Source organism: Pongo pygmaeus, chromosome 9 (genome assembly GCF_028885625.2).
Source record: "Pongo pygmaeus isolate AG05252 chromosome 9, NHGRI_mPonPyg2-v2.0_pri, whole genome shotgun sequence".
Taxonomy (NCBI): Eukaryota; Metazoa; Chordata; class Mammalia; order Primates; family Hominidae; genus Pongo; species Pongo pygmaeus.
In genome coordinates, this window is record NC_072382.2 from 90675278 (window position 1) to 90819456 (window position 144179).

The 144179-nt window shown below is 35.9% G+C and overlaps 2 protein-coding genes and 1 pseudogene across 7 annotated transcripts; 2 read left to right on the forward strand and 1 right to left on the reverse strand.

The window, feature by feature from the left end:
• Positions 1–24102: 24102 nt before the first annotated feature.
• LOC129009204 (U2 spliceosomal RNA) lies at positions 24103–24247 on the reverse strand (annotated as a pseudogene).
• Positions 24248–38758: 14511 nt separating this feature from the next.
• Positions 38759–103674, forward strand: FOLH1 (folate hydrolase 1). 5 transcript variants are annotated; one of them, XM_054438940.2, is made up of 19 exons: positions 38759–39074; positions 41264–41369; positions 47054–47240; positions 56534–56635; positions 61925–62050; positions 62839–63025; positions 65457–65550; positions 72721–72819; positions 73705–73790; positions 75210–75329; positions 77409–77491; positions 79431–79494; positions 83912–83979; positions 90650–90741; positions 91892–91982; positions 94274–94538; positions 94839–94920; positions 100032–100124; positions 101813–103674. In XM_054438940.2, the coding sequence occupies exons 1-19, from the start codon at positions 38957–38959 to the stop codon at positions 102000–102002; spliced, it is 2253 nt and encodes a 750-aa protein (XP_054294915.2). In that variant the 5' UTR covers positions 38759–38956; the 3' UTR covers positions 102003–103674. The 5 variants fall into 5 exon arrangements, with proteins under 5 accessions (XP_054294915.2, XP_054294916.2, XP_054294917.2 ...); XM_054438942.2 differs by having other exon boundaries at positions 38774–38859; positions 101813–102101; XM_054438941.2 differs by lacking the exon at positions 100032–100124.
• Positions 103675–124109: 20435 nt separating this feature from the next.
• TRIM77 (tripartite motif containing 77) lies at positions 124110–131658 on the forward strand. Of its 2 annotated transcripts, XM_054438951.1 has the most exons (6): positions 124110–124520; positions 125217–125312; positions 127970–128200; positions 128937–128959; positions 129669–129766; positions 131165–131658. In XM_054438951.1, exons 1-6 carry the CDS (start codon positions 124110–124112, stop codon positions 131656–131658), a joined length of 1353 nt encoding a protein of 450 aa, XP_054294926.1. The 2 variants fall into 2 exon arrangements, with proteins under 2 accessions (XP_054294926.1, XP_054294927.1); XM_054438952.1 differs by lacking the exon at positions 127970–128200.
• Positions 131659–144179: the final 12521 nt, after the last annotated feature.

A 144179-nucleotide genomic window follows, 5' to 3' on the forward strand; every position in this document is an offset into this window, starting at 1 on the left:
TTTGGGGACTTCAACTTATTTTTGATTAAACTTTCTATTCCATAGTTTATTGAGATATCCTTAGATTTTACCCATTGTCTGTTCCCCATGACCAGGATCTTATCCAGGATATCATATATTTAGTCATTATGTCTCCTTAGGCTCCTTTAGGTTATGACAATTTTTTCAGATTTTTCTTATTTTTGATGACCTTGTTTTTTAAGTTATTTTTGTTGTGTAAAAAAGCTGCACTTGTACCCCTGAACTTAAAAATAAAAGTTAAAATAAATAAATAAAACTTTTCTTTCTTGTTTTTTTTTATTTTTGATAACCTTGACTGTTTGGAGTTATACTGGTCAGATATTTGTATAATGTCCCTCAACTGAGGTTGTACTGATTTTTTAAAAAATCATAATTAGAATAAAATTATGGTATTTTGGAAGAATGACCAAAGGTATGAAGTGCCATTTTCATCGCAGTATATCAAGGATACACATGATCAAGATGACTAATAACCATTTATATTTACCTTAATCTCTTCACTGAAATACTGTTTGTCATACTCTCCATTATAAAGTTAATCTTTTCCACCTCTTTCCATACTGTGCTCCCTGAGAAAATGTCACTATGGACAGTCCACACTTAAGATGACAGTTATTCTCTACCTTTTTAAGGGTGGAATACCTACATAAATTATTTAGAATTCTTCTGCAGGGGAGAGTTGTCTACTCTCCATCATTAATTTGTTTTTTTAAATAATTTGTGTCAATATGGACTCTGTTTTTTAAATAAAATGTTTTATGAAGTTAAACTCTCAAATTTGGTGCCAACTCAGATTATTTAGAATCAAAATACAAGTAAATAAATAAATACATATATACTTACATGCATGCATAACATAAAGTTTCTAGATATGCTAAGCTCTTGTTTTGTTTATTTTCCTATATGTTTGTAAGGAAGGCTTGTCTAATAGCATATGAGCCTTTCTCCCCCACATATTGCTAATTTATTTTTTAATAAAAATTGTATACAGTCGTGGTGTATATATATGTGCGTGTGTATATATATATATGATTTTTACAGTCAAGTAATGTACATATTAATGTGTTCACATAGTTGCCTTTTTGTGTGTTGTGTTGTTAGGGCACCTGAAATCTACTCTTAGCAAATTTCCAGTATACAATACAGTATTATTAACTTCAGCCATCATGCTGTACATTAGATTTCTAGACTTATTCAGTCTTTGACCAGAATATTCCCATTTCTCCCACCTCCTCGGCCCTGGTGTAACCACTTCACCCTGCTTCTATTTGCTCATTTTTTAGATTCCACAGGTACATGAGATGGTGCAGTATTTTTCTTTCTGTGTCTGGCTTATTTCAATTGGCATAATGTCCTCCAGGTTTATCCATGTTGTCATAAATAACAAGATCACCCTTCTTTGAAGGCTAAATAATATCTGTGTGTATGTGTGTATTTATATATATATATATACACCACAATTTCTTTATCCATTAATCATCAGTGGACACTTTAGTTGCTTCCATTTCTTGGCTATTGTGAATAATACTGGAATGAATGTGGGAGTGCAGATATTTCTTTGACATACTGAGTTCATAAGCTTTGGGCATATGTCCAGATGGATCCTATGGTAGGTCTACTTACAATGTTTTAAGGAACATACATACTGTTGTTCATGGTGACTATACCAATTTACATTCCCACCAGCAGTATACAAGGGTTGCCTTTTCTCCATATCCTTGCCAATACTAATCTTTTTGATGATAACTATCTTAACAACTGTAAGGTGACCTCATTGTGTTTTGATTTGTACTTCCCTGATGATTTGTGACATTGAGTGCTTTTTCATATACCTGTTATTTATATGTCTTTTTTGGAAAATGTCTATTCAGGTCATTTGCCCACTTTTAAATCAGGTGTATTTTTTTGTTTGGTTTTGTTTGTTTGCATGTTTGTTTTTTGCCATCGTATGAGTTTCTTATATTTTCTGATATTAATCCATTATAAAATACATAATTTGCAAATGTTTTTTCCTAGTCAATAGGTTGTCTTTTTTTGTTGACTGTTTCCTTTACTATACAGAAACTTTTTAGTTTGATGTCCCTCTTGCTTATTTTTGCTTTTATTGCCTGGAATCTTGGTGCCATATCAAATAAATCACTGGCAAGGCCAATGTCACGGAGTTTTTTTTCCTATATTTTCTTCTAGGAATTTTATAGTTTCAGGTCTTATGTTTAAGCCTTTAATCCACTTTGAGTAGTTTTTATGTTTAGTGTTAGATAAGGATTCAATTTTATCCTTTTACAAGTGGATATCTAATTTTCCTAACACCATTTATTGAAGTGACTATCCTTGTCTCATTTTGTTTTTCTTGTGACTTTGGGGAAAATTAGTTAACTGTATGTGCTTGGGTTTATATTCAGGCTTTCTAGTATGTTTCATTGGTCTATGTGTCTGTTTTTATGCCAATATCATACTGTTTTGATCACTATAGCTTTGTAGTATAATTCTAAATCAAGAAGTGTGATTTCATGTTTTTTCTTCTTTGTCAAAATTGCTTTGGCTATTCAGGTGCTTTTGTGGTTCCAAACAAATTTTAGAATTATTTTTGCAATGGTATATGAGCTTTGAACAGTGTGCTATTCAGGTGGATAGGGAGAACTTAACTAATAATGACTTTTAAAAAGCAGGTGTATATTTTTACTCAATAGTGTTTATTCAGCTGCCAAATGTGGATACGAATTTCCACTATAGATTGATATTGACAGAAATAGCAATAAATAGGAAGACCCAGCTCCCCTTGTTTTACCTCCTAATATTTCTCTAGTGCTGAAAAATAGGTCTCTGAAATACAATTTGTACAGTCCTAACCTAAGCATCACAAAGTTGAGTACAGGAATATGGATCTGGAGCCAAGGACCCAGAGGTAAATGACTAGTACATCTTCCCCCCAAACCCCTCTGTCCTCTCCAGGTCTGCCATACAGATGCTATCTATTTGCACTTCCCTGATTGCATTTTTTTTGGGTTACATATCTTCCTCTTTCTTGAATTACATACTCTTCTGGCATATATTTTTCTGTGGTTTAGGAGACTATTCTAAGGGCCAGATATTATTACTGGAACACCACTCTCCAAAGTCTTCTTCCTTCAGTGACTTCACATGACACTTTAAAGCTCTTGGAGTTGGAAATTCCCTCTTGGGAATTCTCTTTCTCTCTCTCTCTCTTTTAAAGAGTCTCAATCTGTCACTCAGGCTGGAGTGCAGTGGCGTGGTCTCAGCTCACTGCAACTTCTACTTCCCTGGCTCAGGTGATCCTCGTGCCTCAGCCTCCCAAGCAACTGGGATTACAGGTGTGTGACACCATGCCCAGCAAATTTTTGTATTTTTAGTCGAGACAGGTTTCCGCCATGTTGCCCAGGCTAGTCTTGAACTCCTAGCCTCATGTGATCTGCTCGCCTCAGCCTCCCAAATTGCTGGGATTACAGGCGTGAGCCGCCACGCCTGCCCTGTATTAGGAATTCTCTATGTCTTCTTCTATATTCATACTATCTTCCATTACCTACCCCCCCACCACACACACAATCATAAGGAAAACATAAAGAATAGAGAAATAAAGGAAAGATGGTTTCTTCAAACGCCCAATAAATTGTCATATAGAAAAGGCATTAAAGCCTGTATCAAAATATCACATGTACCCCATAAGGATATATACATCTACTATGTACACCAAAAAATTAAGGATAATTTTTTAAAATAACAAATAAAAATGTGAATAGCTAAAAAGAAAAGAAAAAGCATTAAAGCCATTATCTTTTGCTCCACAGAGCTGAGATAGAACTGATAGATACAATTATGAGGTCAAATTTGCCATAACATAAAAATAAAACTTAAACAATTTACTCAATGCATTCTTTAAATAAATATTTATTAAACAACTATTACATGTTAACTATTCTTCTTCAAGTGGGGATATAACACTAAACAAGATGGAAAAGTTCCCTCCATATAGATTGTGTAAAGCAAGTTTATTTCAGAGACCACTAAGTGTTTTAAAGAGAATGAACAGACTTCTATAACAAAGTATATTGATGGAGAGGGCAGAAAGGTCATTCTAGAAATGAAAACTTCTAAAACTAGTAAGAATCACCTAATCAGATAGTGAGCACTCTGCCACCATAAACATTCATACTGTGTAGTATCATTGACTTTAATTGAGAACATCTGTCTGTTCAGTGTTCTAAGTGCTTCACAATTCATTTAATCTTCAAAAACAAGATAAAGCAATACAAATTTAAGAAACACTGTCTTGTGGATACAACTATGGTTCTGATTTTACACGTGAAAAAATAAAAGAGTAGAAAAGTTATTGAACTCATCCAACGTTACAAACTGGGAAGCAACTGAGCCAAACTGAACTCATATGGTCAGATTCCAGAGCAAGTGCTCTTTATCATGACACTCAGAGGCCACTAGGTTTGTTGACCATAAGCATGGATGCTGTTCATTCATTCAACATTCAACATTCCTATCTATTGCCTGCTTTATGTTGTCTGCAGAGCACGACACTGGAAACAGAGCCCTGAACAAAACCGCCGTTAAGTCCCAGCTCTCACAAAGCTCACAGTGTATGCTTTCAGGATGTCACTGGTTGGGTTCCCTGGGAAGACAACACTGAAGTAGAGTCATAAGGGAAAAGTTTCATAAAGGTATGAGACCTGTGTGAGGAAAAGGGTAAAAAACATACTATAAAACAAATGGAAAACATCAGATTAAGTCTTGAGACGTAGACTAGAACTCTTCAGAAAGAAGCAACTCTTGCCAATAAATGAGATTTTAATAAAACCTTAATGTGCCTTATGTTGTATTTGATTTGCTAAACACTTGGATTTCTTAGAGACGCTGCACTTAACTTTTATAGCCATATTGTTCTCCTGTCAGTAACGGTAAGGTCGAAAGAACCACTACTTCAGATTTGGAAAAAAAAAAAAGCCAATGTAAAAGATTCTCATTTCAAACAGAACTTAGTGCAGGTTGGTGAGAAGAAATATCAACTCTTTCCAAATCAAAAGAGAAATACAATATTCCAAGTCACTTCAGGAAGGATCAGAATTTGTAAGTAATATTTGTGTAATGGAATTCATTTTACTGTGGTCTTGTTCTACCCAAATGCAGAGGCAGGAAGTGGAATGAAAATTCTCTTCGAAACCACTACTGGTCAAGAACACTATCCTGTGTTTCCAGACCTTAGGAATTTCCAGGGAAGCTTAGAGGAAGCTACCCAGACAGCACAGGGGTACTAAACAAATCTCATGGCACAGGTAAGCAGTATTTCTGCTGGGAGGTCCTCACACATGGAGAGGCAAGTGATAATGGTTTGTTCTGTCCAATGGTGCTGAGAACAGCCAACATGTACCCTTGACAGAGGTTATGTGCGGAAATGTCTATGTAAATAGCCACAATAGGACTACGAGCCTTATTCTGGCATCCATATGGCTTCTTGGCAGTTATGACTGATATGTGCTTTGCAGTCTCTTGATGATAATTCTGCTTCTGTCCTCATACCATGTCCCCTTCCCCAGTGCTCCTTCTTAGGCCCCTGTGACTTCTTTCATGCTAACTTTCTATTCAGATCTACCTGCTCTACTCCAACTTTCTGCTCAGGAATTTCATCTAGTCTCCCCCAGGAGTAGGGCTAGTCTGAGACTTACCATAAAAGAAAGAGCTAAGATCATATGGTATGAACTTTCAGTTATAAGATGAATAAGTTCTGGGGTTGTAATGGACAACATAGAGACTGTAGTTATTAATACTGTATTGTATACTTTATGTTTGCTAAGGGAGTAGATCTTAAGTGTTTGTACCACAAAGAAAAAAATGGTAACCATGTGAGGTGATAGATATGTTAATTAACTTGATTGTGGTCACCATTTTATCATGTATATATATCAAATTATCATGTTGTACACCTTAAATATATATAATTTTTACTTGTCAGTTATACCTCATTAAAGCTGGGTAGGGGGGAAGAGAGCTAAACTAATGAGTTTGGCCCACTGTTCATCAGAATTTGGCTTTACCAAGAAACATTTTGGGTGTTACCTATCTGCATGTAGATAAGTTTCACTCAGATTGGTCTCCTATTCAACCGTCCCATGGGCTCATTCTTTTGCTAATAGGTGGTGGGGAAGGTAAGCAGTGTAAGTTATAAACTAAAAGAGCAACTTCACTATAAAATTTGTAAATGATTGAGACACAAACATAAATGTCTTATGCTTGTGTGGAATACAGCCATGCTAAAATTAGGAAAGAGGTATTCTTCCCACTTCTCCCTGAAGAAATGCAGCTCAATTTCAGTCATTGACTGAGGACCATAGTGAGATTGGTTGGGTGCCTCCAGGACTCTCACATATAAGGGGTACCTGTACTCAGTAGTGAGTGCCAGTTATACCCAGCATATCCAGGAACAGAGAGCTGGAGCATATGGGGAGAGGAAAAAGACCTGAATAGAGGTAATGAGGCAGCTGACCAAATAAAATTTTGCAACAGAACAATGGTGGGGACTTTATTGGGAGATAGGCAGATGACAGGAGGTGAGGGCAAAGGTGAAACACAGACTGCGGACAGGTGAATAGGAGAGATGAGCAAAAGATAATGTAATGAATCTTAAAATTGCACATGTACTGAGACAATAACCAATCAACAGAATGCAAGTAGACAATCACAGGGTAAATCTGGCCAAAATGGCCATATCGAGGGGTGATGTGGGATTAAGAAAATAATAAGTCTGAGTTTGATTGCTTGTGCTTGGCTACTGTTAAGATATATCTTTTGCAGATGAACTTGTCAAAGATAAGATGAAACAACATAAAATTTAGCTTTCTGGCATGTACTGCCAACAGGAAGAAATAGAGGTGCTTTTAGGATGCTATCCTGATAACTTACGTTCCTGCCTGAGCTTGGACAGTGAAAACACAAAGGCAACTGCTTTGCCCATGAAGATGTACCTATTATAGAAGTGAAGCACAGGACATTGGAAGGCCAAGAGGCAACCTCAATTCTCCAGGAAATGTGCATTCACTGCAAAACAACTATTATGGGATGTAGTATGTTCAAAGGGCAAGGATGTCTGCATGCATCATAGGAAGCTGAGTGTTTGGGATTTAAATGTGGACTTTGACTTGAGGTCTGATGATTCTACTTCCTGACTGTAAAAAGGGACAAGTCTTCATCATTATATCCATGAGATATGTGGTTAAAATTCCTCTTTATTGACTGTAAGCTTGTCATCTATTTGAAAGATTGCCTGGGGCTCCTAAAGTTAAAAATATTACTCTTAGTACTTTTGATTTTTGTGGCTCTTGAAGAGGTAGTGAAAATAAATGCTTAGAAGCCTCTTTTCATTAAAAACAAATAAAAAATGGTAGAAGGAGAGAGGAAAGATTGCAACTACAAAAAAAGAAAGAAGCTGTTAATCTAACCTCTTGTGATGGTTGACTGTGTTTTGCTTATGTATCACATGTTTTGAGAGCACATAAGGATACTAGAAAATAGCAGAAAGCTATCTAGTGGCCAGTGAATTCTTGGAAAGCAGGAAGTGCAGAGACGATAGAATAAGCAACAAGAAGACAAGTAGAGGAGAGATCTCATCATGGGTACCAGGAAGATGGCTTCAGTGGTTTTTAACAAGGAAAAAATCATGATGGGCATGTGGCACATGCCTTTAGTTCCAGCTACTCAGGAGGCTGAGATGGGAGAACTGGATTGCTTTTGCCCAGGAGTTCAAGGCTGCAGTGAACTATGATTGCATCACTGCACTCAAGCCTGGGCAACAGAGTGAGAGCTTATCTCTTAAACAAACAAACAAATAAACAAACAATCCTATGCTGAAAAGCCTCTTTTCTTTTCTGGTACTCCCAAGTAAGTTAACTCACACAAAGCCAGGAACATCACAGCAAGGTTGTAGAGTCAGGGAAAAAATTAGGGGAGGGTATACATCAACCTCCCATATAATCCTCTGTGTTAATCATAAAATGTGTGGTTTTTGTTGATACACGCTGGTCTTCCTTTGTCCCTATATAGTACCTCATATATGTGTTGTATAAGAATGCTGACTAATTTATGCACTACACATACACCACTAAAACACCCAAAGTGAGATTATTTATAAAATATGCTCTCTATAACTTTCAAAGTCATACAATGTGAGATAAAAGTTGCAAGCACAATTAAAATAGTTCCTCTGTGCACTTTGGAAATTTGTGACAAGGAGCTAATATTTTACCCAAATTACTAGGTAAAATAAACTTTATTCAATATGTACATATGTAACCAAACATATCAGTGGGATGCTACAGGATTAGTTCACTGGGAAGCAGATTCTGAGAAGCAGTTTAGCTTGCAAGATGTTTATTAAGGAGTGTCCATGGAGTCCACATCTGTTGAAGGAAGGGGAAGGAAGCGGGAAGCAGCAGGGAGAAGTTGAAGGGCAAAGTAATCTCAACAGCAGCCTCCACCAACCCTATGGGGAGCTCTGAAGCTATCAGGGCCCTTCATTGTTGTCCAGACTCAGGCCAGCTTGGCCAGGCCTTCTACACGGAGCTGTCATTTCATGCAGGCAACCCTCTGGAGGGTGTGTGGTTGGTTACGGCCGCTCTGTAGCTGGGGCAATCTCTGAAGGGGCTGATAACATTCTCACCTCTTAGAGCACCAAGTCCTTCATTGTTGGAGGATCTGGGAAGCACATCAAATGTCCACCCCTTGGGATGTCTGTGTGTCCAAGACTACACCAGATAATATGGAGAAGATAGATAAGTAATGTATCTAAGATACAGTTATCTCTCTCAAGTGAAAGAGAAAGAGAAACCATGTGTCACACACGTTCAAATTAGAGTATATTTAATAGCATCAAGTCTGACAATTGCAAGTTGTGTGAACTTAACTCTTGTATGGCTCCAATTTTTGTTTGAAAGTTATAGATAATACCTTTACTAAATTTGTTTATCAGTTCTAATAGTTTCTAATAGTTTTTTGGTGGAGTCCAACTATAAGATCCTATTATCTGCCAACAAGGATAATTTGACTTCCCCCTTTCCAATTTTGATGCTCTTTCTTTCTTTCTTTTTTCTGATTCCTTAGCTAGGACTTTCAGAACTATGTTTGATAACAGTGGTGAAAGTGAACATCCTTGTCATGTTCCAGATCTCAGAGAAAAGGCTTTTAGGCTTTCCCCATTCAGTATGCAACTAGCTAAGGTTCTGCTGTATATGGCTTTTATTATATTGAGGTATGTCCCTTCTATAGACAGTTTCTTGTCAAAGACACATCAAAATATAAAAAAGAAAACTACAGGCCAGTATCTCTGATAAATATTGATGCAAAATTCTTCAGTAAAATACTAGCAAATTGATTTCAACAACACATTAAAGAGATAATTCATCATGACCAAGTGGGATTTATTCCAGAAATAAAAACTTTATTGGTTTTCTACTTCTGCTATAACAAGTTACCACAAATTGAGCAGCTTAAAAAACACAAATTTGGCCGGGTGCAGTGGCTCACACCTGAAATCCCAGCTCTTTGGGAGGCTGAGGCAGGAAGATCACCTGAGGTCAGGAGATTGAGACCAGCCTGGCTAACATGATGAAACCCCGTTTCTACTAAAGATACAAAAAAATTAGCTGTGCATGGTGATGCATGCCTGTAATCCCAGCTACTTGGGAGGCTGAGGCAAGAGAATCACTTGAACCCAGGAGGCAGAGGTTGCAGTGAGCTGAGATTGTGCCATTACACTCAGCTTGGTCAACAAGAGCAAAACTCTCAAAAAAAAAAAAAAAAAAGCCCAAAAAACCCACAAATTTATTATCTCACAGTTTAGATCCATAGATCAAAAGTCTTGGCTTGTTTGCTTTGGGCCCCACAAGGCTGAAATCAAAGTGTCATCATGGCTGTATTCCTATCTGGAGGCTCTAGAGGAGAATCCAATTCCTTGCTCATTTGGGATATTGACAGAATTCAGTTTCTTACAGTTGTAAGGCTGAGCTCCCCATTTCTTTGCTGGCTGTCATTTGAGGGCCAATCCCAGCTTCTAGAGGCCACCTACATTCCTTTGCTTATTGCCCAATTATTTATCATCAAAGTCAGTTACAGTGGATCCGGGCCTTCTCGTGCTTTAGATCTCTCCTGCATCTTCTTCTGTCACATCTCAGATGACCTGTTCTACTTTCCTCTTCCACTTTTAAGGGCTCGTGTGAATAGATTGGACCCACTCAGATAACTCAGGATAAGCTGTGTATTTTAATGTACATTGCCTTAATTTGTAAATTTTTTGTCATGTTACATATCTACAGGTTTCAGGGATTAGGGTGTGAACATCTTTGGGAACCATTATTCTGCCTACCACAACAACTTAGAGAGTCATGTGAGGAGATGTGAAATGCATATGTGGCTGGCATGGAGTAAACTCTCAATAAACAAAGTTCATGTCTGGAGTTTGGAAAAAGACACTGAATAATAAGTGCTGGAATCATCAGTAGGGCTTCATGGAAAAGAGGGACTGAGTCTTGAAGGAAGGAAAGGACTCAGATAAAGGAAAGGACAGAAAAGAGGCTATTATGTCATGCAAATAATATAAACGAAAGAACAAATGCTTCAAGTTGTAGCAGCAAGACACGGGCCTTGATGAAAAATTGAACTGAATTCAAATGCTCATGCGCTTGTTATGAGGTTTGTTATCTTAGACATTTAAATATATATCTCTGGGTCTCAGTTTTCCTGTTTTTATTATTTTTTTCTTATCCATTGAATGTCTATATTCTAGAAGAAAAGCAAGGCATTTTCATATCCTCTTTCTGGCCCCTCAGTTTGACTAGTTACTGTAAACTCACATTGGCTTCACAACCATATCCCTAGTTATTCCAGGAGGCTAAGCAGATTCATCTGTAATCTGCTCATGTCTTTCTAAAATGTTGAAGTAAATAGTTCTGCAAGATTCATTAGCCTATGAAGAGAAGGTCCAGAGCAGCAATCTCCAAACTTCTTTGATGCTTCACCCATCAGAGAAAATTTTGGAAAATGTATTTCTGATACATGAATAATGAATATGTGTTAATCTATTATATTAAATGTCATACTACCTTAAATGATAATTATTCTTATCTTATATAAAAATAGAAGTGTTAATATTTTTATTTTACATTGTAATTTATTGTTTTGCTTATATAGTCTCTAAAGTGATTTTGGAACAGCAGTCTTCCTAAATCCAGTTCAGAATGCCAGCGTGTACTTTCTGACCAATCTGTCTCTATCACATCACACATGCTCTTTGTTCATAACCTGATATATAATCTTTTCTTTTTTATTTGGTCAAAGAACTATTACAACATAGACCTAAAAAGGGCATGTTTGCTTTCATGGTGAAAGATTGAACTGAGGTGCCTTCTATTTAATGGTGCATAAAGAGCTATGCAGATCAAGAGAATTTTTTTTCAAACAGCCCAAAGCTGCTTCTGATCAAAAATTCAGTGAAACTTGTTCAGGAAACCCTGGAGATTAGAAAGGAAGGCAGAGTAAGATCAGCTCTGTGTGCATTTTCCCTGAGGCAACCCCATCTGGCTAAAGCACCTGGGTCTCAGTCCCCAGAAACTGCCAGGTGGTCTGCCAATGTAGAGAAGAGAGTCCTTGGGAAGTTCCACCTGTGCCTTTTTCTTCTATGGGAGTCGTTCTACGGGTTCAGGCTTCTTTTCTGAGGACAAGACTGCATCCTGCCTCCATTGCTTCTTGTGCCCCTTTGTGGTGATGGAGTATGCCTCTGACTTTGATATTAGGATCAGATCCTTCCCTGGATCTCCCTCAAATAGCACTTACTCCTCCAATTTAAAATCTAAAACTTGCCCTATGCATACCTTCCCTCCGTCATTACAATACTAGTTCATAGGGTTTTATTTTGTAGAGCTTTGTTATAGAAGTTTAGATTTAATAATTTTAAATGAGTCATTGATTATTTTGTTCTGATAAATCAATATTTTAAGGTGATGTTCTTGTTCATGGATTGAATGAGCATAAAATTTGTGGCTGGAATTGATTGGGAGTAGAGAGAAGGACTCAGAGTTGTACTAGCCAATAATCCAGCCATGGTGTGATGAGATATTCACATGGCTCCCCTACCCATGTCCTTTTTTGGAATGAGAAAAGAAAAAGTTGTATCAGTGGTTTACAATATTTATGGTAGCTATCGGCAATGCACATTGAATGAGCAAACTGCTAGATGCTATACTTCACTCAGTGTGCTTGCTTAAGCAAATAATAAGAAAAATTTATTTGAAAAGGGAAGACAAAGTTTGATCATAAATATATTCTTTCTGAACTTCTGCTTTCTGGTCATGTAATTCACTTCGGAGATTACAAAGGAAAAGTGAAAGTAGAGTCAAATTATTAAGTAATGCGTTATTAAGGAAGTCAGATGTGTCAGGTTGGGGATGGTCTGGCACAAAGTTAAAAAATAACTTATGTCCTGGTCCTGGTGCTGGTACCAATTGACTGTGTGATATTTGGCAAAACACTTAGGTCTATAATTTTTTCAGCTATAAAAAAAGATATTCAATAATAAAAACCTTAAGATTTCTTCTTGTTCTAAAATTCTATGATTATAAAATACATAAATAATGGCTGAATTTAGAGAAAATTCATTCTTTCCTCTTTTCTTTCATTCAAGCATTATGCATCATTCTTCAACCATTGTCAATTTATCATGTGCACTTATATTTTATTAATCTATTGCATATGTGAGCCTATCTCAAAGCCTGTTTAAGAGGAAGCAGCATATGAATAAATATTTACTGTATGGTATTTAACTGTAATACAGAATAAATAAAACCAAATATAATAATAATCATTATTTCTTAATAAAATGCACATGATCAAAATTACATTTTTTTTCTGGAGTTGTAATATTGCAATGTTTTGAAAGCAGTAAGATATTTTCACACTGAGGAAGCCAAGTTCAGTGGTTTGTTGACAATTTGAGGAAGTGCACATATAAGGCGCATAGAGAAGGCACCATAAACTTCTCTGGTGGAGAAAGGCATTAGTATGGGGAATTCAAAAACAATTACATTATATCTTACTCTGAATGAAGCTTACAAAATTATGCTTAAATATGTCAAGGTCTAGTGTCTTAAGGACTAACGATACTTCAAATTACATAATGGGATTCCAATCCAGTCTAGTTTCACATGCAACCAGAGCTCTGAAGAGAATGAAAATTATCACCTCTAATTCCAAGCAAAACTGACTTCCTTATTTCTTCAAGTTTACTTTCTCTAAGCAATTAATATTTTCATTTAAATAATACTTTTTGTAGATTAGAGAAAGCTTGGTGTCAGAGACTGGTATTTAAATTCTGACATCTTCTTTTACTAGCCATGAGACATTGAACAAGGCCATAAGTTCTTTGAACCTCAATATCATCATTTGGGATGTAAAATTTATAATAGAGTGATAACTATACTATGTTCTTCAAAGGGATATGGCTAAGATATAACAAAATGGTTAGTGTGGAAATTATTTTGAAAACTAAGTTTATAATGACTTACTAGGGATAACATAAAACAAAATGTAACAATATAAAGAAACAAGTGACATTTACTGAATTAATTAACTTTATATTAAATGCAAATGCTATGAAGTAAACTGAATTAAAGCAAAACAAAATATGACTTTACCTTCAAGGATGACATGATCTGCCTTTGAAAAAATATAGGCAGGAACACCTAATATTCTTCAACTAACACCATAGAAGTTTGCATAAACCTCTAAAACTCTCTGGAGCTCAGTTTTCCTTAGCTATAAAGAGTGAGTATTGGTTTGGTAGTCCCCATGTTTTCTGGAAGTCCTTAACGTATTATTTGAGTAGATTATTTGGAAGAAAGCTGACATTTTTAAAAAGATTTGGCATTAATGTAAGAAAATGTTGTAGTATATCTTAATTGCAGAAACAAGAATTGAAAAGAACAATAGTATCTTTAAATCATATCAATCTCTAAGAATAGTGAGTAGAATGATTGACTAAATAACCTACAAATGAATAACACTCGATAGTGATTTGGATGTTTATGATAACCATGACAACAAAACACCATGTTGCTAACCTATTAAGACTTTCTTTACAATGTAGAGTACCATGAGCCATCATGAAAAACTGCTAGGTTTTCAATTAAACTCTCAACTTTGGCATGTGTGCTTCATAAGACCATAAAATGTGCACTGTACTTTGCACGGTGCCATGTGATACTGTTTTCAGTAACCCGAGCACTAAAATTCTGCAAGTAGCGTCAGTCCTAGGCTGTCAGGCAGAACAAGGCACAGGTGCTTCATCTTGAGGGAGTGGAACTCTGCATTTTTCAAATCAAGCCTGTAATAAAAATGATCCCTTAGACCGTATAGTGCTATATATATCTATATCTATGTAATCTCATGGGATGCTGCCAAGTAGGTACAATAGGTAAAATTCTCCAATTGTATAGATGAGGGAAAAAAACACATGTGACTGAGGTTACGTAGCAAATAAATGACAGAGCCAGAACTAGACCTTGTATTTTTTAACTTACAGTCTAATCTTGTGTTTTGTATGCTTGTTTGTTTTCCTGCTCCAGACTTGTCAACTATAATTATGGCTATTATTTTCCAAGCACTTAACTACGTGTCAGGCACAATGCCGAGTTTTTCAGATACTCCCTTTCTTGTAATCAGTTTTTTGTCTTTGCTGCCCCCTCTGTCAGAAAGAAAAAAAAAACTCATTGTTCGTATTTAATAAGCAAGGAAACTGAAGCTTGGGTAGAAAAAACACAGCACCTTGCTGATGGTCACACAGCTACCAAGAGGTAAAGCCTGGACCCACAGTCATGTCTGCCTGGCTTCAGCTTTTCCTAACCGCTCACTTGGGCAGCTTGTATATCTCTGGCAGCTGCCATCTCAGAAGTTTCTTCCTCAAGAGGTTTTGTTACCTTGAAACAAAAAGCAGTTTGACTTAAAAATATCAAGATAGTGCAATGAAAGACCTTGCACCATTGCCCTTTTAGGGTCCGTGATATCTAAGATTGGAATGTGATATTATTTTATGTAACCTATACATGCTGAGTTTAAATCTCATGCCAGTTATTTTAGAGCTGAGCTCTCTAAAAGGCAGTTTTTCTCAATTTCTACCCTACTAAACATACTCAGTAACTGTGGATAGGGTTCTATGCATATCTACCTTCAGTCTTCCTCTTGTTTCACATGCTCAGAATTTTTCTCCTGAACATTGACAAATATTATTTTAAAACGTTCACACAATTCAGGATGCTCAAATATATTTCTCATTGTATTTGAGCGTCTTAGAAACTAAGACACTCTTGAAAAACATTACTTCCATCTTCCACTACAAGCGCTTATTCCGCCCCTTCTTTCTTTTTCCTTCCTGCCTTCTTTCCTCCCTCCCACCATTCCTTTCTTCATTCCTGCCTTCCATTCTTCCATGTAATAATAATTTAGTGTGGCTGCTAATCATGAATGTGACCTTCGAGAACTCACTGTTTAGCTGAGGCAAGAGCCCGTATAGGTGTTAAACAACCAACATATAAGAGTAACAATGTGTCACAGAACATACATAATGTATATTTTATGTCAACTCACAGAGATCATAAAGAACAATTCCCTAAGAAACACCTGAACTGACTCCAGTGGAACCAAAATACATAAAGAAGGAAAGGGAGAGGAGAAAATTTTGTAAATTTCAAAGAGAAATCCATAGATGAATATTAATTCAGTCTCACCTCCCAGCAAATCATTCTACTCTCTTGCTAAGCAGTAAGTACAGACCATACGCACTTCTCCAGTTTAATACGTAGTCTCAAACCTCTTTTTCTTTGCCTCTGCTGCCCCCTCTGCCTGGAATAGACTCCCAACCTCCCATGCAAACCCTCCTGACTATTTTTGAAGGTCAGCTCAAGAGTAAGTCTATACCTCCTCTGTGAAGCCTGGCTGCATTCTTCTAGCCTCCCAAAGTGTGTTGCACACAACTCCACTGTAACAGTCACCACTTTGCTGTGTAAATGCTTGTTCCTGCTCTCTCTGTGCCACACTGTGTTATCTGTTGTTTCAATCCCAGAACATCAACAGTGTGGAGCATTTAGTAAATACTCAAGATATGTTTCAGGATTAGATAATTCTATAAAAGCATGTGTCAACTTGTTCTATATAATAATTTGGGTATTAGGATAGTGCCTCTAAGTGTTAAACGCTCCATGTAATTCAGACTGTTCTCAAAAATATTTACTCTGTGGTTCGACTGAGTAAAATAATGACAAAGAAAATGGCTGAGAATACAAGAACCCACACTATGGAAGGAACTACATGCAATGAAAATAGCTAACTGAAACATAAATATGCACAGAAAGAGATAAATGAGGCATTCATACAACAACAGTGTCTGAGTCTACCACAAGTGGGTTATGATTACGGGACGCTGTGGAGCAGCATGAATAAAAGATTAAGTGGTGCATATTTTAGGTAGGTGGATGGGTGAACATTGCAAAGAACTGGTTTTAAAAAAAAACAAGAATATTCAGATTAGGTATTCAGAAATACCTAATATAAATAATTCATTTTCCTCTGAGAATGAAACCCCAAAAATGACAGTCACTAAAAGTATATTTACATGACACCTTAAACAAATTTTGTGTAATGCTTTTATAATAAAAAAATGAAGCAATCTCTAGATGGAAAAGGTATTTCACACAATGTGTACCACCAATATACAGAGACTGTGTAGAAGTGAGAGTGACCATAAAGGTTTCCCCACTTCATGGTAGGTCAAAACCTAGCAGAGACTGTGTTTAGAATAAAATTGAGTATGCAGTAGGTACTCATTATTCTCACTTATGCTGACTTTCCAAATCATCCCTGGTAGTGAAGACCTCTGGCTACTTTCCAAGAAATTAGCAAAAGAAGGAAATAGAATCACAGGATGTTAGAGCTTGAAGATTTTGAGGTTCTTTTGTCACCCTTATTTTCAGATGAGGATATCTTTCACAGCCCAGAAAGGTAAAGAAATCTACCAGGTGGTCAAATATTTTAAAATGACAGAATTGGGGCTAAAATACAGGATTCTCAATTCCCAGTCCAGTGCTCTTTCTTACACACTAAGCCATGGCAAAATGCACTCTAAAATAAAACCCTAAAGCTACTAGCCTTAACATTTATAAGGTGTTTCCGCAAGGACATAGGTTTTGCTCCATGCCTCATGTGAGGTCTTTGTTTCCTTCTTGTTTAAAGAAAGAGTGACCTGGACAACAGTCTCATAGTGACATCTGGTGACTAAGTCAGGGTAATACAAAACATAAGAAGAAGAAAAATAAAGTATCAATGTGATTTTTTTTGTTAAGATTTAGGTAGGACAATTAAATCCAAAACTTAGGGACACATTGTAATTCCTTAAGATTGTGTTTCATGGTTCCCTTCTTCTTTAATATGTCTACAAACAAGGTGATGTTTTATATTAATTCTCTTTTTGTAATAACAGTGAATTATTGCCAATCTTGTGGCATCTGAGTCTACATAAGCTATTCAACAAAGATTTATGAGAACCTACTATGTGACAGAAGCAGTTGCAGCTCCTGGGGACACAAAGCCTAGTTGTGGAATTAACCCAATACAGCACGCTATGAAATAATGTGATAAGAGCTAGAGTTAAGATATACATAAAATATGCTGAGGAAAGAGTGACTGAATGGTAAGTCAGAAATGCTTTAGAGAAAATGAGACCTTTTTAACTTAGCCTTTAAAAGTTATCAGGAGTCCACCTGACTTAAAAAAACAAAAATTCTCAATTCATTCTCTCAAATATAACAAAAAGCATCCAAAATAAAAATATATTTTTATTAAAATTCATTCCATGAGTGTGATTGTCAGTGACATTGCTTCATTATTGATTAGCTTAGTCCTTGTAAAGAAAAATTATATGTTGCTGTTTCTGGTCATTAAAACAGGTAGAGAATACCTAGTATCCTCAATATCTTCTATTTCCTATTTCAATTTCTGGTACAGAGGTCTGGGGAAAAAACCTTAGAGTTGCCTGCCTTTAAGTATTCAATTGTTACTTATATAGGGTCTTCTATATATCAGGTTCTCTTTACGGTGCTGGAAATGAAACAGTGAACAAAATCCATGCCCTCATTGTACATATATTCTAGAGGGGAAAACAGTCAATACATAGATATGTCACATATGTAGTAGGTTAGATGGCTGTAAATAGGAAGAGAACTGTGCAGGGATGGGGTTAGATAGTGCTGGGGTAGGAAAGTGTAATCTTAGATGCAGTTGCCAGGGAAAACCTCCCTGAGAAATTGGCATTTGAGGAAAGTCCTGAAGGATGTGATGGAAGAAGATAAGCAGATATTTTGCAGATATTTAAGGAAGAGAGCTCCAAGAAGGGGGACAATCAGAACAAAAGGCCTTTGCTGGGAATGTGCTAAGAGTGGAAGTACACCAAGGAGGACAGTGTGGCTAATGAGTGAAGCCTGAAAAAAGTAGAAGAAATTAGGTCTGAAAAGAAGTGGGGACCAGATCATGTAGGGCCCTGTTAGCCTTGATAAGGAGGGTGGTGGGAATCACTGTAGACTTTGGGACACAGAGGGGACAAGACCTCTGACCCAGATGCTATGTTCAGAATGGATAATAAGGAAGCAAATGCTGAATCAGAAATACCAAAAGTAAAGCATTGTATTTATCCAGGAGACAGCTGATGGTCATTTCAAGAAAATTAGCAGTGGAAGAGAAGTAATTAGATTCTTGACACATTTAAAAGGCATAATTAACATGACTGATGGATCAAATATGCATGGGGAAATGAGAAAAGTCACTTCGAGAGTGACTCTGAATTGCTTAGGCAATGGGAAGAAATAGACATTTAATGAGATACAAAATGTGCAAGAGGACCAGGTTTGGAGGAGCAGGACATCAAGAGTCCAACTTAGGATATATTAAATTTGATGTGTCTATTAATTGTGCAGGTGAGGATGTCTAGTAGGAGTTGAATGGAATCTCGAGTTCAGGGGAAATAACATTTGACCATCATCAACATTCAGATACTATTCAAAGGCTATGTGATATCACCTTGTGAGTGAGTGCTGATAGAGAAAGGATCTAAGGACTGAACCCTAGTGAACTCCAGTGGAGGGATGAGATAAATGAGTAAAGAGAGCTTAGGGGAACATCTAAAGTGAACAGGAAAACTGAGAGTAGCTCCCAGAAGTCAAGTGAAGAAAGTATTTCAAGAAGGAGATAATTACCCAGTGAATCAAAGGTACTGAGAGGCTGATTAAGACAAAGACTAAATTTATCACTGAATTTAGCACTATGGAAATCATAGGTAATCTTGAGAAGAGCTTTTTTTCTTAGTATGGTAAACCTTTTGAAGTAGATTCAAATGAGAATGGGAAGAGAGAAAAGGGAGAGAAGCAACATAAGAAATCTCTTTTCAGGAATTTTATATAGAGAGAAACAGAGGAATCAGTTGATAGTTGGAAATTATTTTAAAGAAAACTGGTTATTTTAAAGAAAAAAGATATTACAACATGTTTGCACTATTGTGGGAATAATCAAGTTAAGACAGAAAATTATTTTTTAAGGAAGAGTCTAATTGCTGAAGTGAAAGAGAATGAGACTCTGTGTATAAGTGTGATCAGATAGGATCATGTACAGCTCAAGTAAGAACAGGAAGGAAGAGACAATAAACGTGCAGATAGGATGCGCTGGTCGATGTGGTGGTGAGAAGACGTGCGAGTTATCTACTGATTACTTCTATTTCCCCAGTGAAATAGGAAGCCAGGTTCATAAACCAAAATGAAGAGGAGCAAGGCAGTATTGGAAGATCAGGAAAAGTAATAGGTGTAAAAATATATAAAGTAGAATTGCCAGGGAGTATGAAGACACATTTCCAATTAAGGATGAAGAATTTAAAGTGAGGCCAGCCAATACCCCTGCTTTGCTTCAGCTACATCAGCTGCATAGGTTCAGACACAGAATACATGGAAAATTGTATTTAAATAGGGCCTGGATTTTACAAAAGTAACACAATGAAGAAGAGAGGTGCAAGGCTATTTGAGGGTGTTTGTGGGAGAGATTGTAAAATATTAGCTAAGTAAGAAGGGGACTGCAAATTTTAGGGGTATAAAGGAATGAGGAAAAGTGTAAATACAGTGGGGTCAAAGAATGTTTGGAGCCAAGGCACTAGAGGCAATTAGCTGAAAATGTAGGTGATTATTGGTGAGTGACATGATTTAAATGAAAAGTATAGAAGGGTAAAATTATGCATCATGAAAAGTTCCAGGGTACAACCAAGATCTGAGTAGCTGAAGTAGAATGAAAGTAGAATGGACCTTTCCACATCCAGGTTCAGTGACAGAGGTTAGGAAACAAATTATCAACCACTTGAGAGAACATATCCCCTAAGTTGTTTTTGCTATTTTTCTTTCAGCATATATTTGTTGGAATGCCAACTATATTCAGTTCAATTAATATGGGCTTCTTAAATAAGGGCTCCAGCACTGGATAATCCTGCCATTTATTTTGATACATTCCATCCTGCTGCTCAGATCTATTGGCATCTACAGCATGTCTTTTGAGAAGATGGGCATTCATATCCCTATGTCCTAGCAAATTTCCAACTCAGAAAATCACATTAGGCTTCTCTATATATCTTCCAACTATTTCAATGGAAAATACAATTCTCTGATTTCTTCCTGTGATATTTATCAGAGAGAATGGTGCCTGCCAGTTCTAGGGTGGGGGAACCCAATACAAATCACCAACCTTTAGGTGACACTCTGTCTTCAAAGTGCTTTCAAAGTCTGGCAGAGAAAAAGTACCCAGTGGCTATAAGACCTCCTAGGAGTTCAATCATGCATTCTAAGTAGCAGATCACTCGAATGTAATTGGCTAGTGAATTCATTGTACTCTTCTCTTCTTGGTCACATGTTACCGCCCTTGTACCCTGCATGTTCTCTTTCCCAGACTTACAAAGCATGTTTTCCTGAATTTGTTCTCTTTTTAAATTCACACAGTCTTAATGATTCTTCTTTGACAAGAGTCTTTCACTCTTACAATTCAATTCAAGTCATCCACATGCTTATTATAAGCAGGGGTCTGGGACCTAGAAGAAAAGGGAATAAAAAGATGAATGAAATTTGATCCCTGCAGTCCAAGAGCTTGCTGTGAAAAAGGAATTTTGGCTTACATTGCCTTCCTAATCCCTTGGCTAGGCAAGAACAGAATATTGTCTAAAACCTCCTCACGTCAGCAGTCCTCTGGGGTGATGACTGTAAATAGAATTTAAACAAAAATATAATTGACACATAATAATTGTGCATATTTATGGGGTACAACTTGATGTTTCAATATGTGTTTAAATGGGTGCATTGCGTAATGATCAAATTGAAGTAATTTGTCCACCACCTTGAAGAGAGATTTTTGAATATTCTCATTACAAAGAAGTAGGAATTTTTAACAGGCAACTGAGATGCTTCTTGTGCACACTAAGTTATTCTGATGATGGATTTACATCTTTTGTTTTGTTTGTGTGTGTGTGTGTGTGTGTGTGTGTGTGTGTGTGTGTGTTTTTGAGACAGAGTCTTACTTTGTCCACCAGGCTGAAGTGCAGTGGCACAATCTTGGCTCACTGCAACCTCCACTTCCCAGGTTCAAACTATTCTCCTGCCTCAGCCTCCTGAGTAGCTGGGATTACAGGTGCATGCCACCATGCCTGGCTAATTTTTATATTTTTAGTACAGATGGGATTTCACCATCTTGGCCCTGCTGGTGTCAAATTCCTGGCCTCAAGCGATCTACCAGCCGCAGCCTCCCAAAGTGCAGGGATTACAGGTGTGAGCCACCAAGCCTGGTACATTTACATTTCTTATCTGGATCTTTCCTTCAGTAAGTGCTAAGGAATCCTACTTCCCCCAATATTTTTTCCTATTTCAATGTTTTAGCATGTATATCATTTACTACTTTGCAGACATTTGATTTTCCCCTTTGTTTACTGTAAAGTATATTTTTATAGTCTTTGATTAGTAATAGAAGTATTCTAAAATCTGCCTGCAACCTCTCTTTCTGACTCTGCATTTTAGGGAATAATTTTCTGTTACAGAATGAAAAAAAAACAGAGCCTGTGGAGTCAGAGATCTCATTTCAAATTATAGTTATCCCTAGGAATAAATCTGAGTGACAGGTGGTATTGTACAATAATAAGTACAAAGCTATGGTTAAGGAAAACTCAACAACCTGATCTGTAAATTGGGATGACAACAGCCTATGTCAAAAAATGTGAAGGTAAATGAGATAATGTAAGGCTGATATTTAGTAAGCATTTAAAAAAACCCCCAAAAACTATCATTTCCATGATTATTCTACTTATTCTGTTTCTCTATGCTCCAGGCAAATGAACTACTAGTGACCCAGGGGTCCTTCCCCATTCTCTTCTTCACAAGGAAATATTCTCTCCTGTGTGCCCTTTGTTAAAATCTACTGCCCCTTTTAGAAGCCTTTCCAGATCATCCCATGGCCAAGAATGATCGCTGCTTCCTCTTCTTTACATACAGATGTTTCTCTCCTTCTTGACAATTATTTTTGCGCAATTATTTTCTTTTTGTTTGTGTTTTTAGTGTCCCCCCACCCCACCATTTTCCAGACTGTTTGCTCCATGAGAGAGGAGACCATCATCTCTGTGCTCACTGTTGTATGACCAGTATCCTGAGGAGTGGCTGTTACATAATTACATCAGGTACTCAATAAATATTTGATGAATAAACACTGGATTTTAAGGCAGGTATCATATCTTACATAGCGTATCATATCTTACATTTTATGTCCCTCACACAAATACCACAGAGTGAAGTATATGACAGGAAAGGTCATTTCACTTGATGAGTACATAGTGCAGTCTGAAATAGATACGCCAAAAAAAAAAAAACTGGAGTAAACAAGATGAATTGTTTTAATAGAGGCACTGTATTAGTTTCCTAGGACTGCCAGAACAAATCACCTCAAACTTAGTGGCTGAAAACAACAAACATTTATTGTTTCACAGTTATAGATGCTAGAAGTATAAAATTAAGGTGTCAGTAGGATTGGTTCCTTCTGGGGGCTGTGGAGGAGAATCTATCCCAGGCCTTCACATTGTAAAGTACAATACTGGAGGAATAAGACTTCAACTTGCTCTATCTCAGATAGAGAGGAGCCATTTCTTGTGAATTGAGAAGAGGGGTATATTGATCCATAATAAGCACATAAAAAGTTGGCTGGTTCATAGAAGTAACGTGTTTCCAGCTCTAGTAAAAAACAAACTGAAGTGGCCTATAAAAAGGTACAGAGTATGACAGAATGAAAAATAAATGAACAAGAATACAGAGAGGATATGATAAACTATCATGTTTCCCTAATATGTTATTGGACACTAAATGGTATTAGAATTATTCATCAATAATAATTCTAAACAGTTGCAATTGAAAGAATATATTAAGTGGTGTTATATGAGAAGTGCCAGGGCATCCTCATTTCTGTCCAATGGGAGAAACATTTTCGTTTGAGAACTCCATGAATAATACAATCTTTTAGTTAGGAGAGCTGCATTTTGAGTGGTGCAGGCAGAATGGTGATCTCTCATACACACAAACACTAAGATAGAGAGAGAGAGACAGAGACAGAGACAGCAGAGAGAGACAGAGAAAGGAGGTACAGGTACTCAGATAGAGATAAGCCATTTCTTGACATTAAGAAATAAAGTAGAACCCATTGGAGGGAAATAAAACTGCCTCAGGAACAGAGTTAATTCACATACACATGCAGGTAAACACACACTGCTTTATACTTACTGTGGACTTTGAAAATTATGAATGTGTGTGTGTGTGTGTGTACATTTGGCCCTCTGTATACACGGATTTTGCATTCACAGATTCAACCAACCATGAATTAAAAACATTTGGAAATAACTAACATTAAAAAATAACAATACATCAATAAAAAATAATACAAATAAAAAATATACTATAACAACTATTTACATAGCATGTAAGTTGTATTAAGTAGTATGAGTAATCTAGAGATTACTTAATGTATACCAGAGGATGCATAGGCTATATGCAAATACTATGCCACTTTAAACTGATAAGAACAGATACTAAACTTCATCTTAGCCAAAAGTCAGAGAAACAATATAACTATGCCATTTTATGTAAGGGACTTGAGCTGATCATCCTCAGATTTCAGTATCTTTGGGGTTCCTGGAAACTATTCCTTGTTTTTTATATATATATATATATATATATATATATATATATATATATATATATGATAGCTACTGAGTGACAGGTGATATTATACCATACCACTTGTCACTCAGTAGCTGTATATGTATATGTATATGTGTGTGTATATATACACACACATATACATATATACATGTATATGTGTGTATATATACACATATACATATACATGTATATATGTATATGTGTGTATATATACATATAGACATACACATGCATATATGTGTGTATATGTGTGTGTGTGTGTGTGTATATATATATGCTGTCTTTCCTCAGTATCACAGGGAATTGGAGAGAGATATATATATATACGTATATATATATATATATGTGTGTGTGTATATATATACTTTTCAGTACAAAAAAAATTTGAACACAGATGGGTATGGTACCAGAACAGAAGGTAAAGATATATGGAATAAATTTGCAACAACATGAATGGAACTGGCAGTCATTATTTGAGGAGAAATAATCCAGGCACAGAAAGACAAATATTTTATTATTTTGGGTGAAAGACAAACATTTTATTTTAGGTGAAATAATCCAGGCACAGAAAGACAAACATTGCATGTTCTCATTTATTTGTGGGATGTAAAAATCAAAACAATAGAATGCATGGAGATAGAGAGCGGAAGGATAGTTACCAAAGGCTGCAAATGGTAGTGTAGCCTCTGAGGGTGAGGTGAGGATGGTTACTGGGTACGAAAAATAGAAAGAATAAATAATATCTAGTATTTAATAGCACAACAGATTGACTATAGTCAAAATAATATAATTGTACAATTTAAATATGAAATTAAATATATATATACAAGACTAGGACACCAAGTTGAATGACTCCAGCATGCAATACCCACATTGATCACCATACTTGCCCCAAGGGAAGCTGTGCAATATCTGGCTCATCCAGAACCCCATCATTTTTCACTAGCAATCTATTGTTCATAATCATGTTTAAATTAATAGCATTTTAAAGGTAAAAAGATTTTTTAAAAAACAACTATTTAATTTGCCTTTTAAAAACTTTTTAAAAATGTTTTTTAAAACTTTTTTAAAGTCCTGAGGACTATTTTCTTTAAAGTGCTGAGTTATAGAACTCCATATATTGGGCTATGATAGCCTTACCTGTTTCTTGCCAAGAATCTATTACCCAGAAAATGCAAATACAAAGTAAGCAACTGAAAAATAAACAAATAAATTGGAGGTATGCTACCTGTTGAAATACGACCTAGTGCAAACCCCTATGCCACTTGCTTATGAATCATATAGGTTTTCGGTGTGCAGAGTTTTGATTGAATGAGGGAGTTTACGCTGGACCACAAGGGGGCCCCTCTGTCAATAACATACTCCATTTGTGTATTAAGTCAAAAATGAAATGGAAGAGAAAAGAAACATCGATGACCCCAAGTCTCTTTAATTGAATGGAGGTAAAAGGGAAACAACGAATGAGAAAAGTACTCTGCCCTTTTAAGAATCTTGGATTCACATTCCTGATGAAGTTATTTTTCTTCCTCTCACTGATTCCCATTTCACTCTATTACATAGCACTGTGTTCCCCAGGAGCTCCTGAATGAAGGGCATCACTCAGCTCTGTTAAGTATCTGGAACAATAAATATACTAGTTTCAATGTCTAGGCTATGGGTATTCCTTTTTACTGAAGGTATGACATACAGCTGCCCAGGCCTGAGCAAATTAATAGTAATAACAATTAATAATGGCAAATTTTTATTCTATTGAGTTACTTGGCTTGACTTGTAGAAATAGCAACATTCATCTGAAATGCCCCCTCCTACACTTCTGTCTAAGGACAAATCCCACATACACCACAGATAACTTCATTTTACATATTTTATTCTGTTACCAAACTAAATTTTTATCACATAGATCTACCTTCATAGTCTGTTGCTCACTGAACTCTTCAGTAATTCTCAACATTCCATGTAAAGCATTAAGCACAGTCCCAACACAGAGCAAATAAGCAATAACTGTTAGTTATTATAACATTATTATGTATTTTCAGTGCATTAAACCACTGGTCTGATTCCTAGGCCAACATTCTATTAAACCGCATAATCCAGTTGAATAATATATGATAATATAATAAAATGGCAATAAGTGCTAAATATCCAGATAGAAACACAGATAGAATCAGACAGCTTTCCCAAGAAATAGAGAAAATAGTAGATAGGCGATACAGGCCTAAGCACTCTAAGCAGAAGCTAAGTTATCAGAGGATATGTTGGCAATCTGTGGCACGTGAACCCTTTTCTTCTGGAGTCTGGAACTATGTTGCAACTCTCACTTTCTCCCTATCTGGAGACACAGTTTGTTCCCTTGTGATTATCAGCAGTTGAGAAATCCTTAGACCTTCTGAAAGGACTACTTTTTAAATTTATATATATAATATTTAAAATATATATATTTATATAATATATATTTAAATATATAATATTTAAATCAATATATAAATATAATATTTAAATCAATATATTTAAATATATAATATTTAAATCAATATATTTAAATATATAATATTTAAATCAATATATTTAAATATATAATATTTAAATCAATATATTTAAATATATAATATTTAAATCAATATATTTAAATATATAATATTTAAATCAATATATTTAAATATACTATTTAAATAATATATTATTTAAATATACTATTTAAATTAATATATTGAAATATACTATCTAAATTAATATATTGAAATATACTATCTAAATTAATATATTTAAATATACTATCTAAATTAATATATTTAAATATACTATCTAAATTAATATATTTAAATATACTATCTAAATTAATATATTTAAATATACTATTTAAATTAATATATTTAAATATACTATTTAAATTAATGTATTTAAATAAATAAATTTATATTTAAATATGTAATATTTAAATATATAAAATATATATATATTTTAATGAACAGAGTGTAAAGGATTATTTTGAAGAGAAACTCCTGGTTCCCACTTAAAATCCTTTCTTGTTTCTGAGTTTTTCAAATGGGGCCCTCTTTACCAGCCTGCCCCCTCAGAGATGTGCTGTTCCCCTGCTTATTCAGATCTGAGATCTGAAAACATTCCTTTTCCTGTGAGTTCAGCTAGGACAAAGATGGAGCTTTTTGATAAAATTTGAAAAACACATTTTTTAAAGATGAAAACTTTTAAAAATTGAAAAAAAATTTATAGAAAGAGACTTCTAATCCAAATTTAACTTCTCAAAATATGTTTTGACCGGTTAGCATAATGTTTCAGTCTTTCCGGAGAATGCCTCTTGAAACTGTTTTCTTCTACACAACTTCCTCCTTTCCTTTGACTTTCCTGCTCTGGAAGGGAAGAACTGGAACAGGACAGGTCAAATTACTCAAGAGAAAGGACAAGAAATAAGGAACCAAATTATCAACAATTGGAGAAAGAAAGCTGATGTCAGTGTCATCTCATATATGATTACGTCAGTCAGGTGGATAAGCCAATCCTGTTGAATAGCATACTTTTCCTGCTACTCCTGAAGGGTAAAGAGGTCTTTCTCTTACAAAGCCGTCCTAGCTAGTAATCTTACAGGTGCAAAGAGCTTGTTTTCATGTTATTTCTTAGTAACTCAAAATACCTCTAAAGTTATACATATTATGAAAGTACTACAGTCACAGTGCTAAGAAAAGGAGTAAATAAGACAATGTATATAAAAACACTTGGCTCAGCCCCTGGCTCTGTGGTTGATAAATATTAAGTTAGTATTCATTGTTATTATAATTTCCAGAGAGTCCATTACAAGATATAGAAGAATCGAGGCAGCAATAACACTAAGAGAAAATTCCATTATCTCCAACTATTTATCCTCTAGCCCAACATAATTGCCATTAGAAAGAAAGAGCAACTTTAACAAAAATTTTAAGTTGCAATAGATGTTCAACTTTAAATCCATCCCAGAAAAATTTCTAACCACAGGAGCATAGAAGATTTAATCGTATTTTCTAAGTAGTATAGACTTAATTGTGAGAACAAAATAAAAACTTGGGGAAATATTAAGGAAGAGAAATAAGGGTGTGAAGGGCTGATTATTACAATTCCTTCTTTCCCTTCTTGACTTTTATTGCTGATGGGTAATAAAATATGCAAAGAATGTGCTGAGAAATAACCTAAACAAATAAGCCAGTATACCACAAAGATCATTTGAAACTTAAACAATTAAAATAAGATATCATCTGCTAAAATAATAATTGGCAGGGCTAGCACAGTTTCTTCTTTCATGTATTTCTTCCTTCATTTGACAAATAGACATTCAACTATGTGCCAAATTGTGTAGTATACTTGAGGCATTCAGGATTAATTGGGCATCATTCCTGCCTTTACGTCAGTCTAATGAGGAAGAAAATCTTTCAATAATGATTTCATGTCCTTCATGTCATTACAGATGGGTAGATAGAGTACTATGACAGCACAAAAGATAGAATAAAAATATCTTCCTGCAGAAGGTCCAAATAAGTCCAATGCAAGGGTGATATTTGAGACGAGCCCTAATGCATGACTAAAACATTTCCAGAAAGCTAAGTGGCAGTGAATATCACAGACAAATGAGACAGATTTTTTTAAAAATCCTAATATCACAAAATAGCCAACAATATTCTAGAAACCATTTGAAGTTCAGTGTATCCAGTTTTCATATGTGATGGCAGGAGGGAATCAGGGAGTACTAGTGAATTAGAGATGAGTCTGGAAAGCTTAATTATTCAAGATTCTTTACAGTGGATAAAATAAACCAATTCCAGTTAGTTAAGCAAAAAAGAGAGGGATTAATGGTGGTAGGGGCTTATTATAAAGACACAAGAATGTCTCATAGAAGCAAAATGTAGAAGTGACAATGGGTCTCAGGAAATGCAGGAATCAAGATCTTGGAGATTATAAATTGAAGGAGTGCTCCATTTCTAATATTGTTTCTGCTCCTCTCTGGGTACTTGCTTTATTCTGCTTTCTAGTTAATCCTGTTTTCTTTGTTATTCACTTCATATGTGAAGTAGAAGCTAGCTAGCCACTCATGTAATGCTTCCAGTCACTTTAAACTTGAATTCAACACCTTAGCAAAAATATTCTCCAAAGCTGAGTCAGATATCTACTCTTCATCCATTTCACTGTGACCAAGGGCATGAGGTTTTCAAGGTAGAATTTCATCACAATACTAGATTGGTATGAGATTTTGCAAAGATTTGTACATCTTGATAAAAAGTTTAAACTTTGTTTTGCAGAGAAAAATAAAGAGTAAAGGCAAAGGTTTACGAGGAAAAGATTACTTTTTTTTCCCTTTTAGGACTATGTAGAGGTAGCTGCTGGTTATGAGTAAAATAGTCAAGAGTGACGGGATTTTAGCCTGAATTGCTGTGAAGAGTGGCTTCATCATTTATTCAGGTACGACAGAGAGGGAAGTCTGGCAATAGGTTGGGTTGGTATTGGGGAGGCACAAACTAAATTTGTTGGGCAGTGGGTTGTAGAGCAACTTAGCTTTCACTATGTGAAGTTTGAGCTAATAGACTTCCAGTTGGAGACCTCAATTAAGTAATTACATATTTAATGCTGAATCTCAAGGGAGAAGTCTAAGTAGACAATAAATATGAAAAAAATGCTGGTCTCAATCAAGATCAGAAGTGTTTAGTGCACCAGCTTCGGTACCAAATCAATCCATTCAGTTAAAAAAATAATTTATTCTTTTATGCTATAAAGTTTATTTGGGTGTTATTGATTGCTCCTAGCAATGGTTTAGTAATCTAGGCTCTTTCTGTCTGTGGCTGTATCATTCTCCAGGACCTCTGCTAGAGCCTCTGTGTGTTTCAGAAACCATTAGGGTAAACAAAGAGAGGGGAAAATTGTATAGGAGGTTTTTGGAGGGGTGATAAGCTTGGGAAGGGGCATACATCAGTTCCTCTCATATGTTATTAGCTCTTACACAATAATGAGAACACCCCTACCTTTAAGGGAGACTGAGACATGCGGCCTAGCTGTATTCCCAGAACAATAGGGAAATGTGTTTGGTGAACCTCTAGCCAGTTGTGGCCAGATATAGATGGTACTTGGAGTTTGAAATCACCTCAAGAGACACTATAGAATGAAAAGAGCAGGGCCAAAGGGAGAGCCCTGGAACACTCCAACATTTAAAGGTCTGGTAAAAAAGGTGGGGCTGGCAAAGGAGACTGAGAAGGGACACCAGTCAGTTTCAGAGGACAATGGTGTCATACAGTCTAGAAGAGAATGTGTTAATGAAGGAATTAGCAGTTAACTTTGTTAAACTCTCCGAGTGTCTGCACTGACTGTTTTTTTATATCCTTGAGGACAGGTTTATATACAGAAAACTCTTCAGAGTTTTACTTTAATTTTTATAATCAATATTTAACTGATTGAAGCTACATTTTTTTTAAAAAAAACCCTGTTCTTTAGCTTCTTGATATTCTCTCTCTCTCTCTCTCTCTCTCTCTCTCTCTCTCTCTCTCTCTATATATATATATATATATATATATATATATCTTTGTTGGGAGCAGGCCCCCCAAAATCTGGCCATAAACTGGCCCCAAAACTGGCCATAAACAAAATCTCTGCAGCACTGTAACATGTTCATAATGGTCCTAATGCCCAAGCTGGAAGGTTATGAGTTTACAGGAATGAGGGCAAGGAACACCTGGCTTGCCCAGGGTGGAAAACCGCTTAAAGTCATTCTTAAGCCACAAACAACAGCATGAGCGATCTGTGCCTTAAGAATATGCTCCTGCTGCAGTTAACTAGCCCAACCTATTCCTTTAATTCGGCCCATCCCTTCATTTCCCATAAGGGATACTTTTAGTTAATCGAATATCTATAGAAACGATGCTAATGACTGGCTTGCTGTTGATAAATATGTAGGTAAATCTCTGTTCGGGGCTCTCAGCTCTGAAGGCTGTGAGACCCCTGATTTCCCACTTCACACCTCTATATTTCTGTGTGTGTGTCTTTAATTCCTCTAGCGCCGCTGGGTTAAGGTCTCCCAGACTGAGCTGGTCTTGGCATATCCTACTCTATTTAGAGATCTAATAAATTTTAACAATAACTTACAGGATATCTCATAGTCTTCATCTTATTTTACATAGTTAATTAAATACTGTTAAGCATTTTAAATAACATTTATAAATGTATTCTATTAATATTTTAGGTACTTCAATGGTCTGTCCAACAAACATTTCTAAGTACTTAAAATTAATTCTTGTAAGTCTAATGTATTTAATTTATAATTATGAGTAATCTTAACTTCTTTTTTCTTTTTTTTGAGACAGGGTCTCACTCTGTCACCCAGGCTGGAGTGCGGTGGCTTGCACTCAGGCTTACTGCAGCTCCAACCTCCCAGGTGTGAGCTATCCTCTCACCTCAGCCTCCCCAGTAGCTGAGACTATAGGCGCAAGCCACCACACCCAGATAATGTTTCTATTTTTTGTAGAGATAGGGTTTCACCATGCTGCCCAGGCCGGTCTGGAACTCCTGAGCTCAAGCAATCTGCCCACCTCAGCCTCCCAAAGTGCTAGGATTGTAGGAGTGAGCCAGTGTGCCTGGCCTGATTTTAACTTCTTTTCCATATTCCAGTCACAGTGCATATAAATACAATAAGTACTTTGAATTTAAAACTCAAAAGGTGAGCTCAACTACTCAATTTATACAGCTTACGTTAGAAACAAGTTTCATTGAATAGTCAATATTCTTTTGAACAGTATGCATCACATTTTTGCAATACTAAATAGCTTAAACTTATTTTAACCAATGGGTTTAATTACCTAAATATTTCTGTGTTTACTTTAAATATTTTAAGGGTAAAAGTAAGCTTTCCCACAAAGGAAACAACAGTGTTACCACAGAGTCTTTGAGGATACTCCCCTAGATGGTTGGAATATGCATATTCACCTAAGATATTGACCAGGGACTCTGATATCTGTTACTGTGATAGAACATACTCAGTCTTATCTGTAGTCACCATATCAACTCACTAAATGGTCTTGCAGATCTTATAGCTCAGGTACATTTCATGTTTCAGTTTGGATTTCACCTATAATATTTTTTCCCACAGAACTCTGCAAACCCACCCAGGGTTATATCACTGGATTTAATTTTCTTTGGCTTTTATATTATTTAAAATATCTTCTTACATAGGTCAAAATACCTCTGATCTTGATGGAAACCTAAACCTTTGTCATGTTTTTCCTGTTTGGTAAGAACAGATGTTCTTATGGGTCTAAAGAATTCTTACAGCTATACCATATCACATGGTTCAGTTATTCCACTGACACACAGACACACACACAGACACACACACAAAAAACAGAATCAAAGAACTGATCACTGCCTTTGAAAAGACGTAGACCATTGGTAACTTTGAGAAGAGCCTTTTCTGGGAATGGTAAAGATAACAAATGAGGCAAAATTGAACAATTTGCCCATATTTGCATATGTGAGTTACTGACTGAGATAAATTTAAAATTGGATATGTATGATTTCATATATCTAACCTATTGAACATTATAACTTAGCCTCGCCTAAGTTAAACATCCCAGAACACTTACATTAGCCAACAGTTCAACAAAATCATCTAATACAAAGCCTATTTTGTTATAAAGTGTTGAGTATCTCATGTAATGTATTGAATACTGTTCAAAAAGTGAAAAGCAAAATGATTGTATGAGTACTTGAAGTATGGTTTTTGCTGAATGTATATCACTTATGCAGCATCATAAAGTTGAAAAATCCTAAGCCAAATCATTGTAAGTCAGGGAGCATCTATTAAATTCTCATGTGAATCAGGTACATGTAAAAAAATTTGTTTTAAGTACTCATGTGATATTGCCAAGAAAGTGAAAAGACAACTACAATGTCAAATGAAATGTTTGCAAATCACTTACTTGATAAGAATTTTGATATGAATAAAAATGAAACACCCCATTTTATGTCTATTCTTTAAAATATTATAAATATAATATTTTATAAATTCTATAATGTGACAAAACGATAAGATAGATATTTTATATGCTCATGTAAAATTCTGCATTATTGAATAAAATAAATTATAAAATTATAGTCATAATATATACAAAAACTCCTACAAATAAAAGAGAAAAAGGCAGAATACCCAAGAGAAAATGGGACAAAACACTTCGTCAGTGCAAAAAAAGAAGAGTACAAATTAGCAGCAACCACAGGAAAAGTTGCTCCATTTTAGTTGTCATCAGTAAGATACCAGTCGGTTGGCAAGAACAGAGAGAAACTGGAATTCCACATACTCTTCTGGTATAAGTAGTACATAAAAACCTTTGAAAACTCTAAAATTTTCTACTAAAGCTGAACATATACATACCTAAGACTTCTAGATAAATATCCAGAAAAATAAATACATATGACCTCCAAAAGATATGCACAAGAAAGTTCACTGAAGTACAATTTCTAATAGCCAAGAACTGGAGAAAATCTAAAAATCTATCAAGGAGAGAATAGATAAATAAATTGCAAAACATTTATACAATTGATAAATCCACAACACTGAAAATTAATGAACTATTGCTACATGGAAAGATAGGGAGTGTCCAGTGGTGTGCTGCAGCCTGCTTCTGCCAGCTTACAAAAGTCAACTGTGGCCTTCCCTTTCAGACTGCACATTCAGTAACTTCTTGTTTTTCCCTTGAAATCTGCCGTGGTGGGAATATTTGCATCACAGAAATCAGTAAATGCTGCAAACCAAGGCTTTTCCCCTTCTTTAGAGCTGATTTACTAGCACACTACTAATGTATTTCACAAGCATAGTTCCTAGGGAAACAAGCCAAACACAAAAATACAAGTACTACATGATTCCAATTACAGAAATTTCAAAACAGCAAAACTAGACACTATTTAGAATTTAGAATAGGAGAATAGTGGATATCCGTCAGCATGAAAGATAGTGATATAAAGGGGATGTGACGAGGGCTTGTGGAGTTGTGTTGATACCCTGTCTCTTGATCTTGATGCTGAATGCCCAGGGTGTTCATTTTGTAAAAACTCATCAAGCTGTACACTTAAGACTTGTACATTTTATGTATATATATTAATTAAAAGTTTCCTTAAAAATAAAGGCATAGCATGATTTCATTTTTCATTTGAAGTATTGTGTGTATTTGAAGAAAAATGTCTCAAATAATTACTACCAAAATGTTGACGGTATTCATCTCTGGATGGTGATATGTTAAGGCAAAGGAGAGAGGGGTACAAAATGGTACTTAAAGCTTCTTACTTTTTATACTTCTGTATACATCAAAAAATAAGCATTTTGGCCAGGCGCGGTGGCTCACGCCTGTTATTCCAGCACTTTGGGAGGCCGAAACAGGCAGATAATGAGGTCAAGAGATTGAGACCATCCTGGCTAACGTGAAACCCTGCCTCTACTAAAAATACAAAAATTAGCTGGGCGTGGTGGCACACACCTGTAGTCCCTGCTACTCAGGAGGCTAGTCAGCAGAATATCTTGAAGTGGGGAGGCGGAGGTTGCAGTGAGCCAAGATCATGACACTGCACTCCAGCCTGGGCAACAGAGCAACACTCCAACTCAAAAAAAAAAAAAAGCATTTTATTTTAGTAATAAAAATTAACAGAGGAAAAATATATATTTTATTAAAATATTACAAGCGTTTTTTTCCTAAAATATGTTCATTTACTACTCCATTTCATCATTACATTGAAAACAGTATTACCACATTTTCTATTTTTCAAAATTCCAAAGCAAAGAAATCTGTCTACAAAGTTCCCTCTGCAAATATTCCCCTACTTTAGGTAAAGTTAGCATAAGGAGAATAAGAATTAATTACTTTGAAACAATAGAATTCAGATGAACCATTAGGGAACATTCTTATTTATCTATAGCCCTATCTTTTTGTTTATATCAATTTTAAAATTTATACTTTAAATACAATGAAGTGAACATACATTTAACGTATGACAAAAAGAATTCAACAAATATAAATGCCTATTTAACCACCCCCAATTTAAAAACATTGAAATTTAAAAAAAATCAAATTACTTGGAGAAACAAGTTAGAATTTTTATCTTCTAGAGCTATGTTATTTAGCATGCAGTTTAGAGTTCAAGAAGGCTATGTTTACAGATTAAGAATCAGCGAAGGAGGCTGGGCATAGTGGCTCATGTATTTATTACCAGGGCTTTGCGAGGCTGAGACAAGAAGATTGCTTGTGGCCAGTTCAGGATCAGCCTGGGCAACATGGAAAGACCTTGTCTCTAAAAAAATTTTTTTTTAATGAGTAAGGCTTGGTGGCTGGTGTTTGTAGCTTCTGCTACTTGGCAGGCTGAGGTGGGAAGATTGCTTGAGCCCAGCAGTTTGAGGTGACAAAGCCAGACTTTGACAATAAATAAATAAATAAATAAATAAATAAATAAAGCAGCCAGTGATTTTTCTTGACTAAGTATTTTTCAAAGGCAAATATGGGTAAAAGGCTGGAAATAAGAGGAATTAAAAATATTTTAATTTTTTTCTGGAACACACCTCATAGATAAGTATAATACTTTGATTTAGTTCATGTTTGTTTCCACAAATTCTGACATGAAGAGTCATCTTCAATCTTTTTCCAATAGTTAAAGAAGGAAGTATAGTATGGCCTAATGCTTATTGGTGGGATTCAGAAAATAAACATCTGCCAATTGTTTTCTTGAGAAAGTTGTCATGGTCAACAACTGTGTGAGGCTGGCGTGCAGGTAGTAAAAGAATTTAGCTTAATACCAAGACAGTAATGAGTTTAGAAAGGCATATTTATTTAGAGAAAAGGGGAGACACATTGCAAGGGAGCAACTGGCCAGACAGCAGAGGGAAGGCTGTCTGCAAAGAGGCAGGGACTCGAGTGGAGTTTTATAAGGGTGCTCCTTAGGCTGGATGCTTGCAGACAGGATGCTTGGTTACAGATGGGCTGTGAGCTGGGTGCTTCTAACAGGATGCTTGGGTGCTAAGTGAGCCATTTGCAGTTGACCCTATTCTTGGAACATTCATTCCCCTCTACCCCTGTTTCTGTTCCTGCCAGCTGAGCCCATTTTTCATTTTTCTTTTAACTCCTTAGCGCTCCACAAAACTTAATCAATTTCTCTAAACCTATTTTCTTATCTGTAAAAGGTAAATAATAATACAGCGTGCAACAGAAAAATCTAGTGTGGTTTACATAATCACCTGTTAGAGATTTTAAATTATTTCAGGATAAGTCATGAGAATTAAGTGAAATAATGCATATAAAGCACATAGTGTAGTGTCCTCCATATAGAAAATTCTCAGTATATTGGTTATTAACTACTTGTTGAAGGTTTACCTTCTCCACTAAACTAAGTTCTACAAGGCTTACAATATGTGACAGATGTTCATTTGTTGTCTGAATTCTTCAAATACATCCTCTTCACCATAGCGTCTTATTAATTCAATTATTAATTGAATAAATTCTATTGTTCAAAAATCACTTTTATATTTAACTGAAATTTGCTCACTTATAATCACATCTAACCTTCAGAGAAAACACATTAACCAACTGTACTGGGTAATGTTACTGGGTGATCCCATGTTTTACAAATGAGAAGATATATTCTGGTAAGTTGAATACTTAGCACCCAAGGGTACACAGCTTGGACAGGACCAGGTCCAAAGATTGTTAAGAGTCTTCTGACTCCAAACTCAGTGCTCCCTCCAGTGCCACAACCAAACTCCATAAAGGTATCCTGCGCTGAATAGAGACTGTAGAGTGGTACAAAGTAAGACAGACATTATATCAAGTCTTAGCTTTGTGACTTTGAATGACTTACCTAATCTAGCTAAATTCCAGTTTTACCATGTGTAAATCAGTAAGAGTAATAGGACAAACATTGAAAGCTTCCAATGGTGATTAAATGAGGTGATGTACATAACATGCATCACTCATAATAAGTGCTCTTTAAATATTAGTCACTATTATTAGCCATCTCTAGATTTGACAACAGGAACATTAGGAAAGATATAGTACATTCAGGGTTTTGTTAGAAAGAGATGAAGAAATTCCCTTCTTTCCCACCCTAGGTCATCTAGGAGTTGTCATGGTTCATTGTTGACAAATTAATTTTCCCAAATTTTTCACTTTGCTCAGAAAGTCTTCATCGAAGCACCCAAGACTGTACAATCTAGCCCATCTTTCTCCACTTAACTCATACTGTGCTCTCCCTTTCTCAAAGCAAACTGTTTGCTATTCCTTGAATACACTGTGAGTTTTCTGCCTTTGCCTACTCAGCTGGCCCATGGCCCCTAATGTTTCTTTTCATCTCCACTGGGTCAAATCCTACCTCATGGTTCTGTTAAAAGTAGTGCTTCCGTAAAGCACTCCTAGTAAATGCACGGCCTCTCTCACGGATTATAAGAACACAGTTTATTTTAAAAAAGCATGTAGCTATTCTCTCCCTCGAAATATCATTATTATTATTAAGAATTTGTGGCAGAGATATAATTTTGTATGATGATTCTTCTGGTTAATCCAACCAAGATTGATTATATCTATTACGTAAGACAGTAGCCAGACATAGCCGGGTTATGAAAATAAAGTCTCTGCCTTCAACAAGTTCCAGTATTCTTTTCTTTCCTCCCCTCCCCTCCCCTCCCTTCCCCTCCCTTTCCCTCCCCTTCCCTTCCCTTCCCTTCCTTTCTTTCTTGACGGAGTCTCACTCTGTCACCAGGCTCCAGTGCAGTGGCGCTATCTTGGCTTACTGCAAACTCTGCCTCCCGGGTTCAAGCGATTCTCCTGCCTCAGACTCCTGAGTAGCTGGGACTACAGGCGCCCGCCACCACGCCCAGCTAATTTTTGTGTTTTTAGTAGAGATGGGGTTTCACCATGTTGGCCAGGATGGTCTCAATCTCTGGACTTCGTGATCCGCCCGTCTCGGCCTCCCAAAGTGCTGGGATTACAGGCGTGAGCCACCACGCCCGGCCTATTTCTTTAAAAAATGGTTTTGTAATGTAAGTGGAGGATAATACCCTACATGTTTATTAATAACAATAATATTCATTAGGAAAAAGGGCGCGGTGGTGATTTACACTGATGACAAGCGTTCCCGACTATGGAAAAAAAGCGCAGCTTTTTCTGCTCTACTTTTATTCAGTAGAGTATTGTAGAGATTGTATAGAATTTCAGAGCTGAATAAAAGTTCCTCATAATTATAGGAGTGGAGAGAGGAGAGTCTCTTTCTTCTTCTCATTTTTATATTTAAGCAAGAGCTAGACATTCTCCAAGAAAGTTTTTTTTTTTTTTTTTTTTTTAAGGCGCCTCTCGAAAGGGGCCGGATTTCCTTCTCCTGGAGGCAGGGCAGATGTTGCCTCTCTCTCTCTCTCGCTCGGATTGGTTCAGCGCACTCTAGAAACACTGCTACGGTGGAGAAACTGGACCCCAGGACCGGGAGCGAATTCCAGCCTGCAGGGCTGATAAGGGAGGCATTACTGAGAGTGAGAGAGACTTTACCCCGCCGTGGTGGTTGGAGGGCGCTCAGTAGAGCAGCAGCACAGGCGCGGGTCCCGGGAGGCCGACTCTGCTTGCGCCGAGATGTGGAATCTTCTTCAAGAAGCCGACTCGGCTGTGGCCACTGCGCGCCGCCCGCGCTGGCTGTGCGCTGGGGCGCTGATGCTGGCGGGTGGCTTCTTTCTCCTCGGCTTCCTCTTCGGTAGGGGGGCGCCTCGCGGAGCAAACCTCGGAGTCTTCCCCGTGGTGCCGCGGTGCTGGGACTCGCGGGTCAGCTGCCGAGTGGAGTCCTGTTGCTGGTCTTCCCCAGGGGCGGCGATTAGGGTCGGGGTAATGTGGGGTGAGCACCCCTCGAGTTAGGAGGAGGGTAGCTGGGAACGGTGCAGGGCTGAGTTCTCGACAAGCTGTTGGTAGGACAGTCACTCAGGTTGAGGGTAGAACTGAGAGAACCTGAAACTGGGCTTAGGAAGGTTCCACGTGCTGGAGCCCGGCAAGACAGGGCACTTTTATGGGTTTAGGACAAGCGCCAAACCCTGAGGGCTGTTGAACCAGGTCGCCCAGGGAGCTGTGCACCAAGACTTGTTTAGGGTTTTTATCGGGCCGTACTGTTTCAGGTGTACAGTAGAATTCAGGATATTGCTGCAAAGGAAGTTTTTTTTTTTTTTTTTTTTTTTTTTTTAACCTCTCTGTGCATTCTTTCTTCCTTGTTGGAAGTAACAGAGGCAAGCTTGGGAACTGTGTGAACCAGGTCAGCGATCTGAACCGGTCTTTACCAGCAGGTCTTTTGCGGTTTTTCCTGGGTACTGATTTGCAGACTTAATCCAACTTTCTAAGAAAAGCAGAACCACACAGACAAGCTCAGACTCTTTTATTAAATTCCAGTTTTGACTTTGCCACTTCTTAGTGGCCTTGAACAAGTTACCGAGTCCCTCTCAGCGTTAGTTACCCTATTTTATGATGAGGATAATATTATCTGCAAATTATTGGTAATAGTAAATAATATAGCATGTAAATCTCCTAGCAGAGTACTGGGATTTTCCCCACTTTATTTCTTCTTTTACCAAGATGCTCCTCATTGGACTTTAATACACAGGACTAGTCTAAGGTATCACCAGGTAGTCCACTCCTGCTCGGAATTCTTGACCCTTTTTCGGGATTTAGAAGAACAGGGCATGGACGAGATGGGTTGAAACAAATTCAATATCTTCCATTAGCTTCACCTTGGGGTTGTTAAAAGATTTTTGAACCACACACTGTGCTCATAACAATCTTCATCTCTTAAAAGGATTTTATTCTTCCTGGTATTGCCTTCACTCTCATCCCTGTATTCCGTGCTCAGTGGCTGACACAGAACAGTTCTTTATTGATGTCCGCCCCCCACCACCTAGGATTCTCTGCTCTCTCCTCCCCCTACAGGCCTCCATCCTCTTCATCGTGTTCATTTTTCAGATGTCAGTTCAAGCATCTCATCCTCAGTGTGGGGTTTCCTGATCCCTCACTCTAATCCAAGTCTTTCTGTTTTATGCACAGGTGGAATCTTATTTCTGTTTGCGTCCAATCATGTATTTTAATATGCATGTATATGTGTATGTGCATTTGTATGCATGCGATTAAGAACTAGAATAATTAGTAATTGGAAAGCTCCATGAAAGCTGGTTGGGCACTAATTTTGTAACTATTTTATTCCCAGATCCTGTAATTTCTCTAAATAAACCCTAGAATCCTGCCTTATCTCCTTCAGGATCTAGCTATCCATTGTTTCTGGCCGCCTATCTGGCAGAGAGGTGGGGTAAATTGTAGTTTCACTGTAGCTGTCTGAACTTGGATTTCTCAAGCCTACTTCACTGGAAACACAAACTCTCACAGCATTTTGTTTTAGTTTCAGAACTAGAGCAAATTAGAAGTCTGAATTTCCTTCAACACTTGGAAATAATTTATGTATTTGAAATATATTCATAATTAATTCATTATAAAAATGTATTAAATGCTTATTCTGAGTCAGCAGAGGAAGATAGAAACTTTTTGAAAGTAGAAGGTGGATCTCCTTTTTGCCTTCATTTTCAGAACATCTCGTTTATACCCATTAGTTGAAACATTAATGTCATTTTATTTTTGTCCTGATTATGTCATAAAACATTTCTTAGAATAACAGCAATACCTATCATTGAAGTTGGATAAAAAATATTTTGCAATTGATTTGCAACTTAAAAATCTGTTTGCATGACTCTTTTTCAGTGAAAGTAGGCAAAAGAAATTAAAATTCAGAAATATCTCACCTAATGTCAGAGGTAATATTGATAATTTGTGTTTTACAAATGATACAACAATAATGAAAAATAAGTCCTATCTATAGGCTCATATCTCATGCCTATTTTTGGATGTATTTTTCAGGGTGGTTTATAAAATCCTCCAATGAAGCTACTAAGATTACTCCAAAGCATAATATGAAAGCATTTTTGGATGAACTGAAAGCTGAGAACATCAAGAAGTTTTTATAGTAAGCACATTCTCGAAAGTTTATATGGACAAGTTGTTAGAAAAATTTATCATTCTGTTTTGGTCCAATATTTTATATATAGCAACTGGCCTTCTTTCTTAAAATTTTATTTATTAAAGATCTTGGATCACATTTCATCTGCGGAGGACTATACTTTCAGCTAAATTTTGTCATTACAGAGGTTTAGAGCAGGAGTCAGCAAACTTTTTCTGTAAAAGGACCAGCCTTTGTAGGCCAGCTGATCTGTGTCACATCTAGTCAGCTCTGCTATTGCAGCACAAAAGAAGTCATAGAAAATAGATAAACAGTCAGTTCTGATAAAACTTTCCTTATGGGCACTGAAATTTGGATTTCATATAATTGATGTGTCAAAAATATTATTTTTAAAACCAATTTAAAATATAAAAACCATTCTTAGCTTGTGTACTGTACAGAAACAGTTAGTGGTCCAGATTTGGCCAGTGGAATCTAGTTTGCTGATTAATGCTTTAGAGAAAGATAGTGCATTTTAGTTAAAAAAAAAAAGGACTTTGAGTTAGAATTGAGTTTGAATTCCATCTTTGCCTATTAATACTTTGGATGAATACTTAACCTTTCTGAGCTCTCTTTTCCACATCTGTAAAATGGGAATACTGATCTTATTATGATATGGATGAAGTCAAAGAGCATATATTTAGCATATATTTGGCATATTTTAAAAACTAGCTCCCTACTTCCTGAAATAGCTATTTCCAGTGTAGGACAAAAGAGATAAATAAGTAAATTTAAAAAGCAACCAAGAAGAAAATACTTATATAGAATTACTATATATAATTGATTAGAATACTTGGTTTTTTTTCTTTTCTTTTCTTTCCTTTTTTTTTTTTTGAGATGGAGTTTCGCTCTTGTTGCCCCGGCTGGAGTGCAATGGCGTGATCTCAGCTCACTGTAACCTCCGCCTCCCGGGTACAAGCGATTCTCATGCCTCAGCCTCCTGAGTAGCTGGGATTACAGGCATGCACCACCACACCCAGCTAATTTTGTATTTTTAATAGAGACAGGGTTTCTCCTTGTTGGTCAAGCTGGTCTCAAACTCCTGACCTCAGGCGATCTGCCTGCCTCGGCTTCCCAAAGTACTGGGATTACTGGTGTGAGCCCCCACACCCAGCCCAGAGTACTTGCTTTTTTTTTAAGCATGAGATCCTTTTGTGAATTTTTACAAATTGAGTTAGCTCATGTGTCCAAAAATACTTGAAGTCCCTCTAATGATTGCAGGATTCCCTGGTGAATAAAGGTTGTAATTCTAAATTAAAAGACCATTAAACACACATACGCACATAGGTATGCATAGATGTGCACACATATAATCATACAAACACTTATATGTTTGTATTAATTACAACAGAATTCAAAGTATAAATAAAAATTGATAGGATCCCTCTCAGGTCTTTGGAAGGGCCGTTTTAAATGTGAGACTCTGAAGCTCGAACTTCTTTATCTTTGTGGAAACCCCTCCTCTGCCTGTTGTGCTTATTCCACTATAATAATGTATAGTAGGTATAATACAAGTGGAGGTCTGGCAAGGTATGGTCTTTACTCCTGGACAGAGCTGCTGTTCCAGCTTTCTTCCTTTCCCAATATTAGTGGTGGAAGAGATCCAAATTACTCCAGGTTATCAGCAGCCTATCCATAAGGTCAGCAGCAACTTTAGTCCTTGCCTCTTCAGAAGAAATAATTCAACTGGTGGCAAAAGCAGAAAAAGAGACCAAGGCAAGTTCCAGAGCAGGAATGGAAGTTTATTTTAAAAGGCCTTATAACAGGAAAGAAAGGAAGGTGTGCTTGGAAGAGAGCCAAGCAGGCACATGAAGGTGAGAGAAGGCCAAGTGCCCCACTTAACTGTGATGGTAGGACTTTTTTAGGCTTGCCTCTTTCCCATGATTCTTCTCTTAGGGTGGGCTGCCCAGCCCTCCTAACCCTTGGGAAATGAGCACCCACAATGTGTTTAGGGAAGTATACACAGGCCCATCTGGGTCTCTCTTCCTTTTTCTGGTGGAGTGTACCTGGAAGATTATACTATACCATTTTTGTCTCTAACACGCATGCCCAGGAGGTTGCTTCTCCCTGGAGTCTGCATTTAGTTAACATTTTGGTGTTAACAGGTGTGGACCATCAAGAGCTGGCCTCTCCCTGGCACTGCTAAATCATTTTTAGAGAGGCAATGCGATCATTGCTGAACCGAACCATCACCTGACATTCTAGTGGGTGGGGGGAGAGCCCCCTCCTGCCTTGCTCCTGTCTAACTACCTGTAACACTAACTTGTGACATAGATTGACCAACAAAGAAGAAAAATAAATGCCTTTCTTTATTTCTCTTTTTGGACCCTCAGCAAGATTAAGCAGTCAGCTTCTTGTTTATGCTCCATGTCCCTAACCAAGCTCCTCTAACCAGAACTCAGGGGGATATTCAGCATAAACACACAAAAGAACGAAATTGAAAGAATTCCCTCTCATTCCTCCAAGGACCACAGAATCTCCAGAAGCCTCCTAAACTCTCCAGATTTTCAATTTGCCATTTGTCCATCAGAGAGCTTTCAATTAAAATATACCCATGGGTCAGAGACTATTAAAGCCTCTGACCTTCCATCTGGTCCCCCTTTAAAATCTTTTGTTCTGCTCTTAAAAGCCCCCTCTGCCTCTGAAATATCTGCCTCAGTAGTGAATGGGAAGATTAATTAGGAGCAGCTTTTTTTTCACTCTGCCTTGGGGTACGGGGTTGTCTGTGTTTTTCCTTCTTTGAAAACACCCAGTTGAATTCACAGATCTGTTTACCATTTTGCATCTCTCTAGAGGGATTCTTCCTTTTCCACATTGTTTTGCAAGATAAGATTGTTTTAAAAGGTGTTTTAGACTTTTGGTCTCAGAATTTTACTGGTGTGTATTTGAATACATAGGTCTGTATTTGAATATATAGGCCCAATGAAATCACATATTAAACTACACTTCTTAATCTGTTAATCACTTGAGATGTGTGTCACAAGTAATTTGTTGATACTAGAATATCAAATTTTGTTAAAAAAAAAGTAAGAATAAGAATTTACACATTTTCCAGAATAACAAAAATCCATTCATAGATCTCTGTCAGACTGGTTTAAATATATTCCAAGTACTGTCTTGTCACATTATCTCAATTATTATTATTAGTATTTTTTTCAGACAGGGTTTCACTTCTGTTGCCAGGCTGGAGTGCAGTGGCACAATCATAGCTCACTGCAGCTTGGAGCTCCAGCCTCCCCAGTAGGTAGTACTACAGGCACATGCCACCGTGCCCAGCTAATTCCACCTTTTACTAAATGCCTTCGTCATCTTTAAGTCTTGGAAACACTGCCAAATTATTTGTAAACAAGATGAAATGTACTAAAACAGAAATAACAGTAGCTCTCTTAAAGGACTGAGATAATGTATTCGGGCACAGTGGCTCACCCATGTAATCCCAGCCCTTTGGGAGAACAAGAAAGGCAGATGCCTTAAGTGAGACTCTATCTCTACAAAATATTTTTTTTAAATTATCTAGGCATGGTGGCATGTGCCTGTAGTCCTATCTACTCAGGAGGCTGAAGTTCCAGGTTTTAGTGAGCTATGGTTGCACCACTGTATTCCAGCCTGGCAACAGAATGAGGCTCTGTCTCTTACAAAAAAAAAAAAAAAAAAAAAAAGAGATAATGTGACAATACTAGAAACACATTTAAAGCAGCCCTATAGTGATATATAAACAGAATTTGGCTATTTGGGAAAATTTGTAAATTCATATTTTTATTCTTATTCTTATTTATTTATTTATTTTTTTTACAAAATTTGATATTCTGGTAGGTTCAACAACTTGTGACACACATCTCAAATGATTAAAATCATTGAGAAGTGCTATTTAATATGCAATCTAATTGAGCCTCAAGTCTTTGTGAAGTAATGAGACAGTGATGTTCTCCCCATATACAGATGAGAAACTCAAGACACAGCTAGGGTTACATACTGAGTTGATGACAACACCTGTATTATACCACTTACATGATTTATTCTAATTAATTTATTTAGTATTTGCAATGGATCTTTTTTTCTACTACTAATCTTTTCCAGGATGTGTTTTGTTCAAATGAGTGAGTCCCAACCCCGATAATAGCAAAATGTTGTTTCCTAGTTGGTAGTGACAAGACTGTTACCAGAAAATTCACTTATAGTAGCAAAGCCTTATAGTGATTTCCTCCCGCTTTTTTTGTGAGTAGGTTCAAGATTCCCCATAGTAATTCCTTTTGCTTACAGGGACAGAGGCATAGCTGGCACTTCAGGATATCTGCATCCTACATTAGTTACATTGCAGTTTGTGATCTTTGTAATATTTAAGAAAATAGCAACCTGTTGGCTGTTTTTCTGTTTTCCCTGCAGGTGCTCACTGATAAGGGATAGAGACTCCTTAGCTGCCTCTTATGTTTGTGTCCTTTTTGTTACAATATTTTCCATATTAGAAATTCTGTGTAAGATATTTTGCCCCTAAGCATTTACCAAATGAGGATTTTAGTACTATTTTTATAAATACAATTTAAATAACTTTAATATAATTATTAAAGTAAACAAGTTACAGGAAATTCCAATTTTTAAAAATTGAGTTACTTTAATTCATTGTTGATTCACCAAATGAGAAAAAATTAAAATACCTGGTAGAATGAAACTTGAAACTGGAATTATCATAGTCATGTTGGTTATTAGTTTTTTTTCAATCACCATAAGGATGGAATTATGTTGATTTTATAAAACTACATATTTAAAACTAGAAATTTACAAAGTTCCAAAAGTTTATGAACTCTCTCTCTATATATATATCTTTTCATGCTACATAATATCTTATCATATGTTTAAGGGCTTAAGTTAAAAGTACTTACCAATGAGCTCTTCAGGGAAACAAGAAATTTCCCAGGAGGGAGAAATTTAAAACAATCAAAAGCACCAGAATCTAAATATATTAAATGAGAAATTAGTCTACTCCTGAAAATATTTCTGGTAGCCAAATTTTGGCCACAGAATTTCTTTGTTAAAGATATTCCTCTTCAGACAAATTATTGTCATTGATTTTAAGTGTGTTACTCTGTATGATAGATGGAGTGCAAGAGATTCATTCTGAATTTGTATCAGTATGTTCAGATTATTCTTTGATGAAGATACTTTATAAATGGTTGCTAATCAAAAAGTTTATCACTTGTCTATAACTCTCAGTATTTAAATAAATGTAATTATTAGTAATTCTTGCCACGTCACACACACACATTTTATCCATGACTTGGTCTCTTGGATAAAATATTTTTGTCTGTTTCAATATTTTACACAGTGATATAAACAGATAATTCCATGTAAGTTCCAAGAAGTATAGGTCTTAAGAAAGAATATGATAATCTACCATAGGAGGTTATAGTAATAGGATTACACATAATGATACAAAAATCAGTTTCTCCAATTTTTCTCTTGATTTAGTACAAATTAGAGCATAAAAATTTCAAAGCAGACTTTGAAAATCTATTTCATGCAATAATAGTACCACTTTAATTTTTTAACATATCACACTTCAAAGTATTTTTGTGTAACTCTGCTTTACTTTGTTGATTTGGAATAAAAGTTGATTAAACATTAATATCTAACCACTTTCAATTTTCGTTCACCAGTAATTTTACACAGATACCACATTTAGCAGGAACAGAACAAAACTTTCAGCTTGCAAAGCAAATTCAATCCCAGTGGAAAGAATTTGGCCTGGATTCTGTTGAGCTAGCTCATTATGATGTCCTGTTGTCCTACCCAAATAAGACTCATCCCAACTACATCTCAATAATTAATGAAGATGGAAATGAGGTAAAAAAAAATAAGTAAATAAAAGAAACATTCCCATTTATTCTTTTTCAAATACCTTCTATGAAATAATGTTCTATCCCATCTCTAAATATTAATAGAAATCAATATTATTGGATCTTGTGAATACCTTTAATATCTCATTATCCGTGTCAACTACTTTCCTATGATGTTTGAGTTTACTGTGTTTTAGAAAGATTCTGAGAAATTAATGCTTGATAACAGCTGCTATTTTTTAGTTTTTGGTACTACACACCAATATCAAATATGATATACTTGTAAACCTCCAAGCATAAAAAGAGATACTTTATAAAAGAGATTCTTTTTTTCTTTCTTTTTTTTTTTTTTTCCAGATGGAGTTTCACTCCTGTGAGGCAGGCTGGAGTGCAGTGGTGCCATCTCGGCTCACTGCAACCTCCACCTCCCATGTTCAAGGGATTCTCCTTCCTCAGCCTCCTGAGTAGCTGGGATTACAGGTGTGCACCACCACGCCCAGCTAATTTTTGTATTTTTAGGAGAGACGGGGTTTCGCCATGTTGGCCAGGCTAGTCTCGAACTCCTGACCTCAGGTGATCCACCTGCCTCAGCCTCCCAAAGTTGTAGAATTACACATGTGAGGCACCGAGCCTGTCCAAGAGATACATTTTTGATAGGTTTAATTTATAAAGACACTCCACAGATTTGGAGTTGCTGGGAAATGCACGGATCCAGTATGCAGTTTGACCCAGCAAGTTTTTATTGGTACTTAATGATTATGTCTCAATTGATCAGGTTGAGCTCTGTGCGAAGAGTTTGTGTGTGGACATTTGGAGAGGACAAGTTTGGAGGCAAGGTCTTTAGCATGGTATTTAAAGAATTTGCCATCTTGTTTGCAAGTTGGGGCATATACTTGAGAAAGAGAAGACAATGCAGATAAATTAATGTATTTTTTATGATGTATGTTCAACATGAAAGATCACAAAATATAACATACATTCATCCTTACTTAACATACCTTAGTTTTAGAGCTACCGTGTGTAGAAGAGTCCATTTCTATTTAGGTAAATTTCTTTAGTCCTTTTATTACTGGGCACTCTTAATTACATATATCTTGAAATATGTCCACTTTGGTCAGTGAAATGAAAATGTCATGTGATTTAAGTACATATATAATTTTTTTTCATAGTAGGTCAATAACCTCCTTTTATTGACTAATGAATCAGTCTCTTCTTAATGATTAATATGTTGTTATATTTTACAGTCAGTGATGTAATTCCATACTAAATTTCCTAATGTGATTGGAGCCTTTCATATTAACTACTGTTCTCAATCATAGTAGTTAACAGTATAACTTTAAAAAATATTATTAAGCCAGGCGTGGTGGCATATTCCCTAATCTCAGCGACTTGGGAGGCTGAGATAGGATGATTGCTGGAACCAGGAGTTGCAGACCAGCTTGAACAACATAGCAAGACTCCACCTTAAAAGAAAAAAAAAAAAAAAGAAAAAGAAACAAAAAAAACCCTAAAATATATTATATTTAAAAGGCAATACCACTACATGTCATATAGTCTCAGAATGTTTGTTAAATAAGCGGTGGCATATCTATACAGTTAAATACCAAGGGGTCTTTAAAACATGTTCAGAAAATTTATTTAAAGAAATAAAATATTGACAATGTTAAAATGTATACATATGCTTAAACCTCTCTTTTGATCTATCAAATTTGAGAATTGTCTAGGTACAATGTGAAAAAGAGCAGACATATAATATATTTTAGGTTTTTTTTTTTTTTTTTTTTTTTTTTGAGACGGAGTCTCGCTTTGTCGCCCAGGCTGGAGTGTAGTGGCGCGATCTCCGCTCACTGAAAGCTCCGCCTCCCGAGTTCACGCCATTCTCTTGTCTCGGCCTCCAGAGTAGCTGGGACTACAGGCTCCCGCCACGACGCCTGGCTAATTTTTTTGTATTTTTAGTGGAGACAGGGTTTCACCGTTTTAGCCACGATGGTCTCGATCTCCTGACTTCGTGATCCACCCGCCTTGGCCTCTGAAAGTGCTGGTTAGTTTTTTTTTTAAGATGGGGTCTTGCTATGTTGTCGTTTTTTCTTCTTTTTTCCTTCCGCCTCACTTTCCAGTTTTGACTATACCATTGCTTATTTTATTTCATTATTTACTTTTGTATTACAAGCATTCATAATGTTACCAAAGCCTGTTACATAATACAAAATGAATCATGTAAAAGTTTCACTGGGGAGATTTTCCTGAATAGTGTTAGATACCTAGTTTCTTAATTTTTTAAATTTATATCATTAGTTCTTTTTTATTTTTATCCAAGTTATATATGTACATAATCACATAATTCTCCTGAGTGCCTTGCTTTTTCTCTATTTTCCTCTTTCCAGAGGCAATCATTATTCAACTATAAGTTCATTCTTTTGATATTTACATCTGTTTCTATAAATTACATGCTTATATGGCTTTTATTTCAGATGCAGGCATTATCTATTGACATTGTGACAAGTCAGCTCCCTGTTCATCCCTTGGCCCCAACCACCATGTTCTCTTACTACCTCCCATCTCCCAGTACAGTTTAATTGTTATGAATAACAGTTCACAGCTGAGCTATGTGAAAAACTGATTCCTTTTATACCCCTGCACAAAACAGACAAGTTCTCCATCCCATAGGCAACAAATGTGTTTAGTATTTTGTGGATCCTATGAGAAATATTTTTAATGTATACAGAGACATTGTTTCAGCTTTGATTATGCAGAAATAACATTCCGTAAAGATTTAACTATATATTAACTTTTTTATGTCACAAAATGTAAACAGAAATTGTAAACTAATATTGTTTTAGTTATACTCAGAATATATAATTTGAGGCTACCTGTGCATTTTGGAAAGTAAAAAATACTCTAAGACTGAAATTTAATCTAATTTTGATAAAGTCAACCAGAAAGTCATTTCCTTGACATTAAAAACTTTTCTTACTTGTTAGAATAGCTCGTAAACTTGCTGTAAAATTCAGTGTGGCATAGTGGTGCTGCAAAATTGATTACCATAAAGGCAAATCAAGTGAGACAAGTTTGAATATTCCCTTGCCTGAAAGACATGCTTATATAATGACTTTGTTTCTTTATTGATTTTTATTGCACCTCAGCATAATTTTTCTTTTAATCTTACCTAGTGATTCAGATGAGTTCATATCTTATGTGAATCACAGAAAAAATATGGGAAATTTGGAATATGTGGGGATGTGGCAAGTAGTAGTTGATTTGGTTTCACTTTAGCTTCTATCAGTCTCAGAAAAGGGAAATAACTACTGCTCTAGTTAGTACAGTGTAAAATCTGCCCAGATCCACTCCTCATCTCCAAATCCCTCCCATTTATATTACTGCACTGGCCAAGACCTATACAATATAATGTTGAAAAGAAGTTTTTGATAGCAGATATCCTTAACTTTCTTCTGGTCTTGAAGGAAATACCTTTAATTCTTTCTCACCATTAATTATGATATTTACTATATTTACTGTTTTCTTTTTCTGGTTATCTTAAAGTACATCTTTTCCACATATACTAAAATTTTTTGCTATATGGATTTATATTAAACACATTTTTCTTTGAGATGAACATGCGATTTTTCTTTCTTGATCTGAAGATGACATTCAGTGATATTCTAATGTTAGAATAATTTTACATTTTTTGAAGTTGTAATATTAGCATTAGGGTTTTAAATTCATATATTGATATATATTATGTTTATACTCATAGCACGTTTAGTCTGTGTTTTTGCAATCTATTTGTTGGGTTATAATTTCAATATTCTACTTGCCTTCTAAAATGAGTTGGGTTTTTAATATTTTCTGAAATAGGTTTTGTTGTAATTAAATTATTTTTTCCTTTAACCTTTCAAACTCAAGGAAAACCAGTTGGCCTTGACTTTATTTGTGGAAAACTTTAAACTACTGGTTTAATTTCTTTATTGGTTGTTATATGACTATTTTATGTCATATAACAATTTTTATTGTTTGTTAAATGACCTTATTGTTTGTCATATGATAATTTTATGTCATAGAACAATTTTTATTGTTTGATATATGACTTTATTGTTATATGGTTATACAACTAGTTTTTTTGTTGTTGTTGACCGAGTCTTACTCTGTCACCCAGGCTGGGGTGTAATGGCGTGGTCTCAGCTCACTGCAACCTCCGCCTCCCGGGTTCAAGCGATTCTCCCACCTCAGCCTCCCAAGTAGCTGGGACTACAGGCACGTGCCACCACACCTGGCTAATTTTTGTATTTTTATTAGAGACGTGGTTCCACTATGTTGGCCAGGCTGGTCTCGAACTCCTGACCTCGTAATCCACCCGCCTCAGCCTGCCAAAGTGCTGAGATTACAGGCGTGAGCCATTGTGCCTGGCCGATTTTTTAAAAAATGTATTCTTATGTCAGTTTTCATAAGTTTTATTTAAAATGCATTTTCCATTTCACGTAAGGTTTCAAATTTATAGTATAGTTGTTCCTAGTATTTTCTTATCTTTTTTAATCTGCTCAGCATCTGTAGATGTGCCTCTTTTTGATAATTAATATTATTTATTTGTGCTTTTGCTATAGTTTTTTTCTTATTGCTCTTGAGAGAGATAGGTTGAATTTACTAGTGTATCCAAAGAATAAACTTTGGCTTTGGCAATCTTTTCTCATCTATCTTTGCTTTATATTTTATTAATTCTGTTCTTGTTTTATAATTGCCTCTTTTATCTTCTTTGTGTTTACTTTGCTGTTCTTTGTAAAATCCTCAGCAGAATGCTTAACTTATTGACATTCAGTCTTTCTTCATTTCTACTATGAGTATTTAGAGCCATCAGTTTCCCCTTTAACTTCCCTTTCCACTTCAACTACATCTCACAAATTTGGATTAGGAGTAGTTTAATTATCATTAGTATCTAAATATTTTTTAATTTCTGTATTTTCTTCTTTGATCCTGGAACTATTTACAAGTATTTTTTTAAATTCTGAATTTAAAGATTGTTATTGTTATTTGTTTGATCTGATCTCTAAATTGAATATATTGAGATCAGATAATGTGGTTTGTAGGACACTAATCCTTTGACAATTGTTGAGGCTTCCTTTGGAACATAATATGTGCTCAATTTTTATAAATGTTCTGTGTTTCTTTGGGAAAAACATGTATTTGATGGTTGTTTGGTTTAATATTTTATATTTGTACATTAGTTTGAGTTTGTTTATTATTTGGCTGAAATCTCCATTATCCTTAATGTGCTCTCATTTTGTCTGCTTCCTTTATTAATTAGAGATAAATGTTAAATTATCTCACCTCACTATAGTAATGTCTGTTTTATACTCTCTATATATATAATTTATAATTCCATAAATTTATGTTATGTATAATTTGGAGACCTGTTATCATATATAAACAAAATTAGAATTGTTGATGAAATGACAGACTTATGCTTATGTAGTAGCCTTTTTTATCTCGTCATAATGTTATTTGACTTTGTCCTAAAATTTTTTTTTAAATTAATATTTGTTTGGTATTTCTTTTTCAGCGGGTTTATGTCACTCTTTGTCAACTGGTACACAGCTGATTTTATTTAGACATGCTATGCTTTTTAATTATTCTTTTTTCCATTTTAATTTTTTATAATTCTGATATACAATATTTAGGTCACTTTTACCTTCCTCTAGTGTGAATTTTACTCTTCCTTTTTTCCCCTAAAGCTTTGGTGTCATAATTCAATCAATATTTCTACAATGTAGAAACCTTAGAACACTTTCACTTTTGTTATATATTACCAATTTATATGCATAATTTTAATTCAGTCTTGTTTCATAAACTTGAAAAATATGTTTATTAATATGATAGTAATACGTTATTATTATCATATATAGTCCTTATTTAATTTTTACCACACATTTGCAATATCTTTGCTTTCTGATTCTTCTTGCATCATTTTAGAGATTCTTTTAGAGGCTTCATTTGTTGTATGGTATTGTTTATTGAACAATATTGTTTAGAAATGTTCTTTTAAGTGAACATCTGTTGACCCAAAACTGTTAAAATTTGATGGAAAAATGAGTCTTTCATATTCATTTTCAAAGGAACGATAATTTTGTAGGACACAAATTTGTAGTTTGACAGTAATTGTTGCTCAAAACCATGGAGACAATATTCTACTGAATTATGGATTCCATTGCTATTTTTTTTTTTTTTTTCTCTCTCTGTCGCCCAGGCTGGAATGAAGTGGTATAATCTCGGCTAATTGCAACCTCTGCCTCCCAGGTTCAAGCCATTCTCCTGCCTCAGGCTCCCAAGTAGCTGGGACTACAGACGTGTGCCGCCACACCTGGCTAATTTTTGTATTTTTAGTAGAGACGGGATTTTACCATGTTGGCCAGGCTGGTCTTGAACTCCGGACCTCAGGTCATCCACTGGCCTCAGCCTCCCAAAGTGCTGGGATTATAGGTGTGAGCTACTGCACCCAGCCTCCATTGCCACTGTGGAGAAGTCAGCTGCCAATCTAATTTTTGTTCTGCTTGGGTAATCATGTATAATCTCTCTTTTGCAATTTTTATCATTAAGTACTATATTGACTATTGCAATTTTACTGTAATGGGCTGGGTAAAGATTATTTTTATGCATCTTGGTCAAGATTCACTGGATCTCCTGAATGTGAAATTACAGAGGTCATGATTTTCGGTGGTTTTGGAATGTTTTTAGTCATTCAAATTTAAGCTTTCTAAATTCTTTCTTTTCTGAAGAGAAGAGAAGGAAGTTTCTAATTCCATGTGTATCCCACACCTTCTCATTTTGTTTTTTAGGTCTTTAATATTTCTCTCATATTTCTCTTTTCTATGATTCTGTGCTGCATTCTGAATTATTTTAGATTTATTTCCTAAAACAATTCTCTATAGCTTTGTCTAAATATTTTTGATCCATACATTATTTTAAATTTTTAATTTAGTTTTATTTATTTATTTCAACTTTCACAATATGCATTTGGTGCTGTATCTCTGTATTCTTTTTTTTTTTTTTTTAGAGATGGAGTCTTGCTCAGTCACCCAGGCTGGAATGCAATGGCACGATCTCGGCTCACTGAAACCTCCACTGCCCAGGTTCAAGCAATTCTATTGCCTCAGCTTCCTGAGTAGCTGGGACCACAGCCACATACCGCCAAACCTGGCTAATTTTTGCATTTTTGGTAGAGAAGAGGTTTTACCATGTTGGCTAGGCTGCTCTGGAACTCCTGACCTCAAGTGATCTACCTGCCTCGGCCTCCAAAAAGTGCTGAGATTACAAGCATGAGCTACTGCACCTGGCCGTAACTTTTTTTTTTTTTTTTTTGAGATGGAGTTTCGCTCTTGTTGCCCAGGCTGGAGTGCAGTGGCGCGATCTTGGCTCACTGCAACCTCTGCCTCCCGGGTTCAAGTGATTCTCCTGCCTCAAAGTATCTGGGACTACAGGTGCACCATGTCCCACTAATTTTGCAATTTTAGTAGAGACAGGGCTTCCCCAGGTTGGCCAGGCTGGTCTTGAACTCCTGACCTCAGGTGATTCGCCTGCCTTGGCCTCCCAAAGTGCTGGTATTACAGGCATGAGCCACCGTACCCAGCCTGGCTTAAATTTTTATTTAAATTTTAGTTCAATATCATGTGTATGATACATACCATAAATACAGTAGTTGCAGGTGTAATTTTACTCTGTTCTTTCTGTTGGCTCTTTTCCATAGTACTTTGGAGGTGTTTGGTGATTTTGTGGCTCTGAGTTCTTCTCAGAATTTGGGAATTCTTTAAGGCTAAGTTGAAGGCTGATTCCTCCTGATCATTTCTCTTAGGCCCCAGGGAGCACTACAAACCTGGCACTGCTTTAAAATAAATATTTTAGCTTGAAGCATACTATACAAACAGTGAATGGAAATTTGTAGAGTTATGAATTATCTGGAACCCTTTTTTGCTGCTGTATGCTAAGCCATTACTTTCCATGGAGCAAGTTTATTTTGAATTTATCCTTAACCCTGAAGGATATTGTTTTTCTTCTTCTTTTTTTTTTTTTTTTTTTTTTTGTCACCCAGGCTGGAGTGCAGTGGCACGATCTCCATTCACTGCAAGCTTGCCTGCCGGGTTCAAGCGATTCTCCTGTCTCAGCCTCCTGAGTAGCTGGGATTACAAGCACGTAGGCCCAGCTAATTTTTGTATTTTTAGTAGAGATGGGGTTTCACCATGTTGGTCAGGCTGGTCTCAAACTCCTGACCCCGTGATCTGCCCACCTTGGGCTCCCAAAGTGCTGGGATTACAGGCGTAAGCCGCGGCGCTTGGCCAGGATATTGTTGTTCTTAGACCAGCTTTATACACAGTCTTCTGCTAGATTCCATTATGTGAACCAGCTTTAAACTAACTCCTGAATCCTTTTCATGGGGCCATAGGCTTTGATAGATCCATCTAAGGCAAAGCCAACTTTTGTGCTACCTCTGAGGATTCTTGCCTTCATTTTATTTTTTTGCTTCTGAATATTCCTTACAATTTTTTCCAATTTAATTATAAAATTAAAAAGACATATATTTGGTTCAGTGTTTTTCATTCTTTTCAGTGCATATGTTGTTCAGAGAATCTAGATACAGCCAGCTGTGGATTCCCCAATCATGTACTTTTTTTTTTAAGTAAATTTAATATTTACTTTGTTCCTAGGTAATTATCTAAGCATTATTATAATGACTGAGATTACCAAACAAAGTTACTTTTTATTTGGTGATTAAAATCTTTCTCCAAAATCGAAAGCTAGTCCTTACAAGTTCTCTCAAGAAATTCATGAGGTTAATTTACTTCTAACCTTCTGTGAAGCAGCTACATATTTAGGCTTTTATTTACACTAGCTTAGTATGTATGCCACTTACAAAAAATCAATTTCTAATTCTTCCTTCTATCAGTACACAGTTTACAGTATACAGTATTCCTTTTGGAAGAGTATCTTTTTACCTCCTCTGAGCTTTTCTTTCTATAGTACTCACTTATTTTATGATTGTTGTTTTTTGTTTGGTTGATTTTTAGTTATTGGTGGGGTTTTTTAGCTTTGTTTCCTTGAATAGATCTTACCATTTTGAGGACAGAATCTGTGATGTATTCATCTCATGAATTCTTCACAACTTCTAGCATAGTGTTGGGTATTTGATACTATCATCAAAATCCTGAAGGATTCATTCACCCTCTACTGACATAAAAGATAATATTCATTTTTTTGTGTTTGATTATAGTAACCAAACTTTAACTGATTTATTTTGATTATAATATTTTGTTTCTCTAGATTTTCAACACATCATTATTTGAACCACCTCCTCCAGGATATGAAAATGTTTCGGATATTGTACCACCTTTCAGTGCTTTCTCTCCTCAAGGAATGCCAGAGGTAAAAACACAGTGCAACAAATAAAAATGACAAAAAGAAGCCTTCCTTCTCTTCATATGTTCAGCCGATAATTAAAGGGTCATAAAGGGACTTTTGATGTAATCCAATTCATTTTAAGTAATGAGAATGTCTTAGTAAGAAGAAGGAATATTGATTATATTTTATTAATGGTATTTTTAAAGATACAATTTACTGCAATGAGATGCACAAATCCCAAATGCACATTTATTGATTTTTGACAAATGCCTACATCTGGGTGATCCAAATCCCATCAATGTACAGAATATTATATTACCTTCACTTCAGAAAGTTCCCTTATGCTTCTTCTTAATCAACTCTACATACCCCAGAGGATATCTTTCTTTGACATTTTTGTCACCATAAATTAGTTTTGCCTATTCTAATTTTTCATCTTTTTGTTCACTCTGTTTTCCTTTGTTGAAAAAAGATTCTTAATTTTGACATTGTCAAATTATTTTCCTTATGTTTTTGCACTTTGGGCCTTCTTTATTAATATTCTCCTTTATTATTTACAGCGATATAACTGCATGACTTATGTATACCAAAAATTAACAATACATTTTTATTTAAAAATAGTATTAATATTATCAGATTGAAGCTAAACATAAATGACCAAATAGTATATGATAGCAGAAAGTATAATGAATAAATTTAATCTAAAATAGCTAAAAAATATAAAATATACTTTAAAAATCTTAAATGAATGTGATCTATTGAAGAAGTTGAAGTGTGAAGTGTGAAATTGAAGAACACTGAATGTATTGAGCAGTGAAAAGATTATGTATACAAAAACAGGTTGGCCGGGTGCAGAGGCAGGCGGATCACCTGAGGTCAGGAGGCACAGTCTCGGCTCACTGCAAGCTCCACCTCCCGAGTTCTCGCCATTCTCCCGCCTCAGCCTCCCGAGTAGCTGGGACTACAGGGCCCTGCCACCACTCCTGGCTAATTTTTTTGTATTTTTAGTAGAGACGGGGTTTCACCCTGTTAGCCAGGATGGTTTCCATCTCCTGACCTCTTGATCCGCCCGCCTCGGCCTCCCAGAGTGCTGGGATCACAGGCGTGAGCCACCGCGCCTGGCCCGTGAAATGTTTTAAACACACATAGGGACATACATAGTTTTGAAAGAATTAACACTCCACTGGCTGGGTTACAGATGATCCAGTGAATTTATGCACTTCAGCCTCGGCGACAGAGCTAGACTCCGTCTCAAAAAACAAAACAAAACAAAAACTCACGATCAGTAATCTTTGAATTTACGTCTGAATCCTGTGGAATATGAAATATGGGATTCTGCTTTATGCTATTTAAAATTAGCAATTTGCCATGTTCATAAATATAGTCTATCTAGTGGTTCTCAAGCTTTAGTGTCTGTCACAATAATCTGGATGGCTTGTAAAACACAGATTCTAGTTTCCACTTCCTAAGTTTAATGGGGTGGAGCCTGGGAGTTTGTGTTTGTAACAAGCGTGATATTGTTTCTGAGGGTTCAAGGACCATCTTTGAGAATCACTGGTTTTGCCTCCCAATTCTATCTCTATAAATAAGAGTTAGGGAGATGGAAGCTTAAGGAAACAAAGAAAATTCTGGGCTAAGAGTGCAAGATTCTATTTATTCACAGTCATAGAACAATGGATGGTACAGTGTAAGTTGTACAAGGAGGTCTTTGTCTAAAAACAAAGCTCTTTTCTAACTAACAGTGACAACTTGCATTTGAGAAGTGCTAAGAGGGAATATCTGTCACACTTGTTTTCATTTTCAAAGTTTACTCTCATTTTTAAGCTAATATATTTTTCAGTTTTCTCTCCCTCACAGTTTGTTTTGTGAGGATTGCTGATATATCAAAAGACAGCCACATTTAGAGACATTTAAAGGTAGTCTCCTCAAAGTTAGTTATATTAAGGGTAAATTTCAAGTAGGATACTTACACTAAATAATTATTTTGCTGAAATCAAATTGGTTAATGACTTTGTAGACACAGTTAAAATAGAATGAGGATGCTCCAGAGAGGGCTAACAATGATAAATCAGACACATAGTGTTATAATTAATAGTACATTAATATTACATTGGTCTTAGGAAGAAATACAAGAGCTAAATGTAATCCTTTTACAGAGGCAAAGATTCAAATGTCAGTTTCCCAATTAGACTTTCCTCATTTTATTTAATATTACACCCACTTAAGCTCTAGTTCACCATTTGTATACTCTATTTAAATGCTTTTTAATTTTTTCTATACTACTTATCACCTTTTAATATAATGTATGCTTTGCTTAGTTATTAAATTTAATGCTCATTATTGTATTATCCCATCCACATTACAGGAAACCCCCAACTTAAGATGGCTACTTAAAATTTTTTGACTTTATGATGGTGCAATAGCCATACTCATTCAGTACACTTCTCAACTTATCATGAGGTTATGTCTGGATAAACCCACTATAAATTGAAAATATCCTAAGTCAAAAACACACTTTAGATGTATAATTATTTTCAACTTAGGTGAGTTTAATAAGACTTAATCCCATTGTGACTGAAGGAGAACCTGCAGTGTAAGTTCCTTCAAGGGCAGAGATTTGTTGTATTACATAGGGCACTGCCTAACACATAATAGATCTTCACCAATTTGTCAAATGAATCCTAGAATCAGCTTGGAAACAATTCTATTTTAATATCTGATATATATTTGTCATGTACATTCTATGAAAAATGTAGTCAAACAGGAAAACAATAACCAAAATAAAATGATAGGATATTGGAAATCATCTGGGACAGAGGTTTCAAACTAGGGTGTGTAAAGACTTTCCAAAGGCAAGCATGACATGGTTTTAAAGAGATCAGTTTCCAGATCATCAATTACCCTGTGCACTTTTTCATGGTGTTGAAAGCTAGCCTGTCGTGAGGTCCTGCTCTCTATTTACAAGCATTTTCATCTTATTTTATAAATGAAAAACATCTCCTACCCATTCTAAGTCAATATGAAGCATATATCTGTGTTGTAAAAATCTCTGGGGCTTCAAAAAAAGAGAGAATTAGAAATATTGTTTTCAATGTTAAGATAGTGAATGGTTCTTACAGCTGGGTAACAAATTCTTAGCAATTCAAATAGTTTACAATTGAGCAAAATTAAAGGTAAACCCAATTGAGTTTCCAGCTAATATCATTAAAAGACACTTGTATGATAGATCAATTTGTGATTTTCAGATTATAATTTGAAAGAAGTTTAAATAAGTTAGTGACAATTCTATAACAAATCTTTCATTCCTATCCAAGTTTTCTCAGAACTTACTGTAAAAACAAGAAATGTAAATTGAACTGTTTTTGCTGATCCCTGTCTCATTCTAGCAATAATTTGTTCACCCACTGAACAAATGTGTTAAGATAACGCTTCACTGTCCCACTCATTGCATTAAAAGATATATTTCTAATCAAATTTTATGGTTATGCATTATTTATAAGAATTGCAATGATGTTGTTAGACTTAATTTGATACTGCTAGTAATTATAATTATAACTTAATCTATCTTTTTTTTTTTTTTGAGACCAAGTCTTAGTCTGTCGCCCAGGCTAGAATGCAGTGGTATGATCTTGGCTCACTGCAACCTCCACCTCCCATGTTCAAGCAATTCTCGTGCCTCAGCCCCCGAGTAGCTGGGATTACAGGCGGGTGCCACCACGCCCAGCTGATTTTTGTGTTCTTAGTAGAGATGGGTTTTCACTATGTTGGCCAGGCTGGTCTTGAACTCCCAACCTCAAGTGATCTGCCCACCACAGTCTCCCAAAGTGCTGGGATTACAGGCATGAGCCACCATGCCTGGCCTATAATTATAACTTACTCTTGAAGCTGTTTCTTAACACAATCTGTCACAAAAATAATTTTTTTAAAAAAATTGACATATAGATATACTGATTCAAAGAAATTTGACAGTGATTAATAAAAAACTTTCAAGCATACCCATATTTAAGGTAATAGATTCTGAATTGAAATTTAGAATGCTAGTTGATAATTGTGGAGTGTTCTCTTGGGATCAACATCTGTGAAAAGCAGAGCTGGATTAGGCAGAGGGAGAAGTCACCCTGCAATGCCAGCTGAAGGATAGACTTGGCTAAGCCTATAAGGAGGTCTGGAATAGTTTCTCAGAATTGTCCTACGTTAGACTGAGATGTCCAGGTCTCTGTACCCTTACATCAAACAGTCACTGAATGTGTGGCATTCTAGGAAGGGACATGACCTTGAGCAAGGGGACTGTCTACAGCTGAAGCAATCCTTGAAGGGGCTGACAGATGAAGATGGTCTGCAGAAAGCCTTCCCTGCAGCTGGAGCAAAAAGTCCTTCATTGACCATGAATCTGGGCAGCCCATCTGGTGCCCAGCACAAATATATTTTACTTTAGAGTAAAATTCTGTGGGGGAAGATGGACAATATACAAGTTCAAGAAAAAAAAGAGATGACAAAATTTTGACTGTAAAGAAGAGCATGTTCATGTAATTTTTAAAATTGATGATGTTGAATAGTAAATAAATAGTGTTTAAATTCCTTTGGATCAATATAAAAGTTGTGTACAATTTCTTCTAAAAATGTTAATATTTATAGTAAGCTAGATGTTGCATGCTTTGCAGCTACTTAAAAGGTATGATAAAAAATTTTAAATTTTAGATGAAGGGGTACGTTGTCAAAATTAATTTAGGGAATAGGTGAGCCAAAAATGTTGGAAGATCACTGATTTAATCTAGCAGATCATTGAGCCAATGAGAATATCGAGACTCAAATATGTTATAAGATTTGCACATAATCACATTAATGATTGAAATCAGACCTGTAAAGCAGTGATGTTACCTGTGCATTTTTCTTTACTTGGTAGTTGTTAAGAACCATTAAGCTACTCCCTGTGAACACACACTGAAGAGAGAAAAGGTCTCATTAAGGGATTCTTAGCCTAGGGTATCTGGACCCCTTCAAGTTGCATGCAGCAATGTGTATAGGTATATGCTTTTCTGTGGGGGGGCGGCTTCTGTAGCTTCAGCTTCATAGCCACTAAATATGGGACAAATACAAACAAATATTACTTAATTCATGTGCTTCTACCCCATCTAATCCATTCTCAATTTAAATTCATTTTTCCCTTGAATCTCTTCTTCGGAGCTCATGCATTTCTGACCCTCCTGTGTGCTCTGAGCTCTTCCCTCTTTCAAAAATGTCCAACCGTCCCCATGCAGAAAAATCTCCTTGTTTTATATCTGACTTATATTAAGTCATTCCTGATCTCAACAGGGTGATCTAGTGTATGTTAACTATGCACGAACTGAAGACTTCTTTAAATTGGAACGGGACATGAAAATCAATTGCTCTGGGAAAATTGTAATTGCCAGATATGGGAAAGTTTTCAGAGGAAATAAGGTAAGGTAAAAATCATCTCTTTTTTTTCTCTCCCCCAATATAAAAAGTTTTAGTGGGTTTTACATGTGTAGAATCATTTTCTTAAAACTTTATGAATACCATGATTTTCTTGTATTCTGTGATGTGCCCACCTTACAGAAAGGACACATTTACTAGGTTATATCCTGGGGTTAAATTTGGTCATTGGAATTTGGCCAGTGTAGATGATTAGAGTGAACAGAACAAATTTTTCTGTGCTTACGGGTTATGCCTGTGGCCTACAAAGAAGCATGCACTGGGTTTATTATTAACTTTCAGTATCTTTGTTTTAAACATTTTCTACAAAAATGTTTACTAAATTGTAGTATGAATTGTTATAAATAATGAGGGAAAACAATTTACACATAGCAAATTTAAAAATTACTCTCATTTAATTTGTTAATAAATATATTTTTCTCTTTAGTGGGAAATTAAATTTTAAAAAATTCCCTTTCGACTGTAGAACAAATAGGAATTTGGCCTGTAGGGTCTACTTGCTTATTATGTTTCTAAGCTAGTGGAAGGAAATAGCAAATACTCACTACCATTAATAAGAACATTTCCAAATCTGATGCTCTGAGGATTTTTGGAGCTTATAGTAGCAAAAAGAAAAGGGAAATTCTCTCTGAGATGTCCTTCGTTGTAGGCCTAATGACAAAAGGTTGAAGATAAAGTTCTACTACTCATTTAAGTGTAATTTTGAAAATTGATATTACCGAATCTGGAACAACCAATTTAAAATAAGGAAAGAAAGACACTGTGTTTTCTAGGTTAAAAATGCCCAGCTGGCAGGGGCCAAAGGAGTCATTCTCTACTCAGACCCTGCTGACTACTTTGCTCCTGGGGTGAAGTCTTATCCAGATGGTTGGAATCTTCCTGGAGGTGGTGTCCAGCGTGGAAATATCCTAAATCTGAATGGTGCAGGAGACCCTCTCACACCAGGTTACCCAGCAAATGGTGAGTGATCAGTCCTTGAATATCATAGGAAACTTAACATTTGAAAGAGACTTTATTAAAGAATTTCCTTTGGCACAATGGACTAAGCATGTCTTTTTTTATTCTCCTTGCATTTAAGAATGAAAGAATTTTGAACTCTAAAATGATTGGTTCAGGCCCCTTACCCCCTTATTTTGAAACTTGGGCTTGGTGGGCTTTCAAATTCAGACTTTTTCAGCTATTTAAAAAACATTATGGTGTTACACATATACCATAACTTGCATAACAGTGACATAGGGGGCTGGGACAGAATATAGGGAAAAAGCATATAAATATGTTTGCTGCAGAGTGTATGAATACTTATGCTAAGTAGTAAGTGGGGGGCGGGGAATAAGGAATATAAACAGACTTATGTCTACTCAAGTCAAATTTTGCTTTCAAATGAGTTCAGGTCAGATCAGGTTTTGCTGTTAAATAAATTCCCCCCAGATTTACAGATTTCACAGTGTGGGTAAGGGACAGGAGAGCAGAAGTTCCATAAACTTTTTAAATGGCCAATTTAGGATATAGAGCCCAGGAAATGCATATTGCTTCATTGCTGTAAGATAACAGAGATAACTTTCAAAGAGTGTTTCCTAAATGCCAGCATTTTACTTGCATTAACAACCCTGAAGCTAGGGGATGTTATTATCTCTTATTTGACAGGGAGGAAAGTGAGACTGGAAGTCAGCCCAAGATCACCCCTCCTCTGAATGAGCAGCTGGATTCAAATTCAGGCAGTCTGGCTCACAGAATCCACATACTAGCCTTACGCTGAAAGGCTCCCCTGTAAAACATTAACAAAGGGAGCTAATTTATTTTGAATGTGCTCAACTATTTGATGATGTTTACAAAAATCTGTGATCATTAAGTTTGTGTGGTTTAAAGCTAACTAAATTTTTAAAACTTGTATAAAATACTTTGCCAAGTTATCTATGACATTTATGTCTTCATCTGGTTTTACTCTTAAATTGTAGACTCCTGTAAAGATTATGTATTTTTTTTTTTGGCTTTGTAAATCTTCTTAGAACATAATACATTGTCAGAATTATTTTTTCTTTTTTAAAAAATGATACATATTACTCTATGGTAAAATTATATAAATCTACCTGAACTTTATTTGCTCCACCTTTTTATTTCCAAGTTTTAAAAAATGCAGCTTAGCCTAAGCTTTATTAGTTATGCAAAGTCAAAATAACGAAAATAAAATGAGATTAACTGGAATGTTTCTGTTGATTTTCTTCAAATTTGAATGATGGTATTTTAGGGGGGAAATTATGTTATTTCTATGGGGCTAATGTTTATTGAATTATTTTTTGTGCCCTATACATTTTTATTTTCCTTCTAATTTTACTTTTTATTATAGCATAATTCTAACATATACGAAAGTAGAGACAGTTATCAACATGTTGTCCATCTTGTTTTATTTGTTTATCGCTCCAAATTTTTTGCTATTATTCTAGAGAATTTGAAAACAAATCCCACACAACATATCATTATGTCATTTTACCCATAAAAACAAGGATTTGCAGTTACCTAAGTTTCTTATTAGATTGTTTTAAAAAGAGAAAAAAATGGAAAAACAGCTCTAATTTTTCTTAAATCTGAAGAAATGATAGGATGTGTGTGCTTATTTTGAGGTAGAGATTACATGCAATAAAATACATAGATTTCAAGATTTCAGTTCAATAAATTTTGCAAATCGCATGTGTTTATGTCACTTAAAATAGAATATAAGGGCATTTCCATCACTCTGGAAAGTTCTTTTGTACCCCTTTCTGGTCAATTTTCTCTGTGTCCCCTAGAAGCAATCACTTTCTAATATCTAGCATCGTGTATTCGTTTGCCTGGGTTTGAACTTCAAGTAAATGGAATCAAACAGTAGATTTTTTTTTTAAAGCCTTGCTTATTTCAATGTAGGAATTAGAGATTTTCCATCATATTGTATGTATTAGTTTTTTTCTTTCGATGATTGAGTAGCATTCCATTGTGGGATTATACTATGGATTGTTTATTCATTCTTCTGTTGTCAGAAACCCGGACTTTGTCTAATATTTGGCTAATATAAATGTGGTTGTTATGAACAATTTTATACACATCTTCTTGTGGGCATGTGCTCGTCTTTCTAGAGTACCCAGGAGTGGAATTGCTGTGCCATAATGCACATTTCTGCTTGACATTGCTTTTCAAAAGAGTTACCTTAAGTGATTGTATAATTTTAGACTAGATTCTCACAAGCAACGTAGGAGGATTCCAGTTGCTCCGCATTCTCGCTAACATTTGAATTGTTAATCTGTTTTACTTTAACAATTCTAGCAAATGTGAAATTAGAATGTATTTAATGTGATTTATAGAGAACCGTTTGAATGAAACTGGGTTTTTACTGGAAATATGGCAATTTTATTTTTTTCAGAATATGCTTATAGGCGTGGAATTGCAGAGGCTGTTGGTCTTCCAAGTATTCCTGTTCATCCAATTGGATACTATGATGCACAGAAGCTCCTAGAGTAAGTTTGTAAGAAACAATGGATGGCTATTTTGGTAATTTTCATTATTGACAGTTTTCAAATGTTAGGCTTTTATCTCCATTTTTTAGTACTTAAATTTTACAACATGGATGCTGCTTGTAATTTTATCACTATAAAACAGAAGAGTGGTTCTGTTCTGGAATTTAGGATATACATGAGTATCTGGTGTATGACAGCCATGAAAATGAGCCTTTCAGATATTTAACTGCAGGCAGCCTAATTGATCAATTGCTCCAGACACTGTGCTTTGAAACCCCACTATATTTGTGTCAAGACTATGCTTCCTGTAGGTGTTCTCGGGCAATGACTCAGTGTGTCAAGGATACTACTACAGGCCTGTTTCTGGAAGGCACTGGATTCCTCTGATGCAAAACTTTGGCCCAAGGACTCCCTGATAGCCTGGCTTAAATAGATGCTGCACCCAACACTCCTCTTTCTTTTCCTCCTCCCTTTTTCCTTTATTCGATATTAGACCTACCTTGCAGTCTAAGGACTTTCTCAGGGTTTCTCAGCTCTCTCCTCATTTTCCACACACACTTTTCCCTAGTAAATCTCTTACTCGTGTATTCCTCTTACTGTCTACGTCTGGGAGGACCCAGAATAACATGCTATGAGAGCAACTTCCATTTTGTGTTTATCTCTATTCTTCTTCCCCTTCTGCTTTCATTATTGAAACTTTCTGCTTTCATTATTGAAACTTTCCCAGATTTGTTCTGCTTAACCTGGCATTGGAACTGTTTCCTCTTCCCTGTGCTGCTTTCTCCCGTCGCCATGTCCTTTTTTTTTTTTGAGACAGAGTCTCACTCTGTTGCCCAGGCTGGAGTGCAATGGTGCAATCTCGGCTCACTGCAACCCCCGCCTCCTGGGTTCAAGTGATTCTCCTGCCTCAGCCTCCTGAGTAGCTGGGATTGCAGGTGCCCACCACCATGCCCAGCTGATTTTTGTATTTTTAGTAGAGATGGGGTTTCACCATGCTGATCAGGCTGGTCTCAAACTCCAGACCTCAGGTGATCCACCCGCCTTGGCCTCCCAAAATGCTAGGATTACAGGCATGAGTCACCGTGCCCAGCCACCATTATTCTTTAGAGGTGAGAGAACACTGGCTTTTCTAAAAGTGAAATTGATAGAGACCAAAGCGTCTGGCCAGGTAGTCCCTTTTCTTCTTTAAGTTCAAGCCTTTCTTAATCATTTTATTCCAGTATCTATGAGGAAGCACTTTTTGACCAAGGGCAAGGCACTCATTTTTAGAGGTGAGGAGGCTGACATCTGGGGAGTAGGACCATCTGTTCAATTTAAGGGCAGATTAAGAAAGTACCCAAGTCTTTCTTCCTTGGGGCTATAAGATTTACTGCATTGGTTAAGATTCGGGACCAGGCACAACTTTTGATAGCACCATAGACTATGCATTTGCCTAAAAATATGTATAAATAAAGAATAAGTATTCATGATATTTAAAAGATAAAAGTGATTTTACCATTACTTGTAATAGTGGAAAACTATAGACAACACAAATCTTCAACAATTTATATGTACTCAAATAATACATTAATGACTATGATAGTAAATGAAGCGATTAAAAGATATTATATGTTGTACCAGAATAATTAATAATATAGAAAAATGCTTATGATATACTATTAAGTGAAGAAAAGCAAATTTCAAAACTATATATATATAGTATTATCTCAGTTACATAAAAAATTAAAACATGGGGCTGGGCACGGTGGCTCACGCTTGTAATCCCAGCACTTTGGGAGGCCGAGGCGAGCAGATCATGAGGTCAAGAGATGGAGACCATCCTGGCCAACATGGTGAGTGAAACACCGTCAGTACTAAAAATACAAAAATTAGCTGGGCATGGTGGTGCGTGCCTGTAGTCCCATCTACTAGGGAGGCTGAGGCAGGAGAATCACTTGAACCCAGGAGGCAGAGGTTGCAGTGAGCCGAGATCACACCACCGCTCTCCAACCTGGGCAACAGAGTGAGACTCCGTCTCAAAAAAAAAAAAAAAAAAAAAAAATTTAAAACATGAACCTGTATTATCTTTGTAATTAGAAAAGAGGGATGATGCATAATATCATGGAATTACATGTGAGATTTATTTAGACGTCTACGATTTGGTCTGGTTTACTAGGTCAATATCAGCTGTGCTCTGATTGTGTAATGGAATTATCTGATTGATTGAAAAATAACAAACGCAATTCATCTGACATTACTGTGTCAGCCTCTGTAAGCCATTTTACAGATACAATCACTGTTAACAACATAACTTTCATGGAAAAGTGCATTTTACATTCAAAATTTCATAATTAAAAATAGACACTTTCTATTCACCCATACTTTGTAAGCCATAATGAAACAGTCCATATAAATGGGATTTAGTTTTAAAAAATTGTTTAAAAGAACAAATGGTTTGTTTATGAATTTCACTGTGAAAATTTACTCTCTTGGCACAGGTACCTTGGGAGTACTCAAGGTACTCAATTCTCAGGTTCTCTCAAGTGGTTAGCAGTTTAGCGTTGTGCACTAACTAGAAAAGACAGTGTTTTACAAATGGAATATATCATGAAATAAGTTTATTAATAAATGTGTGAGTAAATGAGGAGAGATATAAAGTCATATAATGGTCATATAATGGCCCAAGAATGCTGAGAACTTAAATAAAAAGTTTATGAAATGTGAGTGATGGTAAAAACTTCAGTGTTGACTTGAGTGGGAGGGAAAGGGGACACCATATATATTGTTTCCTGTTTTCTTTACATGTATACTGAACACAGTGTGATTATGTGGTTTTAATTTGCCTTCTACAGTAACTTCTAGGACAATAATTATAGTGCCAACAGTAACAGTAATAGCATGTATCCTGCATGGAGTGCTAATTATGCTTTAGCACTTACTGTTGTGCTAAATGCTTTACATACATCTCCTCAATTAACCTATAAGACAACGATATGAGTTAGTATTGTGATACTCATTTTAACTAATGTTCAGAGAGTAAGTGAGAGAGCCGTGGCCCAAATTCATGTCTGATGCAAAAGACACTTTGGTAAACACTACTTGCTCTCTACTTAATGACGCAAGCATTTAGTAGCCACCTTTATTGATTACGGTGTTGTCTCATTCTTATGCCTCTGCTCGAGAGACCTTTAATGGCTTCTCACAGCCCACTCACTCAAGAAACATTTACAGAATGACTTTTATATTTCAGGCACTGTGGTAAAAGTAGGAATTAGGTACAGTCAGTAGTAATGTCCTATCTTGTATTCTTGATTTTAGTAATTACTTTTTAAACTTGGTCAGTTTAACTAATGGTTTGCTAATTTTGTTGATCTTTTTGAAGAATCACCCTTGGTTTCATTGATTTTCTCTATTTATTTTATTATTTCTCTTTCAATCTTTGTAATTTCCTTTCTTATGCTTTATGAGTTTAGTTTAGTTTTCTTTGTCCAGTTTCTTAAGGTGAAAGCTTAGCTTAATGATTTGAGATTGTTTCTATATAGGTGTTTACAGCTATGTATTTTCCTTTAAGCACTGCTTTTGCTGCATCTCATAAATATTGGTATGTTGTGTCTTCATTTTCATTCATCTCAAAGCATTTTTAAATTGTATTTGCAAGTTCTTCTTTGACCCATTGGTTATTTAGGAATTAGTTGTTTAATTTCCATATATTTGTGAATTTCCTAAATTTACTTTTGTTATTGATTGCTAAATTCCTTTTATTGTGGTTGGATTAGTAAAAGAAGTATATGAGTAATAAAATGATTGTATAATTTCAACCTTTTAAATTTATCCAGACTCGTTTTACAGACATGATTTATTATGAAAAATGCTCCATGTGCACTTGAGTTACACTATTTTTCAATTTCTTTCTCAAGGAATCTTAGTCATTTTATATCCCAGCCAGAACAGTCATCATGCCTCACACTTGCTCTATGCTTGCCTGCCTCTGTGCCTGGAAGGCTCTTCGCCCTCATTTTTCCATGCCCGGCCCTTATTCATCTTTAAAATCCAGATCAAGTGAAACCTTCTTTAGAAAATAATTCCTGATCTCACAAGCTGATTCAAGCTTTCTTTTGGCCAAATTTTTTAGAACTTTACCTTTGCTCTGTCATGTTCTGTTTTATATTATGATTGGTTTTATATGTATTTTTTTCTGAGTGATTTATAAACTCTTTGGTGGAAAGACTGAGTCTTGTATAAATTTATATTTTTTAGTGAATAAAACACAGTGCCTTAAACATAGTACACAACAAATCTTCTCCAAATGATCAAATCAAAATTAATATGCTACAAGATACAGAATTATAAACTCAATACTGTCTATACATTAATTACTGGACATCTACTGTCTACCAAATATGTTCAGAGACATTTTCCAACATTTATTGGTACTTTCTAGTATTTTTGTGGTTTGAAATTTTAATATTCAACTTTTAAATATTTGTGGAATTTATTTTTTATTTATAAAGTGAGAAAATGACCTAAAGAGATTTATACCTCAGTAACATTTTTCAACTGAAACTTCTCCATGTATGTGCATTATTTTTTTCATTGGTATATTAGATTCTTATATATAACTATTATTATGTTCTCTTCTAGTCATTTGTTTACGTGTCCTTGTGGGGACACTACAATCGTGGCTTTATGTTGTGTAGTTTTATGGAAATATGGACTATTAATTTTTATTCTGAAGAGGAAATACATTTACAAAGTTCACAATTCAAAGGGATTTATAGTAAAGTTTTCCTCTCATCCATTTACACCCCCAAAGCAACTGATGTTATTAGTTTATAGTATATTAGCATAGTTCTCTGCTGCAGAGAGAGGTCCTGGAAAAAGTGTGTTGCTGGTCCACTGCAAAATGCAGAGGGTTTTATAGATGAGCTGGTGAAGAGGTAGTGACTGATTTATATAAGTCATGGACAAACTGGTTGGACTAGGTGTGTCATTTGCATAGGGTGTGAATTTCTGGTGGACCCACCCTAATCTTTTGTTATTCAGGTGAGTTCTCTGCCTGAGCTGCGCCATATTGCTCATTTCTCTGTTACTGTGCATGTGGTAACAAAAACAGGGAAGATGGACCCTCCATGTGTACATGCCTGGCCCCCAGGCAGCCTTTTGTTTTGTTTTGTTTTGTTTTGAGACTGAGTTTTGCTCTTTTTGCCCAGCCTGGAGTGCAATGATGTGGTCTCGCCTCACCGCAATCTCTACCTCCCAGGTTCAAGTGATTCTTCTGCCTCAGCTTCCCAAATAGCTGGGATTACAGGCATGTACCACCATGCCCGGCTCATTTTTTGTATTTTTTTTTTTTTTTTTTTTATTAGAGACGGGGTTTCTCCATGTTGGTCGGGCTGATCTCAAACTCCCGACCTCAGATGATCCGCTTGCCTCACCCTCCCAAAGTGATGGGATTACAGGCGTGAGCCACCGCGCCCGGCCCCAGGTAGCCCTTTTCTATTGGCACAGCTGCCAGCATTCCCCCGCACTTTCAGCTTGCTAATCTATGTTTGCAGCTCGATTTTTCAGGCTGCTTTTTGTTAGGAAAAAAAAATAATTTCTTGGGCTGCTTTTTGTTAGAAGGGAAGCTCTGCCGAGGACTCTGTTGCCCCCATTATCTGCTTACTAATTTCTTTCTACCTCCTGTATCAATATTTTATGTATAATTAAGTATATGTATATTCTTTACTTGCCTTTTGCAAATTTTCTGTATATTTAATACTCTGCTGTTTTGACTATGTATTATGCTTTCTACCAATGTAAAATGCCTCTTCATGTTGCTTGATGCTTTATACGTGGCATTTTATTGTAAATAGATTAAATAAATTTTATAATACGTTACTTGAAATTCTGTTTAATATCCAAACTCCTTAGTGAAAAAGGGAAAAAAGAGAGGAATTATTTACACTTTGATAGAGCATTTTAAAACAAGATATTAATTCTAATGAATTTTCCATGAGAAAGTGATCTTACTGATTGTTTCCTTATTGCATGTGCAGTAGATTCTAGGTTAAGTTGAGCTATTCATATTTCCTCAAACAGGTAGACAGGGAACAAGCACCCGTGTACAGGCACAGAAGAAAACAGGACACGGCAGAGCATGCTCCACCACACAGCCTGGAGTGCATGAGGGTGCGTGACCACAGAGAAAGCTGTACAGGACAGATTGAAATTCTCCACTTTTGATTTCATAACTAAACATCTCAGTATAATATCAGATAATGACATTTATTTTTCCAGGCCATTATTTAAGTGGAGCTGGGTTTAAGTTTTGGAATATTCATTTAACAGGAACAAAATGCCCGTGGTAGGCCCAAAGAAGTCTGCTTTTGCCTTATAGCTGGATTTTCATAAAAATATAGTTACAATTATGATAGAGATTATTCAGTTTGAACACTCAGTCTCTTAAGTTTGTCGGGAAACACATTTGTCTCTCTGTAGCTGTTTAGTAAAAGTATATTGTTTTACATGCCCATATCAAGAATAAGTTAATCCATCATCTTAATACAGTAAAGGCAGATATGTTGAAGTGAAACTACAAGAACCCCACCATTTCATAAACATTACCATGTTTTCTTTCTCAGTCACCTGCTGAAAGATAACCAGGGACCATGGCATATACTGGGTGGTTGCCTGAATCTTTATTTCTGAATTTTAAAAAATAGCGTGAAGCTTTTAGGGGCTTCTGAAATGAAATCCTTTCTTTTGATCCTCCTGTCTTCTTAGTAGGTGTGTATGAAAGTACTTTGTGAAAAATAACTATACACCAGTGAGACAAATAAGAACGAAAAATTTCAGAGAGTTAGACATCAAGCTCTTTCTTCAGCACATGCTCTGGAAAGCACTTTTAGATTTACTACTAGATACTGGTAACGCAGATCAAATTCTTATCAATAATTTGAATCTTAATTATACCATTTACTAGTTGCATGACTTTGGACATGTTATCTAAGCCTCCTGTGCCCCATCTGTGAAGTAGAGGTAGCAATTCCTCAGAATTGTGGTAAGGTTTAAATGACATATTATATTCAAAGTACTTTGCACTCATTAAAGATATTATGAGCAGATGCTCAATAAAGTGAATCCATTAACATTTTAATGCGTTACTTCAAGGTTTTTTTGTGGCTAATAATGTTTTTTTGTGTCCAACAGAAAGATGGGTGGCTCAGCACCACCAGATAGCAGCTGGAGAGGAAGTCTCAAAGTGCCCTACAATGTTGGACCTGGCTTTACTGGAAACTTTTCTACACAGTTAAGAGACTATTTTAATTTTAACTCTTTTAAGGGGGAGCCTTAAAGAAAAAATACTATAGAGGATGACAGAAAAAGTAAAATTTATATAATACCAGCAGGAAACAAAACTGCAAGTTAGAACCAGTGTAATTTTTGCCTGTCAACAATTAGAAATCTTTAAACGAGATTGAAGATTTAAAAATTATGAGTGTTGTTGGAACTCAGAAAATGGATAACCCAAAGTATAGTGTTTTGGCATGCTGAGCACTTTGAACTAAAGGATAAAAGTCCTTAGATGCAGCTTCAGAATCAATAATTCTGACCTCCTACTTCACCCCACAAGAGCAGAGTGTAAGTTTCTCTCTGAAGTTCCCTTATCTGAAGCTCCTGCAGAAGGAAAACAATGACTTTCCTTCCACTCCCTGAAATTTTATTAACCAGGGAAAACTGAACTCATATAGTGGGAAGGAAAACTGAGGCATATCACTTTATCTGCACAGGCTTTGTCACAAGCTGTTGACTGTTCTCTAGTTCCATTCAAGTTCCAAAGAGAATTATTTACAAACTATTGCCTGCTCTTTGGGCCCATTTAACTCTCTTGAAAACCATTTACCACCCCTCAAAACCACCTGCACTCCCCCACTTCCACCTCCCCTATGAAGAGGGTGCTAGTTAAACTTCAGCCATTTAGCCTTTGTTTGAGTCTCACATTTTGTTTGGCTCCTGTATACACTGGTGTGTTGGTAAGTTTGTATGCCTTTTCTCCTGTTAGTCAATTTTCAGTTTATTTTACCAGATCTGAACCTTCAAAGGCAGAGGAGAAAATTCCCTTAACCCTTATAGTGTTAATCTGTTAACCAGTTTTGTTTTTTTTTTAAAGAACGTCTTTTATTTTTGCATTAGAAAAGTCAAGATGCACATCCACTCTACCAGTGAAGTGACGAGAATTTACAATGTGATAGGTACTCTCAGAGGAGCAGTGGAACCAGGTAAAGGAATCATTTGCTTAGCAAATATTGATCAAGTAACTGTTATGTGCTGGATACTACCAAGCTCTGGGAGTGCAAAGTGAATCAAAACAAACAAACAAACAAATGAAGAAAACCAGTGGAACTCACCTAAAAACAAAGGAAATAAGTATGAAATAATTTTGTATTGTGGTACAGGTGGTGAAGAAAAGTGAATGTTTGGTGCTAGGCTGGGCAGATGACCAAGGTGAATGATAAATTGTGCAGGCCTCAATTAAAGGATCAAGGGAATCAGGGCAGGGAAAGATGTGTTTTCTTCCAAGTTTTCTGAATTTTTTTTACCATATATTTTGCATAGAGAAATATCTTTATGATAACTATAAACATCTGTATAAAATATCACACTCTTAGAAAATTAAGATAATCGTATATTAATGAATCCTTTGCATAGTTTTATTTTCTACCACTAAAGCCACTGATAAAATATATGGACATATGATTTCCATAGAAGTTCAGATGATCTACTGATTAATACATTTTATACATAGTCTTAGTTCATGAAGCCTCAGTTTCTTATGAACTATTTGGTTCTGTATTTCTTACCAAAACAGATACTATTAAATTCATATTAAACACATTAATTGCATGTTTCTTACAAGCAGCTAGTGATTTATGTCTGATCAAGAATATTGATATCCTTGTTGTTTGCATATTCTAAAGAGTACTAAACAATATATAAGTGGCTACTATTGAATAATACTGAGTACCTATTTTGCACCAGCTCCATGATAAGCATTGGAAATGGGGAGATAAAAGAAGACACAGACCTGAGACAAAGAGCTGACAGTTTGTAAAGGGAGCCATATGCTTAAGGGTGATCAATGCTTTATCACTCCTGAGAGCTGGGTAGGCAGAGAAATTCCCTCTTCTATCGAAAATACTTGAGCTGTACCTTAAAAACTGCATAGAGGGAGAAAATATTTGAGCTGTACCTTAAAAACTGAATAGAGGGAGAAAATATTTGAGCTGTACCTTAAAAACTGAATAGAAAGAATAGGAATTGGAGAGCTTCCTATGTGGCCACTGTGTTCTCTTACTTTGAATATATTAGAAAGTGGTAAGTTAGGTAAGAGAGGAGTAATAGAGAATTACAAAAAATGTGAACGAGGATCACGTTAAACTTTCTTAATTACTTAATGTAGTACTTATAATTATAGTAATACATTGAAATATATATTTGTTTTATCACATGCTTTCTCAGATAGAAGAAACACATATTAAAATCAGAAATAACATATTTTCACAAATCTTGGCGAACCTAGCCTTTTTTTTTTTTTTTGTGAGTCATGAGTGATTTGTATTTAGATGCTATTGAGTTTTTTGCAATTTTCTCTTTTATTGAACTGAAATGACAAATAATCTTGTAACGATGCTTTCTAGACAGATATGTCATTCTGGGAGGTCACCGGGACTCATGGGTGTTTGGTGGTATTGACCCTCAGAGTGGAGCAGCTGTTGTTCATGAAATTGTGAGGAGCTTTGGAACACTCAAAAAGGAAGGTAATACAAACAAACAGCAAAAAAGCCAACCTATCTGAGTCTCAGTTTAGTCTTCTGTAAAGGGAGTATAAACATACTACCTCAACCATTACATGTGTTTGGTAAAAACACCAATACAATTTTTAATGATGGTTGGTTAATTATATTGTTTATTTTTGCATTTATTTATATAACACTTATATTATTGATATTTATGTATTAAGTGATAATCTGAAATAAAGGAATTATACTGTTAATGGTTGTTCTTGGCAACTAAGAAGATGCAGATGCGTTATATCACTAAAGAAAACACACTGAAATTAGATTATAAGCCAAAGCTTCCTAGTCAGAGACTGTAAGCAGACGTTCTTCCATCTCTTCTAACCCCAGACCTCACGTTAAGTGTACGGAGTAATTAAGGAGATAGATGCTCATTCAGAGAAATACTGGTCTTAGGTCTAAAGGGATTCTGTCAAAAGTTTGGAATCTGTGTTCTCATACCCTGAGCCCTGGTGTGCTCTCACAAAAATTAGGTTTATACACGTAACATCACCACTTTAGCCATTTTAGAATCTTCATATGAAAGCCAAAGTAAAATTTAGTTCAGATGTTTGCTTTTTAAAATAATAATTACACATTGAGAGCAGGAAGTTCATTCTCTTTATTGACCCTGCAAACAAGGTGTCTGGAGCTGTAAAATATAATCTATATATTTTTATCAACAATAAAAACAATAATGTATGTTGTTTGCATAGTATTTACTCTTTTTTTTTGAGAAACTATTTTTCTATGTCCTATCTACTTTGAAGTCATAGCAACTAGGGAGAAGACATATTTACTTATCTTCTCATGTTACAGATAAGTTAACCAAGGTTTAGAGAATCAAGTCATTTCCCCAGGATTATGTAGCTAGCATGTGGCAGAATAAGAGAATCAGGGCTCAAACTCAAATTTCTGACTACCAGTCCACAAAACCATGATGTCTCTATTTAAAATAAAATGTAAAGGTGCTCAGTTCTTTTTTTTACACAGCTATCTTATATTTGAAGAAAACAAAACAATGGAAACCTAAATTTGCATAGTTAATGAAGTAGGTAGTGTTTAATTTTATTACAAAAACGTTTCATGATTTTGCTAGGAAATCCCTGTGGTAACTGTACAAAACATCACTGTGACAATTATAGAATATGCCAAAGAAATAGAATGCTGATGAATAATAATAGGAAATTTGAATAATACTATTGACAAAAACAAAAGACTCGAGTCAACAGCTATAGTATACACATTCTTAAGCACACATGAATATTTACTAAGATGATGAGTTCTCACAATTTTGGGGGCACATACTCAGTGCTTTCTAAACATTATTTCATTTAATCCTCCCACAATCAAGTGGTATCTTCATCTTTACTCTCTTGTTCCTTGTATACAGATGAAGAAATGGAAGTTTAGTAGGTTTGAATAACTTTCCCTCAGTCATGCTGCTAGTGAGAGAACCAGGGTTTGAAACAAGATCTTGCCTTAACTCCAAGGTCAGTGTTTATAACCTCCGAGACACATCACCCCTCTATTGAATTATGTGGTTTTCAGCAACAGCAAACATTGCTGTTGCTAACTGAGCCCTCGTTGATTAATTCTGGCAGAGAATGGAGTGAAATCATACGGACCAGCTGATATTGAACAATTGTTCATTTGATGTCAGAACAACAGGAAAGAGTTCTAAAGGATTTTCTCTCAGTTATATCTGCTTTCAGAACACCAAATGCATCTAGAAATTTCTTTCTTTGTTCTAGGCGGTTGCAGACCACCAATGACTTTCTATGCATAGCGAATCATTATAAACCTGTTAGAATGTTTTATGATCTTGCAAGATTTTTACTGTCACATTTCCCCCCTTTTCTATGTAATTGTGCTATTTTGTGTCAACAACTTTAAAATCTTACAAAAGAAAGTTATGTAAGTAAAGATTTTTACTACAATTTGCCCTTCCCAAACCATCAATGACTTTTTTTTTTTTTTTTTTTGCCAGTCTGGGCTTGGTAGTGTCCTGGGTATATTATGAATTTTTTTCTATCATTTATATATACACATACATTTTAGGGTGGAGACCTAGAAGAACAATTTTGTTTGCAAGCTGGGATGCAGAAGAATTTGGTCTTCTTGGTTCTACTGAGTGGGCAGAGGTTAGTTGATAATTTGCTATAATATAAATTTTTATAAAATAAAGTAGCCAGGAATTATTTGCCAAGCATGTAAAAATAAGAAGTCAATATAATGAGAAAGTATTCAAAGTTTTTTCCCCAAAATCTGAAGCAACATATTCTTGTTCAAAAATCAGCAATAAAAATCTCTGTTGCTAAAGAACTAGGTTTTTTTGAACCTTTTAGAGCCACTTAATGTCAATTGTCAAAATTAATTTATCTTTATTTCCTGGGAGTATGAGAGTAAATAAGTAGATATGCTAGAAACCAAACATCAAAACAAGGAGTTAGTTTCTTAATCATATTGTAGTTTATTCTTCAAAATATTGTCTTAGCAAACATGAACGACCTAACAGACTTTTTAGTGAATATCTTCCCATAAACATGTCATTTAAGTGGAGAATCTTGTCTGGTTCAAAGGGAATTAAGCTATTTCAAATTTATGAAAAATATGAAGTTAAATTGTCTCTATTTCCTGACCATGAAGCCAAATTTTCCTGTATTATGTTTGATTTCTATCATGATTCTTTTACGCTTTCCAAAATATCTCCTAAAGCTAACTATACAGAGTCTCGCTCTGTTGCCCAGGCTGGAGTACAGTGACGTGATTTCTGCTCACTGCAGCGTCAGCATCCCGGGTTCAAGCGATTCTCCTGCCCTAGGCTCCTGAGTAGCTGGGATTACAGGCATGTGCCACCACACCTGGCTAATTTTTTTATGTTTAATAGAGACAGGGTTTTGCTGTGTTGGGAGGCTGGCCTCAAACTCCTGAGCTTAAGTGATATGCCTGCCTCGGCCTCCCAAAGTGCTAGGAATGCAGGTGTGCATCACCACTCCTGGCCGTAAGGTATACTTTTCATTTATCTTTCTTAATTCATAATGACCTGCTCTATGTTAAATTATGTTAAAAGTAAGGCAGAAATTTCCACCACAGAATATTTACTAAGCCATTTGAAAAGTAATTTTACCTGCTTTATATATTGTTGTATTGTATTGTTGGCTTTATATAACAGAAACGTTAGCTATAAAGTAAATATATGCAAAGTCAATGTTTATTCCATTAATTTCCAGTCATGCTGTAAATATTTATTGGCTTCTTTCATACTCCAGATATTATGTGAAACCCTGTGGACTTTAATTTTCTTTGAAAAAAAATGGTGCTCCTGTAGACTTAGTCAAAGTTTTATAAGAAAGAATTTTGCCACTATCTGGAAGAACCTAATATTTTGACGGTGTAATTTGTGTCTTTCAAATTATTTTTTTTGCTTACAGTTGCATTTTTTTCATTTCTTATCTTATAGTCAGAATGCTTAGGAAATTATCTATTTTAGAGACTCAGAATCCACATTGATGTCTCCAAAAAACTTTGCTACGCGTTGTAAAAGTGTGCAATTATCAATATTGACCAGGAGATGGTGCCATCCTACAGGAGAGCCTGACTTCATGGTCAGGAGATGATTTTTCACTTATTTTTCGTAATATGAAATTTAACTTGAAATTTCATACACTTAAAATACCTTCATTCCACATGAATCAGGCAATATTCTCTGCTTAAATAATGAGATGTTTATAAGGAAGATTTTCACTGAAAAGTCTCTTAGGTTATTCATGTTTGCTAAGACAATTTTTTGAAGGATAAACTACAGTATGGTTAAGAAATTAACTCTTTTTCCGCTTACCATAAGTATATGGACAATTTCATCTTAAATATTAGCTTTTAACAAGTTTTGCTTGTTGTTTCCTACCAGTAATCTTTATTGAAATTCTTTCAAAGCAGGTCTTTTATGAGACTTTCTTATGTCAAATTTGTCGTTAATATGGGTCAGCTCAATTAGAAATCTACATACATGTAGATGTGCATTTTGTGGGGGAGGGGGAGTGGGTTATAACTTTATATTTATAGTTTTCCTTTTTATTATAGGAGAATTCAAGACTCCTTCAAGAGCGTGGCGTGGCTTATATTAATGCTGACTCGTCTGTAGAAGGTGAATGTCGTTGGTCTCATAAGAAAAGATGTGATTAAACTACGAGCAGCAGTCTGGTTAATAAATTATGCACTAACAAGGAAGGCTATGTATTAACATGTGGTTGGGGAATCTACTGCAACGTCTGACAGGAAGCAGTGTGTGAACCCTAGTTGAGAGTTGGGTGAGCCCTAGGTAAGCAGGTTTTTCTTTTCTTCTTTCCTTTCCTTTTATTTTATTTTCTTTCTTTTCTTACTTTTTTTTTTTTTTGCTTTGAAGTATAGAGTACTAATTCAGAAAAGCAGCATTCTTTTATTAGCTTCATCTGGTAGATTTCTTTTTATATACGGCAGGGATTTAGTAAGTATCTGTTGAATGATTAAGTCAGGGACCTAAAGAGTTATATAATTTAGAATGGTGTAGAAAAACTGTATCATTTGTGGGGTGCGGTGGCTCACGCCTGTATTCGCAGCACTTTGGGAGGCTGAAGCAGGTGGATCACTTCAGGTCAGGATTTCGAAACCAGCCTGGCCAACATGGTGAAACCCCATAGCTATTACAATGCAAAAATTAGCTGGGCGTTGTGGCGCACTCAGTACAGATAATATACTAAATCAATCTTGAATTATATTGTATGCAGGTACTTTAGAAAGGGTAGGATAAAACCACTCTGGGAGTTCAGAGGAGAGAATAATAGAAACTTCAGGAAAGGCTTGAGAAATGGGATAGGCATTTGAGGCTGACTTTGAAGAATGGAAATACTTTTAATAAGCAAAGGACCAAACTAAAGGAAATCTCAGATTGATTTCCATGAAAATGAAAGAGCCCATTGTCACTACAATCCAGCTCCACTAATATATCTATATCTTGACCATATGCAACATCCCAGCCATTGCACTCCTGTTCTCTACACTCAGATTGCTCTTCAACACCTCTTTACCTGTTTAATCCTTATCCTTAGACCCTCCTTTGAAATGTTACTTTTTCAGGGAAGACATGTCTTCGTGGCACTCATCACTGTCATTATTAAATAATTATTTGTTTTACAAGTAATAGACTGTATTCTTTAACAAGGAACAGACAGTATCTTGCTTATTCACTCCTAGATTTCTAATGTTTTATTAAATAAATATTTGGGGTACGGTTGCAAAAAAAAAGGACTAAATGAATGAAGGGGGAATCTTTTAGAATATTTTCTTTAGTGTATTAGTAAATTTGCCATGTCAACACTTGGAACATGAGACCTTGATGGAGTCACATTGGCATTTACATTTTCTTTTTCTTTTTCTGTTTTTTTGTTTGTTTGCTTGTTTGTTTTGAGTCAGGGTCTCACTCCGCAGCCCAGGCTGGAGTGTGTGGAGCAATCATGGCTCACTAGTCTTGAATTCCCAGGCTCAAATGATCCTCCAACCTCCTTGGTAGCTGGGACTACAGGCAAGCACTAGACGTCCAGCTAATTTTTGTATTTTTAGTGGAGATGACGTTTGACCATATTACCCAGGTTGGTCTCAAACTCCTGGGCTCAAGCTATCTACCCACATTGTTCTCCCAAAATGCTAGGATTACGGGTCTGAGCCACAGCACCCAACCTTCATTTTCTTCTTTGTCAATGCCTCTGAGCTACACTGTTCTGAAAGTTAGTTTACACAGTGCATTTGGTTATTCTTTTCTCCTTCTCTTAGGGTAGTGGCTAAGAGCTTGACCTTTGGCGTCAGATGCCTGGATTCATTCCTGGCCCTGCAACTTCCTATTTGTGTGACCCAAGCTACTTACTTTCTGTGCCTCAGTTTTCTCACTTTTAAATATAACTTCTAAGAGCCCCTATCTCAAAGTCTCCTGTAAGGGCAAAAAAAGTTACATTTGCAAATCTCCCAGACCTGTGCCTTGCACAGAATAAATGTCAAAAAAAGTTAACTTTGATTGATATCATTACACCTACTTAAAACACATAATAAGGTGAAATATATATGTAAAATAAGTGTATATATATAAAATATGTGTATATATATAATATGTGTATATATATAAAATATGCGTATATATGTGTGTGTGTGTATATATATATATATATATATATATATATATGCCCACCCAGAATAAATACTCCAAATATATTTTCTTGAAATGTAGAATAACTTTCTCTTTATTGATAGTTTTTTTCTGGTGTTGTTGTTGTTGTTGTTGTTTTGAAATGAGATCTTGTAGTATTGCCCAGGGTGGTTTCAAACTCCTGAGCTCAATTGATCCTCCCCCCTCAGCCTCCAAGTAGCTGGGAAAACAGGTGTGTGGCACCATACTTGGCCATAGTTTTTTAAGATTTGATATTTTAATGTATTTTAAAAACTCATTAAGCTTTGCTACTTATGTCATCCCTGGCTTGAAATTGCTTCATTGTGTCTCTATAATTTTCAAAATTGAGAACAAAGGACAGGAGGTACTATATGATTGGGACACCATTCATCTCACTTGTTTTATATTTTTACATTGTATTAATGTTTCTTTCTCAAATAATGCAAATAATCATAGATTCTGAAATTTCTAATGTTAAAATGTAAAATTTACAAATAAAGCAAAACTCCCCAACGCAAACTACTCTCAAACTTAGTCCTCTCTCCAAAGGTACTACTGTCCTCAGTTTTGGGTGTTTCCATCATGTTGGTATTAATATATAGAATTTAGCTCCACAAAGCACCAAGAGTGTAGTGGGTGCTATCTCAGGTGCTTTACATGTAAAAAAATTATTCAGTACTCACAATAACCCTCTGAGATAAGTAGGTAAATACTTTTATTATCTCTTTTGTATAAAAGAAGAAACTGACACTCGGAGAGGTTAAGTAACTTTCCCAAGGCCACACAGCTAGTGAAGGGTTGAGCTTAGACTCAAATCAGACTGGTCTGTTCCAACTTTACCCTTCTAATCACTACACTCTATTGTCTCTCACCACCTTATACAGGTATTTGGTATCATATTACAGCTAAATCGTTCTACAACTTGCCTTTTTCATTCAGCAACACATTATGAAAAACTTTCCATATCAGCACATATCTCTGTTTCACTTAAAAAACAAACACTACCACCAGACAACAAAAATCTACATTGTATTCAGTAGGACAAATTCTGTGTCAATTCTCTAGCTGCTGGACAGATTGCTTCAGTTTGTTGTAGTTAATATTTTTTCATTTGCATGCTTTTTCAGTACAATGTGAGGAGAGGGTAGAGAGCTACAAGTACATTTATTTGGTCTTAGGATGTGTGCAGTTAAATTGTAATAAATGCTGCCAAACTACTCCCCTCCCCAATTTCCACTCTTATAAGCACTTCTGTTTTAAAAATTACATTGGCTGTTTGCACATATTTATTCTTCCAGATAAATTTTAGAATCTAAAATCAAATTTTTAAGTTCCATAAACAATTCTGTTGTGGTGTCACTATTTTAAAAGCCTCAATTTTTTGCTGTTCTCAAACATGGGTCTGAGGCTTTGGGATAAAAGCCAGTTGCCATCCTCTGAGTGTTTCCTGTGCTTTTACATTTGTGGGCATTTGCACAGGCTGTGCCCTTAGCCGCAAATACCACTTTTTTCCCCCAACTGTGTCCTGGTTCTAGAAAACCCAGTTCAAGTGTCCCCTCTCCAAGTTTGTGAAGTTGTCTTGACTTCCACACTGCAAAACTCCTCCTGAGTCAGCAGCCCCTCCCTGCGCTGCCTTGGCTTCCCAAGAACACCTCTTCTGGGTGCTTCACTTGATTGTCACAACCACCAGCCCTTGACCTCCTGAGGAATGGGGACTGAAACTCTAAGAAGAGCACCTGGTTCACAAATTCATTGTCACAACAAATATTGATTGGTTAAATGCCAAATTCTAGGATTGTTCTAAGCACTGGTGTATGGCAGCAAATAAGAGAATGCACCTTATCCCAGGGGATTTATCATCTAGTGGGAGGGCCAATAATAAAAAGACAAGTACTTAATATGTTTTATGTTAAATAGATGAGTAATATGGAGAAACATGAGCCAAGGTTAAAAGAGAGAGTGGCTAAAATTAGGGGGTAACAGAGTGCTATTTTAGCTAGGGTGATCAGGGGAAATCTCTCAGAAAAACATGACATTAGACGAGAGGAAGAGGAGTAAGTAATACAGATGTAATGTAGAATACTGTTCCAGGCTGGAAGGACAGTGTGTGCAAAGATGCTGAGGGAGTATTCTTGGGCAGAAAGTAAAATGCAGATTTTGAGAGGTGCCCTGGGGTTTCATATATGACACTGTGGGCCATGGTGAGGATGATGGACTTTACAGGGTTAGTTGGGAAGCCATTGGAGAGTTACAGTTGAAATCAGGTTTTAAAACAATCATTCTGGCTAGGAATTTAGCAGTGGTCTTTGAAGAAAATAATAACAGAAAGAAATTAAATTTTAAAATCTATTCTTTTCTTATTTTTCAGGAAACTACACTCTGAGAGTTGATTGTACACCACTGATGTACAGCTTGGTATACAACCTAACAAAAGAGGTATATAATTACATATAATTTATGAAAACCCAGGTTCTACAAATGATGTTTTCTTGAGGTATTATTATGTTAAACACTGGTGTTGTTTTATAACTTCTTGTCTTCTTTTCATATAGCATATATGACATCACATCTTCACAGACCATCATATCTAGTAAACTGTTTATACAGATTGCCTCATTTCTCACCACACCACTGTGAGGTAGCCCATTAGTAGCATCACGTCTACTACCTCCATTCTTTAAACAGTGAAACTGAGCTCAAAGAACATTGGCCACCAAAGTCACACAGAACTTGTACGGTAGCTGAACCAAGACTTGGTCCTATGGCTCAACTCCTTAATTAAAAAACTTGTTTATACTCTTCAGTATAGTGATACCAATTAATTCAGAACACAGGAATCATTAAATGTTCTAACTGATTGAGAAAGAATATTCATAAGAATACCAGGTGCTGGCTTCCAGGGACAGAGGCTAGATGAGATCACAATTACATTTTTTCAGATAGGGATTATAAATAAAATTTAAATGCCATTAAGCTTTGGTTTCAAAAGAATGGAATGGAGGAGTGACCAAGATGACTGACTAGAAGCAACTATGGTGTGTGGCTCTCACAAAGAGAAATTGAAGGGGCAAGTAAATACAGCACCTTCAACTGAAATGAAAAGGTACTCACACTGGGACTAATCAAGGAAACAACTCAACCCAAGGAGAATGGAGAAAAGCAAGGCAGGACAACAGCCCACCTGGGAATGACACAGAGTCAAGGGAACCTCCCCGACCCAGGAAAATGATGAGTGAATGTGCAACCCCAGGAAACCATGCTTTTTCCATGGATCTTTGCAACTCTTAGGTCAGCAGATACCCTCGTGAACCCACTTCACCAGGGCCTTCAGTCTGATACACAGCTCTATGAAGTCTTAGCAGAATAGCTACTCAGGCATGCACAGAGACACAGGAGCTTTAGTAGATACTCCAGCTTTCCAGGCTTCATGGCAAAAGTAACTGCAACTCCAGCAAAGCAGGAGGTTAAACCCCCATACATACCCATAAAAAAGAGGCCGAATTCAAGGGCCTGAGCAGTGACGGTCTGCAGGCCCCACTTCCACAGCACCTCACAGGATAAGACCCACTGGCTTGGATTTCCAGCCAGGCACTGGTAGCAGTGTTGTGCCTATCTGGGAAAGAGCTCTTGGGTGGTGGTGGGGGGCAGGGAGTAGGGGGTGGAGGGGTGGGCTGCCATCTTTGCTGTTTGGCTGCCTTAGCCATTCCCACTTTTAGGCTTTGGAGAGCTCAAGATGACTAGGGGTGGAAGCAGTACCCCAGCACAGCACAGTGACCCCACAAAAATGTGGCCAGACTTCTTTATAAAGCAGATCCCCAACTGCGTTCCTCATCAATTGGGTGGAGCCTCCCAACTAGGGTTTCTGGCTACCCCCACTGGTGTTCTCTGGCTAACAGAGGTTTTAGGACACCCTGGGATGGAGCTGCCAGGAGGAGGGGCAAACCACCATCTTTGCTGTTTGGGTGACTTAGCCGTTCCAGGTTTCAGACTTCGGAGTGTCCAAGACAACCAAGGGCTGAAGTGGACCTCCACCACAACACAGTTGCTCTACAAAAACGCGGCCAGACTACTTTTTAAACTGGGTCCCTGATCCTTTTCCTCCTGTGTGGGTAAGACCTCCCAGTGGGGTCTCCAGCCACCTCCTACAGGTCTGTTCAGGCCGGCAACATGTCTATAACTCCCTTGGATGGAGGTCCCAGAGTAAGAAGCAGGCTGCATTCTTTGCTGTTTCACAGCCGTCACTGATGATTCCTCCAGGTACTGTAAAATCTGAGGCAACTAGTGATTGGAGTCGACCCTCCAGCACAACACAGCAGCCCTGCAGAAAAGTGGCTAGACTGTTTTAAAAAAAAAGAAAAGAAAAGAACAAGTTCCATTTAAAGGTCACCAACCTCAAAGATTGAAGGCAGATAAGCCCACAAAGATGAGAAAGGATCAGTACAAGAACACTGAAAACTCAAAATGCCACAGTGCCCTCTTTCCTCCAAATGACTGCATCGCCTCTCCAGCAAGGGTTCAGAACCGGGTTGAGGCTGAGATGCCTGAAATGACAGAAGTAGAATTCAGAATATGGATAGGGACAAAGTTTACTGAGCTAAAGGAGCGTGTTGTAACCCAATTCTAGGAAGCTAAAAATCACGTTAAACCATTGCAGGAACTGAGAGTAAAATAAGCCAGTTTAGAGAAGAATAGAGCTGAAAAACACTATAGCAACTTCACAATGCAATCACAAGTATTAATAGCAGTATAGAACAAGTGAAGGAAAGAATCTTAGAGCTTGAAGACTGTATTTCTCAAATAATACAGGCAGACAAGAATAGAGAAAAAAGAATGAGCAAAACCTCCAAGAAATATGTGATTATGTAAAGAGACTGAATCTATGATTGATTGGTGTACTTGAAAGAGATGGGAAGAATGGAACCAGCTTGGAAAACATATTCCAGGTTATAATCCATGAGAACTTTCCCAACATAGCTAGATAGGCCAACATTCAAATTCAGGAAATGCAGAGAACCTCAGTAAGATACTACTTGAGAAGATCATCCCCACGACACATACTAATCAGATTCTCCAAGGACAAAATGAAAGAAAAAATGTTAAAGGCAGCTAGAGGGAAAGGCCAGGTTACATACAAAGGGAAGCCCATCAGACTAACAGTGGACCTCTCAGCTGAAACCCTACAAGCCAGAAGAGATTGGGAGCCAATGTTCAACATTCTTAGAAAAAAGAAATTCCAATCCAGAATTTCATATCCGACCACATTAAGCTTTTTACATGAAGGAGAAATAAGATTCTTCCAAGACAAGAAAATGCTGAGTGAATTTGTTACCACCAGACCTGTCTTAACAAGAGTTATTGACAGAAGCACTAAATATGGACAGGAAAGACTTACCAGCCATGACAAAAACACACTGAAGTACACAGACCAGTGATACTATAAAGCAATCATATAAGTCTGCAAAATAACCAGCTAACATCATGATGACAGGATCAAATCCACAGATTTCAATTCTAATCTTATATGTAAATGGGCTATATACACCAATTAAAAGACATAGAGTGGCAAGGTGGGTAAAGAATGAGGACCTATTGATATCCTGTCTTCAAGAGACCCTTCTCATATTCAATGACACATGTAAGTCAAAATAAATAGATGAAGGAAAGCCTACCAAGCAAATAGAAAACAGAAAAATGCAGGAGTTGCAATTCTAGTTTCTGACAAAACAGACTTTAAACCAACAAAGATAAAAAAAGACAAAGAAAGTCATTACATAATGGTAAAGGATTCAATTCAACAAGAAGAGCTAACTGTCCTAAATATATATGCACATAACACAGGAGCACCCAGATTCATAAGGCAAGTTCTTAGAGACCCTCAAAGAGACTTAGACTCCCACACAATAATAGTGGTAGACTTTAACAGCCTATTGAAAACAATTAATTTTCAAGACATAAAATTAACAAAGATATTCAGGACCTAAATTGAGTACTGGATCAAATGGACCTGATAGATATCTACAAAATTCTCCACCCAGAAACAACAGAATACACATTCTTCTCGTCAGCCCATGGCACTTACTCTAAAATTGATCACATAATTGGAAGTAAAACACTCCTCAGCAAAAGCAAAAGAACTGAAATTAAAAACGTCTCTTGTACTGCCATGCAAATTCAAAATCAAGAACAAGAAATTCACTCAAAACTATGCAATTCCATGGAAATTGAATAACCTGCTCCTGAATGACTTGTGGGTATATAATGAGATAAAAGCAGGAATCAAGAAGTTCTTTGAAACTAATGAGAACAAAGATATGACATACCAGAATCTCTGGGACACAGCTAAGGCAGAATTAAAAGGGAAATTTATAGCACTAAATGCCCACATTAAAAGTTAGAAATATCTGGCCAGGTGTGGTGGCTCATGCCTGTAATCCCAGCACTTTGGGAGGCCGAGGAGGGCAGATCACAAGGTCAGGAGATCGAGACAATCCTGGTGAACACAGTGAAACCGCATCTCTACTAAAAATACAAAAAATTAGCCAGACGTGGTGGCGGGTGCCTATAGTACCAGCTACTCGGGAGGCTGAGGAAGGAGAATCGCTTGAACCCGGGAGGTGGAGATTGCAGTGAGCTGAGATCACGTCACTGCACTCCAGCCCGGACAACAGAGAGAGACTCTGTCTCAAAAAAAAAAAAAAAAAAAAAAAAAGAAAGATCTCAAGTTAACAACCTAGTATCAAAACTAAATATACTAGAGAACAAAAGCAAACAAACCCCAAAGCTAGCAGAAGACATGAAATAACCAAGACCACAGCTGAACTGAAGGTGATAGAGACATGAAAAACCCTTCAAAATATTGATGAATCCAGGAGCTGATTTTTTGAAAAAAATTAATAAAATAGAGTGCTAGCTAGACTAATAAAGAAGAAAAGAGATAAGATTCAAATAAACACAATCAGAAATGATAAGGGGGAATATTCCCACTGACCCCACAGAAATACAAACATCAGAGAATATTATAAACACCTCTATGCACGTAAACTAAAGAATCTAGAAGAAATGGAAATTAGCTGGGTGTGGTGGCAGGTGCCTGTAATCCTAGCTACTCGGGAGGCTAAAGCAGGAGAATTGCGTGAAGGAGGTTGCAGTGAGCAGAGATTGCACCTTCGCACTCTAGCCCAGGTGACAGTGCAAGACTTCATCAAAACAAAACAAAACAAAACACAGAAAAAAAAAAAGAAAAAGAAAAAGAATAAAAAGGATAAATTCCTGGAAACATACATCTTCCAAATGCTGAACCAGAAAGAAATTGAATCCCCGAACAGGCCAATCATGAGTTCTGAAACCGAGGCAGTACTAAATAGCTTGCCAACCAAAAAAAGCCAAGGACCAAATGGATTCACAGCTTAATTCTACCAGAGGTACAAAGAAGGGCTGGTACTATTTCTATTGAAACTATTTCCAAATAATTAGGAGGAGAGACTCCTTCCTAACTAAATTCTATGAGGCCAGCATCATCCCAATACCAAAACTTGGCAGAGATAGAACAACAACAACAAAAATTCAGGCCCATATCTTTGATGAACAATGATGCAAAAATCCTCAATAAAATACTGGCAAACAGAATCCAGCAGCATATTAGAAAGCTTATCCACCACAATCAAGTAGGCTTCATCCCAGGGATGCAAGATTGATTCAACATATGCAAATCAATAAATGTGATTAATCACATAGGCAGAACTAGAAACAAAACCCACATGTTTATCTCAATAAATGCAGAAAAAAGCTTTCAATAAAATTGAATATGTCTTCATTTTAAAAACTATCAATAAACTAGTTATTGAAGGAACATACCTCAAAATAGTAAGAGCCATATATGACAAACCCACAGCCAGCATCATACTGAATGGGCCAAAGCTGGAAGCAGTCCTTTTCAAAACCGACACAAAATAAGGATTCTTCTCTCATCACTCCTATTCAACATAGTATTAGAAGTGCTGGCCAGGGTAATCAGGCAAAACAAAAAAATAAAGCTCATTCGAATAAAAAGAGAGAAGGTCAAACTATCCCTGCTTGCAGATGACATGACTGTATATCTAGGAAATTCCATCGTCAAAGCCCAAAAGCTCTGTAAGCTTATAAGCAACTTTAGCAGTCTCAGGATACAAAATCAATGTGCAAAAATTGCTAGCATTCCTATACACCAACAACAGACAAGCCAAGAGCCAAGTCACAAATTGACACTCATTCACAATTACCACAAAATGAATAAAATACCTATGAATATAGCTAACTCAGGAGGTGAAAGATCTCTACAAAGAGAACTACAAACCACTGCTCTAAGAAATCAGAGATGACATATTCAAATGGAAAAACATTCCAAGCTCATGGATAGGAAGAATCAATATCATTAAAATGGTCATATTGCCCAAAGTAATTTATAGATTCAGTTCTATTCCTATTAAACTATCATTGGCATTCTTCATAGAATTTGAAAAATCTGTTTTAAAATTCATATGGATCCATAAAAGAGCCCATATAACCAAGGCAATCCTAAGCAAAAAGAACAAAGCTGGAGATATCAAACTATACTATGAGGCTACAGTAACCATAACAGCATGGTACTGGTACAAGAACAGACATTGCAGTTTATTATATATTATTGAATGACTTTGGCAACCCTACTGTGGCAAGAAACAATATTAGATTGAATACTTTCCCTTAACCCGCTTGCTTCTTTTTATTTTCTTTGTTGTGAGGGAAGAAATAGTTTTGATTGTAGTATCTTTTAATTCAGAAAAATAGACAAAAAGATCATACGCTATGCCATTCATTTAAAGACAATGGCTTGGTATGAATTTGGTGTAGCCTGTTTATGATATGCACTTCATACATTTATTTTTATAATATAGTTCACCTATATATAATAACATGAGTATTTTCCCACTTGTCAGAAACTTATAATTCTTGATGACTGCTAATGAATGGATAGCATCCCATGTTTTTGCTGAATTGTGGCTTAGTTATTCACTTCTGGTTAATGGACATCTAGTTTTTAATGTATCTGATTTATAAGTATTCTCTTTTTTTCTTTTAATTTGTGTAGCTGAAAAGCCCTGATGAAGACTTTGAAGGAAAATCTCTTTATGAAAGTTGGACTAAAAAAACTCCTTCCCCAGAGTTCAGTGGCATGCCCAGGTAAACAAATGAATGAAGTTTCCACTGAATTCAGTGTGGGATTGTTTTGAAAATAAAAGCATATTTTCTTTCAATCATTAAGTGAAAAATTAAGTTTCAAAATGGTCAAAAATCTGATAAAGGAAAAGCATTCCTTTGGTTCACAAATGAAATATTACTGTGTGTTTTGTAGTTAAATCTGCAGGACATCAAAATGTGATTTCTCTTTAGAATATGTAATATATACATATGTAACATTTCAACAGATTATGTAGATTGGTCATTTCTTATATGAAATGCATGGGATGAGAAGTGTTTTGGACTTTGGATTTTTTTAAGATTTTGGAACATTTGCATTATACTTACTGGTTGAACATCCCTAATCTGAAAATTAATAATCTTGAAATGCTTCAGTTAGCATTTCCTTTCAGTGTCATGTAGGTGCTTAAAAATTTTTGGATTTTGCAGCATTTTAAAAAATTTTCTAATCTTTAATTTTTGTGAGTACATAGTAGGTGTGTTTATTTTGGGGGTGCATGAAATGTTTTGATATAGATTTTGGATTTTTGGATTAGGGATACTCAACCAGAGATAGAGATAACGGTGAAGAGTAATTCTCCTTATTTTTCTGTCACCTCATCACCTTGTAATTATCCTTTTTCTGAATATCATATAGTTAACGAATATTTTGCTTATTGCAATAAAAATGCAAGCATCATTTCAACATTGGTTGTATCTTCACAAGCAAGGGAAGAAGAATAAATATCTCAGTACTCTGAGTTTATCGATGTCAACAGCACAAATTATTTATATTATTAAGGGCAAAATTTCCGTCCAAATTATCTGAAAAATATTTGCTTTTCGCTCTATTATGTACAACAAATAAAGATGATAAATGGAATGAAATAATCTTAAGGAAAATGTTTTCCAGCTTCAGAAACCTTTAACAAAATGTGACATAAAATAGTCATTCCTACACGAAATAGTCTCATAGAAGGAGATATTTTGTGATCAAAATTAATATTCTTTTCATGCTTTTGCTGCATGTCTAAAGCTGTATGTTTAAAATTACATTTATAATAGTAAGAATGGGGTTTCGTTTAATGGACATGTAATCTGTATTTAATGAACAAATTACTTTAAAATAATTCTGCTGTTTTATCTCTAAAAGGATAAGCAAATTGGGATCTGGAAATGATTTTGAGGTGTTCTTCCAACGACTTGGAATTGCTTCAGGCAGAGCACGGTATACTAAAAATTGGGTAAGTGAATCTCAAATTATTCAAGATTATTTATGAATATGTTTTAACTAAACAGATAATTCTGTCTCCAAAAAGTGACTCAAGCATTAGAGGAATAGAAAAATTTGAAAGCAGAGGGAGAAGTCTCAGTGGTTGATGGTATCACTATTACATAGGATAACTCCTATATCTGGTATTCCAACCCTAAATTCAAGTGTCAGTTGGTGTCAATACTCATGTCTGCAAATGTGAACTTCCGTGTACTCCCTTAAACATATTTTCTGTTTCATTTGGTGGCACTGCATTCACTCAGTCATTTAAGTTGGAAATGTAGGAATTGTCTTTGATTTCACCCTCCTTATTCAAAATTAATCAGTATCTCCCCATTATCATTCAAAATTAATCAGTGTATTTGGATTTCCATCTCTTACTGTATCTCCAATTATTAAACAAATAACAAGTCATTAAACAAATGAAAAATGGTATATATATATTAGTCTGTTTTCCTGATGCTAATAAAGACATACCCAAGACTGGGTCATTTACAAGGGAAATATGTTTAATTGACTCACAGTTTCATATGGCTGGGGAGGCCTCACAATCATGGCTGAAGGTGAATGAGGAGCAAAGTTACATCTTACATGGCAGCAGGCAAGAGAGCATATGCAGGGGAACGTCCCTTTATAAAACCGTCAGCTCACATGAGACTCATTCACTTTCACAAGAGCAGTGCAGGAAAACTTGTCCCCCATGATTCAATTTACCTCCCACCAGGTCTCTCCCATGACATGAGGGGATTATCATAATTCAAGGTGAGATTTGGGTGGGGACACAGAGTCAAATCATATCAGTATAATACGCTGTGTACGTGTAAAAGTCATGATTCCTTTTCTTTTGTTGTTGATTTTATATATATATATACGTATATATGTATATATGTATATATGTATATATGTGTATATATGTATATATATGTATATATATGTGTATATATATATATGGTTTTCATTTTCTTCAAAGTAAATTGGGTACATAGTTTATATAATGTCAAGTAGTTTTATAAGAACACTGGTTTATAATTAAAAACAGTTGTTTCTTATTTCCATTTCATATTCATACCACCTCTGATTTCTGTTCATCAGATGAGAAACCTTTGTCAACTTTTATGATATGTCTATATTTATAAGTAATATTTTAATCCTGATACTTCTTCAATTTTAAATTTTATGTTATAAAGAAAAATCATTCTCACAGTTATAAAAATGGTAAGGAAGAGTTCATTCAAAACTATTCCAATAAGAATATTACAATAATAAGAGATCGAGCTCAACTCCAAATACAGAAAAGACATTTGGCAATTTAGAGTTGACATTAAGTTTCTGTAAGCCTTTCCTCATGGGCTATTCTTCCCAGACGGAAAATCTTCAATCTCCTGTCTGTGAGGTAGGAAGTTAGGCAGAGTTATATAGGAGGTGATAGTGAGGATAAATATTAATATTTTCTACATTTTACTACGAAAAAATTACAACAAAGAAAAGTCAAATGACCATCTAAAGTTTTTGGTAGTAAGTCCTGAAGCCTAGATTCAAACCCTGGCAGGGTAATTCCAGAATCCCAGTCTCTTCAACACATCAGTACATAAAATGTCCTTTTATATTAATAATAAAAAATATGCATCTTAAGATGATCAAAAGTGATAAACCAGCAATTCACAATTTGAAAAGTCCTTCCTTCTACCTATACTTTTGGTTTTCCTGACACCTGTCTGGGCCTCCCTTCTCTCTCCTTCGTGAGATTTTGGATCCACTACTGCACCCCTCACCACTCAAACTCTCCAGCCTTCAGCACACTGCTTGTCAGACAATCATCTATCCGTGGAATTTTAGTGATTAAACAATTTAGTGTCTTCTCCTATATAATATTGTGTAATACTTATTTACTTGCCTTTAACAATTCATCTTCTTATTTTTACCTAAATGCAAGATTGTCTTGTCTTTTTTTTTTTAGATTCTTAAAACATGAATCTAAGAATGCAATCTTCTGCATTCTTAGAGGCAAGCCAGTTTGGTCCCTTTCAAATAATTTTTAAATAATATTTTTTATATCATATACACATATTTTAATTGGTACAAGCCTGGAGTGTGTTTACGTATCATAATATTAGCCGTTTAGGATGTAGCTTATTGAGATGCTTAAGTACTTGCCTTGATCCATCACTGACCAATCTTACTAATACTAATAGTAAATATGGTGCTAATCATTTTTTTTGTAAGCTATCCTATAAGAGATATGTTTTGTTATTTTTTCTGTAGGAAACAAACAAATTCAGCAGCTATCCACTGTATCACAGTGTCTATGAAACATATGAGTTGGTGGAAAAGTTTTATGATCCAGTGTTTAAATATCACCGCACTGTGGCCCAGGTTCGAGGAGGGATGGTGTTTGAGCTAGCCAATTCCATAGTGCTCCCTTTTGATTGTCGAGATTATGCTGTAGTTTTAAGAAAGTATGCTGACAAAATCTACAATATTTCTATGAAACATCCACAGGAAATGAAGACATACAGTGTATCATTTGGTATGTTACCCTTCCTTTTTCAAATTCCTCATCTGTATGGTTCTGTTAATCTCCCAAATATAATGGGCTATCTTAGGTCATTTATTATTTATTGCTATTTCAAGTGATCCAATATTCTGTTTATGTCTATAGATGTATTTTCCATTTTATGGATGCTCACATCTTATCATACAAAAATATAAATACCTTGTAAAACACAAAAGATGATGGCTTCTATATTGTTCCTTTTCTTGAACTATAAAACAGTGCCATTAGAAATTATGTTCTTTAAGCATTTGATGATCCCAATTTCTATTTCAGATTCACTTTTTTCTGCAGTAAAAAATTTTACAGAAATTGCTTCCAAGTTCAGTGAGAGACTCCAGGACTTTGACAAAAGCAAGTATGTTCTACATATATGTGCATATGTGTATATGTGTGTGTGTATATATATATATATATATATTTAAAAGTAAACTAACATCACTGTTGCTGAACTAGCTTTGGAAATTTCTTGCTGTTTTCTTTTTTTTTAATTTGTTTTACTTTAAGTTCCTGGATACATGGTCAGAATGTGCAGGTTTGTTACATAGGTATACAAGTGTCATTTCCTGCTGTTTTCTGTCTTTCCACTCTAGCACATCCTATGTAGGGCTGCCCTATCTCAAAAGACATACTTTCGACATTCTGAGTGGCAATTGTGCTGCTCAGAAATGTCAGTCCCTCCCTCCTGCCATTTGATCGGTTACAAAATACTCTGCTTAACATTGAAAGTCCTCTACTGTGTGACCCCAGCTGTTTCCAGTTTTATTTCTTGCTTTTTTAGTATCTGTACATCATAACTCAGCCAGACTATTTATTTTTCAAAGCATGATTTCTTTCTGCCTCTTTTGTTTTTGTCATTACCTCCACATAGAGCTCCTTATTTCCACTTCCATCTGGCAAAATTCTGTTTATCCAGAATAGCAAATATTGTGAAGCTATTACTTTTGGAAATGTTAAACATTTAGGATTAATTCTGTGTAAGATTACACAAGTACAACACAATTTGGACAAAATTTTAAGATGGAAGGAAAAATACTGGGTGAGAATACTAAGGTAATTTTTTTAAAGTATAATTTTGAGGGCACAGATCTGTGTATTAAATATAGTATCATGATATAAATATCAAATCCCCAGGAGCTGATGTAAGGACACATAAAAAGATTAGAGTAGATGATGTAGAAATAGGCTCGGTGATATACAAGGAACTATTAGTAATAAACGATACAGCAAAAATTAATGGGGAAAGATTACTCAACCATAATATTTATAAACTATGTTAGTACCTGCTATAAAAGTAAATTCAAAATCGCACTTCACATTGTATGCTAACGTAAACAACAGGTGTAAAGAATTATTTAGTAAAAATGGAAATTTCTTGAAAGATGCCAAGTTTAGAAGCAATGGGGAAATGATGCAATCAGATTTGAGACCATTTAAAATGGTTCAGAATATGAAAATTAATATTCACAAGAAAAATTAAGAAAGTTGAAAACTTATTTTCTAGCAAAAATGGAGAGTAATGTTTACATTATAAAAATATATTTTGAAAATTAATTTCAACAGTCCAAAAGAACCAACTGAAAATATCGGTAAGAAACAAGACAAATAATTATAAAAATGTTGTCAAAGATACACCTGTAAAGAAACATAGCAAAATATTGCAGTTCACTAATGCATAATTCAGAAATACAAATGAAAGTAATGTGACGTTATTTTTATAACACATTAATAACAATTTAAACCTTGGTTGTGCCCATTGCTGTAGCTGGTACACTGAAGCATATGCTCTCCATGCTTTCCTGATAGCATTATGAATTATTTTAGCCTTTTTGAAAAAGATAGATACATATTGCTAATGTGTTCAAGAGCGGTCACAGAGTCCTGTGCTTTGACATAGTATTTCCATTTCTTGGATTATTTCTTAGGAAAAAGTCCCAATTTTGGAAAAGAAAGGCTGCCTGGAGAAAGATTTGAAGTATGCAATTATAATAGCAAGTAATTCAAAATAACCTAATGCCTAAGAGAAGAGAAATTACTAAAAAATTTGATATTCACCAATTTGAACATTTTATAATCCTTACAATGCATTATTAGAAATACAACATAATAGAAGATACTTAGAATAAAATATGAAGTAAACAAAAAGGTTGTAAAATTGTAAATATAATTTGATTAATTTTTATTTAACAAATACAGGAAAAACTTAAAGGGAATTAATGAATTATCAAAATAATTGTGCTATCCTCAGGGAATATTGGAAGCATTGTTTTCCTATTCTTTTCAATTCTTTATAATTTTAAATGTGGGTAAAAAAGTCGATAATGAGCAATACATTTTAAGGAGATCCCAAACACCATGTATTCTATAAAACTGGTTTTCTTTTTGTATTTAAAAGAAAAAATGTTTTCTCCCTCTGACAAAATGCCTCATGGTTTGAATTGTGGTTTGTTTAGGACACTTATTGTTTAGCATACTCAGCTTCCCCTTCCTTTAGTATTTCTATATTTGTTTTATTTTCTCTACGTGATAGTAAAGACCCACTCTCTTCCCTATATGATATTTACAAATTCTGAAACACCTGAGCAGTGCTTTGCACATAATAATAGCAAATTCTGACTAAGTAAATTAAACTGAATGTTGAATTTCTCAACCAAAACTTTGAAATCTAAGGAAGAGACATGACTTTATCCTGCTTTTCTTGTATCACTTCTTGCCCCATCAAAGAATATAAGACGTTAACACAGGATACAGAGAAAGAGAAGTTCGTGTGTGTGTGTGCGAGTGTGCGCGCGCATTCACGTGTGTGTAGCTACATGAGTTTTTGTACTTGTGGCAAGGCTTTGTGGATTTCATTCCGAAACCCATAGCATCTTATTGAAATTATCCTTCATTCGATTGTCTCAACTGTTTATCGGAGTTGCTAACAGGTATTCTGTGTTTCATTTACCTTCATACTATCACAGAATCTGAATTCATGGTGCCAAATACATAAATGTTAAAAATAGGTCAAGTCCAAATTATGGGAGTTTAAGTTGTTCCTATTTTCCTTTTGTCGGCAAGATGCAGTTGAAAGAACAATATCGATCTCCTATTTCACTCTAAAACTTTCTAGTGTGAATTTGGGCAAGTTATTTAACTAATGATCCTTTGTTATCTTATCTACAAAATGGGGCTGTTACCCTACCCAATTGCAGAATTGCTCTGAAAATTAAAAATCACATTTTGTATAAACCTTCAGAACAGTAATTGGCACATAGGAAATGATCACTAAATGCTAACTGTTAGTAAAACTAAATTATGAAAAGCAAGAAGTAAATTAATGAATAAGATGATTCATGCTTTCTTATTGTAATGATTTTTCTGAGTTAATTAAATTGTGAAATAATTGGTATATAATCAGAAACTCATTGTTGAAGTATTCAGAGCTTGCTGATAAACTTTCAATTATATTGAATCATTCTTATTATAATAACAACCCCAACACTCGTTTTAGAATGTAAGTTCTGTGAAAGCAAGGAATGTTTGATAAATAGGAGGTATCCAAATATTGTTGAAAGACTGAAGTAATCACCATCTCTTGTGTTCATAATAGGTTTAGCTTTAAAAATAAAAGGAATATTGTTAGCTATCACTTGGTAAATATCTATAATTTGCCAGGCATCTTACTAAACATTAGCAAGTCATCTTATTTTATCTTATTTTAATATTGATATTACTTCAGTGAGTAGATTACTAGGATACCTAAGGTGAAAAAAATCTTACCTATATTTGTATACCTGGGTTGATCAGTTAATTATTATGCCAATGTAAATAAAAATCACTATTATTTTTTCCATTTGCACATAAAACTGTTTCTGTCCTTTTATAAGCCTGAGCAGTATAGTATTTTATAGGATTTTAAAAATGTCATAGCTATGTATGTTATTGTTCTTAATTTGCGTATTACAGAATGTTAAAATTTACGATTCACATTTGAACAACAGTGATTTGAACTGCACAGGTCCACTTATATATGAATTTTTTTCAGTTAATACAGTGAGCCCTCTCTATCCATAGATTTCACATTAGCAAGCAAATGCAGATGGAAAATTCAGTATTATTCACTGTAATCCCAGGTACTCAGGAAGCTGAGGCAGAAGAATTGCTTGAGCTCAGGAGTTTGAGGCTATACTGAGCTATGATTAAGCCACTGCACTCCAGCCTGGGCAACAGAGAAAGACTCCATCTTTTAAGATAACAAAATAAAATACAGTATTGAAGGACTAAAACCCACATATATGGAGGGCCGACTATTCTTGTTATTTTTAAATATGGAAAACTTTTTATTTTGCCAAATTAAATCTTTTATTTTCAAGCTTACATTTGAAAATATTAGCATTGCATACAGAAAATGATTTCATTAAAAATATCTAAAAGTAAGATGGACATAAATCTAGAACAAAAGTATTTTAAGTGAGTAAATTCAATTATGTGGAAAAAATCTCAACAATCATCTTTCTTTTATCTTTGATATATTAGAATTTTTATCACAGAATGATGCTCGCTCTACAAGCTCGAATCTGAGAACCTCAGATGTAGCTAATGAGAAACTAATGAAAAATATAAAGTAAGAGAATTATAGAAACTTAAAAAAAAACTGTTACATTCCATTTGGACTACTAGCCATGTGTTCCATAAACATTTTCTATTTTATATAATTGCCTATCTCATTGTCTTAACAATATGAAGACTAAGATGTGAAAGGGGGATTAAGCATGTGGTAAGATTTATATTGGGGGCAGCTAACCCAAGGGAGATCAGATGTGGCTTCAGATTCCACATACACAGCTACATTTCCTCATTGAGGCAGACCAAGTTAATCCAGAAAGTCATATCAGGCTCCAAGAATGCTGTACTTAAACCATTCTGAAAATCACTTGAAATGATATAATTTTAAGTAACTTTTAGACTTAAATCCGGATCATTATACCGAGAGATCAATTTAATTTGTTTGGTAGTTTGTGCATTTTCACCCTGTTAATTCCACAGAGGACTTGTCATTTACATTAGGTATATCTCCTAATGCTATTCTTCCCCCCTCACCCCACCCCACGACAGGCCCTGGTGTGTAATGTTCCCTACCCTGTGTCCAAGTGTTCTCATTGTTCAGCTCCAACTTATGAGTGAGGTAACGGGTGCAGCACACCAACATGGCACATGTATACATGTGTAACAAACCTGCATGTTGTGCACATGTACCCTCAAACTTAAAGTATAATAATAAAAAAAAATTCCACAGAGGAGGAGGGCTGACTTTTCATATACATGTGTCTTCCTCGCAGGACTTGAGTATGCACAAATTTTGGTGTAGAGGGTGGTCCTGAAACCAATCTCCAGAGATAACTAAATTCAGTTTTGTCCTGAAATTTTTATTTTCTGGGTAGAAACATATTTTCATGAAATTATAATTATATTCATTTTCTTTCTCAGCCCAATATTATTAAGAATGATGAATGATCAACTCATGTTTCTGGAAAGAGCATTTATTGATCCATTAGGGTTACCAGACAGGCCTTTTTATAGGTAAGAAAAGAAAATATGACTCCTTTCTGTAATATCACTTTTTCTTCTAATTATTTTTATTTTTTTCACTGTGGAAAAAATATTGTAGTTGATTTCTTGCAAGCAAATAGAAAATTTCAAAATATATGTAGTAAGTGATAGTTATATTGTTTCTTCATATAATGTAATATGATTTTTGCATATCTTTATTTGGAGTATCTTTGTTCTGATTATAAAAGAATATAAATTTATTTTAGAAAATATAAAATATCCAGAAAGCCATGACAGAAAATAAAAATCTCCCCAATTTTATCAGAAAAATATAAAATCATTGTTATATTCTTGTGTGTATAATTTTAGCTCCTTTTCTATTTTAAATATATATTTACTTATGTATACAGACAACCCAAACATCTCTCTCTATATAATGTATATAATAAATGTATATTTATTTATTCTTTTCCCTAACGTTGATATTTAGATATTTTATTTCCTCCTAAATCCTGACAGTTGGATTTTTTTCTGCCAAACATTGACTGTCCCCAGGCTGATCTTCTAACTATTGCAGAATGAGATAGATCATTGGACAGCCAGAAATGGCCCTTTCTTTCTAGGGATTATCAAAGGGTCGGGCTTGGGAGTAAGAGCATCTTCCAAGCAGGTTGACTGGATCAGAACACCAATGGCAGCATGTTTTTATCCATCCCCCACCCCCTTTTTTTTTTCTAAGAGACAGGGTCCCACTCTGTCTCCCAGGCTAGAGTTCAGTTGTGCAACTGTAACTCACTGCGGCCTCAGACTTTTGGGCTCAACCAATCTTCCTGCAGCAGCCTCCCAGGAAGCTAGGACTACCGTCACATGCCACCATGCCCAGCTAATATTTGTACTTCCATTTGTAGCGACAGGGTGTCCCTATGTTGCCCCGGCTCGTCTAGAACTCCTGGCCTCAAGCAATCCTCCCACCTTGGCCTCCCTAATATATGGGATTACAGGCATGAGCTACTGCTTCTGGCCTTATTTACATCTTTACTATGGAGTTTGTCCTTCTCTTCTGTGGGCTATTACATGAACTGTCTTAGCCAATTCTATAAAACATTTTCTGCCTTGGTCACATGGAACATTATAAAATTGTTTTTGATGATTCTTCAAACTCTATATTAAGTATTCTAACATGGTAGTGTGACTTTTTTAAAAAAGACAAAAAAAAAACACAATAGAGGGTTGGCTGATCACAAACAAGACTGTAATGATTACAATTGTGCTATAATGTAGGGGGTAGCATGATATATTAAAAAAACAGCAGTTACTTGTCATGTGCCTTGAGACAAATCATTCAGTTACTTGATCTCTCAGACCTCAGTTTCCTCTTCTGTGAAATACTAATATCAACTGTGTAGAGTTTATTTCTAAACATCAGAAAAATTGTAAGTAAACATTAAATACCAAGAATGATTGCTGTGGTTACTATCATCATTGTTAGTTTTGTGGCACTGAACCACTTTAATTTATTTGTTTGAAATAAAAATATAATTAATTACTATAGATTTCGTATAATAGTCTTCAGAGATGATTGAACTTGGAAGTTCACTTGACAAGTGGCTTGTTCAAATTGTTATGGGAATATGCAATCCAGGAATTGCAGAGTGCTCTTGTGTTTCTCTTGTATATCATTTGGGCACCTAATAAACAGCAAACGATTTTATCAACAGGCATGTCATCTATGCTCCAAGCAGCCACAACAAGTATGCAGGGGAGTCATTCCCAGGAATTTATGATGCTCTGTTTGATATTGAAAGCAAAGTGGACCCTTCCAAGGCCTGGGGAGAAGTGAAGAGACAGATTTCTGTTGCAGCCTTCACAGTGCAGGCAGCTGCAGAGACTTTGAGTGAAGTAGCCTAAGAGGATTCTTTAGAGAATCTGTATTGAATATGTGTGGTTTGACACCCATAAAGAATCATAATGGGTATATTGATAAATTTTAAAATTGGTATATTTGAAATAAAGTTGAATATTATATATAGTTATGTGAGTGTTTATATATGTGTGTGTTTATATTGTTTATCTTCTCCCTATGGATTAAAAATAAATTAAATTTCATAATTATAAGAGGTTATTCTGAAGTGGAAAAATTTAACTCAGTATTAAATCTAAGGAGAATGGCCTAATATAGTAACACTCTCATCTGGCATTATCAGGGAATCAAGTCTAATCTAATAATGTCACTTCACACAGAAGAAAACATCAGTATGTCAGAGAGCACACTGGGGAATATGCACAAGACTATCCCAAGCCAGAGGCCTCACGGCCTGCCTGGCCATCCTGGGCTGAGAGGATCACTATCTCAGCACACTATTTGGGAAATGGATCAAATCACACTTTTAGTAAATGTTATCACTCTATAGCATAAGAAATAATTATTTTTTATTTATATAAAAGGCTATAGTATAACATATATGTATAGTAATTAAATGAACATTTGTGAACCTAATAGCCATATGATGAAAATAACATTTCTAATATCTTTGGATGCCCCATGTACTAATGACAGTTATGCTTTTGCATTTTCTTGAATTTTATGTTTATTTATCTTTCCTCTGTCATTATTTATAATTTTATCACACATGGCTGTATCCTTTACATGTTTTGGTATTATGTATTTTTGAACTTTTTATAAAGACAATCATACCATGTGTAATTTTCAGGGACTCGATTTTTTTCATTGACTTTTAAGGGTTCAAATATATTATCACTGTGGCTGTAGTTTGCCATATTTTGCTGATATAGAGCATTCATTCACATGAGGGTAAGATTCAGGGTCCATCAAGACAGAGAAAACATACAGTAATGTGAATAGGGAAAGTTAATATAAAGAATTAGTAATTGTTACAGCATTGGAACAATGAAATATTGTCTAGTAATATGTAAAGAGAAGTCTCAAGAATATGTGATGAGCAGATATAAGGAATTGCTCTTGTCTCCATGGTGAATTTGGAGCAGCCCATGAAGAGTCCCCTCACATTGTGGTCTCGTTCAATGTTAAGAAGTCGCTGTAGTGTTGCCCTTGAAGAATCTGCTTCAAATCGACACTTCAGAACTCCCCAGAAACTTGTCTTCTGGGCCACTGTGTAAAGCTGTTTATGAAGAAATGTCAAGCCAGAGGGGCTCTACTACAAATTTGGCAAGGACAGTTTCAGGAGAAGCTCTTGGCCGCTGGGTTCTCCTGGCCACCATGAACTTCATGAAGTGGGTGCCATAGCAGCAGCCTGAACTACAGAATCTGGGCACTGGTGTAGCTCTGTATGCCCTCCGTGTCAGATGCTGGAGATGTCATTTGCATTGCCGGAGTTTGCCAAGGGTGCACACAGAAAGCAGATTGGAAAGCACCTTCTTGGAACATCTCTCCAATGCCTTCTACTCACAAAGTTTAACATCATAACACATGACAAAGAAGAACTATTTAATGGGCCCAGATCTATTTATGAAGACAATCAAGAGTGAGTTTGGAGTGGATAACCCAAATTTGGATAACTGGTGAATAATAAAATGTATTTATTCATTTTCTGCTAGTGTATATTTGGAATGTTTTCTATATTTTGCTTCTGTGAACATGTACCCTAATGCAAATATTCAAAAGATTCTCTTTCCTGACAGTATCTACCTATAGGTTGAATGTCTGTGTTGTAAAGTGTGTGCATCTTCAATTTTACAATGCCGAGCTGTTTCAAAGTGATTTTATTTATTTGTATTCCCACTGGCAAAGTAATCATGTTATTCAAGATAAAAAACAAGTACGGAAGATTGTGGCATGTTAAAGAAATACAAATAACTCAGTGTTTCTAGAATCCAAGGGATTTGTGGGAAGAACAATCCATACATTGATAACCAAATACATCATATAGGGTGTAGAAGACATCTAGAGGAGTGTAACTCCATTCCTGTAGTTTATCAAAAGCCCATAATAAGTTTAAGCAGGATAGGGATATGGGCATATTTGCATTTCAGAAAGCGTTCTGGCCTAGATGGGTTAGAAGGGCATCAACCCGGCAAAAGATAAGAACTTTTTTTTTTTTTTTTTAAATACAGGGTCTCACTCTGTCATCCAGGCTGGAGTCAGTGGCACAATCCCAGCTCAATGTAACCTCTGCTTCCTGGGCTCAGGCAACCCTTCAGCATCAGACTCCCAAGTAGCTGAGATTACAGGTGTGCACCACCATGCCTGGCTAATTTTTGTATTTTTTGTAGAGATGGGATTTTACCATGTATCCCAGGCTGGTCAAGAACTCTCCGGCTCAAGGTATCAACCTTCCTTGGCCTCCCAAAGTGGTGGGATTACAGGCAAGAGCCACCATGCCAGGTCCTAAAATCTTTTCTCATGACAACAGTTGCCAAGTAGACTTTATCCCCAGAAAAGATAAGACTACCCTCATCCTTCAGGTCATCTCTTCTAGGAATACTTCCAGAATGACTGCCCCTTCCCTTATATTCCTTACTAGACCATAAGCTCCTTAGAGACTGAGTCTTGTTTTTTATTTTGGCTTCAATCTCTATTAGTATGGAGAGTCCATAGATAGCACTCATTTTGTGAGTAATCCGAGTAGCGTGCATATGAGACTTTCTGAGACATTCTGTGCTTTGAAAATAAAAGCTGCACTGCACACTAGGATTTCCACAATGCCTTTATTACAGGGTTTGGCTGAGCATACTAACAGGCTTTTTGTCATGTCAATGTTAGAGAGTTGTACAATATTGTAGATGTAGGATAAGGTGAATATAATTATTCTAAAAAAATGGATCAAAACCTACATAATACTTGAAAGTTTTGTCAACTTTCAGTCAGTTCTGCAAGCATGCAATAAGCAATAAGCATCCCCCCAAAATATTATATGTAATTCGGTGGCTTAGGAGCATGCTTTGGCAACATATTTAATGTCACTGTCATTCATAAGAGGTAGTGCAATGATAGGAACACAATTGTTTTTGTTTTTGTTTTTGTTTCTGTTTTGAGACAGGGACTCACTCTGTCACCCAGGCTGGAGTGCATTGGTGTGATCTCGGCTCACTGCAACCTCTGCCTCCTGGGTTCAAGTGATTCTCCTGCCTCAGCCTCCTGAGTAGCGGGAATTACAGGCACCCGCCGCCATGCCCAACTAATTTTTTTGTATTTTTAGTAGAGGCGGGGTTTCACTAGGTTGGCCAGGCTGATCTCAAACTCCTGACCTCAGGTGATCCACCTGCCTCCACCTCTCGAAGCGCTGGGATTACAGGTGAGAGCCACCTCTCCTGACCAGGAACAGAGTTTTTAGAGACAGACTGCCTGGGGTCCAACCCTAGTTCTCCCACTTACTTACAGTATGGCTATGGGCAAATTATTAAAGCTTTCTGTTATTAAGAAAGTCAGTGGTAGCTTGATGGAAATAGCATTGAATCTATAAATTACTTTGGGTAGTATGAATATTTTCACGATATTGAGCCTTCCTATCCATGAGCATGGGATGCTTTTCCATTTGTTTGTATCCTCTCTTATTTCCTTGAGCAGTGGTTTGTAGTTTCCCTTGAAGAGGTCCTTCGCATCCCCTGTAAGTTGCATTCCCAGGTATTTTATTCTCTTTGTAGCAATTGTAAATGGGAGTTTACTCATGATTTGGCTCTCTGTCTATTATTGGTGTATAGGAATGTTTGTGATTTTTGCACATTGATTTTGTATCCTCAGACTTTGCTGAAGTTGCTTATCAGCTTAAGGAGATTTTGGGCTGAGACAATGGGGTTTTCTAACTATACGATCATGTCATCTGCAAACAGGGACTATTTTACTTCCTGTCTTCCTATTTGAATGTCCTTTATTTCTTTCTTTTGTCTGATTGCCCTGGCCAGAACTTCCAATACTATGATGAATTGGAGTGGTGAGAGAGGGCATCCTTGTGCCGGTTTTCAAAGAGAATGCTTCAAGTTTTGCCCATTCAGTATGATATTGTCTGTGGGTTTGTCATAAATAGCTCTTATTATTTTGAGAAACCTTCCATCAATACCTAGTTTATTGGGTGTTTTTAGCATGAAGGGTGTTGAATTTTATCAAAAGCCTTTTCTGCATCTATTGAGATAATCAGATAATTTTTGTCATTGGTTCTGTTTATGTGATATATCATATTTATTGATTTGCATGTGTTGAAACAGCCTTGGATCCCAGGGATGAAGCCAACTTGATCACGGTGGATAAGCCTTTTAATGTGCTGCTGGATTTGGTTTGCCAGTATTTTATTGAGGATTTTCGCATCGATGTTCATCAGGGATATTGGCCTGAAATTTTCTTTCTTTGTTGTGTATCTGCCAGGTTTTGGTATCAGGATGATGTTGGCCTCATAAAATGAGTTAGGGGGGAGTCCCTCTTTTTCTGTTGTTTGGAATAGTTTTAGAAGGAATGATACCAACTCCTCTTTCTACCTCTGGTAGAATTCGGATGTGAATCTATCTGGTCCTGGGCTTTTTTTGGTTGGTAGGCTATTCATTACTGCCTCAATTTCAGAACTTTTTATTGGTCTATTCAGGGATTCCACTTCTTCCTGGTTTAGTCTTGAGAGGGTGTATGTGTCCAGGAATTTATCAATTTCTTCTAGATTTTCTAGTTTATTTGTGTAGAGGTGTTTACAGTATTCTCTGATGGTAGTTTGTATTTCTGTGCCATCAGTGGTGATATCCCCTTTATCATTTTTTATTGCATCTATTTGATTCTTCTCTCTTTTCTTCTTTATTAGTCTGGCTAGCAGTCTATTTACTTTGTTAATCTTTTCAGAAAACAGCTCTTGGATTTATTGATTTTTTGAAGAGTTTTTCATGTCTCTATCTCCTTCAGTTCTCCTCTGATCTTAGTTATTTCTTGTCTTCTGCTAGATTTTGAATTTGTTTGCTCTTTCTTCTCTAGGTCTTTTAATTGTGATGTTAGGGTATTGATCAATTTTAGATCTTTTCTGCTTTCTCATATGGCCAATTAGGGCTATAAATTTCCCTCTAAACACTGCTTTAGCTGTGTCCCAGAGATTCTGGTACATTGTGTCTTTGTTCTCATTGGTTTCAAAGAACTTATTTATTTCTGTCTTAATTTTGTTATTTACCCAGTAGTCATTGAGGAGCAGGTTGTTCAGTTTCTATGTAGTTGTGCAGTTTTGAGTGAGTTTCTTAATCCTAAGTTCTAATTTGATTGCCTTGTGGTCTGAGACACAGTTTGTCATGATTTCCATTCTTTTGCATTTGCTCAGGAGTGTTTTACTTCCAATTATGTGGTCAATTTTGGAATAAGTGCAATGCAGTACTGAGAAGAATGTATATTCTGTTGATTTGGGGTGGAGAGTTCTGTAGATGTCTTTTAGGTCCACTTGGTCCAGAATTGATTTCAAGTCCTGAATATCCTTGTTAATTTTCTGTCTCACTGATCTGTCTAATACTGACAGTGGGATGTTAAAGTCTTCCATTATTTTTGTGTGGGAATCTAAGTCTCTTTTTTGGGTCTCTAAGAACTTGTTTTATGAATCTGGGTTGTCCTGTATTGGGTGCATATATATTTAGGATAGTTAGCTCTTCATGTTGCATTGATCCCTTTATCATTACGTAATGCCCTTATTTGTCTTTTTTGATCTTGTTAGTTTAAACTCTGTTTTATCAGAGGCTAGGATTGCAACCCCTGCTATTTTTTCGCTTTCCATTTGCTTGGTAAATCTTTCTCCATCCCTTTATTTGGAGCCTGTGTGTGTCTTTACACTTGAGATGGGTTTCCTGAATACAGCACACCAATGAGTCTTGACTCTTTATCCAGGTTGCCAGTCTGTGTCTTTTAACTGGGGCATTCACATTTAAAGTTAATATTGTTATGTGTGAATTTGATCCTGTCATTATAATGCTAGCTAGTTATTTTGCCCATTAGTTGATGCAGTTTCTTCATATTGTTGATGGTCTTTACAATTTGGCATGTTTTTGCAGTGGCTGACCCTGATTTTTCCTTTCCATATTTAGTGCTTCCTTCAGGAGCTCTTGAAAGGCAGACCACGTAGTGACAAAATCCCTCAGCATTTGCTTGTCTGTAAAGGATTTTATTTCTCCTTCACTTATGAAGCTCGGTTGGCCGGATATGAAATTCTCAGTTGAAAATTCTTTTCTTTAAGATTATTGAATATTGGCCCCCACTCTCTTCTGGCTTTCAGGGTTTCTGCAGAGAGATCCACTGTTAGTCTGATAGGCTTCCTTTGTGGGTAACCCAACCTTTCTTTCTGCTGCCCTTAACATTTTTTTCCTTCATTTCAACCTTGGTGAATCTGATGATTATGTGTCTTGGGTTTGCCCTTCTCAAGGAGCATCTTTGTGTTATTCTCTGTATTTCCTGAATTTGAATGTTGGCCTGTCTTGCTAGGTTGGGGAAGTTCTCTTGAATAATGTCCTGAAGTGTGTTTTCCAACTTGCTTATATTCTCCCCATTACTTTCAGGTACACCAATCAAACATAGGTTTGGTCTTTTCACATAGTCCCATATTTATTGGAGGCTTTGTTCATTCCCTTTTATTCTTTTTTTCTCTAATCTTGTCTTCACACTTTATATCATTATGTTGATCTTCAGTCTCTGATATCCTTTCTTCCGCTTGATTGATTCAGCTATTGATACTTGTGAATGCTTCATGAAGTTCTCGTGCTGTGTATTCAGCTACATCAGGTCATTTATGTTCTTCTCTAAACTGCTTATTCTAGATGGCAGTTCCTCAAACCTTTTATCAAAGTTCTTAGCTTCCTTGCATTGGGTTAGAACATGCTCCTTTAACTCAGAAGAGTTTGTTATTACCCACCTTCTGAAGCCTACTTCTGTCAATTCTTCAAATTCATTCTCCATCCAGTTTTGTTCCCTTGCTGGTGAGGAGTTGTGATTCTTTGAAGGAGAAGAGGCATTCTGGTTTTTGGAATTCTCAGCCTGTTTGAACTGGTTTGAACCTTTGGTCTTTGATGTTGGTGACCTTCGGATGGGGTTTTTTCATGGTCGTCCATTTTGTTGATGTTGATACTATTGCGTTCTGTTTGTTAGTTTTCCTTCTAACAGCCAGGACCCTCTTCTATAGGTCTGCTGGAAAATGCATACTTTTTCCCCTTAGAAATAAAAATTATGCAAGTTAGGGCACGGTGACTCACACCTGTAATCTCAGCACTTTGGGAGGCTGAGGCAGGAGGATCACTTGAATTCAGTAGTTCAAGAGTAGCCTGGCTAAGAGGATGAAACTCCATCTCTACTAAAAATACAAAAATTAGCCAGGTGTGGTGGGACAGGTTTGTAATCCTAGCTACTTGAGAGAGGCTGAGACAGGAGAATCACTTGAATCTGGGAGGTGGAGGTTGCAGTGAGCTGATATCCTGCCAGTGTACTCCAGCATGGGCAACAGAACAAAACTCTGTCTCAAAAAAACGAAAACAAAACAAAACAAAAAACCCATAAGATGAATTAATTTAAATATTTCTAGGCTTATGTGCTTTCCAAGCAGGTCACCTAGATGTGCCAAGTTGATAAAAGTTATGTAATTAATTTCGGTTTCCTTTTCGGGTATAATATCTATCATTGCTTTGAAATATGTAAACTTACATGATTTTTATTTCCATTTTTTCCTTCCTTGTGTATGAAAATTGTGGATTTCCGGAAGGAAAGTTCTAGATATCATGCAGTTCAATCTATGGCATGATGTTTAAACTTAATTGGAAATCTGTGTTGTAGAATGTGTAAAGTGCTATGATGTTTGGAACTTTAAGTTGTAGCCTTGGTCATTAAAGTGCTCAATAGCAATTCAGAAATTTGTCATGGTTGTGGAAAGGTGACATTGGTGACCACACTGAATACCAGGAGTGAGAGGGTTTTCTGCACTCTGCACTACAAGTAAGAATTTTTATTATTTCTAGTTATTTACTTTAAAACTGTAATTTATCAGATGGCAGCAGTAGTCATTTTAACTTGGAGTTTACGTATTTCCAAATGTGGATGACCTTTGAAGAGTAAATCTGACATGATTGTGGAATATATTGCTCTTCTGTTCCCAGTGTTGGATACCGTTTATATTAAGGTTGCCTAAATGCAAGCATTGATGCTAAAAAGGAGAGGTAAATTTTTAATACTAAAGTTTGCAGCCTACCCAAGATTGATGAACACTAATCAATTATTTTGTATTAGGGATTGATAGGATGGGGTTTTCTAATATAATAAAATAAAGCACTGTAGATGACTAATTTTAGGTCACTGATTTTGGAGACTAATTTTAGCGTCTGTGTGTGCATAATCATTTTTCTCAGGTTGATCTGTCCACAGGTGGAAAGAACTTTTCTATGCACACGTGCAGATGAAAAAATGGACAAAGTGTAAGAACTGCTTCCTAGTGTCAGCTCATATAGCATGTGCACGTTTCTCCAGAATGGCATTTTTCTGTTGATATTTTGTTTGTATCTGTGAACTTCTGATAAGAAAGGGATGATTTTCTTAATCTTCATACATGTGCCAAAACAGTCTCAATCATACTATATAGGATGTTAAATAATATGCTTATTATAATATTTTTTAATCTAGAAAAATGTTCATTGACTTTATGAGAAGTGAAGAATTTTCTTAACTACTTGATTTCACCCATACATGGAATACACATTTTTCTCATCTTCCAAGTGTAATTTACAAATTTTTAAATTGTATGAACATTCTATAAATTATTGTCTGTATGTAAAATTAAATCTGTATGTAAAATGAAGTAGCTGAGCATTGAGACATGGTATGATTATATCTTCTTTTTCTTACCATTGTTTTGTTTTTCCTTGGAGTTAAATTTTATTTTTCCAGATTTCAGTAACCATATCAAAAAGTCAAACTCAAATTCTCTGTACTAAAATATCTTCTCAAGATTTGCACACACATTCATCAGTCCCTCAAATTCATCTACAAATTTTTTTAATCCCTGGGGTTTAGAAGTGGTTACAGTGTCCCCCATTTTTGAAGATGGGTGCTTTGCCCTTTTTGGTTCTCCTCACCTTTCTGATAACAGTGTTAGCAGCCCGTTCATTAACATCTTTTGAACCACTTGAATTAGACTCTGTCTTTTTTTTTGCTGCTGCTAATGTCATTTTTTTTAAGAAGCTCATTAGTTATTCATCTAATTTCTCAATTTTATTTTTTAAATATTTTATTGAAGTTTTAATTTTGTAATGGTATTTCAATTTATAATTAAATGTTCTTTAAAAAATTTTCTTGTTATTTTTTTCCTACTCTTTTCACTATTATCACAACTTTGGGAAGTTATATAAACTTTTGATGGGAAGCTAGGACAACTATGTAATGGAATAATAATGATAAACCCACCCAATAGAGTTCGGAGGAAGAAAATCAGGTAAGTGTCCAACATTTGTGTATTATTTTTATAAGGTTGCCATAATAAATGACTACTGAGGAGTTTAAAACAATAATTTATTATCTCACAGTTCTAAAAATCTGAAATTTAATTTAAGAGTTTGACAGTGTTGGTTCTCTCTGCAGGCTCTGAGGGGAAATCCACCTTCTTCCTCTCTGCTAGCTTCCGTTGGCTGATGGCAACCCTTGGCTTTCATTGACTTGTGGCAGCATAGATCCAATCTCTTCCTCCCTCTGTCTTTCCCTGGATGTCTCTGTCTCAAATCTTCCTCTTGTTTTTTCTATAATGATAACAGTCACTGGACTTAAGTTTAACCCTAAATCCAGAATGATCTCTTTTGGAGATTATCAAGTTAATTACATCTGCAAAGATCCTATTTTCAGAAGTCCATTTTCACAGGTATCAGGGGTTAGGACTTAGACATCTATTTTGGAGGGCCATTCTTCAACTCAATACAATCTGAAAAAATGCCTGGCCCATAGGAGCCACACAATTAAAAAACAAAAACAAAAATAAAAACAAAAAAAAACAAAAAAAAAACCTGTTTCCGTTTCCATGAATTTACACACATCCTACCTTTTAGAATTGGAAACACAGTAATTCATCCTCACTAGTTTCAGATTCTAAATATTTCAGATCTCTTTTCTAATGTCAATTTTGTGTGATTTCTCCTTTTACTGAGTTAGAATACATCTTACATATACATATTTTTATTTTTCATAAGTATCACTTACATAATAGTTGTAAGTTGATGGCAACTTTTTACCCCGAAGCATTTGAGAGTAAGTTGTCACCATAAACAAAATGTAGAGAGTTTATTTCTTCATTTTTCTACTTTCTTATGTGAATATTACTTTTTCCTTAAAACCAAACAATATAACAGAAATAATAATAATTTTAATTTTTCTCAGGAAATCGATGAAATAGTATTTTTTCTGAGTTTTGAAATGAAAAATTCTGTAATTTTCAAGTTGACTCTTCAATCTTCTGCACTCAACTTCAAATTTTTTATTTTTTGCCATTTTGTTTTTATTCATATTTTAATTTATTATAGGATAATTTTTCAAAAGCCATTTCTAAGTCTAATATCTTTGCTATTTTCTCTTCTCTCTCAAATATGAACTTAAATTATGTTCTTAATTTTTTAGGTTATTTTATTTCTCTGATACATCATTTATCTGAAGTTATCATAATTATTGAGTTATTTCCTCTTCTGGTAAACATTTTAATGCCATTCAAAAGCTGGATACTTTTTTATTTTACTGAGAATTAAAAATACTAAAATATGTTTCTTAGTTATTCCAAAGTTCATTCTCTAAAGTTCACCTCCCTTTTGAATCTTTGTCTTATGTTGTCTCTGCCTTCTGTATATTTTTTTTCCTGAAGGCCTATGTTATGTTCTTCTTATTAGCCCACTCTTCAGGCAAGATCTAGATTTATTAAATATTTTATTTGTTTGTATTTAATTTGACTCGTGTGAAGCACAGTCTTAGAAGGTTATCCTAAAAATGCTATATTGAAAGAGTTAGGATAGTTCAGGGAATGATCTGAGGAAATAAGTTTCAAAGACATTAGACTAGAAAATACAAGATTAGTAAAGATATCGTAGCTCTTAGTTCTTTATATGTTTTAGTACTAATAAATGACATATATATTAGAGGAATTTTCTGTAAGATACAAAACACTGTGACTTAAACAGAACATTTCCAATTTTATGAAACACCTGCCATATGAAGGGGAAAAAGCATGCATTCTCATGCACAGGGTCCTGAAGAATCTCTAAGTCAGTCTTTCATTGAAGGTTCATGTTCTACCCATAAGGAAAACAACAGCTGGATGCATGTCTGGAGGAGCTCCTGGGCTTGTCTCATTGCATCTCCAGCTTTCCAATTGTACCTTTTGCCATGCACATCTGGGCTGCACTTAGAAAGTGACCACACTCAGAGCAATAGAGATGGAAAGTCCTGTCCTTTTTAGTCATTTTTTTTACCACCCTTTTCCAGCATCTTTTTCTTATGGCAAGCTTCTTGATTGAGTGGCCTGGTGTCTGTCTTATTCAGCTATATTTTTGACAGGCTCTGGTAAGACTTGGCAGAAGCTGGGCTGGGATGGAAGGGGACGATTTTGAATATTGTACATGTAGTATATGAAAGACAAAGAAATTTTAATTCAGAAGTAGGCAACTTTTCATTTATATTGCGAATGGTAAATTATTTATATAAACAACATATCACAAATGGGTTGATTTTTCTTACTCAAACCATGGAAAAAGAAGAACTTTCATTGTCCTTCTCCTCAGAAATACATAATAACACACATAGCAAGAATTTCAGAAATAATACCCTCTGAAATGTATCCTCCGAGTTGTGAGAGTAAAGACATTTGAGTTCCTGCTGAGGTATCTGCAGAACTGGGACATTATCAATGACTCAAACACCTGGAAATGGCATTACCTAAAAACAAAGACTAATGATCCTAAGAGGAACTCCTAAGGTTTCTGGAAGGCATGAATACTAACTTTCCATCTAATGAAATCCAGCATTTCAAAATAACACAGTTAATGCTGGATTGAGAAAAAATAGCTTTTAAAGATTATACTGGAGTAATGTGCATATTCAAGTGGCTAGAAATTTCCTATGTGTTCAACAAGTATCACTCTGACAGAATGAATCCTAGAAACTAAGAAACATATTAACAATTCCTAAAAGGCAAAAAAAAAAAAAACCCAAAATAAATAAAACCAAAAACACCCATCAGCACGTCTCCAAGAAGCTCTTAAGTACTTCTTTCCCACAACCCTACAATGTATTCTAAGTAACTAGGAGCTGTCCAATGTTCTGAAGCTCCCAGAGAAGTGGTAGTTGAAATGTATTCAAGATTTCTATGACAAACAGGAGTTTGAGGAAAAACTTTTCTCAACTCAGAGAAGACCTCCCTGATCTAGTTCAGAACTCCAAGAACTCTGTTGTGCCCAAGAAGCACCAATCCAAAACATCCCCTCATCCCAATAAAGCCTCAGAAAATGTGCAATTGAGATCTCAACCAGAAAGCTATGACTCTTCCATAAAGATACAATTCCATGGAGAGCCCAAGAAGCCCCTCATGAATGGATTCCAAAAGTATCATCAAGATTCGTGATTGAGTAGGAAGCTGCAACAGGTGCCATTGAGTAAGACCATGATAGAGACTGGCAGATACCATCAATATATTCTGCAGAGCCTTAAGAAACATAAGAGCCAGGCTGAGGAGTTTCTGAAATACTGCAAGGTAGACCTGAATCTCTGGTTCAATTGTCTGTCTCAAAAAATTATGCTGCATAGACAGTCTACTTCTAATTAGCACAAGAACATGAGCATCACAGGAGTCCCAAACACCAAGTTTGATAGAAAGATCTGCCATCCCATCAGAACGTAGTCTGAAAGAAGAATTTGCAGAGGAGCAGAGGCTGCTGGCTCCAGGAACAAATTCATTAGAAACCATTTGGGTCAAGTATAATTCCTCATAGGGATTAGGAAAACTAGAAGGAAGATGGAAAGAGGATGAAAGTAGTAACTACGCCAACTCTAGCAGTGGGAGTGAAGATGAAGATGGCTAGTCTGAGGGCAGCAGCTCTAGCTCAGATTCCTCAGGGGACTCCTGACTCAGGCTCAACCTGAGCCTGGTTAATACCCTAAAAGGTTGGACAGTCCTTCCAAGCCAAAAGCCCATCCATGTTATCTATGTCAAAGGGAGGGGACCCTCCTCCTGCTCCTATTTACTTCCTTGCTTTTTCCCTTCCCTCCTTTCTCCCCCTCCTCCTCTGTACAAAGTGGGACAGGTTATAAACAAGGAACTTGATGTGGTGCACTACTCTCTATATTAGGTCCATAAACCCAGGAAGTGGGGACCAATCATAGAGAACAAATATTAGTATTAGCCAGCATTGCCTCCCCACCCATATATGCAACTAGCCAGAGAGAGAGAGTTCATGGAATTGAGGTTTTTGGAATAAACAATGAGATGACTGGGCTATGGGGTATTAGACTGAGTATTCCAGAAGTAACAAGTTTTTCTTTCCTTATTTTCTGCCAGCAAGAGGTGGTAGGGGGACACTGAGTCTTCAATCTCTACCTTCTTTGTGAAGTGTCCCTCAGGACTCCTGTGCTGAATGTAGAGTGAAGAGTAGCTGGTGGGAGTTAGGGCAGGTGCCTTAAGAACATTGCCAGACTCCTGCCATCACTCTCCCCACTCCCTGAAGTAAGGACTTGGCCATTCCCATGCTTGAGTGTGGGCAGAGTGATGTAGGGGGCAATATTTTTACATGTATATCTGATTCAGTTCCCAAAGAGACTTCTTACTGATTTCGAAAACATGAAATTAAAAATGGAAATTTATCTATTTCACTTGAATAAACTTCTCCATAGAATCAATGTTTTGTGACTGGGCAGGGCACTGCTTCTCCAGGTGGTGTCTGTTGTATTTATTCTTCTGGGTGGAAGCTCCAGATTTTTCCTGCTGCCTCAGGTACAAGTCCATCTCACCTTTATCATTCAGGAGATACAGAAATATACATGGATACCTAGAAAGATACAGGAGTAGATATGCACACTATACTGTTCTCCTGGTCCACCTGTGAATTCACCAGTACCACATAGCTTTAATTATGTTGATTTACTGCTATCTCAGTTGAAGGCTACTGCCCTCTCGTACTTTCCTCTATTTTCATGTTCTCATTAACGTTTGCATCATAGAAGTGGCATCCATTTTATATCCATTGATTTTAGTGTTTTTGTTCCTAGATTTCTTGGTAAATTATAAGTGATTTTCTAGGTAAACTGTACCAGAAAATAATGGCAATATTTATATTTTTAATACTTCAAATCTCTTTTTGTTTATGTGTTCTTTTAGAAAACACAGAGTAATATTAAATAATAACAGTTATATGTTTTTGTATTGCTTCTAATTTTTAAGATAATGGTTACACCACTTACAACTGTAACAATTATGCTAATATTTGAAATAATAACGTATTAATAAAATGCCATTTTGGATTAATCAGTTTTATTCCGTAATGTGTATTCATTTTTGTCAAATCTCTTTTATTATGCATCAATGTAAATTTTCCGTAAGGTATTCGTCAAAATTCTCCAGAGAAACAGCAGCAATAGGGGACTGTCTGTGTGTGTGTGTGTGCGTGTGTGTGTGAATGAGCACATGTGTGTGAGCATGTGTATGTGTGAGAGAGAAGGTGATTTTATAATGAGAAATTGGCTCTACAATCCTATCATCTCTAAACAAGAAGCTCTGGAAAAAGCTAATGGTGTAATTTAGTCTGAATCTGAAGGCCTGAAATCCAGGGCAGCTAATAATGTAAATCCTAGTGCAATGGCAAGAGATGGTATGACACATCTTAGCTTACCAGTAAGGCAGGGAAAAATAAAAAGGTTGAATTCCTCTTTCCTCTGCCTTCTGCTCTATTGGATTCTTTCACGGGAGAACGGGAGACAAATGAAGACAGATAGAAGAAAGTTCTTTTGGCAGCAAATTATTTCATGCGCTCAGTAATGGTACTTGATACAAAAAAAGTAAGGAAACTAGACAATTTGCCACATATTTTGGAGGTAAAAGCAAGATAATTTCCTGAAATGGAAAGTAAAAGTACAAGTGAAATCCAGATGATTCCTAGTTATTTTGACATTTAGAAAAAGGTAAGCAGGTTTTGTCAGGGAAGTTGGGAGTTCTAATTTTTGAAATGCCCATTACCTATCCCAATGCATATAAGAATCTGGAGCCTAAATATTAGTTTACTACCCCATGGCCGGGCGCGGTGGCTCATGCCTATAATCCTGGCACTTTGGGAGGCCGAGGTGGGCGGATCAGGAGGTCAGGAGATCGAGACCATCTTGGCTAACATGGTGAAACCCCGTCTCTACTAAAAATACAAAAAATCAGCCAGGCTTGGTGGCGGGCGCCTGTAGTCCCAGCCACTCAGGAGGCTGAGGCAGGAGAATGGCGTGAACCCAGGAGGCAGAGCTTGCAGTGAGTGGAGGTTGTGCCACTGCACTCCAGCCTGGGTGACAGAGCGAGACTCTGTCTCAAAACAAAACAAAAAAAAGAGTTTACTACTCCATAATATGTATTACATTTGTTTGATTCTGTTAAAAGACCAAAGTGACAACCATTAATTTAAAGATCCTAATTGACTTTATCTGTAATTCCAAAAGTTGGCAACACTATTTGATAAAATAGAGTAAGTGTTCTTATAAGCTGAGAAGAGCTTGGTTTTATATACAGAGCTGAAGAAAGCAAAAACAATGAACAGAAAACTGGCTGATCATCTCAAAGTTATGTTCCTTGTAAGGCAGGGACAGGGAGAAAGAGTACAGAAAAATAACTGATTGGTTAATATCAGAATACTTCAGGTTACTTTTTGGGGTAAACATTAAAACAGAGAGAACCTCAATATCATGCCGACTGAAACTACCCTATTTGGGAATTTACTTGTCATAATCTCCATCTTCCGATTTCTATTAATAGGACAGTCAGAAATCAACCCAACAACCAACACTTAGTTTTGGTTTGATGATGTAGAATTTCAGTATGGGAAACTTCATTTTGGTTTTTAGTCTGCTCTGTTGGGGCCTAGCACAGGAGCTTAGTCCAAAATAAGGGCCCCTATAATTTTTACTGAACTGTTTAGAATCTAGAACAATGCCTTGCACTCACATTTAGTGAGTAAATATTGAATAGATGAATACATCAGTGAAGTATAACTTCGGGTAACATTATCAGGTATTAATTAAAGCATCACACCATATGACACTAATTTTGAGCAAAATAAAGGAGGGAAAGGTAGCAAAACTGAGCACTTGGACAGTCTAACAGTTGGATATGAAACAGAGAAGAAGGAGGCTTCCAAAAAGTCTGCTAAAGGGTGTTCTCTGAGGTAGGCGGGAAGTCAGATGAATATAAATTTTGTCTGAGAATCTAATAAAAATGAGTGTTTTCAGAATATGAAGTTATAAGAATAAAATGAAATCAAGAAGAAATAAGTAACCAACAGTATTATTGAAAAGAGAGTGATTAAAATGAGGTTAGAGATAAGGTATTTTGTATGTAACAACGTTGAAGTGGATGGTGACTTAAACAATCAAATAGAGTAGACATGATGGAAGGCTGTAGAGTTGGTTGTAGAAGGAAAGGTAAGAAAACGTAAGGGTCAATTTAGAAATATTTTATTAAAGGGGCTATTTCATGAAATGTTTTCAGTAAAAGTGAATTTTTAACGGCTGCTCGTTTTAAATAATATAATCCACAGACATTTGTAAGAATCTATTTAAAGTTCCAGACACTGATTCAGACATACAAAAATTGATCACTATCTGTGTGATGGAATCATTCATACCCCAAATCTCAGCATCACGCAATATACCCATGTAAAGAACCTGCACATTTACTCCCTGAATCTGAAATAGAAGTTGAAATTATAAAAAATAAAAGTTAAAAAAGGAACAAATCATAGATACATAAAATCATGATGAATCTCAAAAACATATTAAATGACACAAAGGATCATATGTTGAATGATTACATGTGTAATATTTATTAAAAGTCAAAACGCTACAGACAGGTCAGGTGGGGTGCCTCGCACCTGTAATCCCAGCAGTTTGGGAGGCCAAGGCAAGAGGATCACTTAAGCCCAAGAGTGTGAGACCAGCTTGGGAAACAGAGTGAGACCCTGTCTCTACAAGAAATTAAAAACTAGCAGGGTGTGGTGGTGTTTGCTTGAAGTACAAGCTATGCAGAAAGATGAGGAGAGAAAACTGCTTGAGCCCAGGAGGTTGAGGTTACAGTGGGCTGTGATAGTGCCACTGCATGCCAGCATGGGCAACATAGCAAGACTCTTCTTTAGAAAGCAATGACAAAAATAGCAACAACAAAAACAAAAATCTTACAGACAAGGAACAGAGCAGTGGTTCCTTGAAGACAGGGATATGAGTAGAGATTGACTACAAAAGGGGAGAAGAGTGCCACAATAAACATATGTGTGCACCATGGAATACTACGCAGCCATAAAAAAGGATGAGTTCACGTCCTTTGTAGGGACATGGATGAAGCTGGAAACCATCATTCTGAGCAAACTATCGCAAGGACAGAAAACCAAACACTGCGTGTTCTCACTCATAGGTGGGAATTAAACAATGAGAACACTTGGTCACAGGGTGGGGAGCATCACACACCGGGGCCTGTCCTGGGGTGGGGGGAGTGGGGAGGGATAGCATTAGGAGATATGCCTAATGTAAATGACGAGTTAACGGGTGCAGCACACCAACATGGCATGTGTATACATATGTAACAAACCTGCACGTTGTGCACATGCACCCTAGAACTTAAGTATAAAAAAAAAGCAGGGGGAGAAGAGATGTTTTTGAGAGAATTAAAGTGTTCTAAAAGTGGATATGGTGATCATGCATAAAATGAATTTAACAGCAATTTATTAACTTCTTTAAACTCTATACATTAAGTAAATTTTATGGTATGTAAATTATACCTCAGTTAAGCTGATGAAATAATTAATAAGAGTCTCCACAAGCTTTTGTTGATGCGGGTTTTTTAATGTCAAGATATGCTGTATTAGAAATTAAAGCTGAAAAATAATTAAACATCTATTTATTACTAATTTAAAATAACAGTTATAAAACCATAATTGGTAATGTAATATTTCTATAAAAAATAAGTATACTTTCCAAAACCATAAAAATAAATAAAAGAGTGGCTTTGATTACATGTTTACAAATCCCTTTAATGTCTGGCTTAATAGAAGTCATCTGGATTCTCACATCTGCTTCTCTATTCAATCTTTTGTGATATTACACGTCATGTAGTCCCTGGGAAAATCTCCTGTATACTCATGGGATAATAAAATTTCAAAGGGCAATTAATGTCTAAATAGTATTATTATTATAAAAATAGTTTTTACTTTATGCACCCTAAAAATATTCACAGCCACACATTGTGAACCTCTGTAGTAAGGGCCTATTTCCTGATCACCTACTGGTTGTAAGGTTGGGGTAAGGAAAGGAACTGTCTAAAACTAGGGCTGCCTGGGACCCTGGACATTGGGTCTATATCTTGTTCCTTGAGCTCCTAGACCCTGAAAAGCAAGAGTCCTGCACAGTAGCCTTCCCACGGTGCTGTGGCTGTATGGGCAAAAGGGGATGCATTTCCTACCATTGTTTTCACCCATCACAAACCACAAGAAGCTACAGTGGCAAGTTTACATCCTGGACTTCCATTTTTGTGCTTTCCAAATAGATTTTTTAAAATTGTCCATCCTTGTACAACCTAAACATATCATCTTTTATGAACATTGGTCTAAATCAGAGATTCTCAAAGTATGGTTCAGGGACCAACAGCAACCTCTTATAAGTTGCCTAACACTCAAACTCTCTGGCCCCACCCCAGACCTACTGAATGAAGAATAGTCATGGGTAAGCCCCAGCAATCAGTGGCCTCAGAAGCTTTTCAGGTGATACTGATGCACAAGCTAGGCTAACTCATTAGCCTGGCTGTTAATCTGAGAAGGATCCCTTCTCAGAGAGCAAACAAAGCACAGCTGGTAATGAAGACTTTAGCCCTCTCCCATCTCCTCCTCTTCCTGGATCTGGACAGTGCAGGAAGCTACAAAGCATCATTTCTGTGTGGTGGGGCAGGCAGGATAAGACAACGGAGGTTCCTTGAGGAGAAGCACCAACTGTAAGGTGAGAAAAGTGAGCTTCATGAACTAGGCTACCTGGCTTCTGGTTACTGTTTGCTTTTCTTTCTCTGTAGTTTTCACTGAGCCTTTAATAAAGCCTTTAACCAAAGGTCCAGTCGCATCACTTCCCTATGTTTCAGAATAAATTGAAGCTGAGTTCAACAAGCATATTAATGTGGAAAAGCCCCATTTGTGGTCACCTTGATGGTGGCAGTGGTTATCCAGAAATCTTTTAAAGGAATAGAACTGGAATGAGAACCACTGTCTGCACCTGGAGACCCCCCTCCTGAGTGCCTTAACAGGTTCTGGACTTTTTATATTAAAATGTTTTGTTATTGTTAATTCAAAAGCCTATGAATATTATACAGATACCTGTATACTTTTATTCTCTCAATTCAACTGTGCACATATATTTTTGCTACTTGTAAAAAACTTTCAAAGTGAAAAATAACATAAAAATAAATTACGTTAAATTATTTTAATCCACGATACATAACTAGTCTTTGTCACTATTATGTTAATATTTGTTAATATGGTTGGTATAAATTATTTTAAATGTTGTGTTTCAGTGGGAGAAACATTAAGAAAATTAAACAAAATATCAAATTCACTGCAAAGGGTGCTTTTATGTGTATTGAGAGAGGCAGAGACTGGAAGAAAGAGATCTGGTGTGAAATCACTTTCAGTTGTAATATAGTGCTTGGGGAAAATGCATGGTGAGCAAAGCTTCTAGGAATTAAAGGATGTTTTAAAATGTATTTTTTCTTCTTCAACGTTTAAGTTCAGGAGTACATGTGCAGGATGTGCAGGTTTGTTACATAGGTAAACATGTGCCATGGTGGTTTGCTGCACAGATCATCCCATCACCGAGGCATTAAGTCCAGCATTTATTAGCTATTCTTCCTGATGCTTTCCCTCCTTCCACCCCCTACCCTTGACAGGCCCCAGTGTGTGTTGTCTCCCACCATGTATTCATGTGTTTTCATCACTCAGCTTCCACTTATAAGTGAGAACATGTGGTGTTTGGTTTTCTGTATCCTGCACTTTGCTGAGGATAATGGCTTTCAACTCCACCCATGTCCCTGTGAAGGACATTGTCTCGTTCCTTTTCATGGCTGCATAGTATTCCATGGGGTATATGTACCACATTTTCTTGACCTGGTCTATCATTGATGGATATTTCGGTTGATTTCATGTATTTGCTGCCATCTTTCTCTCCCAGCCAGTGCCACAAGAAGGGAAAATTTCTCTTGATTCTTCCTGGTTTTCTCTGTGAGAGCCTCTTGGCATTTCTGTTGGAAAGGTCTGCCATTTGGGTGAGGATTCTTCTATGTCTGTGACCCTAAGGGCCTTTGCACACTCACTCTAGCCCAGCTTTGATTTTTAGCAGTAAATTAAAACCATTTGGTTTATTTTTTGTTTTTATGGCCTTTGGTAGAATCTGCCCCCGATAAACATATGCATGGGTCCTGTTTTTCTCAGTGCTGTACCTGTCTCCATCCAGAACTGATTGAGTTGTCTTGTTGCCTCTGTTCTCTAATGGTTTACAAAGCAAACAAACAAACTAAACCTCATTAATCTTTAGTTTCTCTCGCACTTTTTTTCTTGCAGGGAGGCGGCAATAGTATTTTCATCCTTCTCCGTTTCTCAGCTGCAACCATAAGACTCTATTAGGTTTTATGATATCCCTGAATGTCCTAATAACGTCCTAATCGGCTGTTACTTTTTTCAAACCAGGTACAAATCAATGATACTATAATTACATCATAGTTAGATTTTTTATTTCTTTTAGTTATCTCTGCTATATAGCTGTTTCCAGACATTTTCTCCTTAGAAATTAAAATTATTTTAATAGGCCAGCTTTATTTTTTGCATAGTGTTTTTCAAATGCATTTATCTAATTTCCTCCCATGGTTACATGCAGGTAAAATGTTTTTGGCAAAAATACTACAGAGGTGTTTTGTGTCCTTAGTCATCTACCTCTGTTTGTATACATTAAATTATACACTTTCACTTATCTATTATGCCTCAATAACACTGTGGATAGAGCTAACATGTGGGGTAGAACTTTGATGATATGTAAATAGGCTCTTTCACAAAATCTATGACTTAGTTATTTTATTATCCATTAATGATTCTTGCCTGATTCAGTTATTTTTATGGCATCTGTAAAATGATGATTGTCCACCATTCCTTCTATTGCATTCGTTGGCCTCTCCAGAATTATGTAGTTAGTGTTCTATTGTATTATTAAGGATGCAGGTTTTTCCCACCTTTCTGTTTTCCTTAGAGTATTGGCTTTTGTCTTAGATTAGTTCACTATGAGTTCACAAAATGGTTACACAAGCAAATATTGCATCTAAATAATGTCCAGAGGCAGAAAAAGCAATTGTTTCTTCTATGTGTCTCTTCTGTAGCAAGAACACCTTTTACAGAATTCTTCTACGAGTCTACTTTCTTGTTCTCTTGGCCAGAATTGGAGTACATGTCTTATAATGACCAATCAGAGAGAGAGAAAAAAAGGGGGAAATTTTGATAGCTTTGGACAAAATAATGATCCACTGCCTGCAGCTACAGATGAGCCCAGGACCTGTGATTTTTATGTTTTTGTAGAAGAGATAATAGATATGAAAAATATTGGATTTCTATTAGGCAACTGGAAAATAGTGCTATAGGCCAAGGTTGTCAAGAAAGAGGGCATGTGATCAATCTGTTGCACTGTTTGTGTCTCTCCATCCTATTTTAGTCTTTCAGAAAACATGGCCTGTCATGCTACAGTGTGTACACAAATTAGTAAAAAAAGGTCTTAAGCTCATTTCATATGCCTTGGGGGAAAGAATGACGCTTTCTTTTTATTTTATCAGAAACATGGCTTCTGCTATCACGCAGTGTTCTACAAGTGAGCTCACCTGCTCCATCTGCACAGACTATTTGACAGACCCTGTCACCATTTGCTGTGGGCACAGATTTTGTAGTCCCTGTCTCTGCCTCTTGTGGGAGGATGCACTAACTCCTAATTGCTGCCCTGTGTGCAGGGAAATATCACAGCAAATGTACTTCAAACGCATTACTTTTGCTGAGAAACAAGTTATTCCTACAAGAGAATCAGTCCCCTGCCAGTTGTCAAGCTCTGCCATGCTGATCTGTAGGAGACACCAGGAAATCAAGAACCTCATCTGTGAAACTGATAGAAGCCTGCTGTGTTTTCTCTGCTCTCAATCCCCAAGGCATGCTACTCACAAACACTATATGACAAAGGAGGCTGATGAATACTATAGGGTAAGTAAATGCTACTGATTGCACTTTGAAATGTGAAGAACCCTGAATCCTACAGGTATTAAGGAAAGAAATACTTATCATTATTATTATTAATAATTTTATGCAATAAACAGAATTGCTTATGACCATAAATTAGACACTGTTCTAGATACTAAGATAAAGCACTGAAGAAACCAAACATCCCTGCTCACCTGAAATTTAAATTCTCTTGGGCTGAGGGAGAAGAATGATGATAAAGTCGATGAGCATTAGGGTTCTGGTATTTCAGTGTAAGAAGCTCTATATTAATCACTAGTTTCCATGATAGTCATTGGCTAACACAGTCATGATTGCAATGAATCTATTATAGAAAATTCTAATAAATACTGGTCAGTATGCTCCAATAGTACTGTAGATAAGTTGAGGGCTAGCATTTTAAAATTAAATATAAAATAAGAGTTACTTCTGAAAATTGACAAGGTTGTATCAGTTTCAGTGCCAGACTTCTAAGATAATGGGTCTTGTTTTGTAAATTTGGGAATTTTACCTTTGGTTTCATTGACCTCTCAGACTTGACAATCAGTGCCTTTAAGAAAAGCCCCTGCATGTCTGCATTCTGCACTCTTTACTTGTCCCATGTCTGTACCTCTTTTGGAAGTATCTGAAATATACTATATTTTCTTTTCTAGTGCTCAAATTTATAGTTTTGTTTTTCAGAAGAAACTCCTGATTCAAATGAAGTCCATCTGGAAAAAAAAACAGAAAAATCAAAGAAATCTAAACAGAGAGACCAACATTATCAGAACATGGGAAGTAAGCAGTAGGCTCATTTCTCTCAGAACCAGTTTGGAATAGAAAATGTGACTTGTGGGAGAAGAACTTGAGTTAACCATATGTCCCCTGAATAGGATGATCAGAAAAAGGACCTGCATGTGTTTCTCTACAATATAACTTAATCTTTAGTGCGAGATTTCATGTTGAATCCAATATATAACTAAAAATATCCGTATTTTTCTGAATAAAGCAGTATCTACCAATAATACATCAGCAGTGACAAGAAATGTGCTAAAAATGGCATGCAAGATCACTAGAATGAAGGTAAAAATGTAGTTCTACAGCAGCTTAGCAGACATGAAATGCTAAAAAAAAAATAGCTTCTAGGTGAAAATCAATCTGATGCTAATGTATTAGTAAAATTTAGAAATTTACCGATGATAATGTTGGAAGATTTTAGGAATAAGAAAGCTGAAAGTTAGAAAAGTGGTAAAATTATTTGGACATGTGAGTAACTCCTCTCGATTAATTCATGAAAGAGAGTCAGGCAGTGATGAGAGATATGGCTTATGGCCAGGTCTAGAATGTGAATGCTTAGGTAAGAATTTAGGATTATATAATCCATTCACAAATATGAATTAAGTACCTAAAACTGAATAAGTAAATTAAACAACATTTTTATTCTCAAAGATCTCAAGCACTTCTGAAGGGGACATATAAACAGGGACCAGTAGAGAATAATAATAATTGATAGGTGATACCGTGAGAATGCCAAAGGGGAACAAAAAAATCATGTTGATCATTTCAGATGGATTTTCTGAGAAGTCCTGCATTCTCGTGAGGGCCTATCATGTGTTGCTCACTGCTGTAGCCCAACAAAATGATACAGAAGTGGACAAAAGAAGAAATAGACCACTTACCCTAGGAGTCTATAATCTAGTGGGGGAATTCAATCTACAAATTAAAATGTAAACTTTATAATAAATAATGTTGGTGAAGTGCTTCAGGGAAAAATAAAGCAGAGAATGGATACAAAGAATCCAGGTTTGTAGAATCTATGCTGGCCAAGAAGAACCCATTTTCAGGGAAAAGAAGTTGCAGAAGAAATGAATCAGTGGCGTTGTAAGAATGTATTTTTCTGTGGCAGGAAAAACAAGGTATGGTTAAAAGGAATAAGTAGAAAATGGTGTCAAATGCAGAAGGAAGGTGAAGAATTCTAGGACTAAAGCATAATATTTGGATTTAGAAAAAAGAAGTTCTTGGTAAGTTGTAATGTTTGGTTCAGGAAAGAGTAGGGAATAGAGGTAAAGGGGTCTTTAATCACACACATGAGCACAGCAAGTTTGATCACATTTGATTAATAAATTTAGCTTTGATAAGGATAGAAATGCTTTAGCAAGAGAAGCTAGATGAGGTAATTGGGACAAGAATATTTTAATTATTTTTCCAAAGTAATTTGCAAAATTTGCACGTATTTAAAGGTGGTGTGGAAAGAAGGGAAAAACTGTGAAAAAGTAATTGAGATCAGGCGCAGTGGCTCATGCCTGTAATCCCAGGACTTTGGGAGGCCGAGGTGGGCGGATCACGAGGTCAAGAGATTGAGACCATCCTGGCCAACATGGTTTCACACCCTGTCTCTACTAAAAATACAAAAATTAGCTGGGCATGGTGGCGCGTGCCTGTAGTCCCAGCTACTCGGGAGGCAGGATGAGGCAGGAGAATCACTTGAACCCGGGAGGCAGAGGTTGCAGTGAGCTGAGATCATGCCACTGCACTCCAGCCTGGGTGATAGAGGAGACTCTGTCTCAAAAAAAAAAAAAAAAAAAAAAGTAGTTGAGTAGCCTGGCATGGCAGCATGTGTCTGAAGTCGCAGCTACTCAAGAGGCTGAGGTGGGAGGATCTCCTGAGCCCAGGAATTCAAGGCTGCAGTGAGCCATAATTGTACCACCATACTCCATCCTGGGTGACAAACTGAGACCTTGTCTCAATAATAATAATAATAATATAACTGAGTGAAAGAGAGAGGGAGGGAAATAAAGACACAGTGACAGAAAGACAGAGACAGAGAAAGTCAAAGACAAGCCAGGGAAAGAATGAGACAGAGAAATGGAGCCAGAAAGAGAGAGTAGGCAAACAATAGGGACAGAGACAGGAAGACAGAGGCAGGCAGAAGGAAAGAATGAACATTGTAAGAAAGTAATCTAGAGAAGGGGTGGATAGAGATGTGTAGTCTTAGGTAATAGGCAAGCATAGCCAAACACTGGTAAAAACACCGAGTGTTTTGGAAATGGAGGTAATTTAGAAAGATGCAGCAATGTCTTATGTTCTCTATTTTCCTGAGGAAGTAAATTGTTATGAGTAGGAGTATTGAGAAAAAAGGAATAAAATTTAGGTACAAGGATGAAGAGGTTAGAACATTATATAAGACAACATAAATTTGATCTTAATTTATCTTTATTATCTTTATTTTATAATGTAAATATGGAGGTTTGAGGGAAAGTAGGTGGAGCGATGCAGGGAAATGGAAGAGAGGAAGGGAAGGAGGAAGAAAGGAAGATTTATACTGTATTTGAAGTGGAAAGGCATTAAACTATATTTGGTAGAATAGCACAAAACATGAAACAAAGCAGAATAGCTGATAAGGAAAGAATAAAACCACTTAGACACATGATTTAATTAATCAAATATCACTACAGGTTTTTATAAATTTGCGGAGCATGATGATCAGCGCTGAATATCCTAAGGTGTGTCAATACCTCCGTGAAGAAGAGCAAAAGCGCTTAGAGAGCCTGGCAAGAGAAGGCAGGATAGTTTTCCAGCAACTCAAGAGAAGTCAAACTAGAATGGCTAAGATGGGTGTACTCCTGAGAGAAATGTATGAGAAACTGAAGGAAATGAGCTGTAAAGCAGATGTGAACCTGCCTCAGGTAAAAAACTGAAGGAGGTCAGGGTGCTGAACACCACCTTGCCTGGGAATCGTATCTGCTAGAGTCTGTATCCTTTTTGATCTATATTACTTTTCCGGTTCCAAATATTCAGATTCTGCCTCTCCTGACCTTATGGTGGCAGGTTTCACTCCTCTGTAGACCTGGTCTCACTCTTTCTTGTCCCATACAGGAGAAGGAAAACTATTTGGAAAGGTTCTAGTAACAAATTCATGAAAATTCTCTTCTAAAATTATCTTACTACACCCACTGATTCTTAGTAGTTGCAACAGAGCAGCTCATGAATACATGATTCAGTTTTGTATAAGGATGTGTCAATATGTGAAAGTGTGAGATTTATGAAATTTATTTACTCTTTTAGTTTTGAAGTCCTAAATTTGGGCCCCACACATCCTTACAAGAACTTTGTGGGGACCTCTGTCAATCTTGCTGCAGATGTTTGTACAGCAGAATGTCTTCCCTTCCTTTTCCCATTTGTTCAACCTCAGTCCATCTGACTAAGTTTCATCAAGAGTGTAATTTTATCGACTATATGTAGATGTCAGACTGGGTTTCATATTTATAAAGAAAAAGAAAATGAAAAATGCCTTTATCCAAAGAAGGAAAGTGGAAGACGTTAAGTTTTCCAATTCAGTCCGTATCCTCAGACTGCATGTCTAGGATATGTTGAGAGAACCATGTTGTGCTGCAAACTAAGCAATCCTCTCTCTCTTTATAGGATTTGGGAGACATAATGAAAAGGTAAGTTTGCCCCTTTATCCAAGTCCTGGTAATTGTGACAATAATCAGGCTGTTTCTGCTGGGATCAACTCACACTTTTAGTGAGGAATTTCTGTCTGTATTTATTCCTTTCTTTTCAAAGGTCATCCAGGCTTTATATATTGACTACTTCAGATGAAAGTGAAGGATGGGAAGCAGTTTTAACTGCAAGGCCTAATGTAGAAGTTTCAATAAGACAACTATTTTTCCTACCTCTAATTTTCTACATCCTAATTATTTGAAGGTTATTCCAGGTTGTCAACGGGAAAGGCAAATAATCTCAGAGAGGCAGTTGATGGAGAGATGGTGAAAATAGGAAAAAGGGAACATCACCAAGAAGGAATGTAGTATAGAGCTGAGGCTCCATATGTAGCAGGTGGCACGTTCCAAAAATTTGACAGATATCAGATTTCAGAAATTAAATGAGTGTTTCTGCATGGCTCACCTAGGGAAGCTGCAAAGGTGAGAACTGATATAATTATGACTGAGATAACATACTTTACTGGCATAGAGGTGTTAAAAGCAGCAGAGCACATCATAAAATACAGTTACAATTGCAATATTTCTTAGTTCTTGAGTTCAAGTCACACTCTTCAACCTAATTGTGAGGATTCTGATCAAGCATCTTATTAGTGGATTGCTAATGATTCCTTTGGGACTGGTAATTAAAAGTAGGTATTTTTCTCTGCAGGAATGAGTTTCTGAGGCTGGCCATGCCTCAGCCTGTGAACCCACAGCTCAGTGCATGGACCATCACTGGGATGTCAGAAAGGCTTAACTTCTTCAGAGGTAAGAGTGTGAACTGCACTAATGTTTCCAACATAAGTATTTTTATATGGGTGACCATATTCACTTTAGTCTATATTCACTTTTCTGTCTCTATTATTATTTTCAGTGAACAAGCAGGTAAATATGGAAACCTTTATAACCAATTTTAAAACTGTTAATAAACTTTCAGGAAAAGCTAACTGAAGTCTGGAATAAATAAACAAATAAGAAATACAGTGCGTAACGTGATTATTTTAAGTGATTAAAAAAACACTCAAAAAAAGACCTGGAGGAATGCTATAAATAAAGCATTCATTTTTCAGTGTAGCATATAAAACTGCATATTCATTCAAAGCATTTCAACTCTGGTTATATTTACATGATCCGATTCTTAGAAATATCTTAATGTTGTTATTCAAATGTTTACCTAAAGATTGAAGTTTTAAGGAATACATTTGAAAAACCACAGGATTCTCAAAAGCATAAAAACAAGTTTGTAAACAATAGGTACAAACACAAAGTAGTCTGAAAGAAAATCCCTTCACTGTGTAGAGGGCTATACTGACAAATGGAAATGGAGGGTGAGTCTGGCATATAGAAGAGAGGCAGCCATGGTGTGAGATGAAGAGAATTCTGATTTAATGGTGTCCAAACCAGAAATTCTGGGAGAGAAACCACTTTTTTAAAAAGGCACATATAGATTTTCAGTTTATTTCACTTTTGCTTGCTTAAGTTGTGAAGCCCTCATTAGTTCTTGGCCTTTTGGCTAAGATCAAGTGTGAAGCCCTCCCATCTTAGGCAAAGTGGTATTGTTTAGGACTAATAATGATAAAAATGTCATAGATTAAGTATAATTAATAATATTTTTATTATTTTTAGTATGTTTATTTTATTTTGCGAAAATTGGTTAATAAGGAGGCTTAAAAAAGGGCCATTTTGATGTTTTCTTGGCATCTTATGAATAAGCTGGCAAATTTTTAGTAGTCTAGTAAAAATTAAATCAGAGCTTGACATCCTACATCTTTATGTTTTCTCTAAATTTTCTTTCATCTTAGTTGCTTGATTAAGGATTCATTTGCCCTGCAAATGGACAAGAAGCTGTTGCTAAACTGTCTCCATAATTCCTCTGATATACTCTGTATGCCACTCACGATAGAGTGGTGTGCCGGAGCCAGTTAGTACTGACTCATGAGAGCAAATTGTTAAATGTTTTGAAATTTTTTGACTGATTATTAAATTGTTGGTAACTTGAAACTGGCCTTAGTGAGGTGGAAATAGTCCCAATAAACAAAACCAGTTGCTTTTTTTTGTTTGTTTGTTTTCAGGGCTTGGTTGTTAAGCATTTGCCAGACTGCCTCTGCACCTGTACCTCCAAACTTTTAAACTGTTTTTTGCATTCACTGTTTTCTTTTGCTACAGTGTATATCACCTTGGATCATAAGATATGCAGTAATCACAAGCTTCTGTTCGAAGACATGAGGCATTTGCAATGCAGCCTTGATGATACAGACATGTCCTGTAATCCAACAAGTACACAGTATACTTCTTCATGGGGAGCTCAGATCCTCAGCTCTGGCAAACATTACTGGGAGGTGGATGTGAAAGACTCTTGTAATTGGGTTATAGGACTTTGCAGAGAAGCCTGGACAAAGAGGAATGACATGCGACTTGACTCTGAGGGTATCTTTCTACTCCTGTGTCTTAAAGTGGATGACCATTTCAGTCTCTTCTCTACCTCCCCACTGTTACCTCACTATATTCCAAGGCCCCAAGGCTGGCTAGGAGTGTTCCTGGATTATGAATGTGGGATAGTGAGCTTTGTTAATGTTGCCCAAAGTTCCCTCATTTGTAGTTTCCTCTCACGCATCTTCTATTTTCCTCTCAGACCTTTCATTTGCCATGGATCTAAATAATCATGGACAGGTCACAGACCTGACCAAGGCCTTGGGAATTCTAATAGCAGAGGAGGCTCCTATTCTGGTTACTTTCTTAATGGGGAAAATCAGTCATATCTCATTACCTTTTACTTCATTTTACCTCCTGGATATATATTTATTGTATCATTTTTTAAAGTGTTGATAATATACATTTGTCATTTCTATTTTATTTGAATAGATGTAATGACTCTTATTATATTGTATAGGATGCATGTTCTTTTAACTTGTTATCAAAGTGTACTAGAGGTGAAAGAATACATGAGCATGAAAACCCAGCTAACTGAGTCAAATTAAAGCACAGACAAGTTGCCTTCCAGATAGCCCTTATTTAAAACTCAGTGTCAGCCTAAAATTCTCTATTCCCTGCCTTCATCTGGATAAACCTTTCCCTTCACCCGTTCCCACCTTTCTGAACTAGACGAGGTCTCAGATGTCAAGAATGGCTTATACATTTCCTCTGTAAAACTCCTAACAGAATTTGGGTCTTTTTTTCAAGTTTGTAAGTTACAAAAAGGGAATGCCAATGATAGTTCTTCTCATTCATTATAGGAATAAGAAACAGTCTGATGATATGAGAGATATTCAAGAAATATGTAAATAATTAAATGAATAAACATGTAAAAATTATTAAAATCAAAAGCTATAGAACAAAAATATACTACAGTATAGCCATAATTAGCAAGACAGAACAGGTTGAGAAACATCATTACATAAAGGATACATAGATATGGTACCATGGTACTTAAGCCTTCTTGTTCAATGGAATTTTTATCATTTTGTAATGCTCTTCTTAATTGTTTTTGGTTTAAAGTCTTTTTTATCTTATGTAAGAATAGATGCTCCTGCATTTTTTTGTTTTTATTTGCATGGTAGCTCTTTCTCCATCCTTTACTTTGAGCCTGTGGATGTCATTATATGTGAGATGGATCTCTCAAGACCAAATACACTTGGGTCTTGTCTTTTTATTCAGTTTGCCACTCTGTGCCTTTTAATTGTGGAATTTAGATCATTTACAATTAGGATTTGTATTGATATGTGAGATTTTGATCCTGTCATCATGCTGTCAGCTGGTTGTTTTGTAGAGTTGATTGTATAGTTGCTTTATAGTGTCTGTTAGCTATATGGTTTACTCAATATTTTGGTCTCTTTCAGCAGGAATGGAGCTTTCCGGTTGCATCTGTTTGGCCATCTTCCATTCTTTTTTAGCTGAGTGGTTTTTCATACCTTGTATACACCACGTTTTATTTATCCAAACACCAGATGATGTGCATCTTAATTGTTCCCAATTTTAGCAACTGTGATTTATATTTCTGTTCAAATCAACCCACATATCTTTCATTTATTGTGGGTAGTTACTTGGGGTGAAAGTACTGAATTGTTTAGTGGATTTTTTAATCATTTAAGAACCTGTCAAAATACTTCTTTAAAAATTGACTGTACCATTTTACATTGCCACCAGCATCTTGATAAGAGTTCTAATTCCTCTACATCCTCACTGACATTTAGTATTTTCAACCTTTATTACATAAGCTTTTCTATTTTTTTTAGTGTATAGTAATAGCTTATTGTGGGTTAATTTGCGTATATATTACTAGTGATTAATGATGTTGAACATTTTTTTTTTTTGAGGGAGGGTCTCCCTCTGTCAACCAGGCTGGAGTGCAGTGGCAAGATCATAGCTCACTGTAACCTCAAACTCCTGGGCTCAACGTATCTTCCCACCTCAGCCTTCCAAGTAGCTGGGACTACAGGCACACATCACTGCCCAGCTAATTTTTAAAATTGTCTGCGGAAATGTGGTCTCTATATGTTGCCCAGGCTGATCTTGAACCACTGGCCCCAAGTTATCCTCCTGTCTTGGCTTCCCAAAGTGCTGTAATTATAGACATGAGCCACCACACCTGGCCTTGAGCATCTTTTACTATCATTAGTTTCCATCCAAGTATCTTCTTTAGTAAATCATCTGCTCATTGTACAATTATTTCATTGGATAGTGTGTCTACTTGCTGAGTTGTAAGAGTTCTTTTTGATACAAATCCTTTATCACATATACGTTTTGCAAATATAATTTCTGCCAGTCTATGGCTTATATTTTAATTTTATTGTCTCATTGGAAGAACATTTTTAATTTTAATAAATCCAGTTTGTCATTTTTTAATGTTTCTTTTTTTGATGCCACATGTTAAGAAATACTTGTCTAACACAAGGTCACTAAATTTTTTTATATGACTACTTCTAGAAGTTTTATAATTTCAGCTTACATTTAGGTAGGTCAGTGGTCCATTTTGAGTTAATTTTTATGTACAGTGTAATGTGGGTTTGAAGTTCATATTTTTTGCCCCTAAATTCCAAAAATTTAAACACTATTTGTGGAAAACATTATCCTTGAATCGTTTGAATGATCTTACCACCTTTGTCAAAAATCAATTGACCATATATGTGTTATCTACTTCTGGACTCTAATTCTGTTGTATTGTTGTAGATATTTATTTATCTCACCATACACTAATATACTTTCTTGATCCCTATAGACTTATAGCACATTTGGATACAGATAATGTAAATCTCATTTTATTCTTTTTTGAAAAGTACTTTGGCAATTTTATAACTTTTATATTCCTCAGTACTTTCAACAACTTTACTGAGATATAATCTGTATACCATAAAATTCTCCCATGTAACATTCTCCCATATGTAACTTTCAATGAATTTTAGTATATTTATTGTGTTCCGCAACTGTCACCATAATTTAGTTTTTGAACATTATCATTACTCCAAAAGGATGCCTTGTGCTGGTTTACAATTAATTTCACCTTCTACCCTAGTACCAAGAAATCAATTACCTCTCTCTAATGTTCTGCCTCTGAATGTTCCTTATATATGGAATTATACAATATGTAGTTTTTAGTGTATCTTTTAACTTGGCATAATATTTCTAATATTTATCCATATTGTAATATAAATCAGCATTTCATTATTTATTATTTTTCTTATTAGCATTTCAATGTATGAATAGTTCACATTTTGATATTTATTAAAGAGTTGATCAAGATTTGGATTGTTTTACCTTTTAGCTATTATAAATAATGCTATCATGTATATATGAGTTTAAGTCTTTGCATAAACATATTTTTATTTCTTTTAGGTAGATACTGAGGAAAGGGATTCCTGGATTTTCTGGTACATTTATGTTTATTTATTTATTTTTTTAAGAAAACTGTTTTTCAAAGTGGCTGTATTATTTTACATGCTTACCTAGAATGCATTAAAATTCCCATTTTTTCATAACCTTAACAACAAATACTATTGTCTATGTTTTTTATTATAGCTGTTGTATTGAGCTTATAGTGACATATAATTGTGGTTTTAATTAAAATAATCTCAATGACTATGATGTTGAGTATCTTTTTTGTACTTATTAGTTATATTAGAGATGTTCAATTCATGCACCATTTATAAAATAAATGTGAAAGATCTTAACTTACCTATTAAAAGATAAAAAATATTTTTATAAGCTCAAATATAATTCCCAGCTATGTCCTGTATACAAAAAAAGACACCTAAAGCAAAATAATTCAGAAAGACTGCAAGTAAAGAGAAGGACAAAATTATGCTAGAAACATGGAGACATTAAGAAAGAAGGATCTGAGAATCTGATAAGAAAGTCAGTATAATTTAAATCAACAACTTTCAATGTGACAACTTAATGCTATCAGAATTTGCAATGAAAAATTAAAACTTATAAATAGCTATGTACCAAATATATAGGAACCAAAATTGTAAAGTTAAAAGTTAAAATAGATGCTAGAAACCCTAGGTAGAAGCATACTCAATATAGAAAATATTTATATAGGACTTTTAGTATCAAATAGATGAAGAAGCCATATATATATATATATATATGGAATCTTTATATACATACATACATATATATACACACACACACACATAAACATACAAATATATATTGTCTAAAATACTTTAGGATCATAATATAGATCTTGTGTGTATTTTAACACTGTGGAATTTACTACTATTTTCCTTTTGATTTAATTTATTTTTATTTGGTTTACAGAATATTCTATATTATTAAAAAAATTGTATTTTCTGTGATCAGGCTAAATAATTACACAAACATACACACAGATAGAAGAAACAGTTCTGATTAAGCCTCTGTTATAGGCAGACACTGTATCTCTGGGACTTGTAAATGGTACTTTCTCAGTGATCTTGCTCTGCCTTTGGTTCTAGGTCTTAATCTAACACATACTTATGCTATTTCCCATCTTTTAATTTCTTGTTCCTGTCTATGAGCTGGAATAAATTTTTACCAGTACCTTAAGGGAAGCTATGTTTCTCGATCTTCCTGCAGTGGTTTAGACTTCTGTTACATTGTGGAGATAGGGAAGAAGAGACAGGGAAGGTCCAGGTCTTTGTGTGTGACATAATCTTTAGATACATTGAAAGAGGTAAGAGAAAAGTGGGGTAAAAGTGGAAAAATCTTTAGATAGAATACAACTTGTCTGTTGTTAATATTTAATATTCTACAATATTAAATATTCTTTAAGAATAAGTTTTGTCCAGATTCGTTTATTAAAGTGATGTTTGATATTCTTTCATTTTGTTGCATGTAATGAGAGTTCATTATTTTTCTTTGCTTCATAAAATTTATTTGCATGAATATATCACAACTTGTTTAGGCATTCTACTGGAGATAAACTTTTTAACTTAAATTTTGATATACTATGAACAGTAATAGTATGAAGAATGTTGTACGGTTGTACACATATTTTAATTAATATATGAATGCAGCCTGTAATTCCACTACTTTGGAAGGCCGAGGCGGGCAGATTGCTCGAGCCCAGGGATTTGAGACCAGCTTGGGTAACATAGTGGGACCCCATTTCTACAAAAAAAAAGAGAACGTATTTATGTAGGATGTATATTTAGGAGTAGATTAGTGGGTCATAAGGAATACTTTATGCAGATTTCCAAAAATGTTTTCAAAGTGGTTGTATAAAGTTACATTCCCCCGTGTATGACTGGAATTTCATTCGTTCTGCATCTTTGTCAACACATAGTAATAAATCTCTTGGTAAATTCTGGTCGCTCTACTGGGCGATTAGTGGTTCATCTTGTGATTTTAATTTGCCTTAATCTAATGATTAATAAGCACTTTTTCACATAGAATAGCAATATGCTATGCATCATGAGTGATGATTTTCATAAAATGAATAAATAATATATACAAGCACATTCTGAAAAGTATAAATAGGCCAGGTGCAGTGGCTCACACCTGTAATTCCAGCACTTTGGGAGGCCAAGGCAGGCAGATTACTTGAGGCAAAGAGTTTGAGACCAGCCTGGCCAACATGGTGAAACCCTGTCTCTACTGAAAATACAAAAAGAAATTAGCCAGGCATGGTGGTGCTCACCTGTAATCCCAGCTACTGGGGAGGCTGAGGCCTGATAATCACTTGAATCCAGAAGGCAGAGGTTCCAGTGAGCCGAGATTGTGCAACTGCACTCCAGCCTCCAACAGAGCAGGATTCTATTTCAATAAAATAAAATAAAATTATAAGATGTCTAAATAACGTCCAATAGTATTATAGTAAATGTGCTTTCATTAAATTAGAAGGAACTTAATCAGATATAACCCACGCATCTTATTTGAGAAGACACACACACTAGAAGAGCTCCTTCAGGTACTTCTGTTACTCTATATATGGATAATTTCCTGATTTGTTTCTGGTCAGAAATGACTACAGTAAAAGACAGTCCTGATAAAGAGAAAGAGTGCTATATAAAAGGGAACTGAACAATATTAACAAAGTTCACAGTTCCCTTTCCATTAACTAGAAATTCTTCTGACTGAAAGACCGTGGCACATATTGAAATAAAAGTGAGGAAGTGGTAAATAGATTGTAGTGAAAGTTCTCTTTAACAATCTAAGGAGAGAATCTCTCCACATCATTTATCTCATTATCCCTATTCTTTCCTTTCCAGTAATATTACAGACCCCAAAAGCCCAATTTCAAGAATCTCTCATCTCCAAGTAATGTCTGCCAAAAGTGAGAGTCTGAGTTCTCATTCAAGAAAACACTTAGATCTTGGAGTTGTACTTGGTAGATCTTGAGGATCACGTCCAACACTCATGCTTCTCAAATCTCCAAGGAGGAGGATATGGCTATTAGCTTTGTCAGGATACAGAGTAATATTCATCGCAAAAAGAAAAAAGATACATGCATACGTATATATACACGAATAATGGGATCTAATCTCCCCAGAAAAGTGTATAAAGTGTATTTCTTCCCAAGATATTATATAACTGAGCAGTATGAGGTCAAGAGGCCAATGACAATTCTGTTTAAATTACTAATACATCTGCAGAACAAACAAATCTCTAACCACAGACATTAACCATTTTCTGAAAATTCAAATAATAAAAATCAAATATAAGACTAATATATTTGAGTTCAATTTTCATAACAAAATGCCCTATAAATTATCTGTCATTAACTCCCTTCAGCTATCAGAGATGGCTGAAAACATTTGTTAGTTCTAAATAATAATTTCTGGGAAAACATTTCTTAGTTCTAAATAACAGCATCATTTGCCAAGCATGTGAGAATTTGCCATTTATTCAAGTTCTTCCCTAGAAAACAAAAGGAAGTCCACACGTTATTTTTTGAAGCGAATATATATATAAAGGTTTTAGAAGTGTTATTTATAAATAATTTTCTTAAAACTCTAGTCTGTCTGATTCTCTGCATTCACACCATGCTACCCTGAATTTTCTGATTTAACATTAGCTCTTCATACTGTAAGTTAAATTTTTTTTTGCTTCCTTGCTTAGTTTTTATTTTAGTTTTTTAAAAACAATTTTAATATTTCTTCAAATTTTATATCATATGAATAATATATGCCATTTTAAAAATAATATAAAGAACAGCACACCAGTACAACAGACAACCCCAAAAATCTACTCTTAGCAATTGAAAATTAAATATACTGAATAAATGTACAATTTTATATGTAACATTGAATAATTTACCTGAACTCTGAACATTGCACCATTTATTCCTTTTTTCCCTTACTTTGTCATCCTGTTTGCCTATTATATGAGTCACCAATTGTGAGCCTGGATCTATTTAAGTTTCATACTGATTCATTCTGCATCTTGCCAATATGATTACAAGGATGTATGTAATTATAAAAAGTCTGCACAGTCAAAATGATGTAATAATTTCTGAAAATAAATTCAATAATTAAAGTAAAAAGATTATCCATATGATTTCACAAAAAATACTAGATTATGAGCGCATTGCTAATGGCTGCCCCTTACATAGAAAGCAGTTGAGCTTTTTAATCAGTCTATAAATCAGCCCTGCTCTGAGCTCTGAGTTCACAGCCTAGGGCACTTGCAGCTATACTGCCTCACTTTTATAAGGAAAAATTTGCAGTTAACATTCATACAGCTACAAAAAAAAATCACTAGTATTATTTATTTAAGATGCTTCAACAAAATCTTATTTTATTCCACAATTTGAAAACTACAATATCATCACTTTGTTTTTCCCAGATTAATTCTTATTTGTGGCTCCTAAATTTTCAAATCAAATCAAAATTCTCAGTCAGAATTGAGTCTATTCTTTACTTCTAATAACCAGTAATTTTTAAAGACCCTGACTCTCTTATGTCTTGAGAATATTCAGAAATAATCTGCTAGTATACAGTTTTTACCAGACTCCATTGCAATGCTCCCTGTGTTGAACAATGGAATTTTTTTCAAGGCTAGTAGTTTGTGTTGTTTGTTTGCCAAAGTGGAGGCTGTAAGATTGGTTTACAGAGCTGCCCTTGGGACCACATTGTTCTCACACGTATAGGGTCTCTTTCATCTATTCTAGCTGTCAATTGTAACATATAGGAGTAACTCACTAGCTTTTTCACTCCTGGGAGACTCCTCTCCTTTTCTATTCCGGCATCCACCATTCCTGCATTCACTAAAGTAATTGCTTCTGTTACACTTAAAAAAACTTAGCACCTTCACATATGCATAGGATTTTTAGAAGTAAAAAATTAACCTGGAATAGATTATTAGGATTCTGCCTTTTTTTTTTTTTTGCAACTTTTCTTTTAAACCACGCCAAATAAAATTACTGAATACCAGAAACATTTCTATATCAGAGGAAGGGAAAAACAGATTCATAAAAAATTGAGTTAACATTTTAATAATGTGTGAGCTCATTTCAGTAGCTCTTGTGAAAACTCTGAAAGTGCATCTGCTGGAATCAGGGACAGACTCAACTGTGCATTATGTCTCCAAAAGCCAGTGAAGGCAAAAACAGGAGGCTTAGTGGTCTTCACAGGACATCTCTTTCACTAAGTCCTGTCTAAGAACTTGAGACAATTTTGAAAAATAGTCTTTCCTCAGTTTTCTCACACTTGAGAAGTCATTGCCTATTTTCTTTAAAATAGAGACTCCCAATTGAGCAGATTGACAGAGGGAAAACCTCGAAAGAAGTCTCATTTCTAAGGATCTTCTCAGAGTGAGTGGAGTGGAAGGAGATCTGGGAAGCCAATGTGCTCTGTTATAAACATGAATGAGTTGTCCAAAAATTCCCAAGGTCTTATTCTTAAGTATATCTGACTCAAAGATGACCACGATACAAATCTAGTGATAACAGTTAAAGAGAAAATAGAGGAGGAAGGCAGTTAGTTAGCTAGAATCTCAAGCTTTTCTCATATTTCTATGACCAAAATATTAACCTAAATATTATTTTATGAATTTACAAAAACCTAAATAAATTTTTATTCATTTAAATGGCCCGTTTTCCTTCGGCCTTCTACATTCACCAATTCACAAAGTTCATTTGTTCATGCATAAAGTATAAGTAAGCTGCATGAATTCTAGAGAATTTTTTGAGGGGAAACAATAAAGCAGCCACAGTTATAGAAGTATGTTTTCGGAAACAAATAATGAAAGTTGGAGGGAATGTAGATTTCATCTGAGAGAAATAATTTCCATGCATGTGAATGTTCAGCACCTTGACACCCTAAATCTCCTTTCTCACCTGAGCAAGTCCATATCTGGCTTGTGGTGCATTTCCTTTTTAAGATCCCCCCTCTTATGAGCCATTCTGGCCTAATGTGTGTGTGTGTATACATATACATAAACATATACATATACACATTTGTATACACAGACGTATGTGTGTGTGTGTATATATATACATACATATATATATATATGAAGTTACTAAAAATTCTTCTCACCCTCTATTTTCAGTCTTTCTAAATTATGTTGTCTGTCCTCATTGAGAAATAGAGGCATCTTCTAAAACTAAACATTGATTGTTTTTCTCCTTACATTCATATAATTCTGCAGTGATATTGGGTTAGCCAGAATACAAACCAATTTATCCATCTATTATTGAATCTTACTGATACTTCCTTGCTTTATCACAGATAAATCCATTATACTTCAGGCTTATTTGCCAATTGTCAGAATCCATAAAACCTTATTTCCTTTTTTCTCTGCACCAAGAAAAGCTATTATCCACCCTACTTAATAAATTCTTGATGAAGTGCATGTTAAATGAGCCACCAAGAAGAAAAAAATAATTGCTTAATGAAGAAAAAAATAATTGCTTATTCCTCTCTTGCAACCCATCTTTTCTGGAGAGGTAGGACAGCTGGTCCTTAAGAGATGGGTTTTAAAGCTAAATTGGCTGGATTGGAGTTCATTATGGACTCCTATTTCCAAGATTAGACATCACTAATTTTTGTAATTACTTTTGTGTCGATAAGATATTTTTAAATTTTCCTATAATGTTATTGGGCTTCCTTTTTGTTTGTTTTTGTGTCCCCACCTGTCCCCTACCCCACTCTTTCTCTTTTTCCTCCTTCCTCGTATGACTGTAGAGCAGCGATCCTTAACCTTTTTCGCACCAGGGACTGGTTTCCTGGGAAGCGGTAAGGGGGATGGTTTCGGGATGAAAGTGTTTCACCTCAGATCATCACAGGTTAGATTCTCATAAGGAGAACGTCACCTAGGTCCAATGCATGCGCAGTTCTCAATAGAGTTCCAGCTCCTGTGAGAATCTAATGTCACTGCTGATCTGACAGGAGGTGGAGCTCAGATGGTAATACTTGCTCACTTGCTGCTTACCTACTGCTGGGCTACCGGGTTCCTAACAGGCCAAGGGTTTGAGGACCCCTTGTTGATAGGGTGTCCTTTCCCCACTTTATATTTTTGTTTGCTTTGTCAAAGGTCAGTTGATGTAGAGAATGCTGGGTTTGGCTGGTCTTTCAGCTTCTCTCATACAGCCCTAGGCATTTCTGTCTACAGGTTTTTTTATTGGGCTGTGCGGTTCGACCTACAAGCCAGTAAATGGTGCTTATGTGTTAGAGCTGGTTTTGACCAACATGGCTGGGTTTATACTTGACCCTTGTTTACTAGGAGAAGCCTTGGCAATGGGCTGATTCATGGAGTACACAATGTTCCCAGCTCCCTCCTTAGCTCTGGGGGCAGCTGGGGCAAGATGGGCAGGGCCATACTGGGCAGGTTGTAGGCAGGTTCACCTACAAGTACCCCAGTGGCAGGCACAAGCACAAGCACCTAAGGAGAATCCAGTGGGTGGCCATCTAGTGCCCATGGAAAGTGGTTTTTCAGAAACAATTCATGAGGCTAAATCTAATGGCAGAAGTAAGTCCAAAAATTAGAAGAAGTGTGCAGGAGATAATGAAACTTTGAATTAAGAAAGAAGAAATTAGAAATGTGAAGGACAAAATATACCTGACAGACATTTAAAGTTTAATCACTTAATAACACTGTGTAGGGCCTGATAGGATGTAGAGGTTGAGGAACAAAACAGTGTCTAAACTAAATCTTAGTTTTCTGGTATGGATAAGGAGGTAAGTAGTCATACTGATTCCTGAAACCAGGAAGACAAGATGAGAATAGCTTTTCAAGAACAAAACCTAATGGGTTCTTTTGGATGTGAGGAACTTAAAGTGGCTGTAATTTATATTAAGAGCCTGGGTAATGTCTAGGTGGCTTTATGAATGTGCAACTCGGAAAAGAAAATAGAGCAAGAAATAAGGATTTGGAAGTCCTAAGAATAAATTGCCTCTTAAAATCTGGACATATATAAGAAAAAAAAAGGAATTCAAACAATATTTAGTAAAGTGAAAATAACCTGTTTTTATTTTAATTTGTTGACTACAACTTTCTATGTCATATTATTCTGTACTATCTGGAGGTGACTAAAGAAAATTACTTTTGAAATAAGTTCATAAAATGTAAAGTCAGCTGAGGTGGAAAACTCACAATAGTGTTGGCCTGAATTAACTGAAAAGTTTCTAATATGTCTTTCTTACAATCTCCAGGGTTTTCTCTTAGCTAACAAAATGTTTAGTATATATTAACTTTATGAGAGCTAAATCTCCCAAATATAAAGCATTAGCTAACCATGTGTGGGTATTGATTATATTAGTGAGATTAGCTTAGTCTGCCAAAGAATGATATGCAGAGTAATGAAGAAAGTATATAAAGCTATCTTAATAGTGAAAATAAATCTATTAGTCTTGTATCAGTCAGGGTTCAACTGGAGAAGAAGAACCAGTAGGAGGATGGGAGGGAGAATAAAGAAAATAATGACATATTACTATGGAGACTGACCACGCAAGTTGGAGATCAATAAGGCAGTCGTTTTGGGAAAACAAACAAACAAACAAACAAAAAATACTGGAGCAGGCAGAAATGTAACTGGCACCATTTGATCCAATTATCCCATTACTGAGTATATACTCAAAAGAAAATAAATTATTCTACCAAAACGACGCATGCACTCCTATGTTCATGGCTGCACTACTCACAACAACAAAGACATAATCAACCTAGGTGTCCATCAATTACACACTGTATAAGTAAAATGTGGTACTTATACACCATGGAATACTGCACAGCCATAAAAAAGAATGAAATCATGTCCTTTACAGAAATGTGGATGGAGCTGGAGGCTGTAATCCTAAGCCAATTAATGCAGCATCAGAAAACCAAATGCTGTATATTCTTACTTATATGCGGGAGCTAAGCACTGAAAACATAAAGGCATCAATATGGGAAAAATAGACTCTGGACTACTTGAGGGTGGAGGGAGAGGGATGGGTTAAAAAACTACCTATTGAGGGCCATCTCTACAGCCTGCCCCGTCTGTCTCTCTCCGAATCGCTCCTCCTGCTGCTCTCCGGCTCCTGGCAGGCCTTGTGCCCACCGGGTTACCTGCCCTCAAGCCTCCGCCCAGAGAAGCACAGCTGCAGGGGCGCGTCCTGTCACTCCGCCCCGCCAGCTACCGTCCCCTGAGCCCGGGTGCCCGGCTTAGGCCGCTCCGTGCGAGGAGACCTGGGACCCCGCACCCTCCGGTCCTACCCAGTGCTTCTGCTCTGGCGTGCGAGGCACCACACCTTCCTCTGCCCTGTGCGGGGCCTGGAGG

Bases quoted from the DNA above. Each gene is read 5' to 3' on its own strand.
- FOLH1 (XM_054438940.2), top strand. From the start codon at position 38,957: ATGTGGAATCTTCTTCAAGAAGCCGACTCGGCTGTGGCCACTGCGCGC. The intron at 56,636-61,924 runs GTAAAAACACAG...TGATCTCAACAG, and splicing joins CTCCTCAAGGAATGCCAGAG to GGTGATCTAGTGTATGTTAA. The intron at 63,026-65,456 runs GTGAGTGATCAG...TATTTTTTTCAG, and splicing joins ACCAGGTTACCCAGCAAATG to AATATGCTTATAGGCGTGGA.
- TRIM77 (XM_054438951.1), top strand. From the start codon at position 124,110: ATGGCTTCTGCTATCACGCAGTGTTCTACAAGTGAGCTCACCTGCTCC. The intron at 128,960-129,668 runs GTAAGTTTGCCC...TTTTCTCTGCAG, and splicing joins TTGGGAGACATAATGAAAAG to GAATGAGTTTCTGAGGCTGG. The intron at 129,767-131,164 runs GTAAGAGTGTGA...CTTTTGCTACAG, and splicing joins AAGGCTTAACTTCTTCAGAG to TGTATATCACCTTGGATCAT.